General features: G+C 41.0%; 2 protein-coding genes across 4 annotated transcripts; one reads left to right on the top strand and one right to left on the bottom strand.

Moving 5' to 3' along the window:
• Window positions 1–45,234: 45,234 nt before the first annotated feature.
• mtor (mechanistic target of rapamycin kinase) lies at window positions 45,235–121,347 on the bottom strand. 3 transcript variants are annotated; one of them, XM_086276199.1, is made up of 59 exons: window positions 121,204–121,347; window positions 120,614–120,756; window positions 120,286–120,394; window positions 119,939–120,171; window positions 118,245–118,445; window positions 117,998–118,132; window positions 117,648–117,923; window positions 116,992–117,100; window positions 116,546–116,729; window positions 116,205–116,333; window positions 115,848–116,092; window positions 114,497–114,706; window positions 114,115–114,320; window positions 113,591–113,713; window positions 113,312–113,395; window positions 112,941–113,096; window positions 112,499–112,591; window positions 112,274–112,408; window positions 111,699–111,828; window positions 108,287–108,537; window positions 108,080–108,166; window positions 106,286–106,453; window positions 100,765–100,877; window positions 100,267–100,429; window positions 99,780–99,872; window positions 99,302–99,448; window positions 98,704–98,846; window positions 98,209–98,371; window positions 97,139–97,284; window positions 78,618–78,693; window positions 76,082–76,221; window positions 72,042–72,142; window positions 71,357–71,472; window positions 68,404–68,481; window positions 67,814–67,921; window positions 64,532–64,657; window positions 63,772–63,903; window positions 61,825–61,940; window positions 59,315–59,432; window positions 58,612–58,809; window positions 58,140–58,240; window positions 57,826–57,922; window positions 57,617–57,715; window positions 57,367–57,489; window positions 56,523–56,705; window positions 55,903–56,037; window positions 54,272–54,446; window positions 51,913–52,048; window positions 51,641–51,788; window positions 50,422–50,544; window positions 49,801–49,883; window positions 49,618–49,690; window positions 49,450–49,524; window positions 48,017–48,152; window positions 47,113–47,178; window positions 46,930–47,010; window positions 46,575–46,655; window positions 46,053–46,158; window positions 45,235–45,836 (listed from the first exon to the last, which is right to left on the bottom strand). In XM_086276199.1, exons 2-59 carry the CDS (start codon window positions 120,740–120,742, stop codon window positions 45,821–45,823), a joined length of 7,707 nt encoding a protein of 2,568 aa, XP_086132325.1. In that variant the 5' UTR covers window positions 120,743–120,756; window positions 121,204–121,347; the 3' UTR covers window positions 45,235–45,820. The 3 variants fall into 3 exon arrangements, with proteins under 3 accessions (XP_086132325.1, XP_086132324.1, XP_086132326.1); XM_086276198.1 differs by having other exon boundaries at window positions 121,174–121,342; XM_086276200.1 differs by lacking the exon at window positions 112,941–113,096 and having other exon boundaries at window positions 121,174–121,342.
• On the top strand, window positions 89,986–93,249 carry angptl7 (angiopoietin-like 7). The gene is made up of 5 exons (XM_086276202.1): window positions 89,986–90,547; window positions 91,540–91,640; window positions 91,771–91,965; window positions 92,185–92,380; window positions 92,479–93,249. The coding sequence occupies exons 1-5, from the start codon at window positions 90,187–90,189 to the stop codon at window positions 92,652–92,654; spliced, it is 1,029 nt and encodes a 342-aa protein (XP_086132328.1). The 5' UTR covers window positions 89,986–90,186; the 3' UTR covers window positions 92,655–93,249.
• Window positions 121,348–126,318: the final 4,971 nt, after the last annotated feature.

Raw genomic sequence — 126,318 nt, 5'->3', positions numbered from 1 at the left:
GCAAATGACTAACAGTTTCAGCAGTTTCAGGTCAGGTGAGGCCTGATCCTTTATTATTCCATGACAAATTTGGCACATATGCTGAAAAAATACCAACACTTGGAGTTCATTCCAAGTGTTGATATTTTACACTGGTTATATTTAAGAACAGAAACATTGCCAGAAAAAACGTCTAAACAGGTCTGCACAGCTCTAGAAGAAAAATATCTGAACATTTAAAATTAATGAGTTATTCATTAATGGCCAGGGTTTGTCATCCTATCATAACCCAGTGAAGCATGCTTTTATTAAATACAAAACTGAATGCAGAAAGTCTCATAAACAAGAAGTAACTCATGATAAATGCAAGTAAGGCAAGAAAAGGAAGCCTTAAAAGAATCTTAACAGATGATAATAATAATTTTTTAAACAAAGTCCCTCTGTATACCTGTCGCAAAGGGGAAAATCAGCAACAGAGATCAAAAATGCTTTTTGTACAAGGTTATGAATATGTTTATTTTTTGCTTTAAAGCTGGGCTTTTTAACACGGGAATCTGTGGCGAGGGACTCCCCTTTGGACCATTTGCTTCCAGCTCTTAAGGCTATTCGCTGTTTGGTTTTTACACACTGAGGTAACATTTTGAATTTAGGACATTGATCAGCTGAAGTTTTGCTATTCTAATAAAGTGAATGACGCCGGCACGCCCTGTGTGGTTTATTTCTTTGTGTTTGTTCACCTGTGTGATTGGCTTCCTGCACAGCTGCCCCGTTGCACCAATCAATGTGAAGATGGAAAGAGTAGATTTCACAAATACATATTGACCTGCTTGTTCATTTTAGCAGCTGTGAGGTTGCTTGTTGTCCTGAGAAAGCACAGGCGTACATAATAAAATGAATGATAGCTGCCTTCAGGTTCAGGCTGCTGGGTCAGTGTCACAGCTCGCTGGGACACATGGATATAACACAGTTAATGGTATTGCTTCAGTAACACCTGAGCTTTCATCATTATACTGGCTTTATATTTATATATTAATATTGCAGGGGCTTATTTAGAATAAACTATAAGAAATGTGGCTGGATTCAAGCTCATTTGAGACAAAAGAAACTGAAGACATTCAAAGATGTATCCTTTAGACACATGTAGGTTTTCAGCAATAACAAAATAATGCAGATCTAATTTAATAATGTTTATTAGTATTTATATTGGGGCTTGGGTTAACAACAAAAGGGTCTGATGAAACTGGGTATTTTGATCAAGGAGGCTTCCTGGCACAAACCCAAAAATTAGAACTTAAAGTATTAATCTTGCTCATTTAGATAGCAGAGCTTGTGTTTTATTAATAATGCCTGTTCACAGCTTTTCACATAAATATGGTTTTACTGGAACAGCTGGAGAATTTGTTACAGTTCATTTGCAGCATTTGTTAAATTACTGGGCCAAAAGAAACAAATGAGGAACCTTAGAACTTATAAGGAGGAACATAGGGATATTCAAGAGTCTTAGGGATGTGATTTGTCAGCTTGGATGAAACTAAGACAGGTCGCAACTGTGTGGACTCAAATTCCTGTTTTCCAGCCACCGGCTGTTCTGTGAATCTGTTTAAAGAGAGAGGAGCATATGGTAGCCAAGGCATTGCCTGAAATAAATCTATTTTCCTCTAAAATATTACAACACTGGAAAGAGTCTTCTGTACATACTGTATGTACAGTGTAGCTGTAAGGAGAAATCAGGACTTTGAAAAAAACTTTCAAAACTCAATATGTTCACTCATACTCAGGGGTGTATTTAACGGGGCGGCCATAGAGGTGTAGTTCTGTCAGTTTCCTGTAACTACACATTGGATCAATGCCGCGTCGTAACGCCATACTGTGATTGGCCTGTTCACCACCACTAATTTCTTCTGTGCATTTTCGGCTAGTTTTTTAGCCGCCAATTTTTTAAAGAAGTACAAGAATAACAACCATTGTCTCAGTATGAGGAATAATAATCAAAGCATCAATATCAAGACTTTAAAATGTCAGCAAATACCTGGAGGAAACAACTGGAATGTACGGTGGCCCTGAGAGGCCGAACGGACTGCAACTTAAGAAAATGCCAGCAATTAGAAAAATGCTGCAAAAGCACACAAAACACAACAGAAATAGGAAAAACAACAATGGAAATAGGAAAAAACAGATTTCCAAAAGCACAAGGGAAGTGTTTCTGGGGAGACAATAACCTGATGGACCAGTTGCAGGAACTGAAATATGCTAAGAATTGTGCAGGGAGAAGTGGAGGATCACTCAGTTTTGTCAGGAAAGAAAAGATAAGATAAGTATGTTAGACTAAATATTAGCCTAAAAATCCGTCATCAGTATTATATGAATCATGATAAAACACACCTACCCTGTTTTGGGTTCCTGCAACTGGTCCGTCGGGTTATTGTTTCACTCCAGAAACACTTCCCTTGTGCTTTTGGAAATCAGTTTCTGTTTTACTTATTGCTGGTGTTGTCTTAAATTGCAGTCCGTTTGGCCTCTCAGGGCCACCGTAGGAATCGGTGCGGAACAGTGGGAAAGTGCAAAGGAGTGAAAAAACTTGAGGGTCAAATACATTTGCCCCTGAAGAAAACCGATCACAACAAAGAGCTGGTACCCAGGAGGGGGGGAAGTTCTAGCATTTTGTTTATTTCTATCAGCTTGCATCGCATATAAAACATCGAGACACGATAGTAAGTAACACATAAGGCATCAGCACAGCAGCACTTAATTATGCTGTAAGCACTACAAAGATTCACAGCAGAAATCTAAATCAGTGTTTAACCTAATGCATAATAATAATCGTATAATGCACCACAATGTAACACCACACTGACTCAAATTGACTTTACATCTTTGCTGATTCAGTTCTCTACAACCTTTTTTTGAACCTTGGGAGGAGACACTTTTTAGTCAGGCTTGCCTTTAAAACTCAAAGTAATGTGCTGCACTTTCATCAGTGGCTGACACAGATATTTGGAGTACATGCACACAGTACAAATAAATGTTAATGTTGTGCAATGATGGATTTTACATCTACATGCCTTTTTAATAAATTTGAAAGATTACCAAGGAGTTGGCGGCCTAATTGGTTTTTATGTTTGTGCTTTCTTGGTGCAGATGCAGTTACCATATTTGTTCTTGCAGGGCCAAACAGAAATGAGTCTGGAAGATAACTGGCATGGCATGTTGATAACAGTAGTCATAATGGCTGCTTTGATAGGTCTATTACTTACCAGTGGCATTATTTGTTGTTTCTTTGTCCTTTCATTCATCATCATGACTGCCTCATCCTCTGTGTCTGCTTTCCTCATCTGTTCTATCTCCTTTATTTCTCTCTCTATTTCTCCTCTTACATTTAACTTTAAATTCTTCAGTGAAGGCTTTTCTTACTTTTTCTGTTTTCCTTCTTCAGTTGGAATGCTTCTCTAGTTCTCTGGATGCCTATCTTTATGTTTCCCAATAGCCGTGGCCATGAGGATTGTGTTTTCAGCTTGTCCCATTCTCATAAACATGATGCCAGTTGAGGGAATTCTCTTCACTGATCATTTCAAGTCAAGGATAAACCAACCAAACATTCACTTAGGCTTCAGCCACAGACTTCAGCCACTGCACAGAGACATGCCATCTTCAGATGTTTTCTGATGACTCTGCATGATGATGATGATGGTGTTGAGATGGAGTACTGGGCTGTGGTTGAATCCTTTGTCACGTGGTGGGAGCAGAATCATCTGCATCTCAATGTAGACTTTAGGAGGACCAGGAAACCTGCAATCCCCGTTTCTATCCAGGGGGTCGATATGGAAATAATGGATGACTATAAATACTTTGGAGTACACACTGATAATAAACTGGACTGGATTTAAAACATCACTGCACTCTACAGGAAGGCCCAGAGTCGACTCTATTTTCTGAGGCAGCTGGGGTCTTTAACATCTGTTGGACAATGCTCAGGATTTTCTATGAGTCTGTTGTGGCCAGTGCCATCTATGCTGTTGCATGCTGGCAGCAGGTTGAGGTTTGCAGATGCCAACAGACTCAATAAACTGATCTGCAAGCCCAGTAATGTTGTGGGGATGGAGCAGGACTCCCTTAAGGTGGTACCGGAGGGGCGGATATTGTCCAAGATAAGGACAATGCTGGACAATAACTCCTACCCACGTCATGACGTGCTGGCTAGTTACAGGTGCACGTTCAGTGAGACTGAGATGACCTAAACGCACCACCGAACGACACAGGAAATCATTCCTGCCTGCAGCCATCTCCCTGTACACCTCCTCCATCTAATACATAGTAACAGTACAACAGTTACACCCTTTTCCACATCCTTTACACTGAAAATAACACATTTTTACAGTTTAGTGTAAAATGACAATCATACAAATATTTAATCTGTCTAATTTGCTGGATATTTATAAATGACCTATTTGTATATGTTAGAGCTATTTTATATATTTTGTAACTTTGTGATATATTGTATCATTCAATTTTGTTTAGTCTGTTATTCTTCTTATTGTCTTGGAGCAACTGTAAGCAAATAATTTCCTTAGGGATTAATAAAATATCCTGAGTCTGATTCTGATTCATTGTGACCTCACAAAACCATAACTGCAATCATATGCTTAGTATTAAAATATCACACAAATGTCTAACAGCATAAAATGATGACGTGATATTTCATATCCAAAAGGCAGAACGTCCACTTTATCGTGTCCTCAAAATCTTCTGCAAAAATCACATCTGTGGTCAATATCAAACACTATAATTCAGGAAATTAACCGAGATTGGCACCATATTTCATATTTAGACAGACACTGAATTTCTGATGCTAATTTTTGGTGCCCAGTTATTAAATTCCTTTAGACTTCACTGTATGTTTTATATGAGTCTGGCATACACATAAACGACAATTTGAATGGCAGAGGCCAGGTGGCATCTAGTTTCTTGTGAGATTATTACCTCCGCTTCCTTTTCAATTTTGAAGGGCTCCCTCATTAATCATGGCTTAACATGCACAATTTTCAAGATTGAATGCTCTAATCTTCATAAACTGTTGAAGTTTCTTTTTTCATATTTTCTTTCTCCTTTAGGATTCTCTGAATGTCTTTACATCTCTTATGTACAGGCATCTCTTCTCATGGCCATCTCTGTCATTGCTATGGCAAGAGGCTTCCTTTGCTAAAATCCACAGATGTCATGTCACAGATTGACAAAACCGCTACCAGTCATATCACTGATTTTTGCACTAATGTTTTGAATCCTTGACTTGGGCATTTTGAGACCATTACTAAGATAAGAAAACTGGACAAAAGAAATGAAGATGAAGAAATGGCAGGCCCACAGCAGACGAACAGTATCTCAAAGTCACGTCCTTAAGAAATAGAAAAAAATCCAGCAAAGACCTGACACTTGGTCAATCTACTGTTCTTCAAAGCCTCATCAAAACTTTACACTCTCCAATGTGTGTCTTTACCCCCAACCAGTCATGGTAGAATGCTGCCCCTGCCTAAACCCGGTTCTCCCGGAGGTTACTTCCTGTTAAAAGTGAGTTTTTTGTTCCTACTGTTCCCAAGAGCTTGTTAATCATTGTCAGTGTTGGGGAGTAACGGAATACATGTACCGCCATTACGTATTTAAATTACAAAATATGAGTAACTCTATTCCGTTACAGTTACCGTTTAAAATGGTGGTATTCAGAACACAGTTACTTTGTTGAAATAAATGGATTACACGGCGGTATTTTCCTGTTTCATATGTTAGGCTATGCCCTCTGTATTTTTGGTAATTCCACGCTCGTGGAAACCCAAACAAAACACGCATTAAGAGGCTCTAATGTCTGTATCTCAATCCCGCGGCCCATGTCACCCCTATTTACAGCCGCATAATGACGTGACTAAATATTTTTAAAAATTATTCAAAAAATGATTTAATATGAAGGCAATAGGCAGAGTGTTACAGGCATAGCCCTAAAGAATGTAGCCTCATGGGCAGTGTAGTCTGCTGCAAGGAGAATGGACTGCCATACCCATTATGTGTCTGTGAGCACGAGGGAGGGAGAAAAGGGAGAGTCGAAAAGTACGAGTTGTCACCGACCAGAAACCAGATCGCTGTAAAAAGTGCAGCCTTACCCTACTGTTACTCATTTTATATTAAGATTTAAAAATCTAGTTGGTATTGTTATGGCGAGTAACCTGCAGTAATAGTAATAAATCACACAGCAATAGTGCATCCATGTAGTTGTAAAAAGCTTGATAATATATTAAGTAATCCAAAGTATTCAGAATACGTTACTCTCATTGAGTAACGTAACAGAATACGTTACAAAATACATTTTGGGGCATGTATTCTGTAATCTGTAGTGGAATACATTTTAAAAGTAACCTTCCCAACACTGGTGATTGTTAAGGTTTCTTTCTAATATTATTGGGTCTTCATGACACAATATGAAGTGCCTCGACGCAGCTGATGTTGCTATATGAATAAAAGTGAATTACAAATTAGAATTAGAAATGGTCTCAGTGAAAGGCTGGCTGACAAGAAGCCATACTTAAGGAAGGGAAACAGGGAGAAAAAGCTGAAGTTCTTTTTAACTGATTACACAAGAGCTGCACACAAAATCAGTGGCAACGGGTCTTATGGAGTGATGAATCCAAATGTGAAAAATTTAAATGAGAAAAGTCAGATTTGGATCTCGCATTCAATACCATAACGTGATTGCCGAAGGTATCGTCTGTCAGCACGACACACATGAAACATACTGATAATGCAGGAAAAGCTTACCTGGCTAGAAAAAGACAACAGTCATGGATTGGCTTCCCTACAGCCAGGACCTCAACCTTATTAAAGCAGTGTGGGATTATGTTGACAGAGAACAGGACAAAAAGCAGCCAACATGCAAAGAAGAGCTTTGAATGTCCTTCAACTATTTCTGATGACTACTTAATGACATTACAAGAAAGCTGCAGAAGAGAGTTCGGGCTGTGTTGAAGAGTACTAAATATTGACTTTCAAGCTCATTGGAATTATACAAAGTCTGTTTTTCCTTGAGTGCTGTATTTCCAAGTATATTTTCACATTTTTTCTCATTTTCTTGAAAAAATATAAAGAAATAAGGATGGCCAAGTCTTTTGCACAGTACTGTATATCTGCACTGGATACCTTGCAGGCCTAGGGTTTTATATGAATACAATGAGCAAACTTTATGTACAGATGATCCAGTTACACTAGTACAACAACCTAAAGTTGCATTCAGTCAAGCTTTTTATTACAAAGCTTTAGCACAAGCCTACAGGAGTTTAGTCTTCATTACTAACATGACTTGTTTTGGGTGAAGTGAGATATTTTAAAGAAAACGTAAGCATTATCTGAAGGTGAGTTCAAACAGAAAGAGACATTTGCATGACTTTGACTGCTCTACTGTCTCTACAGCCTGTTTCAATTCATCTCAAACAACCAAAACAACACATCTCACTTGTTTGTGGAAGTTTGTATTCAGCTCATCCTCTGAGTGAACTCAGAGTTCACTTGAAACTGCAGTTCTCCTTTTTCTCCAGTTTCTCGCCTCCTCTCCTCTCTGCATTTATGCAACAGATCAACAAACCCTGTATGTTAGGTTGGATCCTTTCTTGAACAAATTTGTCTTTAATTGCACCATTCCCGTAATTCTGAATGCAATCACACTGCCACTAAAATGTGCATTGTGCTTTAATCTACATGAGTCTCATGAGTATTACACCAAAAGGGCCGGTAGACTGTATTTTATATATTGAGTTCTAAACCTCAGGATATTCTAAATCAATTTAAACCACATAAAATCAGGATACTGATCAAAATCAGTACCATGGCTGTCATCTTATGAAATTCTCACTGTGTTGTGCAAGCATACAGAGCTTCCAGCTGTACTTTTACTATCTCAATATGATCAGACTTTGCAAAGCATCTGGGCCCTCAGGACCGACTTGTGACCTGTGGAGATATTCGCAGCAGTCTTCAGCCTTGCCTTCTGAAATAATTCTCCTTGTTGCACATGGATTTCTGCTTGGTTTTTACAAGCATAACTTCCTTCTTGTTCCCTTCATCCAGACAATGAGAGTGACATGCCAGTCAGATGGGACATGGACTGGACGCCTTTTTCTGCTCCATTGGACAGAGAGTCATGTTGACAAGTCACTGCAGAAAGGCAAAGTAGCGGCTGTCCTTTTAAGGTGCAGCGAACCTTGAAAGGACAACACAAACAAATTTGAGCACAACAGCATGGTCCCTCACACAATTACTGAAGATGCAACGTGCTCCTCATAATGATCCAGAGTGAAGAGATTTCTTACACATGGCTTCTTCCCGTAGATGATCTTTGGGTGACATCAAGAGAAGTAATCTCATGCAGCATTTAAATACATATCTGTGTTATTTAGAATTTTTTTTTAAAAAGCCCTTTTTATATAAATAAATGTCTGTTTTGCTAATCTGATATGCTGATAGATATAACACAATGACTAAGTATAGCCAGTGTGTGAGGGCGTTTACACATCCTGTTCCAGACACTGAGGGCCAATAATCTTTTCAGCACACCATAAAAGCTTAATAGGTCTCAACAGATTTGCACATAGTAACATTTGCATGCATAAAAATATTTATTACCACGAGTAATATGGGAAGTCGAATATTTCACACTGGGTCATCAATTATGCACACTCGTAATGAATCAATCAGATATGAAAGTAAACAACAATGTAAAACCATAAAAAAGCTGTCTGCCAGATGCAAAAACTCTCATTTACCAAACGCCACAGTGCACAAACCTTTAAATTTACACATCCAACTCGATTTACACGAGAAGTCGTTCCATTTCAACTTGGCATAATAAACAACATGTTACATCCACTGGAGGCGATACAGGGTTAGAACTGTTAACTAGTATTGACTTATCAACTTCATATAAGCTGGTGTGATACTGAAGTCGGATCAATAGTGCTCAATCGATAGTGGCACTGATTTCCAGCAGCACACCATAACCACTGTAAGTGATTTACTGGCCTGTTTGCATGTGGAGTGGAGCCCCTGAGAATGTTTCAATTACATCGTCATTGTGCTTTTTTTTCTTTGCTTTTGTCTCCTCTCAGCTGTTTGGATGAAAACACTAACTTGGGAAATTCAATTTGGTGCCATTTCCTGACCTGTCAGATTCTGAAATCTTAGTGTGGTTTCCCCCCTCTGCTGTAGACGAGAACAGATATAGTCTCTCTTTTTTTTAGGTCCTGACAGCCATGCTGTTGTTGCCGCTCATTGTTCTGCAGGAACTCTGGCTTCGGAGTGTTTGTTTTTGATTAGGAATGTTTAATGGCCTCTACACATTCAATTATCAGCAGCTCGCTCCACCAGTCGATAGTCATCCTCTCATTAATGGCCCAGAACTGATTACCAAGGACAGAGAGAGAAATGGGTGAAATGTTATTCATTCAAAGCGCTAATTAAATCCTCCTAGGTGGGACTTTCAATCCTACTAGAAACTTTGCCCACACTGAAAGCATCGCTTATTCTGAGTGCACACCTAAAAATAACAGCAATCACAGAAGAACGTGCTTTGTGATTTCTCTGCAGCATCTTTGTTCGCATGTTGCTGATGCCTGTGAAGTTGAAAGCCATGTTGTTCCCACATTTCTGGTTACCTCAAATATAAACCTTTCAAACTGCTACTGTTGCCATTGAAAACTTTCTGATAAGGAACATGGCTCAAACTGTAGCCCTGTGGTGCAAGAAAAAATGAAGAAGTCAAAGATGAATATTGATGTCAAAACCTTTGTCTTCCTGTGTTTGTTCTTTTTTGTTGAACAGTATGTAGTAAATTAATGCCAGAAAAGTATTATTTTTTCCCCAAGTCAAAGTCAGTCAGTGCTCAGAGGAACCGCTCATTTGAAGACTTTCAAAGGCTGAAGTGGGCATGTTGCCAGGGATCTATTCTTCCTGAACTGGGATCTTTGGTTTTCAGCTCTCCCACAAGTACTGGGAGGTGAGGATTCACATGGGTATGTGTGTGCAAGGTTTGTGTTAGAATCGATACTTTCACTACAGAAAATTTTAGCCGTTAACCATCTAGTTGTCTGCTGGGGGTCACAGCAGCTAAATGTAGTCACTGAGTGGGACCTCTTGATGTCTTTTTAAAGTAATTATCTAATAAATAATATGGCTTTGAAACTCAACCATTGAGCAGATGATAAAATACACTTTTGAAATTCTAAAATTGTAAAGTAATTATTAAAGGTAACTTGTGCAAAATGATGCAAATTCCTGAATTTTGCAGTTGTTTTCCTGCACTGAAACCTAAAAAAAAAAGTAAGAAAGACAAAGCAAACAAAAAATGAATATACATAACCAAAACACTATTCCCCTAAAAGTAAATGCTTTCCAGAGAGGGAACTTGCCCAGGAAAGTCCCATCCAGCAAACTCAGACCATGGGCAGACAGTTTTACACAAAAGAATCCAAATATTTCAGCTCAGGACCTGCAGGTAGCACTTGCATTTGTTAGTTTATGCATCTATATTCTGCTTACACAGCCTGGATGGGATTGGAGGGCTGAGGTCTGTCTGAAAATAACTTTAGGAGCACTACAGTTAACCACACGCGCAAAGGTCAGGTCTTTTGGGGTGATGTGTTCTGGGCAGACAAATTGAAGATAAATTTATCAGGCCATGTTTACAGCTCAGAGAGCAAACACAATTTATACACTTTAATTCTTCGTCATACCACCTACGGTCTTGTTCTGCTTTCCTGTCTGTGGAGATGTTGTGACACTCAGCAGTACTTGCTGCCACACATGCCCAAATATCACTTACGCTAAACCCCAGAACATCTACTGGCCCATGTCTTAGGAAGTGGCCGTGAATGCATCCTATAATCATCTTTTCCTATTCGAGTCACGCCCCTCGAGATTTCCATCAAGGCTACTTTTAATGGGTGTTGTAATCACCAGCTGTAAGCCTGCAGGCGTCTCTGGTTTAGCTCAAAACTTCTCAGGCCCCAGGCTCTCTTAAGTGTCAGCCCTGCTGATATCACATGGGAAAAACTTAACATGGAGCAATACTTTCAAACCATTGAAATATGTATAGGTGTACCCCAGTGACAAATGTGTGCAGTTTGTGCTGGTTGAGTGGGTGACTTGGGTGCCTTGAATTTCAACACAGCGCAACAGCACCTACACGCTGTGTTTCACTTTGGTCTTCACCTCTAACAGAAGGGGAAAGACATGTGTGACAGGGCTTACTGTCACAGCCGAGAAAAGCATCAGGGACAATAAAGAGTGCAACATTACAGTAACAAAGTATCTCAGTCTTGTTTTTTCCCCCGCTCTCTCTCTCGGTTCTGTCTATCTTTCAGCTCCTTTGATGCGTTTCCATGAGAACAGCGAGACAGAGCAGGTAGGTGTTGTTGCCCCTGGTGTAGGGACAACCAGATTGAACAGAGAGGAAGCAATGCTAAAAGATTTTTGCTATCTGAGCCTCTCCAACCCAAGCACCGCAAGGCAATTCAACACAAGGTATAAACTGTGGTATTGCACATGTACATGTACTGACAGATAAATCAGCATGATGCAAATCTGTTGCTCTTAATTATCATATCCTTCTCTAAAAGATTTTAAAAGTCTGGAGTGTGCATGCAAACGTGGGCTCGCATTTCCTGCATTTTGTTGAAGCAACAGTACCCACAAGAGACTTTATATCTCTTGAGAGTATTTGCAGCAGGCAACTTTAAAATTCAGCCTGTTTTGTACATACAAGGTTACACAGGGCTGCAGAGATCCCATTTGTGAGAGCCTGAGAGTCTCTCAATGCCATTTAGAGCCTTCTTGGACACCATGACAAAGTAGAGGGGTGCAGCAACATTCATCTTCCAGCTGTGGCCAGGAGCCTCTGACATCCCAGTAGACAGAGGGAAATGAAAAGAGGGTGCAGCAGCCAATGGCACCATACTTTATCTGCTGAGAGACTTGGCTTATCCTCCAGCTGTGTGGGCACTGCCTTTGAATGCAAACAATATGGCTGCAGAATGTAGGGCAGAAAAGCAAAGAGGCTTGTATGGTTAAGTTGTGGCTCCAGTGATAGGTTTTGCAAACAAACTTTCTTTGCTGAGGATTTAGAAGTTGGGACATCTTAATTTGGTAGTTTTTGCTCAACAGCAAACTTGTGTTGGAATGAAAGTATTGGAATGCTACAGAGTAAATCTGCTTCTTTACATCTTGACAGGTTTTGGCTGTTATTCCCATGGACTACATAGTATGTTTGTTTAACATTTACTACTAATGCACCATTTATACTAAGGAAAACACTAGAGATTGTGACATGACCAAAATTATTGGAACCATCTGCAATGAGCTTGCAGTCTCATTGTGTTTGAAACAGTTGCTTCAAAGACTCCAAGATCCAAGTTTCGTTGTTGGCAAAGTGAACTAAAGTGCCAACAGTTGCATTTCCTTCAGTACCACAAACATGCCTGGTCCATGTTAACATGTAAATATATTTACAGCCTAGTTCAAAAAACATCTAGCTACTCATAATTCAAATCATGAGTAGTGGCATGGCCACTTGTTGGAAGCAAACACTGGTGGCTATACTTTGGAGAGACTCCGCCACTCACTGATTACTAACTTGGCACACCTGGGAGGTCACAGAGGCCCAATAAGACGGCCTGGCCGGTTAGGAGAAGCAGAGCGTCGTAGATGGTGGCAGGAGGCAGTGGCGTTGGCGCGGTTTGGTGTAGTAGTACGTGGCGAGGCAGAGGGAGCTGTGCTGTTGCTGGAATAGCTTGAGGCCAGAGGACGCTATGGTGGGGGATTAGTTGGCAGCGGGACATCGGCCTACCTACCGATTTTGCCAGTGTTCTGGGAATCCATCCTACCTCAAAAAACATCCTACCCAATGTTTCTGCGCAGACGCGGCGCATGCGCACAACACCAAACCTAAATTAACTTCTTTTTCTCTCACCCATCCGGAATACTTAAGGTTAGGGGTAGGGTTAGGTTTAGTCACAAGTCACCATCAAATTATAATACGGGTAGGACGACTTGTCAGAGTAGGATGGTTTCTCAGAACACCGGATTTTAACGCTGTGGCTGACGGCACTGGACTTTTAGTGTGTTTATGTTTTATTGGTTTTTATTGTGTGTTCTCCCTGGCCAGGGTTGTTTTAATTGCTTTTAAACTGTTAACTGTTTTTGTATAATAAATTATATTTTTGTCATAGTTTTATTATCGTTGTAATCCACTTTACATACTAATAACTCATAGAAAATATTCATGCTTCAGTTGGTGAATGAAATTCTAGTATTCTGTACGGTCTACAGATGCTCCTTGCAAACGAAGCTAGGTAGCATTATCTAATAATAATTTAGCATTCCACACTCTCCGTGCAAATTTGGTCACTTCAGGCTTCAAAGTATGAAGATAGCAAAGGCTACAAACACGAGACTCGAGGTCTCAGAATGGTAGCGTACAAACCAGATATCATCGTGCTCAAAGCCAGTTTTGTAAATACCTTACATGTGGCAAGAACAGCAGAACCACTAACTTAAACTAAACTGTGAGCAGCAATCAAATAACTTTGCACTTCTTTTTTTTTTTTTTGTTCAAAGTAACTTTGAACAAAACTTAACACTGAAGAGGCAACATGTCAAAACCAGTATTTTCCTTTAAGATGGCTGCATGGTGCGAAAAAGTCACCACCATATTGCATGTCATCACTGTTCCACAAGTCACTCAGCAAGTCGCCTCTGTCACACCAAAATTTATTTTAAATGTCCCTGAGCCAAGACCATATTTCCTCCACAGCGGGAGTAGCCAGTAGGTAAGCGCTCATTGCTACAGACTTGATATAACAAGTCAAATTTACTGGCTACACTAAATTATCTCTTCAGTAAAAGCATAAATTACAAGGAACACTTTTTGATGATCTTTCAGATTCTCTTCAGCAATTTAAAAGCTATCTGTCCATGTAAGAGCTGCTGGAACGATAGGGAATAATTTAATCTGTGATACTGAAATTGCACTTTGAGAGCAACAGAAAAAGAAGCATACCACAGTGTCTCATGGGTCATACTTTTGGGTTCACACGCCCTAAATTAAAGCTGTCAAACTCACTATTCTACATTGTTGTGGGCAGATACTCATCTTATAATGTGAACAAATGTTGGAACCAGTGCAGTGCTGTTCAACACCTCACAGCACTGAAAGCAATACCTCAGACAACAATAATGACAATATATATAAATATATTAGGGGTGCAACGATATTCGTATCGATATTGAACCGTTCGATACAGTGCTTTCGGTTCGGTACGCATATGTATCGAACAATACAACATTTGTAATTTATTTTATCAATTTTCCTTCTGACGACGCTGTCTGTGTTGAGCGCTCAGTGAATCTGTGTTCGACTACTCCACCTAGGCTGCACTGTCGAGCGCAGATCCACTGAGCGCTCAACACAGACAGCATAGTCAGAAGGAAGAGCGCAGGGCAAGCTAGCGAGACAGAAGTTAAGCTCTCCTTGCAACAGGCAAATTGAACGTCATTCAGATCTGGCGTTTGGAATTATTTTGGTTTTCATGTGACGTATGACCCTGAAGGTAAGCGAGTCATGGACTAAAGTAAAACAGTATGTTGAATGTGCCATGCAATGCTCAATTACATTGGTGTGAACTAGTGTGTTAGCGCAGTTAGCTCGTTAACGTGTTGGCCGTCTAGCCCCATGCACGGAGCGATCGGCGGTAGCTCGTTAACGGAGATTTGCCGTGTTGTGGCGTTAAGGTCATTTCAACGAGATTAACCTGAAAGCACTAGTGGGAACACAACGAATATGACTGCACATTTACGCCGACATCATCGTAGTGCAAAGACAAGTGGAAGCAGACAAAAAAAAGCAAGCATGCTACTAACTTTAGCCGAGTCATTTAGACAGCTGTTAGCACATGATTCTCCTTATGCTGCTGAGAATATAGCCCAGAAGAAGCGGATAGTATAGCTTTTATTTTGGAAAGAGACATTTCTCTGTAATAAACTCTCTTTTCCAAAGATGAGTGATTCCTCAATCAGATACAGGGCTTGCAATATCGCTAGCCCGACGTCCCGGAGCTAGCGATTTTTTCAGTCGGGCTACCAAAATCTATCTCTGCCCTGCCCGTCGGGCTATTGTAGGAAAAATATATGTCAATGCTTTTGCATTCTTTCGGAAATGTAGCTGGGTAATTATGTCATTGGCATCGGTGAGCCACTGTCAATATGTGACATATTGAAATCGCGTTTGAATTTGCGCTTGTTTTTTTGCTTTCACTTTGCAATCGTGCGAACTGTGTATAGAGAGCGACAGCACTGATCTGTGAGTGATGATAATTTGTGCACCAATTCCTCTGACATCGTCTTATTAATCGTTAGCTTACTATGCAAACATGACAAGTGAAATCTCCCGCAGCTTAAACATGTGAGAGGTTGATCGCGCAGAGAATCGCTGAGCTTATGTGAGTGAGTGTGTAAAAGCATTTCAGTTCCCTTTCAGTCGATTCACTCGGTACAACACATAAGTATGGGATATCACGCCCTCGCGTGTCCTGGCTGAAGAAACCTTTATTCACGCCTTTACGGCAGATGACGTGTGATGACACGCGCAAGGCCCCGCCCGCACATATAGCCGCTGCCATCACCGTCATCCCTCAGTTCTTACGCTCTTCACCTCGCTGAGAACACCTCTGCTGAGTTGGGCTAGCTAGCTACTGCTAGTTAGCTCCGTTGTCTGCCAACTTGAACCTAGCTTAACTGCCCCTGTTGGTGTTAGCCTCCACCGCCCAGCTGGTGCGTAGGCTGCCCGCGGAGCGCTATTTTCAAGTTTTTCTTGTGCAGCGTTTCGCTTTGCGTTTTGGGAATGGACTCCAAACCGAAGCGAGCAAAGCAGAAATCTTCTGTTCGCCCCTGTCCTCAGGGATGTGGTTTCTCTTTGCACGACAGCGACCAGCACGATGCCTGCCCTGTCTGCCTGGGGATCGTCCACGCTAGGAGAGCGTTGACGGAGCCCGAAGCTTGTGCGTTTTGTCGCCAGCTCCGACGCTCAACCCTGGAAAGACGGGTGACGTTTGTGGAAAGAGTGCTGGGACGCTCGGCTGTCGCACGGCATGACCCTCTTCTTTCCGAGTCTGGAGCCCCGGCTTCGTCCGAGTCCGAAGACGAAAATTTTCAGGTCGATGTCCCCGCGATTAGCTGGGCTGACCACATGGAATACGTTGACGGGTTAGCCGATGACGGACCGGAACCATGCAGGAGCGCTGACGGGCTTCAGCCTGGGTTGAAGCCCGCCAGCGCTCCCCAGGAAGACGATGACGTGCTGGACATCGGCCTGGACATCCATGGTTTGTCGGAGGATGAGCAGGAGAGCTCATTGTCGACCCAATATGCCGCCGCTGCTGCGCCGGTCGGCCACGATGACACCTCTCTTTTCTCCCTGTTTCGCCGTGCCGCTGAGAAGCTGCAGGTGGACTGGCCCTCTCCTCCACCAGCTCGGAAGCCGTCGCGGTTTGCGGGTTTTTTCCTTCCACCGGAGCCCGCAACGGCCAAAAACTGCCTCCCCATGTTCCCAGACTTTCTCTGCGAGCTAACAGCGTCATGGGACAAACCTCTGTCTACCCGCGTCACTGTGCCCGGCTATGGACAGTACATGGAATTGGACGGCGCCGAGGGAGCTGGTTTAGCTAACCCACCCCCTATGGAGCCGTCTCTGGCTGCTTATCTGGCCCCGTCCCATAACCATGGTGTCGGTGGCCCCGCAACTCTGCCGTCCAAGCACTGCAGATTCTCGGCCTCGCAGCTGGAGAAGATTTATCGGGCTCAGGCCGGCACCGCTCGAGCCATGAGCTCCGTCACCATGCTCCAGACGTACCAAGCAATGTGCCTGGCGGAGCTTGGATCGCTGGTTCCGGAGGACAGCCCGCTGTCACCTCTTCTTAACGAGGTTAGAGTCACCACGGATTACATCCTCCGTGCGTCTCGCTGTGCAGCGCTCTCCCTGGGCAGAGGGATGGCTTCGACAGTGGTGGCGCAGAGGCACCTGTGGCTGACCCTCTCCGACGTCCCTGATAGAGACAGAGCTGTGTATCTGGACGCACCAGTGTCTGCGGCTGGGTTATTCGGACATTCACTTGAAGCCATTCAGGCTAGATTCGATCTGAGGAAGAAGCAGACGGAAGCTCTGCGCGACATCATCCCCAGACGCCAGCCCCAGCCCAAGCCCACTGCTAGCTCTCACAGGCCCGCCGCTCCTCTGACAGCTGGCAAGAGACCGGCGCCCACTGCTGGAGTGGGAGGGCCGCCGGCGAGAGCACGTACTCCGGCCCGAGCTCCACGCCAGTCGGCCTGGGGCAAAGGCCCTCCCCCGGGCCCCCGACGGGACCCGACGCCCAGGAGGAAGAAGCCTCAGCCCTCCTAGCTGTGATTGCGAGTGGGGAAGGGATCCGGCAGCAGGGAGACGCTGCTCTTACCCCTCTGTTGCCGCACAAGAGGTGCCGCTTAAGTTCTGTTCAGGTTGTCAGCCCCAGAAGGCGCTGCACTTCCCTATCGCGGTCTCCCAAGCACATAACCCCTGCACACGGTTCAGATGTGTTGAATGTTCAAGCGACCACATCGAGTGTTCCCGCTGTTTTTCATTGTTATGCCCCGGAAAAGGTGCACCCAACAAAATGTATAAATGTACATGTTCCCATGTTGCAATCAATAAAGAGTGTTGTTTACTCTCAAACAATCTCAAATGCTCAACCTGCAGGCGAAATGAGCCAGGTCAGACAGGGGATGCAGTCCCCTGCAGGCACACTGGGGGGCGACGGCGCCCCGCCGTCAGTGCTGCAGGCCAGCCGGCTGGCTGCTCACTTCCCTCAGTGGCGCGCTTGCGCCCCCTCTCCGTGGGTGCTGCAAACCGTTGCCATGGGTTACCGGTTGCAGTTCCGGGTCAAGCCGCCTCGTTTCCAAAGAGTCGTGAACACGATTGTCAACCCCGAGGCAGCCTTGGTACTCAGAGAGGAAATACAGGCGCTATTACAGAAGAGAGCAATACGGGTGGTCCCCGCTTCGGAGACGGACAAAGGTTGGTACAGCCGTTATTTTGTCATTCCGAAGAAAGGGGGAGGGCTTCGTCCCATCCTCGACCTGCGAGTCTTGAACACGTACCTGCGAACGTACAGGTTCAAGATGCTAACACTCAGACAGCTCCTGAGTGCAGTCGGCCCGGGAGATTGGTTTGCGACAATCGATCTAACAGATGCTTATTTTCATGTCGCTATACACCCGAAACACAGGCAGTTTCTGAGGTTTGCATTCGAGGGCGTAGCCTACGAATACCTAGTGCTGCCGTTCGGGCTGTCGCTCGCTCCCCGCACCTTTACGAAATGTGCCGAGGCAGCGCTAGCGCCCCTCAGGAAGAGGGGCATCCGCATCTTGGCCTACCTGGACGACTGGGCTCTCGTGGCTTGCTCCAGAGAACAGGCGGAGACGCAGCTGTCGCGGGTTCTGTCACACATTCAGACACTGGGGTTCTCTGTGAACTTTCAGAAGAGCTCGCTAATCCCAGGTCAACAGATCGCTTTTCTCGGTCTGGAAATATGCTCTCTTTCCAGCCGCGCACGGTTGTCAGAGCACAGAGTGGCCGCGTTTCATCGCTGCCTCGCTCAATTTCAGCTGGGACGCAGACTGCGTTTCCAGACGATATTGCGCTTGTTGGGCATGATGGCATCTATGATCGCCGTAGTGCCGCTTGGGCTGTTGAAAATGAGAGCGTTTCAACGCTAGACTCTCTCTCACCGTTTGTGTGCTTCGCGTCACCTCCGGAGGAGGCTGCCGGTAACTGCGTCTTGCATGCTAGCTCTCCGTCCTTGGAGGGAGCCCGGGCTACTGCACCAGGGCTCTCGGATTGGGAGGGTGTTGTTTCGCAAGGTGGTGTCCACAGATGCTTCCCTAAGTGGGTGGGGAGCGCTGTGCGAGGGTGCGTCAGTGAGAGGGATCTGGTCCGCGGCTCAGCGCCAGCTGCACATCAACCACTTAGAGCTGTTAGCAGTGTTCTTAGCTCTAAAGCGTTTCCGTCCAGTCCTGCAGGGCCAGCATGTCTTAGTCAGGACGGACAATTCAACAGTGGTGTCTTATATAAACAGGCAGGGAGGAACACGCTCTCTTCCCCTGTTGCAGCTGTCTCGCTCTCTGCTGTTATGGTGCAGTGTTCATTTTCTGACTCTAAGAGCCACCCATGTCCCGGGCCACCTGAACCTGGGGCCGGACCTTCTCTCCAGGGGGGGTCCTCTGGTGAGAGAATGGAGGTTACACCCTTCAATAGTGGCTCAGATTTGGGATCTATTTGGCGAGGCGCAAATAGATCTTTTTGCTTCCAGGGTGAATGCTCACTGCCCCCTGTACTTCTCCATAATCGACCACGATGCACCCTTGGGCTTGGACGCGCTAGCGCACCAATGGCCAGACGTGCTCCTGTATGCATTTCCCCCAGTGGAGATGATATCTCCAATTCTGGAGAGGGTGCGTCGGCATTCCCTCTCTCTGATCCTGGTGGCCCCTTGGTGGCCCGCGAAGTCGTGGTATGCAGAAATAATCAGCCTGCTTGCAGCAAGTCCTTGGCAGCTTCCTCTCCGCAGGGATCTCCTCTCTCAGGCGGGGGGGGGAAGTGTTTCATCCGCGCCCGGATCTGTGGCACCTTCATGCTTACCTGCTGAGAGGTTAAACTTGGTTGCTAAGGGTCTGCCACCTAGTGTGGTAGCGACGATTCAGAGCGCCAGGGCCTCGTCTACTAGAGGCTTGTACGCTTACAAATGGCGAGCCTTCGAGCGATGGTGCCAGGACCGCCACACTCTCCCATTTCAGTGCTCTATTGTGGATGTTTTGACATTCCTGCAGGAGCTGTTGGATAAAGGCCTTTCGTTTTCGACGATCAAGGTTTATTTAGCGGCTATATCTGCTTGTCATATCGGTTTTGACGGGGTGACACCAGGTGCGCATCCCCTCGCCGTGCGTTTTCTGAAAGGGGTTCGCCGGCTGAGGCCCGTGCTTAAGTCCAGTGTCCCGGCTTGGGACTTGTCTTTGGTGCTGGAGGCCCTTTGTGGCCCTCCGTTTGAACCCGTTGAGTCGGTAGATATGAAACTTCTTTCGTATAAGACCGCATTACTTCTCGCTTTGGCCTCGGCGAAGCGAGTGGGGGACCTTCATGCGCTGTCTGTGCATCCTGCCTGCACACAGTTTTCTCCTGATGGCCGCAAGGTCGTATTGCGTCCGAATGCCGCCTATCTTCCCAAGGTCATGCCTGCATCTTATAGTTCAATGGAGTTTGAGTTGCTGAGCTTTTGCTCCCCTCCTTTTGAATCTGAGGAGCAGAGGAGGGTGCATTCTCTTTGTCCGGTGCGTGCGCTACGCACCTACATTGAGCGCACTCGGGATGTGCGTTTGTGTGACCAGTTGTTTGTCTGCTTCGCTAATCCGAATAGAGGTAGAGCTCTGTCCAGACAGAGGCTGTCCCACTGGATTGTAGAAGCTATCTCGCTGGCATACAGCACCGGAGGTTTTGCGTTGCCCCACGGGGTGGGAGCTCATTCCACCAGGGGGATGGCGACCTCATGGGCTCTTTTTAGAGGGGTGCCTGTGGCTGATATTTGTGCAGCGGCTAATTGGGCGTCGCCGCACACTTTTGTGCGGTTTTATCGGTTGGACGTTACAGCCCCTTCGGTGGCTCATGCTGTCCTTTCTGCTGGGTCTACCACTCACTAAGGATGTGGTGGTCCCGTTCCGGTTCGGTGGCTGCTCTGCGGGGCGTGTATATAGGTCCCATACTTATGTGTTGTACCGAGTGAATCGACTGAAAGGGAACGGTTAGTTATGTCTATAACTTCTGTTCCCTGAAGGAGAGGAACGAGGTACAACACAGGGTGGCCCCACTGAGCAGTTGGCTCGGTGAAGAGCGGCTATCGAACTGAGGGATGACGGTGATGGCAGCGGCTATATGTGCGGGCGGGGCCTTGCGCGTGTCATCACACGTCATCTGCCGTAAAGGCGTGAATAAAGGTTTCTTCAGCCAGGACACGCGAGGGCGTGATATCCCATACTTATGTGTTGTACCTCGTTCCTCTCCTTCAGGGAACAGAAGTTATAGACATAACTAACCGTTCTGCTGAGCCAAATAAGACAGGTCAGGGTGAAGAAGTGACAGCCAAAGAAAAGCTTACCACAAAACGGAGAAGTTATGACAAATCAGACTATAAGGCAAAAAGAAAGTGCAGCTTTATGGTTTCATGGACAAAAGAATTTCTGTGGCTGCAATATGATGAGCTAAATAACCAGGGCTGCACATAAGTGGTCCGCAGGTGCGCATTCGCTGTCAAAATAAAAAACACGCACAAGGGTTAGGGTTAAATTTAAAAACTGTACTTTTGAGTTAAAATATATATTTATAATTTTAATAAATGACAAATTAAAAATGCATGAACATTTTTTTGTATCGAAAAAATATCGAACCGTGACACCAAAGTATCGAACCAAACCGAACCGTGAATTTTGTGTATCGTTGCACCCCTAAAATATATGTAAAGACCAGACAGCAATCAGCGAAAAGTGGCTGCAAAAAAATATGGTATAAACTATTTTATCTGTTATATGGCTTGTAAAGTACAGGGTGGGCCATTTATATGGATACACTGTAATAACATGGGAATGGTTGGTGATATTAAAGTCCTGTTTGTGGCACATTAGTATATGTGAGGGGGCAAACTCCTCAAGATGGGTGGTGACCATGGTGGCCATTTAGAAGTCGGCCATCTTGGATACAACTTTTGTTTTTTTTTAATAGGAAGAGGGCCATGTGACACATCAAACTTATTGGTAATGTCATAAGAAAAACAATGGTGTGCTTGGTTTCAACGTAACTTTATTCTAATGTGCCACAAACAGGACTTTAATATCACCAACCATTCCCATTTTATTACGGTGTATCCATATAAATGGCCCATCCTGTACAGTATATACTGTACTTCTCAAAATAACGAATAATATTGTGACAATGGCTTCTATATACACAGTTTATTGGTTTATACAAATATCTAATCACCCAATCACAGAGCAGCAACTCAGTCAATTTAGGCATGTAGACATGATCATGACAACCTCCTGAACTTCAAATTCAGCATCATAATGGGAGAAATTGTCATTTAAAGAAGTTTCAACTTGGCATAGTTATTGGAGCCAGCTGGCCTGGTTTGAGTATTTAGAAACATCTGATCTACTGGGATTTTCCCACCCAGACACCTGTAGAGTTTACAGAGAAAAACTAGAAAATATCCACCAGCAGTGGTGACACCGGGCACTATTCCTGTCAGCTAAGAACAGGAAACTCAGGCTGTGTGTTGGTATAATGGTGTGGTACTTTTTTTTCTTCTTGGCACACTTTGAGCCCCTCAGGTACAAAGTTATCATCATTTAAAGCCCACAGCCCACCTCAGCTTTCTTACTGACCATATCCAGCCCTTGGATGGCTTCTTGAACATTACAGTTGTACACAAATTGCCTCCACAGCCACCAGATCTCAGTCCAGTGAACTACCTTTGGGATGTGGAAGAATCGGAGATGCCATTAAAGTGTAGTCATGTCACTGTGGACCGAAATCTCTTGCCAAATCTGTGTCACACAAAATTAAGGCAGTTGTGAAGGCAAAAGGGTTCACCAATAAGATGACTGGTGAATATAAATATATAATAATTTCTCCATGTCACATATCTATATTTTTCTTTTTAAATATTAATGTCATTTTAACAGTGGTTGACAATACATTATAAACAAACATTTTTATAGGCTTGGCCATTTTTGGCCATGTACAAAAAGAGTTAATGCATGAATTCAACCCACTTATCATATCAATTTAATTCAATTACATTTTATTCGTATAGTACCAACAACCAAATGACCTCCAAGCACTTGGCAACAGCAGGGGGGAAGAACTCTCTTTTAACAGGAAGAAACCTCCAGTAGAACCAGGCAAGGGCAGCCATCTGCCACAAACATTTGGGTGGTAAGTTAAGGGGGTAAAACACTACATATTTTACTTTGTCTTTCCATGGCTGATAAGTTACCAGAATTCCCAAGTTTTGTTAACATACAGTATCAGCTGCATACTGAAGCCACTGTATACTACCCTTCATCAAGGGTGGTATACAGTGGCTTCAGGGGTTCAAAGCAGAACTCAGCCTACATATCAGATCAGATGAAACCATTTTAAACTACTATGTCAAAGCGAGGAAAGCGCCTTGTCTTTACAGCCAGATGAACAGTTATAGCCATGGCCAAAGGAAAATGTCATATTAACAGCTAGAGCCTGTCGTCATCAGCCTCTGCAGCAGTCAGTAAGAGATTAAGGTAAGTTACTTAAACGACAAACAGTAGCTAAAACTTTTAAGCATCCCCACTGTACTGGTGTGGAGGCAGATATTTCAGAAGCATCACCTCAAACTTGAGCATCTCAAATTATATTAATTGGTTATAAACTGTAAGAGCAAAATATATGTAGTGTCATACAGAGAATGTAAGGAGGGTTATGTTATTAAAACACACATCTTGCTTTAGACGTGCCCAATGTAATTACTTTGTTTATTTTGAGGCACGGACTTAAACTGTAATGTGGCAGCCAGCCAGGCACACAGCCACAGCAGGAAGTTTGTGTTTGCTTGTCAAGCAGTCGGAGGCAAAGTGACTCAACGGTCCTGAAACAGCAGTCTTGTCTCTGCAGCTTCCCCTCATGTTGTCTTGCTTTCAGCGGTGCACATTAACATTTTATGGAGAAGCAGTCAATGCATCTACCCAAAAAAAAAGCCCTAATTGGAATTTGTGGTGGAAAATTTCGCCACCCTGACATTTGCCGTTCATGTTCATTTCACCTCCCGCAGGAGCTCGTGCTCTATTGTTGCTGGAAACACAGCGCTGTCCGCTTAAATGTCGAACGGCTGCTTCTTTTACTTTGCATAGTGATTATAATGACTCATCCTCTTACAGAAGAGCTAATCTTAGCATCCATTTAGCAAAGAAGTGTTCCACCATTATGACAAGTGACCCCTATTTCTTTTCATGGATACGACTGCTTCCTGCCTGAATCAGAGAATGGCCGGCAGGCACATAATTCAAATACTGTCCAGAAAAGTGCTGTGGCTGCAGATTACAAAGGAGGCCTTGAACTGCATGAAATATTAAAGCATCAGGACCAGACGAGGAAGTAAGCTACAAGATCTCACCAGTATCTAGATGAGAGGATGAAAACAGGTGACAATGTGAGAAATGCCTGACCTTCCCCACCTGCCGCCACTCAGAAGCTATAAATAAACTCCAGAAAGTATATATATTCCATTCAGATATTTGGAAGCTTATGGCAGGGCACCCTGCATCCTGCACTCTGCACAAATGTAGGGAGGAGTGTTCGTGACTAAGACATAATATTGCCAGTTATTTCAGTCTCAGTAATCTGTCACGTTTGAACGGGAGTATTTTTAAGATAGAAAATGAGAACAGCTTATAACGTGGTGATGCAAATACACAGAGACAAATGAGCAAACACTAGAGCTAGAAGAAGAGGAAAAGACCAAATTAAAGGAGGCACAAAGTGCAGCAATGAAATAGAACAAGCAAAATCTCAGATCAAGGGTAATCAAGCGTGAGGCAGTTGTGCAAAATTTACAGCTGTAATTTGGAATCCCACAATCCTGGCATCTGGATGAAGAGGGAACAGATTCTTATTTGCAGGAAACGCTCCATGGTTGGTGGGCATTTCTGTCACTGCTTCCCTCTCGCTCATCCTTTTTCTGTCTCTGAAGTACTTCTTTGTCCTGCACAGTGCACAAATGAAACCTGCGTCACATAACAGGCACAATATCACCACTATACCTGAGCAGTCAGCCTTGAAGACAACGCCATGAGGGATCATTTCAATTGTGGAGGGTAAAAAGGAAAATGTGAATTGATAGACTCGGCAGACAGAGGACACCTTTTTCTAGGGCATGTTAAGTCGTTTCCAAACGTCTGTGCTATTTGGATTTTCTTTAAAGTTGTGATTCACATCTTTATATCTAACACATAAATATCCTCCAGGGAATGTTTTTCCACATTTTCAGGGGCCCTACATGAAGTAGGGTTTTGCCAGGAATTATGGATATGCACTATTTCAGGGTCCCAAGAGAGCTGTTTCCATGGGGCTCAGTCTTCCTTGAGACTGAGCCTCCCTTGAGGGAGACACCACAAAGCAGAGAAAGGCAGAGACCACAGAGCTAATTTATTCCTCTGTTTAATTTCCCAAGGTGTTGCAGAACCCAGAAGAGATAAAGCCCACTTACTATACACAAATTTATAAATTTCACTGGCTAATGAACTCAGAGCCCTGTAACAGGCTGGTGACCTGGCCAGGGTGTATCCTGCCACTTGCCCCATGGTATCTGGGATAGGCCCCCACTACCCTGAAATGGATGGATGGATGGATATACACATAAGTCAGAAGTTCTTTAGGAATACCCTGAAGAGTTTCCAGATCAGAGGGGACGCACAGATTCCTTCAGCAAGATCTGTTTGTGCTAGGACTTACCTCAAAGGTGGACATTCCTACAATGCCTCCAGCGAGAGGTAACCCAGGAAGCAACCTTTAAATGTTTAAAAGTTATGCTGGAAACAAATAGTTATTTTGCAGCTTTGTCTGACACTGTTGGTTACCAAGATCTGTGGCCACACATAAAAGTCACGCATCATAAAAAAAGAAACATTCTAATCATAACTGTGACACTGTGACATAAAAACTGAAATTTCTATTTTGAAACGTCACAGAGAATGGCGATCACAAGTCCCCCAAGGATATAAAAAAATGTGTGTTTCTGTTCTTTTTGGCATAAAGGAAAAGCTTTTGTTTCATTTCCTCTAACACTAAGTGTGTAGCACTATGTTATGTGATCAGCACAATAAATAGTCATAACAGTTCCTAACTTTTATTTCCTGTTGAAAATCAAGTTTTGGCTCATTGGCTGGGGCTGGCACTTCTGAAACAGTAATTGTTCATCTATAATACATATTACATAACACAATATTTTATTAGTAAATGCAATGTGAGTACATTGCAGGTCATATCTTAAGAAATATCTGAGATTACGTGCATTTTTTTCCTTTTTCCTTCAAATTCACATCAACCGATTCTGAAGTCCAAGCACTGTTCACAGATAGAGCATAAGAGAACACACGAGTGTTGACATCAGCAGTCTTGTGGTTTAACCCTGCAGTTGTTGCCGTTCCCCTTATGGACTCTTGTAAAGATTCTAGGAAGGCCTTGGTTCGAGTAAAAGCCTTCACCTTGGTAAAAAAAAATGTCTCTGGAGTGAAAGGTGCTGACCTGTTCACAACCTGATGAGACCAGAAAAACTCCACCATCAGCAGAAACCAAAGATTAAATCCAAGGGTCAAAAATCTGGATTCTTTCCAATTCCTGTGAAATTCTGTTTGCACACTTCAACTATATTGATGGACCAGTGGACTAGGTGACACCGTGTAGATGCAATGCAACCCTGTAATATCAAAAGATACAAAGCAAACATTCAGTTCAAATTAAAAATAAAAAAATAAATATATGCAACAGATTTTTGCATTTCAGTCAAGAAAAATCAGTCACCAAGCAAATGACATGAAAAGACAATGCGCTGCACAACAATAAAAGTTATATGCCAACAAAGTTTCTCTTGCATCCCACAACACCGTGCTCACTGAGCGAATTTTTGGAATGGACAATGCAGCAATCTCCTAATGCTTTTATTTCAAATTGTCTGAGCACTTGATCATGGCTCATTACTTTAAAGGTACTTTTTGTACTTCATGAATATAAGAGCTAGATAATTAGTGAAATACAACAATCTACAACGATCTAAAATACTGTCGATAATTTTTTTTTTTTCAAAAATAAAAAAAAATGGGCGCATATTTTACCACCACATCAGTGTTATTCATTTGTATTAATAGACAAGTGCTGCATATTCACTTCACAGCTTTCAAACGCTGGTTACACAGAAAGAACAGCCTGCGGTTTAATTAGAAAGATCTTGGCTCCATTGTGAGGAAGGGGAGGGTGGAAAGGGACGAAGGAGGAGGAGGCGGTAGTAGTCACTGATTGAGCACTCTGTCTTCAAGCCCATTTACTAGACGAGAGCTCGGGAAAAATCCAGAGGAGTAGGTTAAAGAAAGGCGTAGGATGGGAAGGTGAGAAAGTAGGGGATGCTGTGATTGCATCAGAATCCTAATAAGGGGATAAGGCGAGAAGCCTTCTGAAGCAAGATTTGGCAAAGTGTCATCCAGCCAGGTGATTTCACATATTTACTCACCTGGCCTTAGTTCTTAGTCTTCAGGTGAATTCAAAAGATACAACTCTGCGCCAGTTCTTCTTTGTGCAGGCTGGCCTAAGAGCACGATGTCCTGGTTTGATCACAGCTTCCTAAACAAACTAAATGCACTGACAGTTCAGTATGTGAATGTGTAGCCCAGTGGATAACAAGCCTGCCAATGGCACCGGTGCCAGCACCGACCTGACTGGACCTGCAGAGGTATCGAGTAAATGCCATAATGCTCCCATGATGTCTTCCTATGGAGGGTGTGGACCACCACTGCTTGCTCCCCTGTGGTTTTGCTGTGTAATGAAATATGTCTCCCTTGATGTATGGCTGCAGGAGAAGCCCAAATCGAAAATTGAATCACACTAACTTAATTTGTGGTTGGGGCAATCAAATTACTTGTTTTGGCTGCAGTGCTGACGATGAATTCATCTTTGTGACAAAGCTGTCACAGCAGCGTAAAGGGGGCGGAGGAGACAGAGTGTATATGTGTGTGTATGTACTGTATTGGGTAATAGTAAAAAGAGGTTAGCAGCAGAATTTGCCATTGATGTTGTTGCATGCTTTATTGTGGGGAATATTCTGTCAGTAAAAAGCGTGAAGTTCTCAGGAGTTTTATAATACCAACAATAACATATTTTTTCTTTTATAGGAGCCAATAAACAGCTACAAATGTAAGCAGCTTACACAGGCTTGAGTTGCCCTCTGGAGCACTTTGTTGTGTGTCCGCATCTTCAGGAGATCCTCCTTTCTACTGCAGCTGAACAGCTTGTATTAAGAGCCTTAAGAGCTAAAGTTTTAAATTGCAAAGGTAGACCTGAATTGTTCATTGGAGGATCAGATCATGCAAAAGGTTTCTGGCCCATAGACAGTACAGATGCTGTATAAAAACATTGCTGTCACAGTTTGCCAAGGCAAACTGCGTGGAGTTTGAAGAGTGGACCCAGGTGCAGACATTCTAAAACTCAAACTTAACTGATGATGAGCTGTTTATTAAGGCAGACAGAACAGTACAAAATAAAAGGGCAAAAACAATGCAACCTAAGCAATAACGTAAACTGGGTAAACTAGAAAGGAAGCACGAACTATGAAAAACCCTGGCAAACAGAAAAACAAACAAAACTCTAAACATGGCGATGATGAGCATATACATATGAAAACCTGAACGCAGGACTTGGCATGGGAACAACACAGACCAAATACACACAGGAGGCTAATGAGGGAAACGGAAACACATGGGGAAACAGCTGACACACATGAACATAATGACATCACAAGAGGAGAGTAAAACTAAAAACATTGAACATAGGCACACAGGTCCCCTTCAAAATAAAACAGGAAACATAATGAGACGCAGACATGACAACCTGAACTTGACAACGTAAGACACAGACATGAAACACATGAAGGGCAAGGGAGACTTAACAGGGGTGGAAGACACAAGGGGAATCTAATAACAAAGAACTAGAACAACCTAGGCATGATAAAAAAAAAAAAAGAACTTAGAAAACCCGAAGGGCTTAAACATAAACTAAAACTCAAAACGCTGGGTCAAAAGTCCCAGGATCGGGACAATTGCAGCTTTCCAAACATGTAAAATAGAATGAAACAGGAGTGACACTTGATTGGAGAACACAGCTAAAGCATAAAGAATTAGCTTCAGACCACTGCAGCAATGTGCTCAGCATGATAGATAATGACAATATTATTTTAATATATAAGTATTTCATGAGAGAAGCTGATACTTTTCTGAATGGATTACAAGAGATTTTGGAACTAGCACCCTTGGGACCTTCAGTGGTATTATCTTTTAAGGTGCATCGGCTTCATTTTAAAGCTATAGGTGGTTATTTACCAATATTTGAACTTTAATGCTTCCCTTGTAATACCCTTGTATGCCTACCAGGGGTAACCCTTGTTTCTCTTTTCTGGAGTGAGCAGTTTGTGTCATATTTCAGGCCTGCTTCCAGAACAAAATGACTGGGTGTGCTTTAGATGTAATGAGGGCGAGTATACAGTTTACTAGGGCTACCCTTAGAAAAACCCGGAACCTCAGTATGTATCAATAAAGACACCAAACCACATCACTTTATTGATGAACCCCTAATTTTAATTCCTTAAAGGTTCCTGGCCCTTAAAGCTACAGAAATTTATATTTAAATATCAGAAATGCTGAGGTGCTTACAGCAAAAACATCAACATAGCTATGTTTTGCAGGAAGCTATAATTTGTTTACCATAGACAGCTTAGCATTGCATTAGCATATCAGTTAACATAAAAATTGAGCAGAGACTAATGAGAATGTTAACAATTTACCAAAGTCTTGCAGAGTTTGACGTTATGATCTGTAAGAACACCACCCACATTCTTAGATAATGGCTGGAAAAGATTCAATAAATGTTCCAGTACACTGGAATCCATGTAGCTGTTGAGATAAAAGTCAGAGGGAGAAAACCCGTTAGTCACGAATGCCTTTTACTTTCTGTGTTACCCAAATAACTGATGAGATGTTTCAGCTCTGATGAAAGTAGCAGTTCTTAAAGCATCACTGTTAGCATGCATGCATACAGTTGTTTTGCAGGGAAAAGTTTAAATATGTAAATGCTGACTGTGATTTTCCACTCTAATGTAGTGGGGTAAGTGATAAATGCTGAGACAGAGGAGGAAAAACTAGATGTCAGAGTAATGGTGATGTAATTGTACCTTTAGCAGGTCATTTTATGTGCCTCTTTGGAGGAGGAAGGGTGACAGGGTCAAACTCGACGGTGGACGTCCACGAAGTGAGGCTGATAAAAGGAGACAGACAGGGTAGGGGCAGCGTTTGTGTGTCACTCCTTCTTCTTTCCATTTACTTCACACATTGTGATAATCAATGCCCCGGGCATGGAATAGTTACGTGCTAAATAACTCCCATAAAAGCAGAAATAACAGAGTTTTTATTCAGCGAGGTGAACATGCCAAGCAGAGTTAACAAGTTACAAGATTTGTTCCTTGTTCAACCAATTTCACCAATTGGGAATAAGTGTGTGATGGGCCATCGCAAATAAAGCCTGCCCATGCATACATGTATACTTTTCACATCCACTGATGTCTCCCACTGACTGATGCAACACAAATAAAGAACATTTAAAAGGGTGAATAGACTTTTTTAACTCTAGTGATAGAATTGCAGCCGAGCAGAAACTCACAGTTTGATCTAGACAGTTTTAGTAGCTCAAACATACACACCAACAAAACACATTTGCTACACGGTGCTTTACTGTGATGGGGTTGTATAGCAAGGTCAACAGATATTTTTATAAGGGTGCACATTGCTTTTTTGTTTTAAATTCCAGTGTTACTTAGTATGTCACTTGTAAACAACTACGACAAAATTAGAATTTATCTGGTTTTCCTGCTGCCTAATGACTGGAAGGCGAGCACAATGTTAAGCTAGCTGTTTAAGGTTTAGATGGAAGGTTTCTCGATAGCTACATACAATGACTGCTTTCTTTTAGCTGTGATCTTTACCAGTGGCATGCGGTGACTTTCCACACAGACTGCAGATGGGAACTGATCTCAAAACAGTGAAACCAGAGTTGGTTGTGTTTCATCAATTTCCATCAACAAACAGATGTTTATCCTGCTGGCCTCTCACTTTGACAAGCTCAAGCCATTGTTAACAGGGTATGTACAACCCATGAAAACTCTGGCACTATACTGAGTCCAGTGGGTCCCAATTCAAGCAGAGTTAAGCCTGCTTCCAGAGACATTACTTAGGGGCCGCCACAAGATGGCAGCATTTCACATGCTGTATGGAAATAGTCAAGAAGCTTAAGAACAGAAGCAGGGAGAGAGATCACTTTCACTTTGGTAGATTTTAATTGATGTCTATTTTTAGATTTTACTGGACAAGCACTGCTTGCCTTGCTTGCCCTGAAGGTACGCCATCGGTCTGCATCTAATCTTTAAATCTACTTAAGTTGCAGATCCTCTGTTATGTACGCAAGCTAGTCAGCTGTTTAGTACAGAGCCTGAACCTTAATACTACTTCTAGAGATGGGATACTTTAATAAGCAAAATTCCCTTTATGTACATCACTGAGCGTGAGTGTAATTTAATATGCTCAAAATGTTTTTTTTGATTGCCTAGGATAAGTGATTTTTAGTATTCATTAGCTTAATAGCCGAATGTCAATGGTTATCATGTTTCTTCCGTTGGTGGTCTTAGCACCTGACATTTACACATAATGAAAATGGTTTCCAGACTCTGTCCCATGGCTCTTTAACAACCCCAGCATAACAAATCTGGCTCTTTGATATCTTGATTTTATAAGCACACTGCTTTTGGCTTAAGGACAGGCCACAGCAGCCTAAAAATAGTCCCTGTTTACTCTCCTGTGTTTTGTTGGGCCTGTGTCCTGCTGTGACTCTGTGCCAGCTCACTGTTTTTGCATTGCCGGTGTCACCTTCGATCGCCTTAAGAAGAGAGTGAGCCCAAGAGGTGTAGCTGGAGGGAAAATGTTGACAAAAAACAAAGACTTGAGGTGGGTTATATATTCAAAGCTAGAAAGATATTTTGAAAAGGTGAAGACTAGAGGTATGGCGAGGAAGCTGTGAGTCCAAGATGAAAGAAATGAATTTTGGAGGGGCGAGGGGAGGACTTTGGAGCTTTAGAAAGAGACAGCTTTTAAGAAAGTGAGGGGGATGGAGGAAGAGACCGAGAAGGAAAAAAGCTCCGGGGAGAGGACAGAGATGGAGTTCGAAAAAAAAGAAGGCAGAAAGAGAGAGACTAGGCATGAAAACAGCTGGAGAGAGAGAGGAGCACAGATACGGGGGGATAAAAAGTGTGTCAAAGAAAGCAAGTGCTCTTTTGAGAGCTCTCTTCATGTCGTGGCGGGGCACCACTCTGCTGTCAGGTCCACCTTTACCGGACAAGAACTGCTTGTCACACTAATGGCCTGGAAGGAAAACCATGTCACTTTATCACCTCGCCACGACGCCAACATGGTCGTGGCTTTTGTCTCCTCAGCTCCCTCTCCGCTCCACAACTCCCTGGAAGTGACTAATTGATCCTAGGAGACGTGCTTTTTTGTGTCTCGGGGGCTGATGAACAATGTAAGAAAAAGCAGCTGATAAAGGGAGAGGGAGGGGAAAGAGAGCAGGATGTGCGCCCAGCCCGGGATAATGTAGCCTACTGTCTACTGCAGTGCTATCTCATTTCCCCACACAAAAGTAACATCGCCACTTTGTAAATGAAAGTCAGTCAGGCGAAAGATGCCCCCTCACGCTCTAGCAGCCCCTTCTTGAGATAATGGGCGCATGCACATTATTTCTGTAGACACAAGACTGACTAAAAAAAAGCAGTGTGTGGGTAGTAAATGAAATTCAGTCACGTGTGTGTGTGTGTGTGTGTGTGTGTGTGTGTGTGTGTGTGTGTGTGTGTGTGTGGCTCCTGTTACCAACACTCCTACCATTCCTAAGTATTCACCCAGGAATGCAGAGAACAAATGGTGGGCTTATATCTGTAACATTCATCCAGTTCCTAGCTTTACTCATCTCTGCAGGATTCGCGTCCTTCTTAACTGAAGCTACTGGAGGACCTATTGTTTACTCTTCTGCCTGTTGATGCTAAACACGCCGGGACGCAAACAACGGGGGTAAAAAGAAACGGTTTAGCGAACAGTATTAAGACCCCAAAAAAATCAGCTACGTTTCAAGAAGGAGGTGGTTTAGGCCACAGAGTACTCTTGGAATTAAGCCAGGAGAACAGAAGGGTGGAAAGCTATCACAAGGAGGCGATATTCCCCTCCACACCAGCCCACACACCCCTACACCCCCCTCTTTCAATAGCTCTGGCCTTGTCAGATATGGTTATGCTTATTGTAGACACAGGCGAGGGGGGGGTCACTGCACCAGCATGCCTCAGAACATCACCGCGCCGGGGCTGTGATAAGAATAGTTCACTGAATCATGGCTTACCGTGCAGTTATGTGTATGGATGATGCATGGTGAATGAATTGAAGATAAGGCCAGGAAGCTGGATGGAGTGGACACAGCTACACTTCTGTTGCAAATGCAGGGTGTGGGAGTGTGTGCGCATGTGTGTTCGTCTTGTGAATCATAATATTCCAGGCTCAAAGATCCTTGAAAGCCTGAATTATACATAAAAGTGCTTTAAGTTTTCTTTCTTTGCCTCCACTCCTCAGTTCTTCTGTTTGAGGTGTAGTGTCTTCTGGTGAGTCAAACCTTTCTGGGCTAAGGGAGGCAAACAGATGCTAACTCTACAACTGTGTCAGAAAAAAAAATCCTATTACTTATTTTCTATGCCTATGGCTGTTTCCTTGACGCTCATGTAAAGACATCGAGATCAGACTTTACGATGAAGTTAGGATTTTAATCAATTTACAAACGGCTGAGGGAAAGGAGATTGAAAGCACCTGCTAACTATCTTCCTCGCAAACTTTTCCTGATATCTGGCCATCCCCAAGAAGCATTTTGGTTATCAAAACTCATTTCTTAATGTACCAGCTGGTGGATCATTTTTAAGCTCTAACCACTAGACTTACCCTGCTGAGGGAACGTTTCTTTGTATCTAGATTCTAGAACAACCAGCAAGAGCCACAAACACTGCACAGATCACAGACGAGAGTCTGCCGACACTTTAAAGAAACATTTTATCTAATAAATAAGGTTAATAAAACCATAGCTATCATTTTATGGACCCCAGTGAGACAACTTGAAATTCCTCGCACTCTGCAATAAAGTCAAAATACCCAAAGCATTCAAGTTAGAATTCAATTTATTATACAATATAAGTTTAGTCATTTTGGGGTTGGTGCTAGCAGACGGACATAACAAGGAGGGCACCTTCATACACAGTGGAGAGCCCTTTGCGAGCATGAATTAATTGTGTTCTGTCTGCGTGCACACAGTGTCATAAAACTATTCGCAGTGCAAAGAAAGAAGTGTCCATGTCAACAATTGACGAAAACAGTGTCAAAAAATTTCAATTATACGCTTTCTATAAGGTTAATTATGAGGTTAATTATAATGTACAGTACTGTGTGGAAAAGTGAGTGAGTAAATGAAGGAAGGGATTACAGATGGTGGAAAACTAACGTGTTTGTCTCAATACATTCCAGGGTCTGTATATCAAACTGGGCCTGCGTAGTAAACAAAAACTCTTAAATTCATAACTGATACTTTTCTTTTTAGCAACTGCTCTTTAAACAGGCCTGAACTAAGCTTTTGTCGGTAACTACGTTTGGCCACCCATGAATACACATTTGTCGTACATGTATTTAAAATAACTGTATGTGTCTGCAAAAGGTGCTTGTGTTGTTGATAATGAAGGAGAATTTCATTCAGTGGAAACCTATTGTATTTTTAATGCTTTTTGTAAAACAGAGCTGCAAGGCGCAAAAGAGCTAAAAGATTGACAGGCTTGGTTCATTGCTGGTTCTTACTCTTTTCGAGGAGAACTGGAGAGGAATATCAGACTGCTACAATAACGGCTGCACCAGATTTTCAGTCAATATAGTAGTAATAGTATAAATATTTCTTGTTGAATACCCCACAGCCTGGCATTCTCCTTTGCCATGGCAGGAAAATCATAAGTGGAACTGGATGCTTCCAGTAAGTTATGACAGTGAGGCATTGCGTACTAAACCAGGGTCCTAGAAATGGAGCACCTCGCCAGACTGCGGCTTTTGTTATGGTTGTTAATTACACCAGTGCTCTTCCTGCTACAACATAAAAATGTCCGCAGTGAAAAAGGTTTATTCATCGACTTCGATCTTTGTTATTGAATGCTTTAGTTCGCATTTCAAGCTGAGCTGGAAGTTCTGCCCTTTGCTGTTTGGGATGGGTGCAGAACCCCCTCAGAGCAAGGCCGAGAATGATTGAAGGTTTAAGAACAAAACAAAACAAAAAAAACAATCAACAGTTGAAAACATTAACTTCCTCTCCATTTTCTTACAGCGTCCCCATCCCATCTCATCCCGTCATCCCCATTCCACCTTCACTCCCTTTTTTCACACCCTAATCGTTGAGACTTACAGAAAAATCAATTTCCACTACCCAGCGGAGAGGCCCAATGTTTCACCACTGTGTCTGATTGATGACGTGCAGACGCCATCTCACACACCGCTGCTTTTTATAGCACCTCAGAGTTGGTCGCCATTCAGCGCATTTTTATGGCAAATAATAACAGGAGATGTAATAGCTATTCCCTGTGGAGAGTAAATCTGAGCAGGGAGACAAGAGGATGGCCCGCCCAGACAGCTGGAGGACAGTCCCACGTCAACAAGTTACTTAGGCTGAATGATTGGGTACACGGCTGCGAAGGGCTCGGGGCAATTCAACAATCAGACATGAAGGCTGTTTCTAACATCACTGGCATCCAGTCTGGGCTTTTAGTTCTTTAGGTGACAACCATGCCTGCTCATTTAATGCTGCACAGTGGCTAATCTAAAGTGGCTCAGGGCCCACTTTATCAGGTGCTTCCACAAAGGCAATCGCATGACTTAAAGCTCGATACATACCAGACAGCATGCAGGTGCTTTCTGTGTCAGTGAAGTGCATTCACCCGGTAATACGAGAGAGTCACGCTACCCTCCTGAGATTTTCACACATCCTTAAAAAAATAGTGTGGAAACAAAAGCATCCCTATGCTGGCAGCTCTGAATGACCAGACAACAGACAGGCCAAATTACATACCAGCACGGCGGTGGGATGCAGTGGTGTATCTAACCAGCTAAAGTGAATGAAATGATGAGAGTACAGTGGATTCACGATGAACAAAGTGCTGAACATCACTTTGTTTTAAGTGGAAACAATCTGATCGATAGATTCTCTTTCTAAGGCTCAGTAAATTTATATCGAGTTCAACATCTGATGTGAATTTGTACCACGGATCTGTTGCGAGCTGCCACAAAGGCGCTGACCTCAGCTCAGTGCTGACCTAAACTCAATTTAAAATGATTCTACTTGTATTTTATCATCTTGTCTCGTACATTCATTCTCTGCTGAATGGGAAATAATAGTAATCCCCACAGGATCAACAGAACTAGGTTCAGTCCCACATGCAGGAAATGCAGGAAAATGAGATAACACTGCACTATATTATAATACAGGTCGCAGCTAAGCTTGTAATTTCTCTGTAATTAAATTTAATTTGACTGTATTTTATTTGAAATTACAGTGTGATTATATTTACCTGCAAATACTTAAAGAGATGTACACTAGAATAAATAATATTTACAGGAAACAGAAATAATTATCCTGTAAAGGAACTATATTTCCCCATATTACATCATAAATACACTGTACTTTTTGGGGTGAGGCCTGTATTATGGGGTGGTTTCATCTTGCCTTTTATTTTATCAGTATAGGTCTGCATGTTTTTTCATCTTTATTTAATGTGTGATTTCTATATTTCATTTAATGCATTATGTTAATGTTTATAATGGATGTTCTATTTTTCAATTGTTCTTTTATTTTACTAATATAAAGGTGATACAGATTGTTCTCATTTACCAACTTACACGAAAAAATAACTACCATCAAAATGTTCTGACCTGTGTGACCTTATGATGATGGATCCAAGTGTTTTTCTTTCACAGTCACTATTCAAACATAACTTTCAAAAAGAGTATCCCCTTCCTGTAAAATACACAAAAGTTAGGCAAGGTTGAGCCACTTCATAATTAAAAAAAAAAAAAAAAAATAGCATGTATTTACACTTTGCTCATGCAGTACTAAAATAATTGTTTGTCTCTTTCCTGCAAAATATCTGAAGTTATGCAACACTTAAAATTAATCATGCATTAATTAAAATGACTTACAGCATAATAATTTCCTTGTTTCATGTAAAAACCAACTTCTTACCTTTTCATTAAATTCCATTTAATTACAGGGACATTGCCCCCTTTGTCACAGGCTGTATTATAAAGTGTTTCTGAAAACATCAAGGAGATTTCCAATACTGAAGAGGACGAGAGGAGACAAAGAATTTTGTGATTTAAATGTTCGTTGAAGCCCAGAGCTTCAATGAACTCACAAAGACATTACCCTGCAGAGATGGATGTGAGAATGCAGAGTTATGACTCAGTCATCTGAAAGTATTTAACCTGCCACTCTCCTCATATAAACTCTTAGTAATGTCTCATTGCACCCATGTGAGAAGGTACTGGTCCATGAGAATTCACAGGGAGTGAGTGGTTGTCATGCATCCTGCACTCCCAGGCAGCTCCCTCATCTAAAGATCAGAGAATCTTCTGGTGTTTACTAACTGGCAGAAAGGGCAACTACAGTATAGACAATTTCGGCGAGTCAACAGACAAAAATAATAGAGCACGATGGAAACTTTCTTCCTATTAAAAATCCCCTTTTACACATTTTTCCACAATGTGGTAATAGGTAAGTGGCAACAGAGTGAATAATTAGCACCACTGTTTATCTCAGTTTGGCAAAATGTTAACACAGCAATGGTAGAAACTGGCATTCAGGTGCATTTTCTATTTGCCAGTGTTCTGGAAATGTAGTAAAAAATTTGCTTTTAAATTCAGATGGAAACTTGTCTGTTGGCAGTATTGAAAACAGGGCCTTGTTACATGGTGTTACCACTGTGTTTTGTGGTTCTTTCACACACTTGGGAACTATGTTGTGATGGAGTAAGCATTTGTGCTGCTGCATTTTCATGGATACAGTCGCTTTTTCTGAGCACACAAATGAATCATTGTTAAGATGACAAAGGTTTCATCTCCTAATATCAGGTGCTGCAGATGTCTTTGAATATGAAACGCAAGCCTGGGGAAGCAGTTCGGTCATCTCAGAATGAAAGTCTCATTTTGCCACAAACTAATCTCGCCGCAGTCAAAGGACACTGTCCCACTCACAAGCAGTTACATCACCACCGAGCATATACCACCACCTGTTTGGCAGGGATGGGCATTGAGGTGCTTCGGGTTTATTACGTTTAAGGAGTGCGATAAATTTGCACTTGGAGTGTGGAAAAGCAGCGTTTTCTTGTTCTTCCTTAAATCTACTCAAATGCCAATGAGCAAGGCACTTAATCTGAGGTGCTGCTGCTTCTCCATGGGGGGAAAAATAGTCTTGGCCTCAGTTAAACTGTAATTTAAAACTGGAAGAGGAAAAAGGCGAAGGTTTGGCTTGGCCCACCAGAGTTAAAAGCATGCTGCAGCAAGCTGGTGGCTCAGTATCAGAGATACAAGCTGGTAGACAGAGTGTAATGGCGAGGGCAGTGATTCCTTGGCACACATTATGGCCATTAATAGCATCATCGGGATGCCAGCGAGTGGCTGAGCCATGCTGCTGCTCAGGTGCAGCCACTTCTGTCCAACAATCTTCTCTTTCTGAAATGAACATTTGCAGCAGATTAAAAAACATCAGGAAGCACTTCTGATCACAGCGTTCCTCTAGAGGTGAGACAGCAACTCCACCTACCTGCACAGTCTCCTAATATGAATTCTTGTGATGACATGAAATAAGACAACTCTGCAAGCTCTCACAAGGCCGGGCCTCAGATGTTAAACATAAATGAAAAATAAAACGATTGGAATCTTGCCAAATTTTCACAGACACTAAGAATTAAAAAAAAAAAAAAAAATGAATATATAGCATTATATTAAAATCAATAATCATTTAAGGTTTAAATGTGCAGTGACAGCATGTGTAAATGCAGCTTCCATTGTGAGAGCTTTTCGATGCACTCCGAGTCTCAGCTGACTTTTACTTTTTACGCTGCGTGTGAAAATGTGTTTGAAAAGTGCAAGTTGAGACATCTCTCCGCTATCTCTTTCTGCAATCCAATAAACCTGAAACGCAATTGAAATGTCAAATTGAATAGCGTCAGTGGCTGCAACCGGCGCCCGCAACTGCATCTACAGTAAGTACTGAGACAAACAACGCTTTAACAATCTTTATTTATCCAGGGAAGGATTTTGCTGAGTGCGCAGCTTCTCTGAACACATTCATACAGCCCTGTGCACTCACACCTGGGAGCTGTCACACACATCTGCAGACGGCCGCTCGCACTGTGCTGCAATCTGTCGAGCGGCTCGGCAAGTACAATGTTAAGGTCACTTTTGGTCAGACAGTCCAATAACTGCATCAAGATTGGAATAATATTATCAGCCTCCACAGCGCTGTCCTTTAGCTTCTGAACAATAACACAGCCTGCTGCTTGTGCCTCTCTGTCTTACACTGTGTTGGACAGAGGCTTGCAGGCTAATGAAGCATTTTAAACCGCTGGGGAGATTTGCCTTTATTTCAACCTCCAAATTAGCACCGTGGCCCATTTGAGTCTGTGAATACTTTAGATGCTGTTGGACTCTAGGAACAACTCTGTGTATTCAGATCTCAGCAGTAGTGTCATGATAAATGAGACAAATAATGTCCAACACTCAGAAATCTGACTTTTTGAGTCGAGTTGTTGCAAGATGCTGGATTCAAAGACATCTCTGCTTCCATGGGAGCCATTCAAAAAGTGCCAGCTATTCACTACAACAAAGAAACAAATTAGAATCTAAGAGTAGGTCCTTGTTTGTTACGTTCATATGCACCAGAATGCACATGCATGCACACAGGCAAGGGGACAATGAGCTGCCCACTCCTGCAGCTGCTTCAATGCCAGTCAGATGATTTACAGTGCATCAAGAAATGGGCCGATGTTCCTGCAAATTCTGAGCAAGAGCCGGCGCATGATTTGTTAGCTGGACCTCACGAACAAAGATGTTCAGGAGCACTTTTTTTTATTTAGGAGAAAATTGCAAAAAAGCCAGGCTGTGCTCGCTGAAACCTCATTCACCTCTGAACCAACATCCAAGGTGAAAGATGAGCACTGTGGCATATCGGTGATGCACATCATGACAGAAGGATCAGAACATTACTGAAGGTTAGGGAACGCAAGATGGAGAAGTTTGACCATGTGCACGGCTAATGGACCGAGCTGATCTAGTCTGTATGTAGATTTTCAAGCTTTTATTACATCACCAACACTACGCTGGAGATATTTTAGGGTTATCCGCTGATCTGTCTGTCTGTCCGCTTCTCATGAATCTCAGTCACATTCTTGAGATTTATCTTAGACGGGTATTTTGACCATTAATCCAGAATTCATTCATCATTACGATCAAATGTAATCTTAATTTTTGAATTGAGGTCTTTTTCAGTCCCATTGCCCAAGGTGTAGGAAAACAAGCCATGCATGTATCTTCACAAAGGTTTGTGAAACAGTGAGTCAGAGTAGAGCTCACTGACTTCTTTAATCCTAGATATTCTCTGATAAACTGTAAATTGCATTATTAAAGCATTTAAGAACTGCAGCTTTAGAGCTAGAGAGAGTATTTGCGAAAGTCTTTTTTCTGTGAGTATCGATTAAATGCTTTGATAACTGAATAAGTGTGTTTCAAGTCTCCTGTGGCACAAAAACTGTACGCCGGGAGCTTCACGGCATAGGTTTCTACAGCTCAGCAGCTCCTGTAGGTGTAACATGTAGGTGGCCTAATTCTTTTGTCCATATAATGCATCTCCAAAAGGTTAAAGGTCAACTTCACTGTGATATTTATAGTTTCCTGCAATAATACTCCCTGCACCTTATATAATAATCATAACTTAGCCGATTTTAGAAGGACATTGTGAGCCTGTTTCATATTATATAAACTAACCTTGGATCCGATGCTTGTGGTAATTGTGTCACTTCCTGAAAGCACTCGTGTTTTAAAAACTGTGGCTGCTGTCTAGTAACATCCATAGTTAAAGCATCCTCCTCTGTTGCTGTGTCCTATCAGAATCAACATTGTTGCCAAATAGAAATAATAATACTTTTTATTAAATTCCTTTAAAGTCTTCACTACATGTGCAGGATTAATCTGGACACATGTGGTTGCATCCTTGACTGGCTTGGAGAGGCATGCAGACAACAGTAATGGAAAATAAATCTAATGCTGAATTTATAAACTCGATCCCCCAAAGACAAACCTCAACAGTTGTCGTTGCAGATATTTACAAGCAAAAAAAAAGATCAACGGTGAAAAGAATCAACGGTAAGGTCTCTGTAAGAAATCAGGCTTTGTTTATGGAATGAGATGTTGCATATCTCCATCTCAGCATGTACCCAAAATGAACTTCATATGTAGAAAAATGACAAAGAAACATGATTTAAAGCTGTACTACCATCATTTTGTGCGCATGAATTCACTATTATTTCAGCAAAGGTAATTTCTACCAGTAACAAAAGCAGGTAGAGCAGTGTGTAGCCTTATAATTCTGGTGTCATGTTTGCCTTGTTCTGATGTAAGTGGTTAAAGGAGGAGGACGGGGAAGGTGTACTCACCAGTTAGAAGTGTTCCCCTCCATCCTTTGTTAAAAAGCATCACAGTCCAGCAGAGTCGGTCGACACAAAAATGAGCATACTGTGTGCCATTTGCTGATGTCGCTGGGTATTATGCTTGTAATTTTTCAAATGGTTAACTACTGCACGGTGCAATTTGGAGCCGCCGACATGCAAAATGCGCAGTGCAGGCTTAAAAAGCCCAACTGGCCCAATTTTTCATCTTGCCTCTCCTTGGCCTGCTTTCTATATTTGTGTTTACAGTAACAACAACAAATGTATCTTTTTCCACGTCTAACTTTCTTTCAGTAATTCATCCCAATAAGCCACAGATGCTGGATTTGTGGACCACTTCAGTGCCGTTTGAATCGCCCCACTCTTTGCTGCTACTAATCGACAAACAGATGATTAGAGAAACAGAAAATCCTTCCACTGACATTTTTTAAGGTCCCTGCTCTGAGGAACATGAATGGGCAGGGTAAAGTAGGCTAAAGATGGCAGGAGAATGTGTCTGAAGTGTCCTTAGAGAGCAGCAGATCTCAGGCGGGCTAAACTGCTGTCAAGTTCATCGATACTGGCTTTACACCACAGTGCACAAAGACAGCCAGAGTCCTAGCTCCAGGCTCCCACTTTACACAACTCCAGAGCCTGCTATCGAACTGCTCTGGTCGGCCGTCAATATCGCTTCTGTCTCCATCTCTCTCTTCACAGCTTTTATCCATGGCAGTGTGTTTGAGTTCAGGGGGATTGCGTGGTATGAGTGAGAAAGCATTCTCATGACTGCAGAGAGGCACAGGAGTGTGTCGTTCCTTTGTGGTACAGTCAGAAAGGGTATCCAGCCAGCTCCCTTGTGCTGGACTCTAACTGGATTTAGGTCCTGAAAGTTTCTCCTCCAGCTCTACTCTTTCACGCCTGATTGACACACCTTTAAAAAAGGGCTGTACATTTTTGTGACACCTTAATTAGATCTGGCGTGAAGCAAAAACCTGCACTTCGACCCACATCACCTGCCATCCCTGAAGAGAAAATGAATCACGTCTCACATTCAGCCAGTTGACTTCACAGCTCTCACTTAATTCATTTGTTGGGGTTTTCTAAAGCCCTCCGTCTTACAAGAGAATGTTAAGATCAGCTCATATGTGTGGTTTCACATCAAACTTCTTAGACTAGAGCACATTCTTAATTTTAGGACTCTACAGGACTAAACTTTGTATGATTCACAGATTAAAATAATACTTACTTATCTTACACTAGGGCTTGGAGCAGTACCTCAAGTTGTACCACCTTTCTTCTGCATGGCTGACCTTTGCAAACATGCTTGGACATCAGGTGTGTAGGGCTTCTGCAAGTCGGAGATGACCATATTAGGGATATCCCTTCTCTCTGACATCACAGAGAGCCACGAGTTAAAAAAAAAAAAAAAAACTGTCCTAAATTGTGTGTTTGTGTGTGAAGTTGGCTCAGAGTTTACGCAGACACTGACCTCGTTATTTTTGCAGATGAGCATCGACCATTTTAACAAGACTCACTGAGGTTTACAATTCACTATAAGTAGAGTTACACACATCTGTAATATTAAGGTTGCATAAGCATTCATGCTCCTTTGTTTTCGCTCCTTCCTCTCTTCAAACTTAAATCTCACTCATAGAAAATGATGCTAACTGCTGAAAACAGAAATATAGAATTTATAAAGAGAAACAATACTGGAGTACGGTGATGTTCCAGCTTAGATTTTTAGTTACTCATGTCATTGCAGATACAGAACAAGGTTTTACAGTTGGGCTTGTAATGCATTTTATTCATGAGCTGTTACACGCATATTAGCAAATTAAAGCAAATTAGAAGCTTTCACTGAGAAATGAGAAACACCCATGCTCTATGCTGTGAGCATGCTTGGGTGTATGTGACTACACTCCAGCCACAGCAAGAGTTGTGAAGAGCACTTATGAAATCTCTAAGGGTCATGAGACGCTAAAGAGGATGCATGGATGTGGAATAACACCTGCAGGGGAGCTCTTGCGGGGAAATACATGCTCAAGGATGGGGGAACAGGCTCGAGTCCCAGAGGGGGAGCGAATGTATTGCTACATTTCCCATCATTCCTAATGTGTCAGGCCTGTTTCGGCTTCATGTGACAGCCTTAAAGGCTGATGGAGCGTGGCCTCCAGCATCAGCAGCTTCTACCGCCAAGCCTCTCACCTTCCCTCATTTAGGAGCATTGTCTCTCGATGAGTATCATTTGTCACCATTGACTTGCAGACACCTGTGCCGGGTGTCTTTTTTTCCCCCCGCAGCCCTAGCCCATTTCCACAGTTGATAAACAGCTAAATCCCTCTCCCAATCAATGCAGCCTATTTAACTTGAGCTATTGACTCGGCTGCCTCTCAACAGACTTGAGAGGCTGAAAAAAATACAAACAAATTAGACGGGTGAGAAAGAACAACAGAAATGGTGGCACAGACTATGAAAAGTCACATTTTCAATAATGAGCTTTTGGCAGCAGGAGGGAACAAAGTGACAGAGTGGAGGCGAAGGAAGCGAAGGAGAGTAAGAAGCGAGGGAAAACAGAGGAGGAATCGATCGATACGAACAGATAATCACCAGGCTTTTGTCCCAATGTGTAAAGAGTGTGACATTGCAGTGGTGGGCACGGCAGGGAAGAGATCAATGGGCTGCTTTCTGTTGATCCGTAATCCTTAACTATCTATAAGTAATTAACCTTCAGAGGAGAATGCAGGGAAGAAATAAATGGAGAAATTAGAGGGGGAATAGCAATGAGCAGAAGTAAAAAACAGAAGCTACCTTGCACTCACCAGATAACAGCACAGGAAACCAAATTAATAGTTGTCTCCAGTGCTGCCTCTGCAGTTTGCAGCATCTGATTCGGTTTTGTTTCTGTCAGACTGCATTGGCTGCAAGTGACTGCGTCTCCCTGTGGTCTTCAGACAACGATAAAAAAAATAATGGCTGCTTTTAGAAAAGGGGAATCTAATCTCGATTTGAAAGCACATGCTTGAAACCTAGTATTTTTTTCCTGTTTTGTTCTGGTTTTAGGGAAGGATCTAGTGTGGTCTTATCCTCTCCAGCCTGATGAGTGAATCCTCTGCCAAAGCCTGTCTCCTAAAGAAGATGGAGGGGAGTGATCCTATTAGGAGTCAGAGTGCCCTCTGTCGGTGCTAGAAAAACAAAGACAGTGGCACCTCTTCTGAAATAAATAAATAAATGAATATCTACGACACATTTTCATTTGGAGACAGAACATACTATTTTCCCATCATTTCTGCTCTACTTGATAGCAGGAAATGGGAAAGACGAGGAAATCACATGCAGCAAAGTGTCTGGAAGGCTGGATTCAAACCCCAGACTCTGCAATACGTCTCAGCGCTGATACATGGCACGCTCTCTACCGGGACGCCCTTACCCCTAGCTATTTTTAAACTGCTGTAGGTGTGACAATCTCAGTTTCATGAGCAATCGGTACAGTTCAATGAACACAGCACAGTCACAGTGGTATCTATACAGGGTTTAATGGCACACGAATGCCCACTGAGTACATCGCAGTCCACTCAAATCAAATGAAATCAAATTCTTACTGATCTCTGCTCATCAGAAACCCCTTAAGAATGTTTAAGTTAGTAAAAGGCATATCATGTTGCTGAAATTTGTCACATTCATACACAATGATACAACAGACTGGTGGCTTTATGAGAAGAAAGCAGTATGTGGAGCAATAGTCATTAGTGATTACAATATGGCCACTGTAGAAAGCTTTTAGCGAGTAAATATAATGGTAAAAATTACAAATTACAAGGTCATTATGAGCAATGACTGCAAAATTTGGTAAATTATGATAATCAGGTAAAAACAAAGCACTAAAGGTACTTTCTAATAAACGTAAATGGCAAACCATACAATTATACAACAACAAAGAAATCAAAACACAAAAAAAGAGGAAAAACTTTGTTTAGGCTCTGCAGTGTGGCTTGAGGACACATTCCAGTGGATACCAATCTGAGCTGAGAGCTCCTACTTCATCTATCAGTGTGCGAGAGAGTCAAGGGTAAATCCTGGCTGGTGGAAACGCTTCTTCACCAAAAGGGACACCTGAACATTTGGAGGAGAAAAGAAAATGTCAAATTAAAAGAAGAGAAAGAAAAAGAGATCAACCTGTGGCACAGTAATTGCATTTAAAACTGCCCAAGATAACTTTTCTGCAACAATCTTCACACATTCAAAGTCATGACTTCAGTTTGATTTAAGGTGGATTCTTGCAGCCAGGCTCTGACTAACCCTGAAGCTGAAAATGTAAGGCATACTGACCATCCGATGTAGCACTGGCACAGATTTTCATGTGAGGTGGCTTGTTTGATGAGGAGCTCTACTTGTGTCGGCACATCCAGCGTCTCTTCGTTAGAGAAGTCACGACCTATAGGGAACAAACTCTGGTCACAGATCTGCTCCGGCAAAATCAATCTGCAAACACGGCTCGACTTTGTTCAGACAACACAAAGGTGCTTTTAGGATAGTGCAAGATCTGAAAAGACCTCTCGTCTCTGTTATGTTCCCTTTTGTTATTAAAGCTCTGCTGAGCTCATTTTTGATCAGACATTAAATTGGAAATGTATGCGAGGGACTTGGGACTGGTTTGGTTTCAGGAGGATGCTGATGGACTGCAAGTCCCTGCTTATCCAAGAAATTTAACTTTAAGTATGTTTTGTACCTCCAGTACAATGTGTTTAAATTAAAAATATTATTCATAAATCTTTAGCATTTACTTATTTAAAAAAAGAGGGTACTTTATCGACGGGAGAGTGAAATGTGCAGTAAAAATGTCCCACTTACCCGTAAGTTTGTCTCGCACTCTGTTAATAATCTGAATAGCCTTCTTGTTGAGTGCCTCAGGTTGTACCAAGCCATCTCCAACTAAAAACACACACACACACACACAAAAATACTAGCATCAACAACTATTGGCAGCTTTAAAAAAACAAATTATGCTGTGTCTATACCAAACCTGTTCGCAGCTAAAGGAAATCAAAGCAGATTTGTGTCCTGCCTTACCACAGAGCAGTGACTTGCAGCGATCATTATGACAGCGAGTGCTCAGTATTTTGATGGCAAAATAAGCAGAGCAGACCTAAAAAGCTGTAATACAACAAAATAAAATCACTTAAGTCTGAATAAGCAGGTAACTCACTGAAGGAGTGAATCGACTCGGGCACAGTGGTCCCTGCTTTCTTGTGCGTGGTCTCTCCAAGGTCAATTCCCTCAAGAGCCTCTGTAGATGACGCCACATAGTCAGAGATTAAAAAAACGATTTTTCCTTTATTAAATAGAAAATGAAACATAGTTATGGTTTCAGCTTGTGTTGGAAACTGACCAACTGACTGCCCGGCGGTGTACGAGTCGGTCCTGGTGCGGGAGCGTTTGGTTCCTTTTGTGTTTGCTGTGGGCGAAACGGGAAAAGTGCATTTAAAAACATACACAAACTCCTCTGGAGCATATTTCATTTACCTCATTTACCAGGAAGGATCACCACCTCTCTGACTGCTTTAAAGACAGAAACTCGGGTTTCTTCCACAGTTATGTGCACTATTCATTAAAAGTGGTCAGATTATAGGAAAGGCCTCTCTCTTTATGTTGTCCCCCAGATTTATTCTACCCATCTGTGACCTGAAAGTCATGTTTCCAGCTCCTTTGCATTAAATGGGTCCGGTTTGCTCTGGTGGCTATTCAGTAAATGGCTATAGTAACACACACTGTAGAGAATACACTAATGAGCGTTTAACTAATGCAGCTGTAAGTCCCTGTAAGGAGAAAGTGGTTTTATGCACAGATCCCTGGCTGCTTCTTATTTCTTAAACATACTAACCCCAAAATGCTGAACTCCTTTATAATCAAAGTGACATATTCCACTTTTTTTTGATTAAATGTCTTGCTAAAGGCAACCATAACAGTATTAGTAGAGAAGGTGCCACAGAGATTTATTCACTGTGTACACTTGAGTTTAACCAGCGACCTTTAGATGTCTGAAGCACTTCATTAACCGTTTCTCTCGAAAACACAAGCTAAGCAGAAGTCCAGTGCAGCTTGATGCGAGTAGATTTAACGCTCCCCACTCTTCACCGCCACAAAAAGAAGTCTTTCAGCTTGAACAAGTGTAATCTGCTCTGACTTTAACCAAACTGTTACCGGTCTGAGCTGGTATGCTGCTGTGGTTATGTGAGGCTGTAATATGTTGATCTAACATCTGTACTCAATTTAAACAGCTGGCATTTCCTTACTGTCCATAAGCCTCCAGTTGAGCAGCGGGTCGTAGACGAAGGCCTCCAGCACAGCCATGACGCTGTCCCGGTGCTCCCTCAGCACCTCCATCACTGTGTGGCACGTGATCCTGTAGTTACCATCCAAGCCCGTCACCTGACGCACATGACATTTGGGAATTAGGTTTCCATTCTGCGTGTGCACGTCACAGAAATATCAGTATACTTGTAAACAATGATCCAATAACATGTTCTGAGTTTAGTAGTAGAACAGCCTCTCTGTTTGTATTTAGAAGGCTGAAAATAAGTTTTAAGAAGATTTCATATGTCTAAAAAAAACAAAACAAAAAAAAAACTTTTGCAGTAGCTTAAAAGGCAAAACTTAAACCTCTTACAATGCAGAATTTTATTTCTTGATGCTTTCATTTTTAATTCCTTTCCTTCCTTTGCTCATTAAATTCAAGGCACAGTGAGTCACAGCTTCTGATAAAACTCTGCACAGTCACAGAAGACTAATTATTATTTGGAATGAAATAAAGAAGACAAAGAAAAAGCAGCTCAGGCAGGATTCACTTCAGTAGAGGAATACTTGTCGTGTTTAAGGGTGGGGGCCTTTGACACCAGAATAAAATGAATGTACTAGAAAGACTTTTCTGTTGCAGAGTCTCCGACTGTCTAACCTAATTAAACGGGACTATAAGTGCTTTAAGCTAGGCCATAGGGAGGAGTGAAAGAGGCATTTGGCAGGTGGGGAAACCCTAAGATCTGCCATAGCGGTGCAGCAGAGAAAAATGACTTGCCTTAAAATAACTGACATTGATTTGAACTGTGAGCTCCGGCAGATTTTTCTTTGTGCCCACAAAAGCTTTGATCAGCTGACCAAAGCCAATTCTCTTGGCTCTCAGGTTTAAGTCTTTGTGTTTAAGTCAACTACATGATTTTGCATCATGACTGTTTTCAAACCCCTGGCCACAATGAAGCTAGTATAAAGGTGGATGTTGCTAAGTGAAACGAACAAGCATCATCGTCCTAAATTCAAACTGAGAATGTAATCAATGACCTAACCTAACCGTGATAATGGACAAAACAGCAGCACCAGGCCAACACGGTCTGTGGCTAAAATTTACCACAAATACAGAATTACATTTTTTGTGGTCATTCCTCAGCGAGCAGGAGAGATACTTAACCAGCTTTATTAATATCTGCCTGTGCGAACAAAGGACAAGGAAAAGGTAAGAGCAGGGGTGACGCTGCTCTGTACTGTTGAGCAAATATCTCCATGACACCAGGCACAAGAAATGCCAATCTGTAGCACCTGGAAAATGAACTTTCTTCATAATATTATGTATTGAACTACCTATCAGATTGAATGACTCATGACCACACATGGTGTTACCGTGAGCACACTTTACCACACTTCATACAGTTTGTCACACGCCAGCATAGTCGTATACCTCCATAGCATTGGTTAGCATCCTAGTCAGTCGGAAGGGAATCTTTTCAGGGAACTTTTCTCTGGTCATGGCCACCTGTTAGAAATGTATACGAGGGTAAGTTTAAAAAATATATTTAAATATATATCAGAGAAGTTTGTAATATATTTAATACAAATCTCCTCCCACCTCAAAACAGTCTCCAAAGTCGATGTGTAGGATCTTGCCGCTTAACCGGTCTAACATCAAATTGGATGGATGCCTGGAGAACAGAAACATCTCCTCAATAATGTTTTACCATTTTCTTTGTGGCCATTCTAACACTTTTTTACATTAATATAGGGTTTTTAGTGTTTTGTTTGAGAAGCTCACCTGTCACCCAGTCCGAGGATGTAGCCCACCATGGACATCACAGCCAGGGATCGAGTGTAGTTCGTCCTCCTGTCGAACCACACCTGTAGGAGAAATAACATTTGTGTTCTGAGCGCTCCTCTAGATCATAATAAAAAAATATTGTGGGAAATGAAACAGAAATCTCTGGCAGGCTGCTGAACACATCTTTCCAGACACTTAAACACATGGAGCATCAGGTACACGGGGTACTAAAACTGATTCAATTTGATGGTCTCTTAGTGAAATCCTGCAGAGTCGGTGCTTTAAAAGTAGGACAGATAACCCAGAAAACCCATTCTTTAGGGAAAACAACAATTTTATTTCACTACACCTGTATCCCCGCAGTAATCAGAAAAATGAGAAACTACAAAGACCTACTTTGCTTGGTCTGCATCCAATGAAAACCTTTCCCAAAGGAAGACCAGTTTTGAGGTGACGCGGTATTTTATTTAGGAAGAGATGTTAATTCAAGAAGTTATTGGATCTATAATTAGACTCTCTTGATATTTTATCCAAGTACCACTGAATACATAAAGATAGTGAAAAGACCAAGTCCCCTCCTCTGCACTGCTGACAAAGTATAGAAGTGAAGCACTTTACCTCAGAGCTGGGGCTCTTGAGCCACAAGAGCTTGGCCAGGTCGTCTCCGGCTGTGTTATTGACAGCATGTTCAAACACCTCCACCTTCTCCATCAGCGTCAGGTGGTCGTAGTCTGGAGCCATCTGGAGTGAGAGTTGAAAGTCTTTAAAGTCTTTCGCTATTCAGAATTTAAAAATTCAAACAATTAGCAAGAAGCACAGGTGATCGACAGAACATAGACATTAATAAAACTTGAGTTGTCACCCCCATGGTGTTCGATTGTGTTCAAAATGTAACTGCTCACCAGTATAAGAAAAGACATTTACAAATGTTAATCAAATACTTTTGGAAATAAACCGCTGTTCTTAAATATCTGATATTTGGTTTCTTTCTGTTTTTATTCAGACCACCGACAGCCTGGGGGCCTGCAAGAGGCAGCTAGGATAGGCTGTTAATATGTTTAAAAGGGAAAAAAAAGTCAGATTAATCTGATTGAAAATCATAAACTGGATGCAAATTGTGCAAATCTTTTTCTGGTTTTAAGGCCTTGTAAACGTCACACTATAAGCCACATTCACCCATTTGCTGTTTCTATCACAGACACACTCACACACAGCTGAAGTGAAGTGTTTGTCCTTCATGATTTTTCCCCAACGACATTTTGGCATGAAGACTGAAGGAGCCAGGCATCAAACCACTGACTTTCCCCCCTGATCCTGGTATTGGGTCAAGAGCTTTTACTTTCTGCAGTGATGTTTTAGCAAAGAAAATTATGTATTTTGTTGTTCTCCTTTGACTAATTAGGAATTCCGGGGGGGATCTGCAGTTAATTTGTGACAATTAAAAATCTGTAAATGTGTTTTCACAAAGAGTGATTGGTATTCATCAATATATCACTGGAAACAGATGCTTCCTCAGCTCTGATGAATCTATTTAGTGTGTAGTTTTATATGAAAATGACAATTTATATAAACGAATAGGACCAGCTTGTTGGCACGAAACATAAACAACATGTGAGTACGTTCAGCCAATAACACATTAAAATGTATTTAGTAAGACAGGAAGTTAATTCATCATGTGAATGTGTTTTTTGTGACATGCTGAAGTTCCAAAGGAAGCTAACTGGCTGAAAAAGTAACTAATGGGATCAAACAACGTAAATAAGCACATAGTTGGAGAGAAAACATCCTGAAACTGTTGTCACTTATTCAGACAGTGGAAATAGAAGCAGTTCCTCACCCTGAGCATGATGCGATGTTCAATGTTGAGCAAAATCTTTTTCTTCTCTCTGTAGTCTCTGATGAGGGCATGCAGGGTGTCACAGTGGGGCACCCAGCCAATCAGGCCCGAGTTGGTGGACAGGGGGATCACTGCGTAGCGCTGAATGCTGATGAAGACAACACACAGCCGGGTTGAGCACAAACAACTTTGTCAGGTATGTGCGAGGTGAGTAAAACACAACTGTTTCTTGGAATTTGTGCGTGTGTGGTGACGCCAGAGTGTGTGTCTACCTGAGGTTCTTGCGCAAGGACGCAGGGTCGTTTGCCAGAAGCGTGTTAACCAGACCGAACAGCTGCATGACTCTCTCATCCTGCCTCAAGTCCTCATGGCCCTTCAACAGGAACATGAACTCGTGGCCATTACTACCTGCAGATGGGGCAATAAAATACAACAATGATGGACTGCTTGAACAATGGAAAGAAATGCATAAATAAACTCTTAATGGTTGGAAATGGCAGTGCTCTGTATTTTTGCCAGGGTCAACTCATACTCCTCTGAGTATGAGAACAAATGAGAACAAAATGATCAGCTCACCTTTGGTGAGCTTTGTCAAAAATTCCCCAAGTGCTTTTCAACAGAGCGAGAAATTTTCAACACAGGATTTCTAAATATACTCGTTTTCTATACTGACCTTTACCCTGAGCCATAGCACAAAGTACTGCTGTGCAATTTAGGTGTTTTAACTTTGCAATGCTAAAAGTTTGTAAAATTAAGCTTAAACTGAGGTTTATCTTCCAATTTACACACAGTAGAAAAACTTCGGCGAGTGTTTGAGCTGTCACTTCAGAAATCATCGTGCCACGAACTAAAGAAGAATTCCAGCAAAAAGGATTCGCAACTGACTATTAGCATCAGGACGCGAATAATTCTGACCAAATAAACAGCAGATATGCAATAAAGGATTAAAAAGACTCTGAAAGCCTATGATGCTTATGAAGTACCACAATACTTTCAGTATGTTAATAGCTGCTGGATGAACTATGATATTGACTCAGTCCTCTTGAGCAGAATGAAGTTTTCAGCATGACAGACAGGAAAACATGTTTCACTTATCTGAATTACAGACGATGACACTTATCTAATTGCTCCACTATTTCACCAACACAGTACTACCTTTAATGGAGTAAAACGAAGCTTCCAGTGGAAAATAATGCCCCTGTTCTATCCCGGGTCTGCTTCTAATGACAACCCCAGTAAGTACATTGTACCAGAAGAAGGAGCATCGAAAGTAAATCTAGGTTGCCTGCAGTGGCTGACAGGTCTTAATCTGAAGTCTTGCTCCAGAGGTCAGTTGATTTATTAGCCATCATCTTTTACAGAGTGTGTTATATAACACTGAAGGAATACATCAGAACAAAGTACAGTATTGTCCAGAGAAGTTTTGCAGTTGTAACCTCTCCCCAGCAGTAAAGCTGCAGCTGTCTGTGCAGACTTTGAAGGAATTAAACTTGGTCAATAACGCTGATTCTGAAGAAACACAAAGTCCTGCGATGACAGTTCAAACAGGGATATTGCTCTGCGCTACAAATTCTAAATCATGTATGCTTCACACACACTATCAGCCCTGCAGCACAAAAAAAAAAATCTATCACTGTAGTTTCAAGGTGGAAACCGCACCTCAGTGTCACCAATTCAATATCCGACTACACGTGAAATATGGTCACAATCTCCCCTTGTGCTTCTGAGGTATGGTGTTGAATAACGGCCAGAAAAGTTTCTTTTGCAGAAAATTATGTCGTCACACTGAAGTCAAACTTTGACCTTTTGCCTACATTATCTCATCAATTTAGCATTTTTGACTTATTAGACACGTATTATTATTATATCTTATATTGTAGCTTATTAATTCAGTCCACCGAGACCTAGTGGATGTTTGTGGCAAAATGTCCCTGAAGGGCAATGAATCCCTAAGATATCGTGAGAATCAGATTTACCGACAGTGGGGTAGGACAACCCAAAAACATATTGCCTCCGGTCACGGCTGGCGCTGGTACAGGGGCATAAAATGTGTGAAGCAGAATGAACAGTTTATGATTGATAATGTGTGGATTTGGCTTCAAGACAATGTGATATTACAGTGCTTTGCCATTTTAGAAGCACTTCGCTGTCATATTTCATATCACACAACGGAGCAGAGGGTAGCATGTCAAAGTTATTTATTTCAGTATTCAATTTAATAACAAAGAACAGTGTTGGGAGGGTTTGTGACGAACCGTGGTGTGCCCCCGTATGTTCATTTGGAAGAGACTGGGAAAAAAACCAAGACTCTTTTGGTAGAAAGTTAAATAACCATCGACTCTGGTCCACGTGTGGTGAGTGGAATTCATATTTGCTTATCACTTGTTTGATCTTGCTTCTGGTGGTATGAACGTTTTCTACGGTCATATTCTAGCCACACCACATGCCATGACCGATGAATTCAAAATAAACTGTGCCCTGTTTATTGTTGGATTCGATTAATATTGAATTTTCTCTAATGTGACGGCCCATGCCCGCTGAAAGCATATGACTAGAAATATTCTTTAATCCATTTTCCTAATATAATGGGTTCAGAGCCACAAGGGCTGTGCAATTTTCTCCTAATCTTACCCATGATGGTGAGTTTGCGTGGGCGCTGCTTGGAGGTGATGACCTGCAGGGAGGGGGCGATGGACTGGATGCGAATGATAGGCTGGTTGGGGTCATAAGTGCCGGGTACAGCAAGCTCCAGGTCTCGACACATCAGCAGCTTCGGAGAAACATATTGCAGCTCCAGGGAGGTCAGCTGTGAGGAAAGTTGATGAGGTGGGGGTGTAGCACAGGAAGAGACAATTAGTTTTAAGTCTTGTGTACAAAAACTTCACTGACAAAGCAGCGCCTGCCAAGCCAACAGTGCCTAAAGCAATATGCATATTGTAGCAGACACTGGCTCATATCCAAGTTAAAAGGCTTTATCCAGAGAAACTTGTTTATACGCAGCTTTTTATAAATCATCTGGAACATTTCACTTTCTTAATGCATTTGCTGCTTGTCTGCAACCATCAGTCATTTACACTGCATCAAATCTGAATGTGGCACACTATTTAAAGGCCTTTATGGTTCATTTCTGAATGCTGATGTATGGTTACTGTCCCGCCCTGCGCTGGAACTGCCGTTTGGATGCATTCTGGGAAGGGTTTATCTCTATGTTAATGCCCTGTGGGGGAATATTTGCACTGCTCCCAGCATGTCGTAATGCTGCAGTGTATTTCATGCTGCGTACTGTAATGTCACAGCAGGGTGCATCCTTGAGAGCAGGGCCATGCTACAGTGTCAAATAGCATCGCCATCTTCATTTATTATGTGCAGTACAAGCTGCTGACAGAACTATTTTTAATGTCACTCTTCAACAATGTGATGATAGCTGCTAGGAATGGCATCTATCAATTCAATTTCATCTCTTCTCCTATAGCAACAAGCCCTGCTTTCTATTGAAGCATCTACCCATTATGTTGTACCAAAGTGGCTACAACAATCTGACAGATGCTGATAGTTAAAACCAAACAATTGACCACAGAAAATAAACTACCTGCAACTTGTAAAATATATCTCGAAAAATATTCTGCCTCTTGTGAAATTTTACATTAGGATATTATGCCATAATTTAATAGACAGAGTGGCGCCTGAGGGCGTGACAATAAAATGAGCAATGCTATCCACTGATGCTGTGCCATTCCTCTTCCTACATCATCACTCTCATCACCATCCTGCCGTCTTTCAACATCTTGCAACATTAGTTTTTTTCTTCCTGCTCAATGACTTTAAACAGAGATGGGGGAATGAAAGAAGTCGCTATCATTAGCTCCCATTCAGTGTTGTTTCTAATGTTGGTATGCTGGCAAAAAACACACAGTAGCCATTAGTCTTTTATGTCATATTACACGACTAGGAGACATTTACCATCTTAAGATCAAAGAATGAGTCGGGGCATGAAATGCAAAATCTATAATCTGATGAAACACTGGAATGGACACAGACGTGGTGAGATGTCAGCTCAGATTTTTCCAGGAGGCACAAAAGACGTACTCTGACGTACCATATGACACAGTACGTGCACAAAAATGCTAACACTGTACATACACTGCATATACTGTTGAATATTACTATATGAGGCACACTGCAGTGATCATTAGGATGGTGATTTATATATTATTAACAAAAAAAGTAGTGTAACTGACTGTAGGCTTCATATTTTCAATCACCTGTGGCAGCTGCTTGGAGATGCGTCTGAACACGTGGTAGTAGAGGTCCCAGGCCTGAGTCAGGTCTTTAACATTTCCAGAGCGCATGTACTTCCTGCACCAGTCTTGTGCCTCCATCAGGTCCCTCCCATAAGCCTGTAGCATGAAGTAAGAGAAACACAAGTGTTTTCTTTTTGTGTCCAATTTCTTTTCTCTCCTGAAAGCTATTAAATTTTTAATTTGGCTTATGATAAATTTATATTGTGTGGGATGGTGGAAGCTTGGAAATATTTCTACCACTGCTGTTGCTGATGAGGATCCCAAAAAAAAGTATATATATAATATGCACAGGCCACCAAGGCCCCTCTATAAGGTAGAATGATTTAACATCAATTTTCTATCTTCCGGCCTCCATATCAGAACACATTTTGTTTTCAACAGTTTAGTTGAAGCATGGATAGAATGTTTAATCATTAATCTTTAAGCCTTTTTTGACAGAAATGCAATAAAATAATGTGAAAGCCATCATTTACATTTAGGAACAGAATCAGAAGCCAGTGCACACATGCTTGAGTACTGTTTCCAGTCCCTGTCATCATTGCTTGCACCGCGACAACAAATCAAACCGAGAAGATTCAAACCTGATTGAAAGAGGTCTCTTTGAGGGTCTGTGGTCCCCTCTCCATCATGGCATGTAGGGGTTCCAGTACAGCAAACATGCCCTTGACGTTGCGCTCACCGAAGTACAGACGGGATGCCTCTTCAAGGCCCTCGTGCCACATCTCATGCCACAAGATGGCCACTCGGATGAGCTCCTCACTCACCTGGATGAAGGGAAACAAAAGGAAAAGGTCAGTCTGTAGCGTAATGATGACCTGTTTTTACAGGTAAAATCTCGACAATTTAAATTTGTTTTATACAGAAAATATAAATTGCAAATATTTTAAAGAAAAAAGGAAATGCAAAGTTCACCTTCATCAAGCTTTTTCCTTTTACAGGGTGATGTACATTACAATTCAATTACAATTAGAAATGTTCACAATCACAACAAAAAAGGCTGAATTTCCTCCTCTGCTGCTAATTAGCCTTTCCCATTTAATTTTAAATGATACAACAAGTCATAACAAGAACCAGAAAACCTTATCTACATTTCTATAACTCCTGTTTGGAAATTAAATATTTTGTTAATTATATATATAAAGAAGAAGCTACTGTCAGCTCTGCTCCCTCATTAATATGGAATCGCCACAGCAGTTAGCTCTGTTTGACTTGGCAGGTTTAGTCTTAATTCATTTATTTAAATGCTGGACGCTGGAACCTTGTGTCTTCTCCCAGGTTCAAACCAGGGATCATCCACTTGTTAGCCAAATGTTTAGACCACTAGACTATAAAGTTCACATTTAACCCAATGGAACAAACCCACAACTATTTACTATGCAATTTATAAAGATGTTTTAATTCAGTAGTGCAACAGAGATGTTTTACCATCATAGCTTGCTGAACTAAGGTGTTGCAGTGTTCACACATGTTCTTCAGGATCTTGTTGGCAGCATTGTGGCGGGCGGTAGTGGTGGACTTTGAAGCCACAGTCAGTGGGTAGATCAAAGCCTGCATGTGAACACAGAACAAACGCTGATCACTGAGGGTACAGCTTTTAACTTTTCATAAAAGAAATATGGCTGTGTGGCTGTTCTGTGTTCTAAAATATAGCCTCCAGTAGAATAAGCAGACTTACCTGGGGATGATATCGTCCAATGTCGGTTAGCAGCTGGTGGATCAGACGGCCCACCAGGGCTCGAGGGGTGTCGATTCGAGCTATAAGCTGCGGGATGACCTGTAAATATAAAAACATTGCACTATTCTCTCAAAATTGCACTCAAATCAGCCTTTTCTCCCACCCAAAAAAATTTTTTTCATATGATTTTATTTCTCTACATATATTACCTGCAGCCAGGTGTCTATTTGAATGGTCTTGATGCCTTCCACCAGAGCTTCATTCACTTCGGGCCAGTGACCATAATCAAACCACAGAGTCAAAACCCTGAGCAGTAGAAAACAAAATAAAACTAGACTCTCTCTTCCTTTTTGACCATTGTGAATCAATCACAGTCAGCCACTAGAGGGCCTCCTGTACTCACATAGCATGTATGGGTGCTCTTTGGGCTACTTGTCCAGTGTGTGTGTGTGTGTGTGTGTGTGTGTGTGTGTGTGTGTGTGTGTGTGTGTGTGTGTGTGTGTTACAGTCAGACACAACTCACCTAAGCGTGTCCTGCAAGTTATTTCCTCTGGACAGGGAAATGGAGCGGAAAAAACCTTGCACAGCAGGAACTGTGTACAGGAGCAACGTCTTTGAGAGGTCCTAAAGCGAGAGAGTATAGAAAAATATGCTTTTCATGATTAAAAAACAAACAGTCAGATGACACAAGTCAAGCTGCAGTTTTCAGCCATGTCAGTCTTGACTTTTGACCATTTTGATGTCAAATATTGCGGTTTTAGATTTATGTGGTGTATTATCAGTTTGAACCTGAATTCTTATATGTTTAATGTGTTTTAGATGACAGCGAGACATTAAAAGATTCTGACTGATGAACAGTTTTGAAAATTGGCGATAATATGTGTATAATGGCTTACACACCAAGTCAGGTATGTTAAGTATCATAAAGCACTAGCTGAATTTAGAGCGCTTGGACAAGAGGACACCGAATGCTCAGTGTCATTTCCGTAACTCACCTCATTGACCTTCTTCTGACCTGGTGAGGGCACAGGACTGGGATCAGTGCTGTCAACCTCACTGTCGCTGTTGCTGGCTTCACTATTAGCACTGGCACCACTGGCGTGCCGCAGCTTCTTCTTTTCATCTCGCCCTTGGTTTTGGTGTTTGTAGTGCAGCACTGCCTCAAAATTCATCACAGCCCAGGCGTGCCAAGCCTGCCGAAAGATGGTTCAAACTGAGTGAAACTGGTGTTCGGAGCTATTAACTGGAAATAACTTCCACGTTTGTTCATGATGTCATTTTCCAGTTTGCTATGGGACAGATATCTCCCAGGGCGCTGTAATTTCTCTCATACAAACATATGAGTTTGACGTTTGCACTGTTATGCAACCTGCTATTAAAGGTTGAAGCTGAAGCAAGTTGGTGAAGATGGATGGGGAGAGAGTCTGTAGAGACATCTCTGTAGCCTGCAGCACAGGCAGAAAAAGCAGAGATGCTTTCAGCTCTTCCATCACCACATATCTTTGATGTGATGGAGCGCAGAAAACAATTGGAGAGTATCTACTGAGCAAAATAATAAGGGCGCAGGAATGGAGGTCTAAGGTTTTCGTAGTGGCATAACAGGGCTGAGACGTTTACTTACTGACACAGCTGGGATTTTATTGCAGCCAGAGAGAGAAGCCAAACGTTAAAGGTCAGAGTTAAAAGAGAGGAGCTGACCTTGTACCAGTTGCGGTCATGCTCAGTTGAATTGCTGTAATACTGCAGAACTTTGGGGATGGTGCTCTCATTGATGCCCTGCAGACTGAGCTGCCACTCCCCCAGCTTCAAGAAACATCTAAATGGAGAAAGAGAGAAGAGGGAAATTCACTCTAACATTAGTACTTCAATCACATGTAAATATACCATTTTGACTGGCAGAAAGAAGTTATTTGGTGCACTATATATTATAAGTCAGATTTAAGCCCTTGATATTTCTGGCATTAAGAATAAAAACCTCTTTTAGACCATGAGAAGGTAATAAAGATCAGCGCCATTAAGAGAAGCTCTGCAGAAGAAGATAATTCAGTGACTACATTAGTGACAAGGAAACAAATGTACGCCAGGGACAAGCCAAAAAGAAATATCTCCATGAGTTTATAAGCTTGCTTATGTTGTCATTGCTTATAAAGACTTGGCAGTCACATTCAGGAAATCCAAGGGTAGTTTATATAAAAAGGTCCGATAATGATGCACAGCTTGGAAGTCTCATAGGCATATATCAGAAGTAGTAATACGTGAGGCAACAGTTCATTTATCTACTGAAAGGCTGGAGATTTTCAATTATCCAAACCAATTTTCCTCTAATTTAACCCAACGGTGAGCTTTGTGGCATCCCAGGAGGACTTTGCTCAATCCATCATCCAAAAAAACACAGATGCTTACAGGCAAAAGTCAAACTAGTTGTGCTTGGCAGGGCCAAGACACATAATTCAGATAAAACTACTCTAAACTGAGAAACTGGCAAGAACTGCTTTGTCACACCATCTATCAGTACTGTGAATATGTCAGAGCCCCTCCAATAAATTGCCTTTTGGATTACGTAATTTCGTACGAGTGCTTTTCCATGCAGATGTACAGCTCAAGTTCAGCATCTGTGTGGAACTGTGTCCGTAAACTGTTGACAGGTTCAACTTTTACTGAAAGAAGGAGTTAAGGCGAGGCATCTGGTGACATTGGAACATGTTTCTTCCGGCTGCAGACCCCAGAGTTATTGATTAGTATCAGTGGAATTATACAGGATAGTTTGGGGGTGGAGGTGTCTGTATGACTGTGTATATGTGAGTGTCTGAGCAGTCCAGGTGTTCTCCATACCATGTAGTCAGGCTGTATTAAAGAAAGTGTGTCAGAATGTCTAGAGAGAACCCGTCCTGACTGACAGCGTACAGGTGTTTTTCCCCGTCATGCATTTTTTTCTTCTTTTTTTTTTTTACACAACCATTCTGTGGAAGATGAAAAAGTGAGTGGAAAAAGCCCCTTCTACCCACGTTCCCACTTATGTGTTGTCACGTTTGATTTATGAGATGGGAGGGTACACATGACTGCTCTGTGCACATGGCCAAATGACACTGTGTGATTTACTGTACATGGATTATACCTGTTCCCATGCAACACCTCTTGCTTATTTTGACTTATTTGAGAAACAATGCAGCACATCCAAATTCTTTAAAAAGTAATCAGTCTCTTCTGCACAAAGAAAAGCAGCTAAACCATAAAAGAAGGAAGTCTTAGATATCTTTCTCAAATATTTTGATGAGCCCACAAGAGCGTGCATCTTTTTTAACAGTCTGAAGTCTTTCCCAGTCATTTTTGGGAACATGAAACCTTCCATTTTCTCAGCCCAAAAAAATAAAAAAATAAAAAATCACAATCTAAAACCACACAACAGCTACTGGAATGTCGAGTTTTCAAAAGACTTTACTGCATCTTTCTTCCACTGTGAGGTGAGGTGATGATAGGGTAAAGGTGCAAACCAATGTGCCAGGACTATCAAATGAACAGCACAGCGCCTACTGGAAAAGGTGCAAACTAACAGCACTGTGGTGGTGATACCCATCAGCATGGTGCCACATTTCCTGCCAATAGATTTGTTTATTGAAAGCTTTGAGCCTTGGAAGAACAGAAAAAACTAAAATCACACAGGATGCCGGTGGATTTGTAAAAGGTGCTATGCCAGAATGGGTCACGCTCGTGGAAATAAAACTGCACTGGACATGACCCTACGTGTTTAGAGCATGAGGGAGGAAATACATGAGGTTACTTTTTCCTTGCCTCAGCATGTTGCTTTGAGTTTTCTCTGCCATGCCAGAGTGGGTATACAGAGACTGGCAAAGGGGAATAAATTCTCAGCTTCTTAAATGATTTCTTTAAAACTAAAGCTACAACATTGCAGTTCTGAAAGTCCACTTCTATTTTTCCATCTTTAAAGAAAACTCAACTTAAAATGCAACCATTTAATGTTCTGATGTCAATATTAACATAAGTGATGGCCCTTGTTACACTCAGTTAACTCAGAAAAGTGTGACAGTGAGTCAGTGTGAATAATCCCAGGATTATGAAACTGAAATAACAAACAGGTTTAATTTTCCTTGTTAACTCGTTACACTTCCTCCTGTGACATGTTCTCCAAGAAAGCTTGTATTTGTTTGGCGATACGTCTGTGTTACGGTGTTTCAAGAAAAAGGTCAGACCTGGCCATCAGCTTGTAGAGCTCCTGCTTCCGCTGATGGTCCTCAGCTGCAACGGCGTGTTGAGCTTGCTGTTGCACTCCTTGCACAAAATGCTGCATGTGCTGGAAAGCGTCGATCTGGAGAGATGCAAATAGCAATAGCAAATAAACTTTAGCATGACTTTAAAATATATTTGTGTACGGTTTGCATCCTAACGAAATCAGTTAAGTCAAACTACACAAACTGCACATTTATGATTAGTCTTTTATTTCTGGTTTGACAGGTTTGTGAGTGTTTTATCAACGCTGATCACTTTTTTAATTCGTGCATTCACGACAACCAACAGCAAACACTGTTTTCTGAACATATCAGTGTCGGTGGGCTTACTGTTGGTTCTACAGGGGAAAGCCTGCTATTCTGTTTTGCTAGCACACCTCTGCAGTCAAGGTTTTTGTTAAGCTGGTTAAGACCTCCTATGACGTGATCTTAAAGCAAAGAAAAGTGTCCTATACACTATTCAACATCCCCAGACTTGCAATGCTGACCAGTAATCTGCATCTTTTTCACCTGATCATCTGCATGAATGCATATATATGAATGACTTTAAGATCACAGTTTGAAACAAGAGAAAACAGATAAAGCCATCATTTCCAAAAGCATTGCCTTTAATGCTAATTTGACTATTACTGGTAGATGCCTTACTACTGTGTGATTCAGTCATCAGTGACAGGGCTAATGTCCCTGAACATTTTAAAACCCAGAAACAGTAGGGTCCTGCCCCTGCTCTTGGTCTCTGTTTTTATATTATTTGTCAGTTGAGCAGAGCAGCTGGTCCTGGCAACAGCAGTGCTCATGCTCACACTCACACTTACCTAAGTCCCCTAATGAGAATGCAGCCTGGAGCCACATATGCTATTTAACACCTAGAAATAAATCTGGACATGTTTAAGTGCGTTTGGGGGTGTGTATACTGTTTGCGAATGGGTGCAAGTGTGCTTGCGTGTGTAAAATGGCACAGGGTGACACACACATTGAAACCTTGAGTCACTGCCACCAGTATTTGGCAGTTTGACCTGTGTTACTGTGCTGAATGCTGGAACACAGAAAGAACAAGTGTTTCTGAAGAAGTACTAACATTTATTAGCACTTTTTCCATTGTTGCCATGGATATTTAAGATTAATAACAACATTCATGTAAATGTAACAGCTGGGTTGTTTTACTGATCAATGAAATATTGTAATTCTGTCAAATCTGACACTTATCACAGCACTCTGCAAAATTATACATTTCCATCCACAGTTGCTGCTGGAAGCCCAACTTAAGTAAAAACTGAATAAAACTTAATTCACAATTGAACAATATTGCATTGCAAATATGTTAACAATGGCTTTTTTTTCCAATCCCCCAAAATGCTCTTTCAAATTGTATTTCAGGAAAAAAAAATCCCCTAATGATTATAATTATGGAGCCTGTTGAGGAAAGATTTACAGACGTATCTGAAGACAAGATTGCATAACAGATTTTTCCTCTGGCTGTCACCGACTGCCTGCACTGACTATTAGTGATACATGCCAATTAATGTAAGAACCAGTGCTCACTACACTGTTTAAACTTGTGGGCAGCAGACACAAGCACTGATGTCTCATCATGTTTTAATTTAAAATGGTGAGTCTTCTGTCAGAATTACATATCCAGCAATAAATAAACAAGCAATTAACATTTTTCACATTATTTATGTTTCTGGCTCATTTAAACCTTTCAAATGAATAAATCGGCTGTTTATGAAATTACTGTATGGTGACTAATATAAGCACTCCCTTTCTAGCCTCCACAAAACTTTGATCATTACTTCATTTATTCTCAAAACACGCATACAAGAGTGATAAATTAGATCTCTAGTCATGCTGCCCTTTGCTTTTTAGGAAACATTAATTTTGAACCTACAAAAACATTGTTGATGGTCCTACCTTGCGGCCGCTCTTCCACATGTACTTCATGTAAGCATAGGTAACGTGAGGGTGGGTTGTAGGCAATGGGTGATCAAGTTGCTTGGAGGGGTCAACACCTAGGAGGAGGACCAGGGTCTTATGGGCCAGTGCCTAGAGGGAGAAAGTGGCCAAGAAAAAGTACCCGAGTCAGAAGACTCACAGTTCAAGAAGAATTTGGAAGATGAAATCACAGATATTACCCCTGACTTTTAGGGACTTGCAAAACTACAGAAACATCAACCTGTATTTGTCTTTAGTTGAAAACAGGTTTTCAGAAAAGAGGAAGACAGATTAAGACATTAAGATGGCCGTTCTCGTCTACTTTTAATGTAACAGTGAGTTATTGGAGATTCTGCTATCTTTTGTGTGCACTTAAATATAATAAGAGCAGATGTGGAAAAAATAGCCAACCATCTACCATCAATTATAAAAACGTTGAGGTCAGGGACAGAAAATTGCACAAATTTAATAGAGAAGATATGAACGATCAGGTTTCTAAACAGTGCTGATTGAAGGTGTGCAGCTGTTCTACTTTCATCAGTGCCAGCTAAAAACATTTCAAATGAAATATCATTTCATTTCAGGAGTTCATAGTTGCACTTCACTTTGTTAGAAATGACCTTCCTTTTTCCTCCTGGAAAAACTGATCAGAATCAGCTCTGATTTTGTTCTGAGTGCTGTGTGACTAGAATTCATCTGTAGAATCCCTTCCCTTGTACAAACATGTCACTGTACTCACCAGGCGTCCGCTCTTGCCACAAAGACTGGCATATTTCAACCAGGTCCTCATGTCTTCGTGGGGGCTGATGACCAGAGATCTGACCATTAGGATCCTCTGCCAATCCTCTACAATGCGCTGACAGCCCTGAAGGAAAACACATATTGTTGCTCCGTCACATTGTTCAGAGAGAGAGGTACCTACTAGTGAACCTTGAGAGAACAAACACACGTGAGGGAGATGTATGCTTCAATGACTTCACTATTATTTGTTTTAAATGCCCACAGTAAGTACAGGCTCACATGGCAGAAAAAGATAAATATACAGGTCTCATATTTATATTTGCAAGACCACTGCCTCTATTAAACAAACATTTAACCTTTAGCAGTACAACAAATCATCTACAAAGATAATCGTATCTTGAAGGAATTCTTTAATTTAATGTTTATGTTAACTCATGATGGACAGATGGTCTTAAACGACATCACTGCAGTGATGTAGCTGTCCTTCCAGACACAAGAATAAACCCATTTCATTTAATTAAACAGAATAAAAATTTCCAATATGTTTTAAAATATTATGGTTTTGATTGAAAATGAACTGCGAGGTGAAACAGCTGAAGAACGCAAGTAAAAAACAAAGAGCTTTTATTGAGAGGCAATCTGCCTGAATTTGCCAAAAGAATCTGTTATATAAACGAGTAGGAAAAAGGCTTAAAAATATCCCCTACAAAGACTGGAGGGGTGAGCTGTTTTAAAATACGTGCACAGAAGTACAGAGAAATACACATAAGTCCTGAAATCCTCAACCTTTTCTTAGAGGAATATTAAAATGTTTCACGACTTGCATTTGTTTGAGAAACAGAACACAAAAAAGGGGGAAAAAAGGACTGATCCTTTAACAGACACTTGGCCTTAGTCCGCGACTGAAACTGGGGTTTAAATGGACAGAAGTGCAAGAAATCAATCTGATACACCGATGAACAAACATCAGGGGGCTGTGTTTTCTTGCACCTTTACCACACCTGCAAAACTTTGATGAGGGATAAGCTGTTTAAGGGAAAAAGCACTTAACAGCAGGACACTCGTGGACAGATGTGTGGACTCTGTCAAATAACAAATACACAGTTTGATCCCCAACACAAGGTAAGATGACTGGGAAATACTATTTTATAAACTCGTGTGCAATGTTGAGTAGAAAAAGAGTCACAAGTGTTCTATAATCAAGGGGGGAAATCTCCGAAACATAAAGCCAACTGGAAGTAGAGGAAACTGCCATTACTCTACTTCCCAGTTGAGGCTGCTCCAACAGAGAGTCAATCTCCAGAGACTTCAACATTAAAACATTAGACCATTCAGAAGCATATTCACAGCGCGGTGCAAAGACAGTTTCAACCTCTGTCCAGAAACCCACTGTGAGTGGGGTCAGTTTGTTTTTGTTTTTTTGCTATAACCTGGATAACTGAGTTAAACGCATTGCTGTGCTAAAGACAACTGCTGTATGTTAGGCCTCGCTTCTATTTCTTCATGTCAGTAACTTGGACCTCTTCACTGTTTGTGTGTGCTGTTGGTTGCCTTTTTCAGCAACTAATGGATTAACTACAGTGATACAGACAAACTGGCTGTGATTCAGCACATTTGTGCTTCAGTTTTGGTGAATGAAATACTAATGTTTTATTAGTCTGTCTTTTTTTTTTTTGTACAGATTAACTAGCATTTGCACTTGTGTCTTGAACCAATGCAGTTAATTAATGTAGCTGGGTAATCAAACTTGCTATAAAACTTGCTACAATAACTTTAACTTTTTTTTTTCCATATAGGATAACTTCTGGCTCTAACCCCCCCCCCCCCCCCCCCCCCCCCCCCCCAATGCTAACATTGAAACTTCAAAATGCAGAGTCCAGAACCAGTGTGTGACGATAGCAGCTTTTATACTGTCTGTGGATGTGATACTTTGGTTTAACAAAAGTGTTAAAAATACAACAATCCAAAAATCACATATCACCCATATTGTTCATACACTCCACGTATTTCGGTTTTTGTTTTTGTTCAATCAAAGCCAGTGTCCTTTGTTGTATCTCGGGACATTACTGTGACCTTCTGGAGTGGGAGGAAAGTGATCCAATTGCATTAAGCGCGCTGGCATTTCCACGTCAGACTGTCCAAAAAAACCTAAAAAAACAACATACTAAAAAAATCTGGGCAGGGACACAGTGTCTTCAGATGAGTACACGGTTCCTGGCATGTGGTAAAGGTGAAGGATGACACAGGTTTTTGCATTTCAATTCTGAAAATTTTCCAGAGCAGTGTCCCTAACATCTGAGCAGGAGAAGAGAAGCAGGAACTCCAAAAAGGGCTGATCTTAAGCCATATAATTAATGCTGCATTAGAACAACTAGACTGATATGATTTAAAGTGTCAGGAATGGTGCATCACAGATCAAAATTTTAACAGTCTTTCTCTCTGACTTAATATCCCTCCCCTCAGCGTGCACATAAAAGGGCGAAACACAGTTAATTAAGATGTCACGCAAAATGGAAAAGATGTACTTGAACTTCATTATTTTACACTGGATGACATTCGTCTCAAATACCAAAGACTTGGCAGGCTGTAAATATTTCCCAACCGCTTGTGGAGTCAAGGTTGTTCCAAACATCCTTGTATTTCATTTAACAACATATACAACACTGAAATTCACAATTAATAATGATATAATCAGTCAAATGAGGAGTTTACAGTTGGTTTACAGTGTGGATTACATCAAACGAGCCACCCTTTTCATTTTTTTTTCATGACACTAATGGTACGCAAAGTCACTATATGATCAAAATTAATCTTCTTTTCTTTATTAGTCTGTGCACATGTTTGAGGAGGTTTATTTACTCTTAAAAATTTTTTACGACTTATATCTGTGAATTGTTCCTTTAGGGCACGGGTAGGCAACACAGGCCTCGAGTGCCCGTGTCTTACAGGTTTTAGATGTGTCCTTGATGCAACACAGCTGATTCAAATGGCTAAATTACCTCCTCAACATGTCTTGAAGATCTCCAGAGGCTGGTAATGAACTAATCATTGATTTCAGGTGTGTTGACCCAGGGCGAGACTACGTCAATTAAAAAGTAGAAGGCAGACAGTTTACGTCAACTTCCACAGGCCGGGGGTGACATGTGAATGGATGGGTGATGTGGTGCATTCACTGGGCATTTGGAACTGGAATACTACAGAGTAGGCACTGCGCTACAGTATCATATTTATTAAATAAATAAAATAATATTGTTTGTGTCCACATATCGTGTGCTATTACCTGAAGCCTCTCCCACCATGTTTCCCTGATGATTTCCCTTCTCTCTGGCACCAGCTTATACTGGATTACCTCCTCTAGTTCTGACAACATCTGGCAAGACACCATGGCCTGACAAAGAAAAAAACATACTCAGATTACTTACACAGATACTGAGTATAACAGTTGATTATAGCAGTTACATTGCTAAGATGGAGCTTCTGTGAATCATTAAAAGATCATAACAGCTTTTAAAATGATCAGAAATTGCAAACAAATGCATTCATTAACCCACTGGACCCAACTGTGCAGCTTCAGTAAACATTAGTTATACCGATATCAATAGTTGTTTTGTTTTTTTTCCATATCTCTACCATGTTTACTGCTGCACTATGGATCAAAATCTACTATGATCAGATTTCATATTAACAGCTCTTTTCTAGTTTCAGCTGTTGATATGTTTGGATAATACCATTTAGATACACAATGAAACAGACACAGCTGTGGCATGACATTTAGGGTTTGAAACTTGGAAGTCAAATGAAAATTCAATTTTATAGCTGTTACATAAGCTCACTGCATATGAATGCTATGAAAAAGATGGTAACATTTACCCCGTAGGCTCGACTGTAGCTCTCTCCCGCCATGGCAGTGAGCTCGGCATCCAGGAGGTCTCTTGCTTTGTCAATGCACTGCATTAAAAGCACAAAAAAAGTATAGTGTTACATTTAAAACATCCCTAGTTTATCACCACACATAAATGTAAATATGCTACATCCCCCCCATCGTTTTCAAAAAACTTTCCTGAATGCTCCAACTATTAGTTAGCAAACGGGGCCTTGAATTCTCTCTAAATACACCACTGGTACTACTGGTTGCAGAGGGTATTTCCTCAAGCTTGTCCCCTGAATGCACCATAGCACAATGTCACACTCTCCTAAAAACTCCCTGAGTCAGGACTGGCTAGGTTTGGGTAACACTAGGAAATAAAAACACTTGGTATAAAAGCACAAAGTCATGCTACAGCCTCCTGTTCAAACCTTTCTTACTTAAGAGCTGCCAACAGTGACACATTAATGCAATTAGGACTAGAATGCCTGCTTGTATAGGAAAATGATCTGATGCACTGCTGAGTGCCAAACATTTTATAAGGACAAGTAAATGAACTGTTGAGAGCAACAGTACAAAAGTTATGTAACCACGCTTAAGGCTGTCAAATGTGTCTTAAAAATAACGTCAATTTTTACACAATTACAGAAACAGAGCGGGGAAATGCAGGCTGACAAAGAACTCACAATGGAAGCTCTTAGTCAAGGTTCTTGCTATGAACAGAATACAAAAACCTTTTCTTTTCCATTCACTCTCCTCCCTCCTCCACTACATTTGGAGTTTTGGAGTGTATCACACACTCAGCAAGTCTCCAACTTTCCCTGTGAGACTTCTCCAAATTCAAGGATGCTGCAAACATTCCATTACCGGTGAATGCGTACCCCGAGGGGCAGAAATACCGTAACTGAGACAAAGACCCGATCCAGAGTAGCTAAAGGGACAAACAAGGACACACATATTCTAGCTGCAAGTCTGCTGATTTTTGAGCTTGTACAGTCAATGTTTTTGGGAACTGTTATTAGAGGGAAGGTAAAATGAGAGGATTACTGAGGAAGCGTCTAAGACCAGGGCACACAGCTGTTTCAGACCAACTCCCACCAATTATTTTTTGTGGGGAGGGAAAGGAGCAACTGCATGCCAAAACAACTCCTCAGGCACGCACAACAAGATGGTGGTGGGGATGAGGTGACAATGAAGCTGCTTCTTTATAGTCTTCACTCTGTTATGGTCCTGTTTACTCCTGAATTACCACGCTGGGGCCTCATTGAAAATGTGCAGTCCAGACGACTCCTGATAAATGCAGTGTCTGGTTCCTGGCAGCACAACCAACCATCACCCAAGGATTCTGTTCTTTTACGACAAGGTTGCATTTACGGTTTAGGTTCAGTGATATTAGCTTATGATTGCAGTGTAGTATAACAGCCTGTGTATGACTGTTTAGGCCCAAATCAGCCACTGCAGAGGAAAAAACAAACAAAAAACATAACTAGGCCTTGAAACAAAGCCCAGTTGTGACTGAGATGTCAAAAAGAGGAATGTGACTTGCAAAACCCACAAGAAAATGTACAAATCAAACGCATTCAGAGAGCAGACGTATCATAAATCTTGTGCAAGGAGCATGACTAGTGTCTACACATCATCAGTTCAACAGACCAAACAGTGGGCTTTATAAAGCAAAGCAACCTGAAACCATTCACACAGATGCCGTCCAAGTCTCACGGAGCACATGTCTGGTTGTTGGGGGTATAGAGGAAAGAAAGCGTCAGCCAGCCTCTCAAGTGCGAGGATTACCAACGGCATCCGGAAAACTAGACTGATCTCATGTCGATGTTCGAGCTTTCTCCCTCTCTGCATCTGCTTCTCATTCCTCCTCTTTCATTGGTAAATGCCCTGCATTTGTATAGCGCTCTAAGGACCCCAAAGCGCTTTACACTACATTCAGTCATTCACCCATTCACACACACATTCACACACTGGCAATGGCAAGCTACGTTGAAGCCACAGCTGCCCTGGGGCGCACTGACAGAGGCGAGGCTGCCGGACACTGGCGCCACCGGGCCCTCTGACCACCACCAGTAGGCAAACATGGGGTTAGTATCTTGCCCAAGGATATTTGGCATGCAGCCAGGAGGCAGCCTGGGATCGAACCACCGACCTTCTGATTAGTGGCTGACCTGCTCTGCCACCTGAGCTACAGCCACCCCATTGTGAGTGGCTTCTTGTCAGCAAAAAGTCGAAACTTCCCTTATTCTGAAGAATCCTGTGGGCCACACCTGGACCCAATCTCTAAATTGTGTGTGGTGTGGGAGGGCTGTGAAGGGAAAGACAGGTCACAGGAAGCAAGTCTCCAGGGCTTTTGATGGTGAGAAGGGGACACGGAGGATGAGTCGAGGGTAGCTGAAGAAGCAGGTGAGGCATGTGTGCGTGAGACGTTCCTCCATCCAGTTTGAACAAATGCATCTCCAGGGACCATGAACTCATCTACAATCCTCAAACGTGATCAGATGAGGAAAACACAACCCACCTGACCTCCACCAGACCTTGTCGACATGCAGACAGGAGGACTAATAGGCTCTTTATTTGTTTGAGGATAAATGCCGTAATGATTTCCAATTTGGGGAGTTACATAACATTTCCACACCAAGGAGGTACCACATCATAAAAGAAAAGAAAATACCCAGACCTGGTGTATTTTACTAGTTTTAATGAACAGCCGCAGCTGATGGGAGGAATTTGATCCCTTTTGGAGCTGTAAAACTATTTTATGTTTCTTTACAATGTTTGGTTTTTGGTGATTTGAACATCTCATGCTTTGCTATAAAGACTATGGAAAATTCCAGACAACATAAGACGGGGTAATTTCAAGTGAAGCATGTCTTTATGAGAGCGTATCTAAAAATACACACTTTAGTGTATTTGTATGAGCTGGGCCCATTTGTGAATGATGACTTAACCCACCTGTTGGGCCAATGAGAAGAGGTCCTGATGAAGGGCTAGCACTGCTCTATAAAAAGCCCCATCGTGCGTGTCTCTAGGGATCATACACGTGTACTCTTCCATGCTGTCCCAGTGCCCTGGACAACAATAACGCCACAAAAAAAAGAACAAAGACACGAGTTACGCAAGAACTTTATCATAATGAGTAAATATTTAAATGTGGTATCTACATATTACTTAGTGTGCAGTCACAGCTACTTTGATCAACGCTCCACCACAGCGTAAATAACGATAACCTCGACATTATGTTTTTCAACATCATCTTCAGAAAGACAAGCCTGCCAGTTGGGTGTCACATCTGGTTTTACCACTTAGTTAGGAAAGTCAAAGCAACAGACCAGAAATCTCTGGGGTTGCTTTAGCAGTGTGTTCCCTGCTTTTCTCCACCATTGCACATTACGATATGTCAATGTTATGACTGGATACTATTCCCATCTGGTTATGCGAGCAAGACTTGGCAAGAGCTGGTACTGTTTTCACTGTTGCATTGTTTCACTGAGTCAGGCAGACAGTGGCTTAAGTGCCCAGCGATGGTATTTTCTGTACCCTGACTGCTAAATATACATATATATATATCCACATTTTCACTCCAATGACTATTTTGAATAATTATTTGCAGTCTCATATTAAGTATTTGAGCGATTACCTAGACCCCAGGCAGCAGCAGCAGCCATGCGCGCCATCTTGGCCTGCGTTTCTTCACTGACAAGTGTCCATTCTTCACAACACTGCTGGTGCAACTGGCCCCTGGAAAACATTAACAAAACAAACAAATGTAATTTTTTTTTTTTTTTTTGCCTGTCCCATTTGGTTCTTTAGCCGTCAGAATTGTTGTCTGAAGATCAACAAGGATACCCAATGGATCATCACGGCCTTGCCGTATTGGTCCATTTGTTCGACCTTTGTTGTTATTATTTATTTTATTTTCAGTTGTTACAGACGGGACAGACATGACTGAGGATAGGAAAGGGAGAAAGAAAGACCGACAAGAAAGCAGGACCGACAGTGCACAATGTGCTTGGAAATAGCAGCCAATAAAGGTGTAGTTTATGTCTATGAACAGTGAACACCCGTTGGCACACCTCTGTGGATCAGCGCGCTTGTATTCAAAAGGTTTCCCCATGTAACGGTCTGCTAGAGGGTGTAGAGAGCCATAGCCCCATCCCCCAGGGCATGAAGCAGGCATGGAGGAGATCCAGGCTCCAGACATCCAGAGGCCCCAGAGTGCGAGAGCCCAAGGAGGACCACCGGAGGGGCATCCGTGCCACCCTCCTGGGAAGAGCTGAGGAGAGCCAGTAGCCACGGAGCAGAAGCCAGAGGGGGATGCAGTGCCCGCCGGCTCTGCCAGCAGAGAACAGGGGTGTGTGAAGACCCGTGTTGTTCTAAGGTGCATTTAAAACACGGGAGAGCATGGTGCTGCTGCCAGAGAGCAGCAGGTGTTAGCACGGCCCCTCCCGAGAACCCTCAATGTCTACATGGATTTAAAATTGAAGGGTGGGCATCTCAGTGTCTGAGATGTCACTCAGCAGTTAGCTGCTGACTAGGAAATAATCCAGACGAGAGTAGGAGTGATGGACATGTGAGAAGAAAGACTATTCCTTACTGTTGGGGTGAAGGGAGCGCCATGCATCGCAAAGGCCATAGTCGCTCATATACTGTTTGATTATATTTGTGGACTGCCAATTGCGCTGAGTTCCTGTTGTGTTGAGCCTATCCATTTCTTCATTTAGTCCAAGGTTGAGGTCGCTGCCAAGAATAAGTGTGCAATCAAGGTTTTTCAGAGAGTGCACTAACAAATCCGTGGAAGAATGAGGGTTCATCAACATTTGGACCATATACACTTACAATACATAGCTTTTTGTTAAATATTGATAATTTAATAATAAGGAATCTACCCTCTGGATCTATAACTGCATTGAGTACTGTAAAATTAACATTTTTATGTATTAAAATTGCTACTCCCCTTTGTCTAGAATTATAACAGGCTACAAACACGTTAGGAAACCAGGTGTTTTAAGTTCGTTTAAACCTGTGACAGGCCTGTGAGTTTCTTGTAATAAAACAACATCTGCCTGTAGTTTTTTAAGCTGGTTAAATATCTTTAACCTTTTTTCTCTGGTGCCAGCTCCATTTACATTCCATGTGACAAACCTTAGTGTGCCCATAATTGTGTGTGTATGTCTAATGATGTACGCTGGGTGTTTCGTTTAGATGGGTGAAGAGAATGTGGAAACATCACTTGTTTGTAAATAGAAAGAGAGAAAAAATGTGTGGTGAGAGGCTCCATAAGTCTGACTATGTGTGTGTATATTCACTAATATGAACAAGCGTGGCTTGCGTGTGTGTCCTATAAGTCTGTGTGCGCTGTGAGGCTGTTGTAAATGTGCTGCCGTTGAGCACATGTGTTTGCGTGGTGTGTGAATATGCAGAAATAGAGGGTGTTGTTTGTAGGTGAGTGGGGAAGTAGGTGATCACAGCAGTGAAAGAAAAGAGAAAGAAAAAAACCATGAGAACGGTGAGCAACAACAACAAAAAAAGAAAAGAAACGAAAACATTCCAATTAAAGCAAACAAATTTAAAGTACTGGAGTGAGATCAACCCCAGAGTATGTATAGCATTGAGGGAAAAAACTGAACTTAACATGTCTTGTTAATCAGGTAACAAATAGAACTGAATACTGGAACATTAAATAGACAGCCAAGATGACACTGAACTACAAAAGTCAAAGTAAGTAAGATGATGCACAGGAATGTTTTTTTATTGAACAGATACTGATTTGCATATCAGAGGTGTCTAATGGGGAAATTATGGTCCAAAAGTGGTAGCGTGATTGCTTCTGACTGCTTATCTACCTTTAGACAGTATCTGTTGTCAAAGGGAGCAGTGTGGTACAACTGGTCTGTGGGTACTCTTCCTTGTGCTGCTGCTGGTCAATCAGCCAGCGGCAGATAAGACAGAAATTACAACATACAAACTTAGATGAAACTCAGTGTTAAAAACAGTGACAAGTGTCCACTGTAGTCACAGCCTGTATTTTCCATACTGTATATTGTTTAGTCTTTAATGGGTTTTTTCATATTTGTCTTATCTTAACAGGTTTGAGATTCAAAAACATTTAAATTACCCACGAGAAACTGTTTTAACTGGTACTTTTAAAGTATTGTAATATTATACTGGTCTTTCCTCGCCACATATCAAAAGGATCTTCTCATTCTAATGACATTTCACACAAAATGACTTTCCTGCCAAGCACATCTGGACAAAATGAAAAGGAAACTGACAAAAGATAATGTTTCTGTGACATCTGCAATTATTTATACATTCATTTGTTCTTACAGATGAACATCATCAGTGTACTGTTCCATAACAATCTGATAACAGCGAGTATCCCACCAAACAGATGGAGGTTCCTGTTGGGGTCAGGTGCATCCAACCAAGACTGATTCTGCATTAACAACAATCAAAGAAATGTCCAGTCAAACCAACTGCAGGTGCTTTAATGGCAGGGTGTTGGAAGAAGCTTAGATGAGAAAGGGAGGAAGGATAGGCAGAGAAAATGAGAGAGACGGGGCTGGATGGGGGTCAGTGAAATGAAGTTGTTTTCCATCTGCCTGGATATCACATAACAATGAAGGCAACAGGTACAACCTCAAGTAAACTAGCACATGTGTCTACAGCAGACAAATAGAAGTATATTTTGGCACTGTAAAATACTTTTAAAGGTGAAAACCAAATGAAATGAAAACGTGCACATGAAAAGTATGCCTAAAATTTGATAACTGGCTTTATTAGACAGGCAGACCTCCCCAAGAGGAACACATTCAGTGCCTTATATAGCTTTAAGTTCCAATTAACAATGAAAGCCACCTTAAAGCAGAGAAAAAACATGCTAAAATGACTCTATATACACAGATTATTTGCTCGTGTTGCATTCAGTCATCCTGAAATAACAGACTTTCGCAAAACTGACTAATGTCTACAGAACACAGAAGGACTCATTACTGCAGAATTATGGCAGCTAGACTTTCCTAATTCTAAAGGCTCCTTCCTTCAAACTTTCTAGACTAAACATTTGCTTAAAAGGCATCAACTGCGCAATCTTAAATCACTTTTTGATTAGTACTGAGACCTTCACAATGTCATTGTGTAGCAAAACCTAACATTGGTCAACTGTTATATCATCTCTAAGCCCTACCCTGCCACACACACAAACACAAAGCTCTATTTCAGCTGAATCATTCTCTTGTGGAAAGAATCATAGTGTGCACCATAATGACAGCAGGTTATATAAGCTAATTAACATCTGCTTTGCTTTTTGAGCTCTGTGATGATCAACATATTTCTATCCATCTTGTGATTTTTTCCCCTAAGTATGCTCTATCAAAGTGGGTGGCTATTATGGCGTTGAGGCTTTGCTTCAATGGTGTAGCAGCACCTCTGGCTTGTCCTGGGTGACTGTTCATGTGTTTTCTCGTAAAATGTCTTTAGTCAACTCAGAGGTATCAAATGAGAGACCTAATGTCAGGTCTCATTAGGAATATGGCTTCCTATGTATGTATGTGACCCAAGATAAAAAACAAACAAACAACAACAACAACAAAAAAAACAACAAAGAACATATTATCACTGTCAACTTATTCTTATTTAGCCCTACTGAACTCATACTAGGTAAGATTAATAACATACCATTCTCCCAGAGCCTCTAAGCAGCGCATTCGCCCCAGGATGAGCTCTGGATCCTCTTTGTTCATGTCGATCTTCTTGTCATATGCTACCAAGGCATCTTCCCACTCATGTAGCTTCTCATACCAGGTGGCTTGGATTTCCTAAAAGATGAAAAAATACAGTAGGATAGCGATTACAGAAGACATATCAAACTATAACACTGTATCATAATGTTTTGGGATTATGTGGGTTTTTTCGTGACCATTGGACAACGTAATAAAGAGTTTTGGAAGAGCAATCCTTTTTCCATCTACAGTACCTTACTGTGCTGTATGGCTGACATTTTCTACTTCAACAAGCAATCCTGGACCTGTTACATCTACCAATGACTTCCAGGACTTCTTTAGGGAGCCATGCACGAATGATTAAGCACACACTTTACTGTGAGGGTTCCTGAAGTGTATACTAATCAGGAAAACATTGCATTCTCCCATGGTAAAGCTTTCCACATGGTCAGCACATTAACAAAGGTCCAGAGTGAAACTCTTCTCACTGAGTCTTTACCAAGTTTTCACAGAGAAACAGAAAACCTGCTCTCTAAGGCAAAGAAAAGTCATTTTATATACAAATCAGGGAGGGCTGGTATCTAGTGAGTGGTAGTGTGTTGATTAGTTATAAAACTCAGATTATAAAATCAGGTGTGAATTCTTACAGGAGAGAAGACAGAGAAACTGGGAGAAAGCGCAGTGAGAGGAAACGCACTCAGTGATCTCAAGTCAGAGTCTATCCCTAACCTCTGCATTAGCCTATGGTTCACCTGCTTAACCCACTGAGCTATACCGGCTGCCATTGTAATTTTAAATTTATACCAATATACATTGAAGTGACAGTTGTATGAATATAGGCTTAAAGCCCAGACTCTACGCTTTGGTTTGAGGGCTTAAACAAAAATATTGCATTAATGACTGAGCAATGGCAATACTTATATATAGATCAAATTTAATCAGTCTTGTCTTCATGTCCAAGTTTTAGCGCAATTAATTATTAAAGTTTCTATTGTTTTCTCTTGGTGTGGAGATACTAATTCCCATTTATGATTTATGATGCTGCAAATATCCAATGACCTCAAAGGAAATATGATTTTGGGGACAGCCAATGCCAAGAAACTAATGGCAAATTACTCTAATAGGGAAAAAAGGCTTATTATAAATTTTTGGTTATTTTGGAGACAGTTTCAGACTCTATCCATGTTCACAACTGTTGCAATTAGTATAAATGAATCAGTAAATCATATCCCTCCAATAAATAAATAAATAAATAAATCCAAAATAAAAACAGAATAACACCAGTCTACTCAACTTATTGTCAATGTGCCTCAAGTGCCTTTCTGGCACATTCATTCGAGGAAAAAGGAAAAACCACAGTTAGTTAATGACGTAACTTTGGTAAAAGGGAGGGAGACCGATCCAAATAACCAAATGCTCTTTTCCTGTTATGTAACTTGTGTGGAAAATCAGTGTAATCATATCCAAAGCATGTCCACTCTGACAGTTATTTCATTTATTTTCAAATATGGATCGGGTCCATGTACGGAGAACATGAAACAACCGAGTTTCTAGTAACATTTAGGAGGTGTGGTGCTCTATGTGAACAGAAAAAAATCTGAAAAACAAAACCAATATTTTTCTACAATGGTAGAGTGAAAACAAAAGAATACAAAGCAGTTCATTTAACTTTTATAATGACTCATCCCACACAGGAAAAGCTCGTCATTAAGAGAGAAATATTGCTCCTTTTTTGTTTAGATGAAAAATGACATTATTTTGCATCATAAAAAGGGCCCAGTGGGCCCAAGAGTCATGTACAGCAGACAGACAAAGCAAGTAAAAATTTAAGAACATGCAAACCTCATCTTAATTAGACAAATGAGTCCATAATTCTGTCTCTTGCTGTAAACCCCTGATAAGTACAGCAGATGGCTTTTCCATATGCAGCACATTAGGATCATGGTGTTCTGGTGATATCTGCCTCAAACAACCATCACCCCCACATTAGAATAAGGAAAGGAAGACGTGCAGACAGAATTCCTAATACAATGTAACTCACTAAAGACATATTCAGTCCAAAACTGTTTGAAGAAATAAAAGGGTCTGAGTGTATGTGAATACTGGCCAGTATGGTCTAATTGATTATCCAAGAATTTTTTAGACTTACCAGATGTAAAGAAAGCAGTGGAGTTTATAGCAAATCAAGGCATGGGTTTACATCTTTATTATTATCGGAATCACATTTTTAAATGTGTAATGTAACTTTAACACCATGCTACACCTACATACTATGAGCTATTTTACTTGGACCAAATGCTCACATCTTTCTAAACCAGGAAATGCAATTTTTTTTTACCTAATTAAGTTGTGAACTGAGCCAAATTTAACAGATTGGATAACATTTTTACAGGGTTTGCAACAACAACAGTTGTCCAAGTGTCAATCCGAAAGAAAACCTGGGACACGTTTTTCCTTCTTTTTTCTGGTTGGAAAATGGAAAAAGTACTCACCAGCTCACCAAAATGTTTCATGGCATATTCCAGAACCCCAGATGCTGCTTCTGGCTGCTGCAGTTTATTGTTGATGCTGAAAGAAATGACAAAACAATGGCAAACTGTTAGGCCAATCTGAACACAAAACAGGGGCTTTCAGAGCTTTACTGTTAAGCATGAGGACATGCAGGTATTATCTAAAAAGAAAGACAAGGCAAAGGGACACCGTTTGGAAAACATGACATGGATGTATAAATCCCAATCACAGGAAGTGCCAGCAAAGACTTCTATGCTGCTTAATGAAGCTAATCAACACACTACCTCTCACTAAATCCCAGCTATCCTTAACACTAAGAAATGTGCTTTATCCATGATCCTAGAAGAAAAGCAGCTCACACAATGATGAGGTATTCTTATCCCAGCCAGCCATCAATGCATCCTTTCTCAATGCATTTTGGAAACGTTAAATAAATGTTTGATACTTTAATCAAAGTTGTTTATTGGGAAAACTAAAGGCACCTATTGACATGTGTCATGCTTGTTTGACAAAGGATGATTTCCTGTCAAGACGTCACAATTCCCGTTTGTGCGCCCACCGCTGACCCGCACTGCCATCACATCTGGAAACACTCATATGAACCACGAGTCTATTATACTTCCTCAACTGAGAAACCTGTGTGCAGTCACAGCCAATACATCTGTAAAATGTAGCTTTCAAAAAGTGCTGGTATGCAGCGAAATTCCTGAGGACAGCAAGCAAAAGCTGATGACAGGCATTAGAGCATGCATGTCAGAAATCTGCTTAGACAAAGGGTAAAGGCCAGAAACTGTGATGAAACCGCGCTGCGAGGGGTCATGCTAAAGCTTGAAAGGACCCGTTAGTGCAGACCTGTGTGATGATGGGTACAATTTTTAAAATAAATAAATAAATAAATGTAGTAATCTGTTGCAGAAAATTACATTGATTGGATTTTAATGCACAATATTAATAAAACATTTAACTAAAAATGTTCATAAACATACCATAAGCATGGCATTATTAGATGATAAAGACCTGGCATTTATATGAAACATGTACAACAAGAACTGTAGTTTTAGCAAGTACTCGTCCTGTGTGATTCCAATTTATATATTTTTTCCTGACACTTGCAGCTGGGTTTGCAGTGAAACAGTGAAGGTCTCCCTTAGCATTAGTGCCTGCGCAGCAGTGATGAAGGCTGAGACGTAACAGTTATCTTTTATATAGCAAGCCTGCGTTTGTAGGTTGAAGAACTGCCACAAGACTAAAGCACGAGTTTGTCAATCATGAGACTGCTGTTTATGTCACTTCTAGGAGCTTTGTACGCTATTCACTTTGCCTTTAAGGTACCAAAAAAACCACTTGGATAACCCTGCACAATGAAAAATTATGCCTATCCTGTACATTTAAATGCATCACCAAGGGCATCTTCACAAGTGTCCATATTTCAAGGAATCAAGACCACAGGATAATTTATCCATATTTGTGACAAGCCAGGAACTTTGAGCAAACATCAGTTAAATCCCCCAGTAAATGAGAACAGGCTGGATTTAGAGAGGTAGGTCTATCACGAATCAAACCAAGCAATCCCCTCGATCTTGCAGAACAGTGATTATTGTTCTTTGGCAGACATTAGCATTTTGGTGGTGTAATCAGATGACACAGGGAAGAAGACTTAATGACCTCATGAAAATCCCATTAGACTATGATTGCATAATATGAAAATAAGCTTCTTTTAAGTAAATAACCGTTTGTCTGTGACTCTCACGGAGCTTGATAGGGTGCCAGGCACTGTTGCAGTATCCCACGCTCTTAATTACGCACAACTACCACCCAGTATTCTGAAGAATCCTGACATTATCACACAGGTATGTTGTATATACTTGTTGATTTTAAACCAAACCAAAAAATTACTTCTTCTGTTGTTTGTAATTTACTCTCAACCTCAAAATGAACAAAAAAACCTCAAGTCTCCATGTCCTACCTAACAGAAACAGATATGTTAAAACTGGCCAGATGTGCCTTTATCTGGGATGGCAAATCAGAAGGAGGGCTTTCACTCCTGCAGACCCTGGAGATTTCACTGTCCCTCAGTTAAAGCCATCTGGCTACCAGCTCCAAGCACATGCAGTCTAAATACATCCAGATGACAATGCTCACATAACATTCCTCTCAAGTAAAAAAAATAATAAATTATTAGCAAGCAGAAAATGTACTGATATCACTGTCAAACCCTCTCATGTGTGCAGGGCCCCAAGTACCACTTCCTAACTTTTTACACATTGCACCTTTGGTATATGGAGAGGTCACCAAAAAGTGCATGTGCTGAGGTTTGAGACTGTAAAGCTGTCAATATTATCGCATCTCACCAAGAAATTTTACCAATCTGGTGTGTAAAAATGAACGAGAAAGAAAGCTGATTGAAACTGTTGTTGTGTTGCTCTTCCACAAAAATGTACAAAGACATGTAAAACTAAGGATATACACCTACATTAAAGCCAAAAAGAGGTGCAAGTAATGAAAAAGATATTTTAAAAGAATCAAAGGATCATCATACAATCACTAAACACCAAGTAGTCCCATCTTAAATCGCATGAAATAGTTTTATTTTTGTCCAATCGCAGATTCACTCATTTATGTTGGTACAATAACAAACATGTAAAAACGGTGGAGCCTGGCAGTTTGCAAGATGATAATGATTCTCTTCTCTCTTATATCAGGACTGAAGAAAAACAGTACCAACAGTTCTGCCGTTACGCCCACATGATGATTAGGAATTTTCAAAGCCACTTGACTGTAAACAACAGAGCACTGTACCACTGCTAGAACTCTGGATAGCTAATATTAAAAAGAAAGTGGCTCATGGTTTGGCTGATATGCTGACCAGATCTTTTCTTGGAGTTCATTTCATAAGTTAATCCAGTTATTAAAAACAATCTTTCTGATTATCAAAATTGTCCAATTATTATTGAACCTACAGTGGCTGCAAAAGTATTCGGCCCCCTTGAACCATCCCACATTTTTTCACATTACAGCCACAAACATGAATCAATTTTATTGGAATTCCACATGAAAGACCAACACAAAGTGTTGTACACGTGAGAAGTGGAACGAAAATCATACATGATTCCAAACATTTTTTACAAATAAATAACTGAAAAGTGGGGTGTGCGTAATTATTCAGCCCCCTGAGTCAATACTTTGTAGAACCACCTTTTGCTGCAGTTACAGCTGCCAGGCTTTAAGGGTCTGTCTCTACCAGCTTTGCACATCTAGAGACTGAAGTCCTTGCCCATTCTTCTTTGCAAAACAGCTCCAGCTCAGTCAGATAAGATGGACAGCGTTTGTGAACAGCAGTTTTCAGATCTTGCCACAGATTCTCGATTGGATTTAGATCTGGACTTTGACTGGGCCATTCTAACACATGGATATGTTTTATTTTAAACCATTCAATTGTTGCCTTGGCTTTATGTTTAGGGTCGTTGTCCTGCTGGAAGGTGAACCTCCGCCCCAGTCTCAAGTCTTTTGCAGACTCCAAGAGGTTTTCTTCCAAGATTGCCCTGTATTTGGCTCCATCCATGTTCCCATCAACTCTGACCAGCTTCCCTGTAGCTTCCCTTTTAGTATTCAAATTGTATCAATTTAAAAGTTCTAGGTGACTTCCTTCTCGAGTTATCGCATTCACAAAGCTGGCCTGTTCAGGCTGCCACCCACCCAGCAGGGTGACGACAATATCCTATCAGCCTTTTTGGCTGAGGGGTAACAAAAGAACAAAAAATTAAACTCTAAAGTGGCCTGGCTTTTTGGTGATGAGAGAGAGCATGATCCTTGAATAAATTGTAGACATTTTCCTCCTCAGAGGTTAATTTGTATGCAAACCTCGCGGAGGAAAAGAAATCAGACTTTATTACCGGACTCAATCAAATCTAATTAGGAAGCTATCCATTTGAGCCTTCCTGATTTTCATCCCTTTACTTGCCAGGTGCTCGATCTAATTCCTTAGTCTAAAAATACTGAAAACAAAGAGGACATTATTATGTAGTATTTGATTTAAAAATACTTTGGCTTTTACTTCTCTATTTAAAAATTTGAATCCTTCATGTGACTGATGCTAGCCAAACCAACAACTGCTACCACTACATGCACTGATGGAAAATGACACTGACTGACGGAGACTTTGTCTTGCCTTTGCGTCCAAACAACTGTTTATTTGTGGGGCAGCCAAAATGCAATCAATGCTCCCTGAAAGAAAGACCCTAACTATCGAGCATTATTGGTTGTGTTTTGGGGGGTTTCTCCATTGTGCAGATGAGAACACTACTTAAAAATAAACATTTCCCATACAAAGGACATTTGAAAAATTAAATGGATCTAAACAACCAAGATGAGCTAATTTCATAGGAAAATGTGTCAGACAGTAGGCAATGCTGCGTAAAGCCTAAACTGAAAACAGGAAACAAAAGTAATTTCTGTATTAAGATGTACTAAGAAAGAAAAATATGAATATAAAGCACTTGCAAATGGCACAGTAATTAACACTTGAAACCATAAAAGTTTGGAATTCAAGCAACACCAACAATGTTTATTGTCAGATCAAATACCTGCCCTTTATAAAAGTAGAATATTTAACAGGGCCATCCTAATAGTAGAAAATACTATTAACATGGCCAAATTTTGGACCATGAACTAATTTGTTTGTTTTGTCTTTCTACAAACCAACAGTCCCCTTCACAGACCAGCCACAGGAAAACATGAAATGATTGACATTGAAAGCTATTTTTACAACTCTACATTTTTTTATAGCAACATGATTGAATGTCAGAAAAAAAACTAACATTGTACTACTGAATCTTGACATCAGATGTTGACAAAGACAAGGGAAGAGGGTTTGTCTGAATAGCCACTTAGAAAAAGAACGACCCGTTACAAATGAAATATTCAAATAAACAGCGGGGAGGGAAAAAAGGGATTTGAATTACTGCGTAGACCTCATTAGTCTGACTTCAAAGCCAAACAATAACACTACTATTGATAATATTTTGATAGACAATATAGAAACTGAAAGTCAAACTTGTAATACATACAGAATATAAATCTTTCAGCATTGCACAATGGAAGTGATGACCAGCATGGCAAAATTAAACAAGGTCTTCTCATTCTCTGTGTTTGTTAAGCACCAGTGGTTGAGGTAAGCAAGGACGCAAACAAAGTGATTACATCATTCACCAGTTTTGTTCCGGACTGTCCTGAGACATGTATACTTCAACTCATCCTTGACACCATCTGACTAGCCTATTGTCTCTGTTGTTTCTCCAAAAACATCAGGACAAAAGGGCGGTTGTTCCATCACCAAGCAGATGTTGCACCATATGGAAACACTTAGTGTCCCTTGACTTTGAAACAATTTATCTGAAAAGACAAAATTCTGCTCTATCGCTGTAAAGCTGAGGAGAAAGTTCATTGATCACGAATGCAGCACTTGAAAAGAGGAAAGAAATATTTAATACTGGTTATTTAACAAATGCATAACTTTAGATGACATTTGAATGTTGTTTTTCTCTCTCCCAAAGCAAGTTAGGCGTGTGAGGGGGTCACTGAGGCATCGCCCAGAGAAACCATTGCGCCTATGTTTACGCCACATTATCACTACATTGGGACAATGATGCAGTATGCCTTCTCCTGGGTTTCTCACCTTCAGGTCAAAAGGCCAACAGAACGAGGCGTCTCCGGTGGCCCAAAACAGGCAAAAAAAAGCCTGACAGTTACCTCATTGGAATGCTGCTGTTGCTATGTAGACAAAGATATTTGTAAACATTGTTTTCTGCTGAACTACAAATTCAATTTTAATATATTTCCAATTAAATACGCCAGGTCTTCTACTTTTTTCTGTTCAGTTCAACTGAAACCAACTCATGCTGTAATTGATTTTTGTCCTAAACAATGGAAACAAGCATCGGGGGACAGTGATCTCATTTAAAGAGAAGGATTACACAACTTCTAAACAGCTAACTATTTATATACTTCATATGTACGCAAGTATGTACACAAAATCAGTATACGTTTAAGTAAGGAATCTATTATGAATAACAGATATGGTATTAATTATAGCCTATATAGCAAGTGGCATTTTTGGCTTTTTTTTTTACTCACTTGTATACCCAAAAGCCAAAAACACATAATAATTGGCAAAAGATGAAAGAAGGGAATCTCTATACATTGGCACAAGTGGTTTTTGTTTTCTGACCTGCACCACAACTGTTTTACATTCCAGTGTCATGAAATGCTTCTCTGAAGCAATGCCACAAGGCCAACTGTGCATACACAAAGTACTATTCTTCCTAATCTAGCTTCGATCCCTCCAGTACTGTTTATCCTACTGGTTTTTGGGGTGGGTGAGCAGACAGCCACTGCCTGGCCTGCATCCGCTGTACGACAGCAGACGCCACCTGGTAGCCATCACTGGCTTAAGGCAGGGACCTCTTGATGGTCTGCCAGGGAATGAAGTCTGCCACTCTCGGAGCTGGAGGATACCCTGGTGCATACAGTGCCGCTCATTATGGAAAATATGGAAGAGTTTATTTTACTCCTATACGTGACCGGAGTTGGAGATCATTATCCACTGCATTATTTTGAAATTCAAATCTAGCTATAGCTCAGCTGCTTGCATTAAGTGTCCAGACATACCATTCATCTCGTGATTTTATAGCAGCTGCACTGTCAGAGTTGTCATTTCAATTTCTTTGCCATTTTTAGATTGTACTACTAATTAAAGTAGACTGTAAGGAAACACTAAGAAGTACTAAATATTAATAAAAGAGTGAAGAAAAAGTACTATTAAAGCAAATTGAACCTGCACTGGTGGATCTTAAAAGCTAAGATCAGAAATTATTTTTAGGGCATGTCTGATGATTGTTTTGTTAAAGACAACCTAGAGTGTGGAGCATACCCTAACTCTTATGATTTTCTCGACTCTCTGTGTTAACCTCCTAATCTATGCTTTCAGCTGTATACCAAGGCCTCAGCTATGGAGCATCAATATGAAGTCTGTTTTCAAATCTATAAATTTGGTCACAGACCCAACATTGATTAAACGTTTGTAGGGTTAAAACAAAGATATGATCCACTACAATATTTCAACATAATAAAAAAATAAAATAAAGTTTTTTTTAAAAAAACTATTTTGACAGGAACATTCGAGTATCTCAAGCAAATTAAATACTTTCAAAATGGGCCAAACTCAAATCAAAATGTGGAGCTTCTGTGCTGACAGATCTGACAAGTGGAAGGGGTTCGTAAAGATTATGCAATTCAAGGTTTTGAGATAGACGCTCTGGAATCCACTGGCTCGTGCTTTCACCTCCTGCCTTTCCTGTAACTGAACACAGAGTGCTCTGCTGACAGCTTGGACCCTGTGGTCAATGTTTAACTGCAAACTGTTCTTCCAGTGTATGTAGGGACACAAAAAGCATCTGTGAGCATGTTATGACACCCACGTACTTCTCACTCATCAAAGTCAGATCACTGCTGCAATTAGCACAGCAGGGTGTCCAACTCTTCTTAAACACCAAAGGCAAAATATCTGCTTGACGGAATAGACAGGCTTCCCACAGTAGTTATATAAAGTGAACAGCTCTAATAGAGTAGAGGCTTAGAGGCTTGCATTTTTTACAGAGACCCTAGAGAGACATGGTTAAAGGGGAAGTGTTAGAAAAGGGTAAATGTTAAAAAGAAAGAAAAAAAGAAAGAAACAAAAGCCTCCAGCTGGATTTTCATTACTAACCCTGAATGACAAAGTCCAGGACCGAAGGAAAGTGATGCACTGCTGGAGTGAGAAATGACTCATGGAGCAGTTAGGGCAATGAGAAAATACAGGGAGGCAAATTATCCTAATTTTTCCAAAAGAGACTGACGCACATAAGTGTCTTAGGCTTAACATTTACATGGAGGTCAAGAGGCACTATGCATCATCAAATGCCATACTAGAAAGAAAAACAGAAACAAAAACAGAGCCACAGTGTTGCATTTAAAACAAATTGAATTTAACTATAACTACAGCACAAGTATGTGGTAGCTCAATTTAACCACAATGTTCTAATCTCTAACTATGTTGACCATTTTATACTGAAAGCAATCAGTGACACCAGTGACTGATATACAAAAAACTACTACAAAAATAATAGTTACAGAAAGTCGTTATTATTTATAAATGGGTGAAATTAAGAGAAAGATCATGTCTAGCATCTAATGAGTTCAGAATTTATGCAAAATTTTAAAACGTGCAGCAACTAAACATGAAGGCAGTCTAATATCTCATTACTCTTCTATAAAGTGCCTTATTGCTCCCACGTGTTCCTTAAAAATCAAAGAAAGGCAGCAAACTAAAAGCACAAATCGATATTCAACAGCAACATTGGGAGAATAGAAAAGAACAACCTAAAGAGAAAAATGCAAAGTTTTCTAAAAAGCAGACAAAAAATACTGAGGTAAGAGAATGCCTGGGAAAAATAGTCAAAAAACATACATCACCCTTTGACACGTGAGAGCAACAGATGATCACCTGACAATTATATCATATTTTGGAATTTGAAGAAAGGTTTTAAAAAAAATTTTATTTGTGGTCCAAACCACAGTCCCGCGTGATAACAAAGTTGACAATGAGCAGAATGAGCTAAACTGTTTCCTTATTTGATCGTCTGACCAAAAGAGAACTGGGAAAGGACACACGCCAAACATTTGGAGGCTTTCTGTGTCCCTCCTGAAGCAAGAAACGTTTTCAGTGTGGTGGTGCGAGATTATGTAATAAAACCTCGCACCGCCACAAAGTGTCACATCTCATTTTAGCTCCATGTTTGTAATATTCCATTCACTCTATCTGCACCACAATTTGCAGCTTTATGCTTCCAGACTTTACAATTTATAAAATAGGAATTGGTCTTTGGTATCAAGTAAATCTTCTGCCTGTCTGCGCTCTGTTTGCAATGCTAATGTCCAGACATGGAGACAGCATTAAGTCTGGGATCCCTAAACTTTGTTTTCCCCAATATATAGGTATGTTCTTCATTTACATGAAAATTTAAATAAAATAAAATCAACAGACCATCATTCTTAAGCATCATTGAGTCAAATAGTAGCACTTCAGCACTGATTTATTGCAGCACTCTACTTAGAGGTAGATGCCCAGATAATAAAATTATAATTTCCCTTTATAATTAAATTTAAGGCAAACACAAGGGTCCTTAGATGTACAAAAATTGTACTTTAACATTGGTAAAGTATGATTATTAGCTGATGAACTTGTATGTCTTTTCCAGACGGTTCACTCCAGTCCATGTGGGGAAGGAAAAAGCCATAAAGTTCAAAGTAAGAACTCTCAGAAATGTCTCAGTTATTACAGCTCCTTCTATTTCAGCATAAAACACTTAATTTCTTTTGCCTGGTAATTATCATACATAACTATCACAGAAGGCATGCCTCATATACTATCTTAATGCCCATGAGCACGATCTGGCACCTCAAGAAACCCCACAAATACCCTTGAGGCTGCTTCCCAACACCTGTGTGTCCTGTAGGTTGGCAGGGATGGCAGCACATCAGGGAAGAGAGAGAAATTCCACAGAAACGGGACATAAAAGCGCCTCCCTGAGAGGCATTATTTTCAGCCCCATCCAGTGACTGGAATGTTAGAAATTTTAAAAGACAAACCAGAAGCAGGAGTTTTGCAAACACTGTTATTAAGTCAGGCAAACACACCTCATTCAGCAGCAGGCTGTATCTAGTGGTTCAACCCGCAAAGCACGGGTAAGACTCGCCGGGTAAAGAGTTTGTACCCTCCACAAATGCACTGAAAATCCAACTCCCAACTGTAATGCTCATGTTAAGGTGTGCAATACTGTGACATCATCACAACCCAAAACTCGTTATACTCACGCATGATGCATTCAACTTGTTGTCTTCAACAACAGGTATCAAAGAAAAAAATCAAAAGGAAAAAATAAATAAATCCCTCTTTCCTGAAGAACTGATAGCGACAAGCATAAACTGTAATCCTCCACTCATCCCTGGCAAGTCGCAACACTGCCTCTCCCTAAGCCCTGTTCTGCCAGAGGTTTCTTCCTGTTAAAAGGAGGTTTTTCCCTCCCACTGTTGCCAAGTGCTTATTCTTAGAGGCTCATCTTATTGTCTGGGTTTTCTCTCTATTATTGTAAAGATAAAGCATCTTAAGGCGACCATCGTAGTGATTTGGCGCTACATAAATAAAATTTAATTCAACTAAATTAATCCCTTAGGTAATTAACCCACATGCTACACAGTATGCATCTACTTGACACCAGACTTTAACTGAGCTGAAATATGCTTTTAATTATTGTTTCTAATTTAATAAAGAAACCTAATCCAGACTGCATGTTTGACTGATTGTAATGTTTCCTGTACTTTCTAATGCTTGATGAGTTTCCATATCTACAAGTTGAAAACATACCTAAAGGCATGGAATTGATTAGTGAAGTGAAAACACAAGCACGCTGCCCCTTCTGCTGATGATAAAAGCCATAACAGTATGACTTCATCTTTTTGTTCTGTTGTTCTTTGGTGGGTACACCATCTAAACTTATTTAAGAAATACGCTGCATATGTGATGGCAAAATGTTAAGCATTTACACATGTAGACAAAATACTCCCACTATTCCACCTGCCTTATCCTAAACATTTCTTCCAGCTTTTACTACAAACTGTAGTTGATCAGATTTTATCCTGAAGGTTTTCCCCTGTATCAACACGCCTTTGAAATCTGACACTGAAACCCGCTTGGCATTAACATCTGCCATGTGCCAAAAAGGGTAGCACGAACAGAACACTTAACCTACAACTAAGAATGCTTAGTGACTTCAACCCTCAAGGATATCGTAAAAACTGTCATTAACATAAAGTGTTTTAAATGTGGGGAAGAAATTACCTACAGATGTACTAACGTTTAAAACAAGTATTCAAATGTTTTAATCTCATTAGTGTATATAGCTGAATAAATTAAAATCAAATGTAGTTAAATCTTTTAAACAGTCTGCATTTCCAGTTAAGCGCCGCAGGTTCAGACAGTAGCGTTGTTTGTTTGCCCAGGTCCTTATGTGGTTCTTCCAGGCAAAGGGAATAAAAAAATGACTTCCCAGAAACATTTAACACCTGACAAAGCAAGTGTGGCAAAGCTTCCCCAGTATGAGTGAAAGTAAGATGAGGGGTGAAGTAGAAGGGTGCAGGGGGGAGGAGGAACGTGAACGGTCCTCCACCCTGAAGGTTGGAGAGGGTCAGTGAAAGGGGGGAGAGGGGGAGGACCCATACAATATTTAAGATGCTCAAGCAGAGGAGGGCTTCACTGAGGTAATACGACAGCCTGAGTGAGCAAGTGGTCAAAGGAGAGCTCCAACTCAACTGGACAAAACTTCAGATAGCTGCAGTGAGCTTGCATCTTTTTCGTATTCCAAGAGAGAACCATTTACAGAGAGAGATTCTTTTTTAGCGGCAACCAATCAAAACACCCAGAGGCTGCGAGAAGATCCAGAACTTTGACTTTTAAAAATGGCAAAAATCTATTTGAGTATAGTTGTTTTAGAGGTTGCACTGCTCTTGCTTGCAGAGACATGGGCTCAAAATCTCAGGAAGAGACAGGCGCTTCCAAAGCCTTCCAAGGGTCAGTGCTGCGACGAGGTACGCTCTCTCAAAGTTCAAGTGGCCAATCTCACCAGCCTCTTTGAGGAGCTGAGTCGCAAGCAGGAGACAGACATGAAGAAACTTGTGAAGCAAATACTAGATCTGGACCAGCAGAGCCGACAGCAAGACATCCGAGTCACAGAGGCAGAGAGCAAGTACTCTGAGATCAACAACCGTGTGGAGATCATGCAGCTGCAAACCGCACAGTCTGCTCCTAAGACTTCATCGGGTGAGTATTAACACTCCATCATCTGGAGAGTTTGACCATACTGTCTCTATACCCTAAAACAGATGCTATGAAAACGCTCATTCTTGCTCTTATTTCTTGTTTCAAATACCAAATTTTAAACAGACACCTTTCACCTCTCAACATTTCCAGACAGTATAAGTTTGGTTTTGAATAGTATCATTTTAATATATCATAAAAGCTTCTTTTAATTGGGAAGGGTGCTCATATTTAAAAGTAGACAAAACAAAGTCACTTCACTATAAACTATTCTGCACACATTATCATCATGTATTTATTTTTGCTGCAAAACACTATAATCAGCCTTTCAGGATCTGAGACACCTGCTGTGAATTAGTCATGAGGGAAATTACAGTGCCGCACTTCTCTGAGCTGCCCCACAGTACTAAAAACCAATCATTTAGAGCTGCACAATCCCATCTGCAGGGTTGTCAGTAATGAGCTCCATCAAAGCCAGATCATATCCACCGTTCAATTCGACTTCAACACACCACTAATCAGCACTGGCTGCCGCGGAGCGGTTAACCAGGCATTACGTCGTTTATTATTTCACGTTTTACTGTGTGGTCTAAAGGGACCGCATTCATGTCATTGGCAGAGAGAACACACAGACCTTTGTAAAGTAAACAAGAGAACAGAACAGGAAGGGCTGCAGTGATTAGAAGTGGAAGGTTTCCATATCTTTAAGTTTTGGCTTCTTTGCTCCACCGTAATCTTAAAGGCATCCCTATATTGGGACAGGAGTAAAAGGTGCAGCTATGAAAAACTCTCAGCATGCTGTGCATGTCTCATTCTTCTTTGATCTATTTTTCTTTTGGGGCGTGGGGCGAAAAAGAAAAGTCTCTTTTTTTCTCTGTCCAATTCCTCAGATACCCTGAAAACTGTAATTTATAGGTATCACATGTTTTAAAAACTATGAAAGCTCATGGATCTGCATATGGTTTTAGCATAACTTGGGATATTCCTTTTTCCAGAAGCCATATATGACTGTGCATCACTCTACAGCAAGAACTACAAGATCTCTGGCGAGTACAAGCTGCCTAAAGATGAGTTTCTGGGAACACCTGAATTCACCGTAAGTTTCAGCACTCTTGCATGTGGGTTGTTTTTTCTTTCTTTTTTTTTGGGAGGGGGGGGTGGGTTATCAGAGGCTTTTTTCAGCTTTTTGAAAAGCCAGCTAAATTACAGGCTTTGTTTTTTCCCAGCTCTTCTGTGATATGGAGACAAATGGAGGTGGCTGGACTGTGATTCAGAGGCGAAGTGTTGGCCTCACATCCTTTAACCGTGACTGGAAGCAGTACAAACAAGGATTTGGATCCATCCGTGGAGACTTCTGGCTGGGCAATGACAACATCTTCCGCCTAACAAGGCAGCCAAGTACACTTAGGATTGATATGGAGGTAAGTGTTGGGACCATCACGCAGGAGAGCAAGAATACATAAACCATGTAAAAGCCACTTCATGGCTAAAAGCAAGAGGGCATAAAAATCACTTTACACCATACTTGAACTAGCAATAAATCAAACTAATTCGAAAAGACATTAGACAGACCACAAAAGCAAATATTCTGTTTCTGTCACTGTCATTCTCTAAATCGTGTTATATGTTTTCCAATGCAGGACTGGGAAGGAGAAAAACGCTATGCCGAGTATGGCTTTTTCACAGTCAGTAATGAGCTCAACAGCTACAAGCTCTTCCTTGCCAACTACAGTGGAAATGCTGGAGACTCTCTGCGGTACCACAACAACACCAACTTCAGCACCATGAACAAAGACAATGACAAATGTTTGGATGACTGTGCAGCCCGACGCAAAGGTAAGACATATGAGAAAATCTTACAAAACCAATCCAGTCGTCTACAGCAGATAAGAAAGGCTGTTATGTGCTGCCATTAATCCAATTCTTACTTCCAGGTGGGTACTGGTACAACTGCTGCACTGACTCAAATTTGAACGGTGTTTATTATCGCTACGGTAACCACATAAAGAACCAAGATAAGAACCAAGATGGGATCACTTGGTACGGCTGGCATGGACCCACCTACTCCCTCAAGAAGGTGGAGATGAAGGTCCGACCAGTTAATTTTTAGTCATAAGTGTTTCGGCTGTTTTTTCTGGATCAAGATCATACGCATGAATAAAGAGAGTTCTCAATAATACCCGTTTAACTGTTCTACCAAACTGTGGCTTTTCCTGGACTGCGAACGAAGTGATAAGGTTGTTTGTAATGGTTTGGCTCGATTTCAGTCAGATGAATGTGTAATGTTTTTCTCATGTTTTGATTGTAAATTGTAGTTAATTGTGTGTATTTATCAGATATAAGATATTTTATTTTTTAAAAGCTTTCCTAGATGCCTTTTCAACACTCCCCCCTGTGGGTAACTGGAATTTTATTCTTTCAGTCATTTGTCTTGAATGCACTTGGGATGTATTTTCAGTTATAACAAGCAAGGACCATTGGAAACTTCTAATTCATCTATAAATCTTTAAAGACTGCCAGACTACCATTTGTTTGTGAGCTGTTGTGAGGGATTGGTCCTATCAATGATGCTCCATTTCTTTTTCTTCATTCACTTCAAACAATAAACCTTCATGATGAAAATGTGTGATTTGTAAAATGTGTACAGTTCTGTAATTATGTTCTTTTATGTGGTAGAAAATAAAAAATATTTTTTAAACATAGAATTCCATGTCAGCCTATTCATTCCTTCACTCAGCAAACAGCATAGGTATTCTGACAAACTCGAAGAAGTCGAGTCGAGTCAAGGTCTTATGTCCACTCGTGTCCAATAATGGCTACATATTTGCCTTGAGCCACCGACCTCTGACTTCTGACATCCCAGCTAGAGGTCCCATGCCACCTAACCCAAACAGATGAAAGAAGACTACACAACTACACACCCACACTCCATTTAGTTAAATGCCTTTAGCTTTCTTACCATGACAACAATAACATCATTTGGTTAGGATAACAAAGATTTTTTTGGATTATACCGACTGAGAGCTAGCACGGCCTACACAGGCTCAGTCTTGTGATTACTCAGAATCATAACAATAGCATGACAGATTCCTTTAACAAGGTGAAATATTCGTCAGGGTAAACATCTAATTAAACCTGGACATTTATCTTTTCCCTTCAAATGAAATGGCCATACTAGAATAAAGGTCGCTTAAAACAAACAAGGTCTATCTATTTTAAGGGTTAGAATGTGTTTAAGCATGTGGCTCCACCACAAAAGATAACCTTAAACAGTGGTGAACTATACCACAATAAGAGGCCAGTTACTATTGACATAAACATTGTTGCTCTAGGAGGAATTCTAATGTTTAGCACGTTCTATTTAAGAAAGTCGCTTCAATAAATAGATTTTTTTCCTATTTTCCTAGGGGATTTAAACTTCAGTGACAGGTCTGCCAAAAGTGTTGTTTAATATTTAATGAAGACAGCTCGTTCAGCAAGATTTCACTCGATTTTTTCTATTTATTTTTTACCTGAAATGCAGATTTTATGTTAAGGTAGAACTACAGGCATTTCATTGTGTACTTCTCAATTGAAATATAGGGATTGTGCAATAAATACTACCTTTGGAAAAGCTGTGTTTTCATCTTTTGAATGTGATGGCAGTAAAATGTCTCAAAAGTTGGGGCACAGCTATGTTTACCACTGTGTAAAATCCCTCTTCTTTTAACCAGTCAAGTTTCTGGACTCTTAGGCGAGACATGTAGTCTCACTCATGTCTCACTTATAAATATCATGATGCTCCAAACTGTTTTTAATTGGTGAAAGGTGTGGACTGCAGTCAGGCCAGTTCAGCACTTGGACTCTTCAACTATGAAGCCATACTATTGTAGGATCTCCTGTATGTGGTTTAGCACTGTCTTGCTGAAATATATAAGGTCTTTCCTGAAAAATCTGTTGTCTGGATGGGAGCATATGTTGCTCTAAATCCTGTATGCACCTCTCAGTGTTGATTTGCCTTTCCAAATGTGCAAGTTGCCAGTTTCCTAAACATTATTGCGCTCCCATATCATCAGAGATGCAGGCTTTTGAATTCTAAATGAGCTTTGACCCAGAGAAGACATAGTTTCTGGATCATGTTCACATATTGTTTCTTTTCTTCATTATTGCAGCTTTAACCTGCATTTGTGGATCAGGTGGACTGTGATCACAGAGAATGATTTCTGGGCCTGAGCCCATACAGTGATTTCCATCACAGAATATTGATTTTCAGTTTTGTCCCTTGTGCACAGTTTTCTCCATGTTCTCTGGATCATTTCTACTGGAAATGATGAGATTGGTCTTTATAATTTCACCTCAAGGAAGACAAATCTCAAATTGTTCTATAATTCATAGAAACTGTTTGTTTTTTGCAGATTGTTAAACCTCTGCCCATCTTTAATTCTGAGGAACTTTGCCTCTCCAAGATTCATGCCACTGACCTGTTACCAATTAAACTCATTAGCTGCAAAATATTCCCCCACCTCTTTTGCTCTAGTAACTCTTACTTTTCCAGCCTGTTGTCGCTCCCATCACAACTTTGAGACATGTTTATCAAATTAAAAACAAGCTAAGATTTTTAATCAAACAGTAAAATGTCTCAAAAGATTTGATATGTTTTCTATGTTCCATTACAAATAAAATAAGGGTTTGTGAGATTTGCAACTCACAGCATTCTGTTTTCGTGAGACTTTACATAGCATCCCGACATTCTGGAATTGGAGTTGTGCATTATACTCGATACTTTTATTACTATTGCCTTGGTTGGACCATAACCCAAGAGGGTGAAAGCGCAGGGAGAGACAACACAGGTAGATTAAAAGTTACCAACCTGAGATGATGATGACATCTCTTTATCCTAATCCAAGTCCATCAAAACTTCCCAGTGGAAGAAAAAAAAAGACAAAAAAAAAACTAGACCATCTTGCAGGGGGATCAAATGCATTATCCCTGTCAATATACCTGACTCAGGGATATAATGCAGTACCATCTACAATATGACAATTATTTAAGAATTACTTCATTGTTACATGAGTACTTATTGCTCAAGAGTCACCCCAAATGTATTTGTAAACTCTAACTATTATGCTGACACAATCTGTCTGCAGAAATCCGGACAGACAAACATACCGTATAAACACCTGTCAAAGTACTCTAAACCAGTGTCATGGTTGTGCCCCCTATAAGACACACGATACGCACGCAGACTCACAAGGTAAAAACAAACCCAGCTAAGCTAAGCTACTGCAGCTGGTATTAACAAACAAAAGCCACACTGGCTGGGTATCATAAGATGATATTTTACCTAACATCGTGCAGTCTTTTGTGCATCTCAACAACATGCTACGTTTTATTCAAGACTCAATTTCCAAGCATTTCCATGGTACCCATAACACTAAGGCTACAGAAAAATTACCAACACATGGTTTAGATGCAACAATGCCTGGCCCCTACTGTTACAACTATGACAGATCAACCAAATGTATATGTATTAGCACTTATTAAGCACTTATCTCCAAGATACACAGCTTTCTTTTACCCCATTCTACCAAATAATGACAAATTCAATATTTTTTAATACATAATATTAACAAATCCGAAACAAAGACTATCACATGATTCACATATATTAACACTGCATGATAGACTTCTACAAATAAATGCAAATTGCTAAATTAGCAGCATTCCTCTCTTGTTAGGAATAAAGGGGAAAATGTGACAAGTTTCCTGGCTATATTCGATACTTCTGTGCCTACTAAGAACATAGTCAAACCACAAATTAATTCTGTGGATTTTCTAAAAATCCCTCACACATCATTTGTAGCGGTCACAGATGTATTACCATAAACTAACTATTTTAACTGAATATCCATATGAAAGAATGAAATGATCAGTTCCAATGTCACTTACAAACACAATGACTCAGGCACCGAAACGGCTATGACAAAACTCCTTGTCATCAAAAAGTATGCATCAGATATGAAACATATTTTTCCCCTAATACAGCCGCGACTCAGTAAAAAGAGGTTTTCGCAGTGCTTTCAGCACACTAGCGTCTAGATCTTTTATGGGAAATCCTGGAGAGGTGAGAACCAGATGGGGATATTGAAAACACCAGAGTGCCGGCTTCCATCATTCATCATGATCAAGGCTTCTGAGAAATTGAAAACAGGCCCCAGAGAAACACAAGTCCAGACACTCACAGATGAAAAGGAGGCAAGCTTCCAATTAGATGCCTGCAAAACAGATTTTTCCATGCAATGCCAAAGGCGTAGAAATAAAGAAAGATGAGAAAAGGGGATGGAAAAGTTGACAGAAGATATCAAAGGCTTGTGGGAGAGGAGGATATGCTTAATATATTTTTTCTTTATTTATTAGATTGAAAAACTGACTCCTCGAGGGTGGTGTAATGTTTGTTCTAAGCGATAACCTACTGGGCTGAGGACCTGTTAAATTACACAAACAAAAAAGTTAAGTGGACCATGACATGCTTTTTTAATTACCCTATTCAGGTAAGCTGTGGCTGTTATTCATAAAAATAACACATTCATTTCTGAGCTTTTTCACACCTCCTACCTGATAAGAGACTCCAGGATAAGGGGGGTTGGTCCCTTCTGAAACTCCAGCTCTTTGTAATGCAGTGCCTTGGCATAGGCACGGCATTTGGCAGCTCTCTCACCGAGCAGCACAATGCCGTTATCGTCTCTGAGGGGCAGAGGGCCCTGGAAAAGGAAATTGTACATAATAAATAACTCTAAATGACAATCATTACACTGGCTCTGCTTATCTAACTATGAAGAATACATCATTCTTCGACGGTGGGCTCGTTGCCGAGGAGCATATTGAAACTGAAATCACAGCCCAACCACAACATTCACAGTCCTTAATGTAACAGCATCATTATTATTATGCCAAGTTTAAAGTTCCTATTTTATCAAAAGGTTAACACATTTCCGTGTTTCTGGAGTTAATCTTTTTCTTACTGTTATATAATGCTGCATGCGACTGTGCAAATAAGTAGATGAACAAATAACAGCATAATAACAGATGTCTCCACATCTATATCTGCTGCAGTGCTTATCTTTTCTGGAAGAGACATAAACTGATAAAAAGCGAATTAAATTTTGTGATGTTGATGGCAGAAATAATTAAGTTAACCAAATAAAATATCTGTATTATTTTAACAATGAAAATTAAGTTCTAAAATGCTGTGAGAAGAATATTATCTCAACATCATAAACACATGTGCAGTGGGACTGCAAAAGCATTTATTTTTCACACTTTGTGTTGTGGATTAATTTAAAACAGATGAATTTCCATTTATACTTCTCAATTTAGACCGATATACACTGACGCTATAAACATTTAAAATCAAATTAAGAATACGACTAATTATTTGAGCAAGAGTTAAAAACATTAAACCTACTTTGATTTTTGAGAGACATTTTTATTACAATCTTTAACAAAGCAAAACCTGATTGATGAAGAAAAAAATACTCTGGCTAATATAAAAACTTTGAGGATTAGAATTTAGTTTTGAAAATGCTGTTTGAGAGTCCGTTCACATCTGCAGGGACACTAAAAACATGTATGTCTAAACAATAGCACAGCTATTAGTTTAATTAGGTTATCAGGTCACTGCTAACCTTATCGCTGTGCTCCATGAACTCTGCCAAGTTGAGCAAAGTCTGTGTGACCTCAGCAATGTCTTGAGATGTGAGTGCCAACTCAATGCTGCGGATCAGCTCATCCTGCTGGTCCTCACTCAGCTCAGACCAACATGAGAGGAAAGCTGCATTGAACAAGTCTCTGGGGTCAACAAAAACAACATATTGCCATTAAAACAACATTAAAATATTCAAGTATTTTGCAGTAGCGAGATCATTCTAAAAGTTGTAAAAATGATCACAGAATAAACAGGTATTTGTGATTTTACACAGCTTTTTTTTTTTTTTAGCATTTTAGTAACTCTGCTTTTCATACAGCTACATACAGTCACCTTTGACATTGTCAAGTTTGACCAGTTTTGCACTACTGATAACTGAGAATGTTTTGGCAGTAGTGACTGCCCAAAACTCTATGCAAAGACAGAGCTTCAGATTTTATGTACATGCTTCATAAGGAATTATGTTTGCATTTACCTGGCAAGAGGGATGTAGGTCTGAGCCAGTGACCAGCACGAGCGCAGAGCTGGGGAGGATGACTCTTTGAGCAGGACAACACTCAAGCGCCTCAGCCACTCCAGCCAATCATCTTTGGACACCTTCCTGGCAGCTCCCCAAGCCTTTCCAGTGTCAGAAATCATCAATTTCAGAACAAATATGTGGACGCAAAGTTTTCACATGTAATGTGTATGGGATAATCTGACTATAATGTAAACTGTGAGATTTTTTTTTATTATTATCTTGATGATGGTAGTGAAGAGCGCTGTGTAATTTATCGGTCCACAGGCCAGTCTGACACCACTCTGTAAACTATCATCAAATCAGCAGGTAATCCTTTGTTTTCTGCAGTCAAATATATGCACTGATTGTGGTGTTCTGCTCATATGACGACGTTGTTCCATTAATTTATCACCAGTTTGTTGACTCATACATCCTGACCACAATTGAACTACGGCTTTCAGCACTGCTTGCTGTACACAAATGAAACACCTGCAACACTGCCACCGATATAAACATTGGACGTGTGCGTGTCTTTAATCATGGGGGGAAAAAAATGCCAACTGTTCCTTCCAACCTTCTGGAGTGCAGTAGTGCTGACGTGGAGCTTCTTCATAGGCCCCGCCTCTACTGGTCCGCTGACCAAAGCGTCACCTTGGTTACCACGAACCTGGCGATGCTGGAAAATTAGAGGGTCTTCTTCCTCCTCTGCCAGAGTATAGCCCTGATAGGCACAAAAACAAACATAAACAAACACATGCAGGCCACACACATGCGGGCCACACACATTCAAACTGTTGAGCTGGGCCCCAAAACACGTTTTATGAAAGTAGAAGTGCATTTCCTTCCTGAGGGACTGTTGATAAACAAGACATGGTAATGACTTGCTTATGGTGCACTGAATATGAAATGTTTATTTATACTTATGTAATTTATTGCCAGACCACCTTGTGCCCTGTGAGGTTATGAAATAAAAGACTGGCAGCTCACAGATAATCTACGAGACATGTGTGAAAAATGTGTAGTAATAATCTGGATTTACTGGCGAGCCATACCTTGACAATCCGACATATGAGTATGTCGTAACGCTGGTGGTTGATCCTGTGCTTTAGCATCACTTTATTCACCATGGGGATGAAGATCTGGTACTGAAAATAAGAGGAGAGAGGAAGGATAAACATAAGGGTGTATGTGTGTCTGGAGACCGCTTTCCCTTCACCATAAAGTAAATAACTGGGTGTCTTGCACTTGTTTCTAACCTTCATGAACCTCAGATCAAAAGCTTCCCCTACACATTAACGACACGGGGTTTGAGGGATAAGGGAGGGAAAAGCTTGAGAGGACAGGCAGGGGTAAATGTGACCTCATCCGCTCCTGTAAACACCACCCCATGCTGCGTAATGGTCAATGACATCAGCAGTCTGGCAGGAAGTAATAAAACTAGGGGGGGCAGTGCATGTGAAGCCAACAGTAGGAAGACTGGAAAAGTACAGTTAATAGTATCTACATCTAAAAGACAGCCCGGGGGACAGCTCTGGTTACCTTCTTGCCCAACTGGAATACGAGTGAGGACAGGGTGTCCATGGAAGTGGAACGCAGCTCTGGAGTGGTGTCAAGTGTCCGAACGATCGGGTGGATAATGCGTGAAGCGTAGTCTGTGAAGTCCAGGGACTCTGTCAGTCGGTCCAGTGTCTCCAAGGCAACCCTGAGCCACAGAGGAAAAACAAAGGATGCTCAGCTTTACTGAAATGTTTGTAGGACACAGACTTGGATACACAGCCTGCTCCGATAGCCAAGAAGTCATGTGAAAAATCTGACATCGCTGCCAGATGGATTCTTTAATAAAAAACATACACATAAAAATGTTTAGCTTTGTTCTTTTTTCCTCTCTTTTAACCACAGTGATGGTCTAATTTTAATTTCCCATTTCTGTGGTGACATCAGATTGATGCTAAATACATTTTTATTTGCAAAATTAAGTGAGAATGACTTTTATTATCACACTAGATTCCTCACTAAAGCTACGGGTGTAGCGTTTACTTGCGCGCCTGCAGGGGCACATCAGGGGCATCAAAGAGCTTGACAATGGGAGGCAGCAACAAGTGGAGGTAGTCATCTAGGTTGGCACCAAATAGCTGGATGGCATTGAGTAGCTGAAAAGGAGAGCACACATTCCTTAATTCCACATACTGCAGCACTTAAACATGAGTGGCTTTAATGAGCTTGTAAATGGTTTTCTTCAGGAGCTCTGAAGGGAAAGTCGAATGGCATTTTATTTCAGCAAGGTGCTGGCACACGAGCCAGCCGTCCAGGAAATCTGTGTATAGCTGTTAGCGAATAAGTGAGCATGAATCTGTGCCTTCACAGGATGCAAATCATAAAGTAAAATATGAACATTACATTAGTGGGTTTTGGGGGGGGGTTTTAAACATCAATTTTACCTTCCTTAAAATTGATGTTAAGTTTCATGACGTACCTCTGCGTGGGGCTTTTTGTCAATTTTAGATTATTAATCTACATTTCACCAATGACTGTATATCTTCTATTATTAGTGAGTACAGCCATGTTTACTGCATACAAATTCCAACATTAACTAAATGGCATTTTTTGAGAAAGCCTCACAGTGCCTTAAGGTAACAGTAAACATGGTGCTGTGTGGCGCATGTGCACACAGGCTTGGTGGCTACATGGTGGTCTTAAAGGATGACGTCTATTGAAAGCATCAAAAATACCCCAGCCCCCCAATACATACCATGACCGCCTCTGCTTTTCCCCCCACTCTCCAACCCCATGTCTAAAGTGCACACGGCGAGACAGCAGGAAGTTGAGTTGGAGGTGTACAACTGTGTGCATGTGTGAGCCTAGAAGGGTGGGGGTGGAGCTCAGGGGAGAAGGCTTCTTGAAATGATGGAAGTATGTTTTTCTTCACCTCTTCTGTAGACAAGCGGGAAATCTGATTCCCACTCCCCTCATTTCATGACCCCCATGCTGCGCTAAAGATCAGGCTCCAGACACAGACCTGAGTTACAGACAATCCAGATTGTGGGCTGCTGAATTATACTATACTACAGACTTTGAAACTAAACAGCACCAGAGAAGAGAAGACTAGATGACTGTGCTCCGCACGATTCTGTGTTTGTGGTCTCCCCGTAAATCGTGATTTAGGGTTTGAGGGAAAACCCTGACAACTACTGGCTGCCGCTGCTGAAACAGGAGAGTGTGTTACTTATAGGTCCGTGCTGTCTTTGAACTGCTGTATTACGAGCAAGTGGCTTAGACCTCAAAAGGTCCTGATGGATATTGATGGAAGCCACAAACATAAAACACCACCCCAATAAATCAACTGAAGGTTGAGCTCCTGTACTTTCAGTATGAGTGTAAAGTGATGTGAGCTTAAATTATTAAACCTAAACTAATGCTAGCAAAATAAAGTCATCTCGTCATTCTGACACAGGCCCTTTTCAGTCTAGTTAATATAGTTTCTCCACTAGATTTATGACAAGTTTTACTTTGACTCAGTGCAACTCGCAAAGAAATCTATTACAAAACACAGATTCAGGGTCATGCTACACTGAGACATTCATAATGGAGGTTTTTTTGTGGCCATTGCTAATTTTTGACACTAAACTTTCATTATTCTGTCTTACAGGATCCTTATATCTTCATGTTTTCAGATCCATTTTTTTAAGGACACAGCATGTGTTGAGCACAACTTTTAACCAGGTCATCATTATACATTTCTATGGTTTGAGCTGCTGGTAGACGTCAGCCTGAAATCTAAAAGTTAGTGTGTCGCTAAAAGAAGAGAAAACTGCAAACAGCCTGTTCAGACTGCTATTACCAAGGTATTATCAATTTCTTGTAACATTACAAGAAATGTAATGGTAAATTACTAGTTAGTGTTTCCTTGAGAGTATGAATGCGTATCAGGGAGTCTATGAAAGAAAGCTTTCTGCACTGCCCTAAAATGGTATTATTAATGAAGATTTTAGGGCTTTGATAATTATGAATATACAATAAGTGAAACAACATAATTATTCTGTCTTAATATTTCTCTCATGTTGTCTTATGCTATAAATTCTGCACAACACTTTCCTTCACTGTGGCACTCTTTTCCTATCTGATAGCAGCATAAATCACCAGAGATGCTGAAATTCATTTGGAGAAAGGTGAAGGGATCCCAAAGCCTGCTGCTGTATTTCTTCCCTGCCCCCAAGTTAAGAGAACCCTCAGCATGTAATTCCACACAGGGTTCAAATCGTGCGTGGGAGGGTGTCAGACACAAAAATGAATCGGGCCAAAGAGGGCCCTTTGTCTGTGACGGTTCTCCCTGCTGGTTTGCGTGGCTGCTCTTTAAAGCACTTGAGGGGAAGTGTGGCTGATGATAATCAGCAGCACTGGCAAAACTTTGGCCCGGTGTGCCAATCCTCCTCCAAAAAAAAGTTTCCTATAGATCAGTTGCTGGCGCGCTATCCTCTAGACATCCATTTTGCTTTTGGTTGGCATTTGGTTTTTATTACTGACGACACCACTCGTGCAATCACACACTTCTCAAGTTTCTTTCTTCTGAAAGAAAATGTATTATTCGCTTTTGTTTATAACAAAAAACACCAATATTTAGAAAATGTCATTTCTCAAGGAGTCCAAAGGGACAAGAAATACAAATACAATGTCTTTCCAACAAATGCATGATATCTCAAGAGTTTACTTAATTATTCTGTTTACTAATTACATCACAATATCTTGCATAATACCAAACTAATGTTGTGGGGATGGAGCTGGACTCCCTCAAGTTGGTGTCGGAGAGGCGGATGCTGTCCAAGATAAAGACAATGTTGGATAACACCTCCCACCCACTCCATGACATGTTGGTCAGTCACAGGAGCTCGTTCAGTGAGAGACTGAGATTACCGAAAAGCACCACTGAACGACACAGGAAATCATTCCTGCCTGTGGCCATCTCCCTGTACAACGCATCCACTTAACACACTGTTTGCTGCTACAACTACACATGTTTCTTTTCCAAATATTTATTTATAAGTGACTTATGTATGTATGTATGTATATATATGTATATATTGTACTATTCTTAGTTAGCGTATTGTCTGTCTTGTCTTAATGTTGGTTTAAAATGGAGCACTGTAACAAAAAATAATTTCCCCCAGGGATCAATAAAGTATTCTGATTCTGATTCTGATTAATCATGATCAACCAGTTAGTCTTAATAAAGCAGCTGGCTTTAACCACTGATTTTATTCAGTTACAGAGTTTAACTTTAAATCTTTTGACTTACTTCAGTTAAACTAAGCATGATCATACTTTTTTAAATTAAAAAAATCTTTCCAGCACCCTTTTTGCTTTATTATAACTGAGATTTATTAGGGTACTTTCCTGTTCTACATAAAAAGCTCACAAAGTTTATCCTCATCTGTGCTGGGCAAGTTACCCAGAACTGCGTTAGTAACTACAGCCTTCAGAAATGGCTCTTTCGGACATTACAAAAGTCACTACAGGAGAAAGTAATAATGTTACAATGATGTTACTAAAAATTAAATAATTTGTTACTGCTCAGCAGTAATCCTCAGGAATCAAAAGCCTGCTAATAACTGATACAATAATGAGCACAATGGTGAAACAGACACTTAGCAAAGTGCGGGATTAATCAACTCTGTTATATAATTAACAAGAAAAGCAATACTTCATAAGTATGACCAACATTATATTGTGATATAGAAGACCAATAGTAGTACGTAGTGATAAAACGTTAGGTTTTTTTTGTTTTTTTAAGAATTTACTCTCACATTCTTAAGATGAGATCAAGATAGAGATAAAAGTTCTTAAAACATAACAGTCGTAAAGGGAGTACGTGAGACTTTTCAGAATCTTCTGAGCTTCTTAAGCAGACGAGAAAATGGCAGACATTAAGGTAGGAGAAATATTCTCCAAATACTGAGTTAGAAACGCAGTGAAGCGCTACAAATTAGATTTCCCAGGAGAATGTCTCTGGTTGACATCATCATAGCTTCCAGTTTACACAAAAATGTTATTCCCCCTGTAAGCATCAAAAAGATTCATTGACATTGTAAATAAATATATGCAAATACAGCTACCAGTGTCTGCATTCTGTGAGTTGGCCTTTCAATTTCACTGTAGACTTTCTTTTCTTACATATGTATTTTTGAGTAAACAATCACCAATCAGAATACATACATCCTATTGATCATCTGGGTCACCCACAGTTTACTCTCTATTCGACGGTCAGCAGGTTCGTGAACACATTCCCACATTTACAAACGGAAAAAAATATGTATGACAAAATACTTAATAGTAGGGGTGGGTTTTTATAATCAATTTATCGATTAAAATCGATTCTGGCTTGGATAACGTAAAATCGATTCATTAAAATCCTGAATCGATTTTTTTAATATAAATTTATTTTGCCCGAAATGCCAGAATCTCTGGTGAAATCTCACAAAATTTCAACAACCAAACAGCTAAGACAGTAAATGATAAAGTCTTGCGTGTGTCAGCTTCCTTTTTATAGATACAAAAATATGTAAATGTACTGATCTGAATTATAATATTTCTGACTGTCAAAAGTTCCCAGATTCAAATCGAATTGAATCTAATCGAATTAAATCGAATCGTGGATCGAATCAATTCGGGACCTTGTGAATCGGGATTGAATCGATTCTAGAAATCAGTGACGATACCCAGCCCTACTTAATAGTCTCTTAAACTGTTACAGGTTTTCTAATCACCTGTAGTTTAGAGTGTAGATGAAACTGGGATAGAATACAAAACTGCTTTCATTTAAACAAAAAAAAAGGAAAAAAAAAGGAAAGCGACAGCGACAGCGCTGGAAATAAGCTCTGGACTGCCAGTTAGAGAATGCAGAGCTCCAATGGAGGGATTAACAAGTACACAAACCACCATTTCTCTGATAACGATGCCCAAGGCACCACAGCAGGCATTTTGGTCTGTTTTTATAATTAAGGGTACTCAATTTAATTTTTATTTCACCAACAGCTCTGCACTCTGCAGAGCAAGCATTCATGGCAACATTAACATAAGAAAACAGTACATTCTCTTGCTCCAACTACTAAATCATAATCCCTCGTACCAAAATGTAATCTCAACTACAGCTCTGACATTTTAAACATCTATGAGTCATGGGCAATGCCGCGGCCTATAATTCTGGCACGGTAAGCTGCACGTGATTTCAGACACAAACCTGAAAAATGTTCTCGAAGATGCCAAAGAAAAGCAAAAACAATATATTGGTTTGTGATCCAGAATCTAAACAACTTTTGCAGAATTGGAAAAGTAATTAAAAGCTTTTTGTGAAATAAAAACACTGAAAATCTATCTCCAGCTGACTTTTTTCTCTTCTGTGTTATTAATTCCAGCTGTTGGACACTCCGCTACCCTTCAGTGTATGCACAGTAACTGTAAGCTCATAAAAATATGAGACCCAATGAACTACACAGCTTTAGTCTATTACTGGCAAATCAGATACTGACATCGCATGTCGTCTGCAATCGCACCGCAGTGAACTCACCTTGATGGTAACACTGCGCCCGGTGCTGTTGTCATGCATGAAGACACGTAGCATGTGTGGAATGAGCTGAGGGAGATAGAGCTTGAACTCTCCACCAAGCGCCACCACAATCTGCTCAATCAGGAGGATGATGGTGTTCTGCATGGGGTTGTTTGGTGTCCAGTATTCCTAAGACACAGATAATGACATGTTGGTATTCATTACATTAACTTGACACCCATTTTTGCTCATTATTATCAAAGCCAACATAAGTTAAAAGATTGTACATTCTGATAAAGCCCTAATGGAGAGTATATTCAAACACACATTATAGAAATTCAAATTACTCTTAGACAATCAAATGCCAACGCTTTCTAATACTAATAGTATGTAATAACAACATAAATTAAAGAAATACTGTACTACAGTACTAAACATCCACCTAAAAGAAGTTTTGATGCTTTGTAAAATGTAAATAAAAACAAAAACACAAGTCAAATATTTTATAACTCATTTAGATGAACACAGTGCAAAGACCACTGTGTGTTTGATTTGGTTGGCTCTTTTTGCAATTTAATGACAGCAAAATATTACCAAAAAATTGGGACAGGAGGAGCAACAGTGTGAAAGAAAAAGGAATTGTATTGCTGTATTGTAATGCTAAAGTTTTTGTGTAGCTATACAGAAGTAGGTCAAAATGTGCTTTATCAATAAGCTGAGTGGGAGACAAATGCCTGGATCAGTGTTCCCTCTGGAAATGCAAAACGTTCACGTGCTAGAGACACAAAGCAGGGGTCACAATACTGGATGGCAAGGAATGGAGACAGTTTCCTGTCAGCTGGGACTTACATCATGCCTCTGCGTGGATTTTGACAGTGTTTTGGAAAATCTAGGTTTGACCACTGTGCACATTAAAAATATTAATAGCTGGAGTAGAAAAGACCTGAAGTCACACAATATATCAATCAGTCAATGGGCTTCAGCTGTGAGATTTGGCAAAGGCGTTTTGTCAGGGACGAGAGGTCTCAAGCAACCCCCAACTTCCTGCTTTCCCTGCTTGTGGCTGCTAACTAGAGAGGAAGTGAGAGTACGTCCTGAATGGCTATTCCAGCCCCCTCATCTGGATGCAAGAGCAGGACTGGAGCAAAAATGAATAGATTCTTTGTTTTACTTGCCATTTATTAACTCATAGGGACTGGAGGCGCAGTGGTCTACTTCTCTCAATTACTTTCCACCAGGTGGAGTTGCGGCCATTGCAAAAGTTTTGGTAACAGTGTTACCAAGATTCCGACGCAAGGACAGTCATATGATATTTTGTGACTCTTTAAATGATTATGTGCTTGACATTGTGTTTGTGCAAGTGCAGGCAGGAGCTATGGCTTTAGCAGTTGTTCCACATCATGGGATAAGTGTGAGCGTCATGAGTCATCGGCAGTTTTTCTCCTAAATATTATTTGAATAACGTGAGTGGAAACGTACATCGGAGCCACATGCAGTGCTACAGTTAGAAGGTGAACAGTGAGTGATAATAAAAGGAAGAGTAAAAAGAACATCTCTAAATATACATAACTTCTTATTTTCTCTGACTCACAGTTTCTTTAATCTTGTTAAGTACCTCACTACACACAATGCATACTGCTGTGTGACATGGGGCAAGACTTCATGCAGAGGCCTTAAACACATTACTTCTAATGAGGAAAGCAGAAAGCACAACTGAGTGCAATTAAGAGTTCTTAGCTGTCAGCCTAACTCAAAGGAAAATAAAGAAGGGCTGCATAATGAGTGTTTAGAGATTGGGTTGAAACAGTTACTCACTCTGATGAGGGTGAAGATGTCATCCATATAGGGACGGATGTGAATCTTCACAAAGCACACGACCATTCCCATCTGCTGAAAGAGGAACTGGAGGAAGACAGAAGACAGAGTCTAAGATTTGCTTTGTGAACAGCTGACAAAATAAGAGAAATGCCATAATGAATCTGTCAGGCAGTCTCTTTCCTCTTAATCCACACAACAGCTTACCTCTCGGATACTGGCATCACACACCCGGATGACATTGAGAAAAGTGGGCATGACCTGAGGCAGGAACTGGACGCACTTTAGGCCCAAAGATTTGAAGATGAAGGTGACCGCCTGGACTACCATAGTGTGGTGGTTGGAGAGTGATGGGTCTCTCAGGATGCGCATCAAAGTGACGATTGCCACAGCAGGGTAAAACTCATCCAGGGGCAGGTTACCCATGTTCACCAGCATTTCACTGGTGCTATAGTCAGCTACAAAAAGAGGAGAGTGAGGTTGGTTAGTTTGAATGATGCTGTCATATAAACTATATAAACATATAAACTATAAAATTAAAAAATAATAATGCAAGAATCTTTCTCAGGTTTTGTGCCATCTCTCCTTCAGTCATACTGATGGAGCAGTTGATGAATGTGACAGTTGTGAGTGGCCATGCTTAAACCCTAGAAATATTTAGTAATTTGCCAAATGTAAATCTGATGAGGACATTCTTTCGTCGTAATCACATAATATGATTTCAGCCTGTTGTACAACTTTCAGTCAGATGCAATAAATTGCTCAAATTAACTGCAGTGACTGCAGGATCTAGTTAGCGCTTTAGTCAAGGTTTTACCATTAAGGTAAAAGAAAAAGATGGAATCTCTTCAGCATTTAGTAAGTCCCCTCATTCAGCTTAATGAGATCTTAGATTTGCTGGAGACAGTAGGAAACCTAATACTTAAAGTTCTTCCAAAAAATGATCAAAATTTTGTCACAACATAAAGTAACATTCAGCACCTAGGCACTGCCATCACCAGTAAAATATGTACCAGTTTCCATTCCTAATAGACCCAAGAGCACAAGGAGCCGTGTGAGAGTTGCTGAGAATAAAAGATCACAGGGTTTGGGGGTTTTATTAGTGCATTAGTTCCATTAATATTTTTGTAATAGGGAATACAAAGCAGCTCTCGTCGTCCATTTATCTTTGCGGGGCTATTAAATTTTACAAGGCACCTGAGAATACAAATGTGTGGTATTCAGCCTTTTGCTACTGTTTCAGCTGCTTGAATGTCTCCCCTTAGACGCCGAGGACTAAAAGTTAGTTTTTTAATATTTCAGTATTCACCAAGTCAAGATTCACAATGGTGATAAATGATAACAATCTGTATTTTATCGGCAAACAAACAGGCATTAGTGTAGCCAAGTGAAGCAAGAGTAGTGTAATAATTCAGGTGAATGGGACGAATAGGAACTGTTAACTATTCCTAATAGCATGTAAAAAATATAGCAACTCCCAAGGGGACATGAAGCGTTTCATCACCTTTATGACTGTTGTGTTCTGTAAAGATCTGACTGGTCTAATTTAAAGTCAGGTGAGGAGATGGAACTAGACAGTCAACTCCCAGAACCCTACAAAAAAAAAAAAAGTGGTCCGAGATACTAGTGTTTCAGACAGTGACCCTAACAAATCAAATTCGCCAACAGATATACGACCTCCAGTTCTGGTCACAGTCTATTTAGCTGGAGAACAAACTGGTAAAACCATTACCATACTGTCCAAGGTCATTCTGAGACACATGACTGGATCAGACGAGTGGAGATCTGCATTTTCCACACACGAGGCGTGTGACCGAAGACAGATGTGCATTATTAGAGAAATTCACAATATCCAGACCGTTTATGATGCACAACCACCAAGTCGTGTTCTGAGAGTTTTATCATACTCAGAGAAATAATCCAAGAGTTTAAAGTAAAACCCACTACGAGCAAGAAAAACATTTTTACATCTTTTGTTACTTCTAACAGATAACATAGGGTATATTAAGATCCACCCACATTGTGTTTAGCACTGTTATTCAAAAATCTGTCAACTGGGTTAAGATCAATGTCATTAATCCTGTTTTGGACATATTGTTTATTACAACAAACATATTGACCAAAAAGCCTTTTAACAGGCAATGCTGAGTTATTCAGCTGATATGGTAATACGTTTACGCAAATTCAGACTGCACCAGTAATCCGTTCACCCCGTAAAGAAAAAGAGTGACGTATATCACTGATATTCTATTAAACAGATGCTTGAAATCTGTCTAAAGTGGGTCACATTAAATTTAATATCAGCACTTCAAAAAGTCCTACTCCAGTTGTGGTGCTTATATTTCCCTCCAAACTGGCAGACTCTTGTTCTGAAGGATTTTTAGTTGGGTTTAGATCAGACAGCAGCCAGAAATAAGATCCCAAAGAATGAAAACTCCCACAAAAGGCAAACCCAAAGCCGCTGATGCTGTTGACTTTTCAAATGCAAGGGCAAGACCTTAAAAGATTGTGTTTTGTCTTGTCGGCGTAGACATATCTCCTCCCTGCACTCCATTTCAAATGATTTGTAGATTTATTAAATGTAAAACAGCCAATGAGTAAAGCATAATCTTCAGTGTTTTTTCAAAAGACACAGTTTCACTGGCTTTATGTGGGCCCCAGGGCAGCTGTGGCTACAACTGTAGCTTGCCTCCACCAGTGTGTGAATGTGAGAGTGAATGAATAGTGGAATTGTAAAGCGCTTTGAGGGTTCCCGAAAAGCGCTATATAAATGCAATCCATGATTATTATTATTATTATTATTATTTATGGGAGCCAGATTCGGCAATTCCTAAACCTGAAGATGAAATCGGTTCCTCACTCGAGTGATCACATTCTGACCCAAGAGAAACTGCTGCGTGGCGTATTTAACTCACGGCAATTTCTGGAGCACTGACCTATAACTACATCGAGATGATGATTTTATGTGCACACATGATTGCATGGTGTCACCTCCCAGCAAGAAGGTGCCTGACTGGGGCCTTTCTGTTTTACTTCAAAGTCATCATCAACTTGGTACTGTGAGGTAAAGATCCTACAAAATTAGAAAGAAAAAGCCAACCATCAGACAATCCCATATGAGCACAGAGTTGGTGATGATGGAAAGAAAGGGGGTTGTCTAACACAACCAGCTGTGACGCAAAGGGCACAACACCAACAATGAGAGAGAGCCCACAAATAAAGATCATAATGTCTCATCAATACGAACAACTGCGATTACAAGTAAATGACTAGAGCGCAATCTGGAAGAAAATACCCTAAACTCTCACTGAAGAGTCAAACAACATTATGATAAATGCAGTAAACGCAGCACAAAGCTACAATAACATCAAGTCTATATACAAACTCTTGACAACATTATTCATCAGGCTCATAATGCAGACTCACTAAAATTACAGCAACAGTCCCAAGTTCCACTGTGAGATGTGAAAATGGGTTCGTGCTCATTTAGAGACTTTCCAGCTGTTGTACTGAAAATACTGCTGTAAGTCTGAGGAATGCAAATAAAAAGTTAATCTAATCCACACTGTGACCCTTGGTGAAGAAAAAATGTCTGTATTAACAGTAATCTGAGACCTACCCGAGTCCTGACTGGATTTGGACTCTGAGAGGCTGACAGCAGAGGCATCTCGGGACTGGTCGATCATGCCGATATTCACCTTGTGTTTGTAGGGATCCAGGGCTCCAAGAAGCCCCAGAACACGTATAGCCTGTTGGAAAGACAGAGTTAGTGGTCCCTCACAGGAACACAAAATTGAGTATATACCTGGTCATTTTACATAATCTATCTCAAAAGTTCACCAAATTTGGTACCTTAGCTGAGTTTCAAAGATATAAGGAAGCTATAGAAAACAAAGTATTTATGGAAAATGGACACTAACAAAAAGTGCTACAGCCAAACAGTAAGAGTGGTTTGAGAAGCTTCTCACCATATAAAGTGAGGGAAGTGCATTCCCTGCACTTTTAACAATGTCGTATGTAAGAAATTAAACAATGACAATTTCCACTCAAATCCAATGCCTCTACAGAGATCTACACATTAACTCAATGCATGCTGTAAAGTGGTTTCAAGCCTTGCTGGCCTATGAGGTTCCCATTACTACGGTGAGGGAAACGTAAGGTGATCGGCCCAGATGGCATGACATTTATTCATACCTCTCTCCTGATGCCCTGGTTTTGTTCAGTCTTGAGGAAGTTAAGCAGCACCTCTAGAAGGGACGGGTACTTGCGGTAGGGCTCCACCACATAGCCTGTACTAGCTACTTGCTGGCCCAGTGTCCACAGAGCCACCTGGTGGAAAGTCAGAGACAGTCATTAACTAATCATCAACAAGAAAAGAGTATATCGTCTGTATTTATTTGTAAGTTGTTCCTTGTGTACCTGTCGCTTGGCCAGTGATGATGAGTCCTGCAGCATGTCCATAATAATTGGGAAAAGCTCATCCATCCACTTCCTCATCTCTAGGCCACTCACCTGATGGGGCAGAGAAAGAATCAATCAAAACTACAGAAATTTTATAAATTAACCATTTTCTGTAGAATCACCTAAAGCCAAAAGGGCACTATTATAAGAACTCGTAACATTTTATAGATAAACTGAAGTGCACAAAACTCAAGGAAGCTACAGTGAAAAATAATAGAAGCTAATATTAAAGCTATTAAATAAATTATTTGTCAGAGAATCCATGTGAATTTCTCAAGTCCATGTATATTAGGAACCACCATCACTTACCAAATGTACAATTTTTTTTAAAATGTGCTTTCAGGCTGCAGACAGATTGTTTTCAAAGTAACATTTAGTTTCTGTTATCTGTACTCCCTACATTCTCATGCATCTTTGCTTTGTCTGGGTTCCCGAAGAGCTGGGCTTCTGTCTCATTCTGCACTGAGTCTCCCTGAGCATCTCCCGCACTCTGTCTGAACTTCAAAGGCCCTTTAACTGTGACTCCCTGACTGCTTTCAGGGGACCATTCAAGCACCTGGTCAGGGTAGAGCAAGGCAAACATCTAAGGGTAAGAGCCTGCAATTACCTTCAACCTCAAGACAAGCTTGGATTTACATTAAAACTACCCAGATTAAAGATGAGTTTTTTTTATAATTAATTGTGTACAATGGACAATAAATTCTGCTAAGATTTATCTAGTTGCAGTAAACAGCCGATTTATAATTACAAACAGAGTAAAAACAGCCTTACCTGAGCCAACTCGCCAATGGTTGCAAGGACACTAATGACTACTCCTGGGTTAGGGTCTGGGTCTTTAAGCTTGAGGATGAGAGCCTAGAAAAATTAAAAGCAATGTGGTCATTTCCTCATATACTTTGAAATCATTACTTATTTGAAGGCCCATGGAAATGAGGATGTAATGGACCTCAGCTTTTACTTATTAGCATAGGAACATGAAGCCCCTTTCAGTCTGGTTTAGATTCATACACACTTATCCACCATTACAACAGAGAACTTGCAAAGCAGTACCTTGAGGATGGGTTCCATATAAGGACGTATAAGTCGGGGCGCATTGGAGACCAGGTGACCAAGCATTCGAGCACTCTGCTCTTTGTTCCTGCCGACACCGCTGTGCTCCAATTCTGTTAAGATCTGCAGAAAAATGATAATGTTAGCACAGCACATGCACTCATCTTCATCTGGAATACATTTAATAAGCTTAAGTCGTGGAAAACACAAAGGCGTTTAGACAAAAATCAATTGTGACTTTGTACTACAGGTGTGTGTGTTTTGAGTTTTCAGCTTAGCATAATATCATGGCCTTTGCTGCCCCCTAAAGGTATCCAACTGAAACGCAAGCAGGTAATCGTCACAAGAAAAATAATGCATGTAGAAGCCAAGCGTTTGCAAACCTGTGGAATACTTGCATGCCATCTTTGGCACATGAACCTAAGGAATCCTAATGAACAAATTTAATGGTTTAAATAAATCAAAACATGATGTCTAATGCAATAAATAAAACTCGTATTGAGCCATTACTGTGCCTCTCATACCTGGATGAGCATCTTGCGTAGGAAGGGCATAACAAAGGCAGGGTTCATGCTGCTCAGGCGTCCAATCGTGCAGATTGCCAGCTCTCTGATCTCAAACACCTCATCATTCAGAGCAACAAACAACGCCTGCAAGTTTTCAGCCTGGGCGAGGTGAGCATCAAAGCGTTCATCAAGAGACGCCAGCACGCAGTATCGGATATCTGGATCTACAGGAAATCAGGGACAAAAATCAGACTGGCTTTCTTTATCACTTTTATTTTTTATACGCTGCCATAATGGATCACTGTAGCTGTTAACAGTTCTGAAGCCTCACACCATAAAAGCAACAAAACAAAATAAATCTGCATAGTAATGCCGTTTTCCTTTTCTGTGCATTTGTTACCTGGATCAGTGATGCCAACAACTAGCAGCTTGCTGAGAACATCTGCAACAACCTGCACAGCGGTCTGGCTGACAACATGGCCGCTGATCAGGTGGATGGAGGGAGTAAGCAGGCGTGAGCAAGTCCGAGCTGCCTCCATTCGGATTTCTTTGTGTTCGCTGTTCAAGAAGTGATCAGCACAGTGGCGCACAAACTGGGTGAGGGAATGTCCTGGGGAAAGACGTTCATGTAGAATAATCACAATACAACTGCTTTTATTTTATTTTTTTTAGTATCCTGGTAGATAATAACAGCATTTTTGTTGCTTATTTTATGTAAAACAAACAACACTGACTTGATTTATCCTATAATGGCGTTTCTTCTTCATTTGTCTATTTGGGATTCTAAAACTCAATACCAAGGAAGTCGGGTGGCTTGTTTCCGTGGAGACTGAATTACTTAACTAAATATCCAATGTTACCCCAGCTTTTGCACTAAAATGCAAACCCATCCAGCAGTCTGCTGAGGAATGACACCAAAGACTGATCATTTTTCTCCCCAGTTTCTCTGCTGGAGAACAAAAAACTAGTCATCTCGGTGACAGACTGAAGAGACGCTATTTATATCGACCACTGAAAGATGGGCACAGTCATCAGCACAACTGCCCCGGCCATTTCTGCAGTTCACATAATCATTTCTTTTGGTCCACATTTTTGTCACCGCTGGCGGCTCCAATGACTTACGAGTGACAGTTTAAGCCTAGTTTAAAAACATATTTCATTTTCAACTTCACTGCATGTGATATAGAGTGCATAGACAGCAAAACTGCACCACTTATTTCTTATGATCATTCAGGACAGTAATGCCACTACTCTTTAAATAATTTCTTCAGCAAGCCCAACTTATCAATGCGCCCTTGTCCATTAGAACAGTATAATAAAAAAATGGCTAGCTACAAAATGCAAAGGATTGTTGGGTGAGGAGAGCAACAGCCATTCGGTATCAAGTTTAAATTCTTAACCTCTGTCTTTTGTTGTTGTTTTAATTTATATACCATTTCTAATTCCACTGTGTTTTCATGTTGTTCCTTTGGATTCACCGTTTTTTGCATTTTTGTATTGCTTTAAATTCCATTGCTCTATTTTGCTTCTTCTAATTCTACCCTGGTTTTAGTCCCATTGTTGTAAAGCACTTTGTAATTCTGTTATAAGTGCTAACTAAAAAACATTTGCTTGCTTGCTTGTGTATTACAATGCAACACTGTGCTGCGAAACACTGGGTCCTGAACTTTGACACATGCTACTGACCTAAAATTTTATGCAGGAAAAGAATCCATCACACAGATGTACGTGTTTTTTTTCCAGGTTCTTACCTTCAAATTCAAAGCTTCCCAGGGTTCGCAGGGCCAGGGTGATGCTGCCAACGTCACTAGCCTCTGGAATGTTAGTGAGGCTTGGTGAGGCTAGCTGGTGAGCCAGGCCTTTGGGCATGCCAGGGTGACGCAATGGCTTGTGCATCAATACCAAAGAGAGCATCTTCAGCAAACCATCCTGTATATCTTTCTTCAGCTGGGGGATTTGACGGCTCAGATCGTACAGCACTGCAGTAAGTGCAGGACTAGACCAGAACAACAGACAAACGATCCAATCAAACCCAAGCATTAATTTGAAAATTACATGATTCAGATCAGAAACTGAATTGCTAAAAAAGTTCTTTGAAGATGTCCTACCTGAGGCCCACAGCAAGCATAGGCTCAAGCAGTTCTTTGATGTCTGGCTGGATGCTGGGACCCATGGCTCTAGAAAGCATGCTAATACACGTAAACACTGTAGCATCCACCTGCATGGTCTTCTGCCTCCTGCACAGATGAAAGATCAGTAAATGAAACTGTGCATAGACAACAACATGGTTTTTTTTTAAATTCACAACACCACTGAGCAAATTCTACCCATAATATAATTTTAGACTTTTCAGCCTTTAGGTTTAAGGGACACTGTAATGGAACGTGTAATATGTCACTATTTAATAAATGATACATTTTTTTAAAAATTGTAAGAAACAATAACTGACTTGTGTGCAAAGTCCTTGGGTGGCAGGGCAGCCTTGATGATCTCAAGGATCTTGGAGAGGTACGGCTGGATTTCTGTCCTCACAGCCACAACCAGCAGCCCCAAAGCCTGGAAAGCTGCCGTCCTCTCCTTCTCCTTCTTCAGGCAGCCCAGCAGGTAGCCCATAGTGTCTGACAAATACTGGTCTGCACAGCAAATGAACATCCACATGGCACATAATCTTTTTTTCCTATTAGCTACAACACATTCATTTGAGCAAGCGGTAGAAACCCTGGTAGTGATATTTCAAAAGGTAGCCTGAAAAGTACTAACCATGACCTACTTACATTGCAATAGTAACCATATATAGACCAAATGTGCATAGTGATTGAAAACAATACATGGTTTCAAGTTCTAACATAAAATTTGCACCAAACTGATAATCACATATATGTTAATTAAACCCACCTGTAAAGGTATGCGGCTGGAAGGCAGCCAAGCGTGGAAGCAGGTTGAGGATGGTCATCTGGATCAGAGGATTTTTGCTGGTCCTGTATTTCAGCACCCACCGACACACCTGGATATTTAAACAAAAGCTTCCTCAATTATTCAGTCAGATGACTACCACAGGTATGACTTCAACTGCCTAACCTCAAGCAAACTCACAAACACATTTTCCAACACACTATCCAAGTTAGTGCATAGAGAAAACATCAAAGACTGATACCAGCACTCTGACTGTCAAAAAAAACCGTGAAAATTTTCGTATTTTGCAAAACGTTTAACTCTTTCCCCCATAAAGACAACATTTGACAACATTTGTACCCTTAATGATGACTTTTGACATCAGTATGTATGAAGAAAGCCATGATTTGACAACAATTACAATAGTTTCCATGTTTTTTCCAAAGGGGAGCTGCATATGCAGAGGCCACCCTCACTAACATCTGATTCCAAACTCAGTCAACAGTATGCACGAAACTATATGTCTAAACACTGTTCAGTGCATTTATCATGGCAGCTAAAGTCCTTGAGTGTCAAGGATTTTAGTCCAAGGCATTTTCACATTACATTAATATACAATTACACTTTTACAATGCATTTTGTCTGTAGTTAAAACCTACCTGGTCAAATCGCTCCTCCATCAACTCACGGCAGTAGCGACTCTCCACCAGAGAGCTCTTGGCAGGTACCGGTGTGGCCCCAAAGCTGGGGAAGCCTTGAGGTGTGCTGTAGCCCAACAAGCCCAGGAGGGCGTTGGACTGCTGCGGCTGCACCGACTGGAAGCTGGTGAAGGGTGTGATGTGGCGGGGCTTTGTTCCAAACCCCATCAGTTCCTTGCAGTACTTATCGTGGACCAGCTGCTGCTGTGTGATCTCCTCCATCTCCTCGCGCATACGCTGGTTGGAAATAAGACTGTGAGCGGACTGGATTTTACCACTGATAATGTGTCCAAGCTGATATCCGACCTCACCTCTCCCTCCATGCTGCTGATGCGAACCAGCTCATTCAGGATCAGAAGAGCGCCGTGGACCCTGTCGTCGCGATTCATCCCTTTCTCTTTGGCCAAAGTCTCATCAAAGCCTTTTTCTGCCTCTTCAAAGGTTTGCTGTCACAGAAAAAAAAAGCCACTCATGTCACCTCTTTAAAAAACAAACAAACTCTCCAATACTTTAATTAGAATAACACATGATTTGCCGGTGTACAGTTACATGTCTTACTTTGTACCACTGTGGTTTCTGCATTTCCTTTGTCTCTCTCTGAGTGGTGAGGATGAGACAGGCTCGCAGGGCAGACACAGCACCTTCTCGGATGGCCTGCTTAGGATCCCATACTGCGTAAAAGATGTTGTCAAAGAACGGCTGGACTTGCTGGAAGAAGAAGGTGGGTGCACTCACAGCCAGCTCCCTCAACACCAAAACCTGGAAGAGATTGCAAACGAAAGTAATGCAGGCGTGCACTGCTCCACATTTTTTATTTTACCAAAATACACCTGAGAAACCTGAAATCTTCTTTTTCAACGATCTGTTCACCAAAACAAAATCCACATATGATCCTAAAATAGCTTGACATAAAATTTTGACTGTCGCTGTTTGAATTCTGAAGCAACTATGAGCTGGGAATGTCCTGTATGTAGTTATGTTACATTGCTTGTTTAAATGTGTAGTTGTGCCCTGCTTTCTCTCCTTGTTTTAGGTACTGTCCCTTTCATTTGACTCCACTGCAGTGACTATGGTGCGTACCATTTGAAGCTGCAAATTGAAATTTCAGATTTCCCAAATGGTGTTTTCAACTGGAATGCCCTCTGAAGCTGGACTTCCAACTCAGCTGTAGCCAGACGGGCGGGGCTGAGATAGATTTTGGTCGCCCGACCGGAGATATTGCAAGCCCTGGAAGGTCTGCACAGCCTCACCAACCCCGACTTCACAATCCAAGATAGCGACAGTGCATGTAAATAATAGTAAAACTGTAAATCTTGTCAGCTGTACTGTCACTGAAATTTATTTGTGACTCGTTAGATAAACAGAGCACTGACCACGCTGTGTTCCAACTGATATATGGATGGCTCCATCTTGCTAAGGAGCTAAACAGATCCCGTTTTTCCTTACTTTTTCAATTTTACTGCTGGAACACTTTCCACTTGGGAGTGAAATCACTGATCTCTTCACACAACCAATCCTATGTGTGTTCTTCTGACCATTTACTCCTGCTTAGTGCATTTTGATCACTTAATTTTTTTTAGCTTGTAGGATTTGTTGTTTTTTTCTTTCGTTTTGGCACAGCTCAACTATGAATTTTAGGTTTTTTTATTGCCAACTTGGTTTTCATCTCCCCGTACTCTTTTTCAGTTATTTCCCAACAACATCATGTGGACATTCTGGGGAAAGTAACAAGGTTTAATATTCTACAGCCACTAGAAATGGGAAAATGGTAATTGCATAATAAGCTAAATAAAACATAGAAAAAGGCAAGCACATTCTCTCATTTTCTAATTTTGAAGCGTTCAGGATTTTTCTGGACTATGAGTGTGATGCCAATAATAACCATTTGAAGCTGGTCGGTACTCTATAAAAACATAGTGACCGGGTTGCATCAACATCTTGTCAAGCTTCTCTGCTTGGAGGTTTTGCTGACGCCACAGCTGGGTGACACCCACGCACACAGAACAGGGTAAAGAGGAAATCAGAAGAAGAATGTGCTGATATTTGGGGTATAAGAGTGCATATGAAGTAGTACTTGTGCCTTCAACCCAAAACACACTAGAGGAACTTTCAACACTGCCTTCACTACAGCAATAGATAAAGTTATTACAGCTCCCAACGTGCCCACATTTCCAGCAAATGTAAACACCACCAATATGTGGTTTTATTTGAACAGCAAACACCACAGTGACTGTTGTCTGCTAGTGACTTACTGCAGCATGGCGTCTCCCTTCATTTCTGTCGGCTCCCAACCACTCCAGGGCTCTCTTCACTTCAAACTCCACATACTCAGCCGTAAAGGTGTCCCCCGCCATAGAAAGGTGGCCCATAGCTTTAGAGGCCATCTCCATCACCACGGGGTCGCTGGAAGGGAGCAGGTTGCGGAGGTAGTTGGCGAATCGACTGATCCTGGTGGCATTGCCTCCTTCAACTCCAATTAGACTCACTGATGAAAACAATAATCATTTTATAGTGATAGAAACTAAGAGATCTTAAATAAGTCCAAAATTGACAGGACTTAAAAACATAACAATTTTAACAACGTTTTATTAATGCTTACCTATGGCAAGAATCCCTCCTTTCTTTTCATTCACATCAGAGCTGGACACCAGCTCAAATATGTGGTGGTTCAACTCATCGTAGAACGTAGTAGCTTCATCTTGGCTTAACTGTGGGACAAGACCAGTGTCAAAAAGTATGGAGGAAAATGCTTCCTAATATTGTTTCATAAGTCACTACATACATTTACAACTGAACTGATTTGGGGATTCATGTCTACTTGTGAAACTCTCCAACTAGTGGGAAACAATCTTGATTAAGTATCCAGTATACTAAGTGGTTTTCCACTTACAGTTTTCAATTATGCACATATAGCTTATTGCTGTTACCTCTCTGAGTTCTGTAGTCACATAGTGCTGCAGGTCTTTGGCAGATTTTGCTCGAGTGTCTTCATTTCGACTCTTCAGTCCACTGACAAACTGCTGCAGCACAGTGGCTGTGCCTGATATGATCACCATTTGGACGGCCTAATCTGCATGGGGGAGGGCGACATATGTGGTTTCAATGCAACATTCCGGGTTATTAAACAACCAGTATCCAAAAACAACAACAAGGTAAACAGTACACATGGAAAGAAGAAATGCAAGCGGTAATCTGATAAAACACCAGGTTAATGTTGTTAACTGACATTGGTCCCAGCTAGCTAACGTGCCTGGTTAGCTAATAAAACAAGCTGCAAGGCTTGCTAGTTATTAGGAAATATACATCAGACTTCTTTACACAACTAATACAAAACCGGAGACGCCCGGGTAGTTGCAGTGTAATAGGTGAAATCAGAGCCTCATGAGTGTTTCGTGCTTGTTTTGATTAGCTCGAGCTAGTGCTAATGTTAAGCTATTTCCCGTGACAACCCAATAGCAAGGAGGCAAAGTCGCTTTGTATCACTTACGTGTTTGTATTACAATGCCGAACACTTAACTGCTATTCGATTTATCCGGAATATCTCTCATTGTACGTCTACCTGGCCAACACTGCGCAAGGTTGGCTAGCTGAGGTATCTGTGATGAATTAGCTCGAGTTAGCGATACACACGGAACTTCACAAGCGTCAAGTTGCGCAGTCTGCGCCGAGCTGAGCGCAACTCACACGTCCTTGAGTGTAGTTTCCAGAGCCTGTCGTCTTTTTATGTTAATGTTTTTTGAGGCCCAGTACTTTAGTTACCTCAACATTTTTACTACAGTATACTTTTAAAATTATGGTGGACGAATGTTACTTATAAGTTTACAGTCTATACTTATAGTTTGTGCTCTTCCCCTGACTTAATGTAATTAATCTGGTGTACTACAGGCAGACATAATCTCATGGTGGTAGCTACTTAATAACATTAATGATAGTCGTACGCTTTGGTTCACCATGAGTACAAAGCAGCCTTGTAAGAACATTTATGGCTCCATAACGGAGGCCTTTCAAAGCCTTTCAGGCGGGGCCTTTCATTTGTTCTTCATATATATATATACGTTTGAACTATCTGTAGTCTATATTTTCTTTCTTTTTTTTCTTGAATACTAAAACAGCAGGGAATATTTTCCCTTAACTGTCTCCATACTTGTCATGTCAGGGAGTTTTTTTGTTTGTTTGTTTTTTGTTGTTGTTGTTGTTTTCAGCTTTTGATCTGGTGGAGGAAATGAGCCCAACACTGTTGAGAATTTAGATAATTTAATAAGATATACAGTATAAGCATATCAGAACGTCTAGAAACAAGAGGTACGCAAACTATAAAGCTTAGATCTCCTTGTCAGGACATGAATGAAAACACACTTTGAATACAGATAATAATAAGATATTTAAGTGTACAAAAAGCGTCCACTACATGCAGCAGCCTGTGTGGCTGTTTTTTATTTTGCTGTTCAACTTACAACCTCTTGGGGGAGACATTGACCAGGCATACAGACACCTTGCAGTATTATAGAAACATATCTGGCTCTACGTAGTTCTGCATGAGCGGTGACATTTACCATAGTGCAGCACACCAATTAAGCGAGTACCTTCTTATTTCCCACTTGTAGGAAATTGGAGCCTAAATGTCAAATGAATTTTCCTCATCAAAATGAACCACAGCTACTGTCTTTCTCCCCATGAGATCATAATAGGAGATAATTTCTCACTAGCAAACAATGTACTGTATGCCCATTGTTCCCATCCTGGGGTTTTGGGGCCCAAGAGTGTTCCTTTAGAGGTGTCAGGAGGTCCCACCATCCTTTTGCTCCTGAAAAACAAAAAAGGACTAAGCCTGGAGTTTTTACTTTATGTATTTCATCATACACGTGTGCAGCTATTGCACACCTGGCATGCAAGGAGACACCTACATTTTTTTCAAGTTCAGAAAAACAGCAGTAGCAAGTTTGTGTAATGACAGAGAAAAACACACATTTTATAAAACCCACAAATTTATGATGGATTATAACAGTAGAACTGAGAGCACTGGATAAGTAGTCAATATCACTGTGAACCATCCTGTCATTTTGAAATGCTGAATTAATTTCAGTCATTACTGACAGTCAACCTTTCATTTAGAATTACAACTATAGTTGAAAGGTTTCTCTTTAACAGCTTTAAAAGAAAAAACTTCTGTGAGCATGCGTGCATCATGTATGTGCAAATGTGTGGTGCAAATACAAATGTGTGTGTTAATGTGTAAATGCTGTGTAAATGCAGCTATGGGTTTGTGGTTTTGCAGAGGGAGGAGAACCAGAAAGAGAGCTTTTACAGCCTTACAGCACTTTACGTGGAGAAAATGAAGCGTATAACAACACAGGAAAGAGGAATGGATTCCTACTTTTGTACCCAAGGCCCTCCTCCTTCCCTATCTTAGGTCTAGCTGGGCCAGACATATTTCACCCATGTGACACCAACTCATTCAATCTGGAAGACTCACCTTTCTGTCAAACATGTGCTTTCACTGAAAAGTTCTTGTGCGTGAGACAGAGAAAAAAAAAGACTTTTAGATGGTGCTTAAATGGTATTAAAAAAAAACACATACATGCAGTCACTTGACTTCAACACGCACATATAAAGCCACTTGAGCGCTGCAAATGTATGTACACTCACAGCTGCAGAGGCTCTTGTCCTAACAAGCAGCCGGCCTCCTCTGCTAAGTGACAGACAGGATATTGGGTGCGCTTTCATCAGTCCAAGGCTTTGATTCGTCTGCCATCCGTCCTGTTTATTTTCTGCTTTGCCTCTTCACTCAGCCGTGCTTTTGAAATATTTCCCCCACGATGAAGCCTGTCATTCCATTTACACTGATGGATGGAGAGAGTCAGGAGGGGAAGGGGGGAAAAAAGCACTTGCTTTTGCACTAGCTCCTCCACCTACCTTATTCATCTGCCATCCATCCATCTGTTAATCCTTCCCACCTTCATCCTTCCCTCCCCCTGTCAAAATGCTTCATGATTTATCCCCCACCACTTCTCCATATTCTTTCCTTTTTCTTTTTGCAGTATCCACAAGTTCTCTGGGGGGAGGGGGGTGTTGCAGGGTTTTGGTTTTTTTTGTGGTTGGGCGGTGTAGTATGAGTCACAAGAATTCATGAGGTAACATCTGGTTCTAAATGCTAGAGGCAGCTCTTATCCCCTACCTGGCTGCAGCCCAACAGTGTATCCTGGTCTGAATGTGTTGTGTCTTACCCACCTGCCTGGGCAACACATCTTTTGATACCTTCACTACCTACTATGCCTGTGTTAGAGGGAGACACCTGGGTAACCACAAAGCATTATTTCCAACATAGGGATAGGGGTTTTGCTCTTCCCATTGTGTGTAAAAGCACTGTAAAGCTATGATGGCGTAATATGGCAGTCAAGCAAAAACAATACAAACAGCTGATAGACTTAACTTCTTACTAGGAAAGCAAAGAATTAGAGATCTCTAAATCTTTAGATCAGTATCTTTCATGTCCTTTTGATGAATACAGGTAAGTCTAAATTTAGTCACTGCAGGAGATTTAAATGATTCTGAACTGAATCAGCAAAGCTGATTAGATGGGGGGGGGGGGGGGGGGGTGCAAAGTAGCTCAGAGACAATGTAGAGGGCAATTACCTAATGAAACCTGACAGGCATTTTAGATCAAATAGAGTCTGCAGAGCAGGAATCCATGATGATGCTGCACTTTCTTGTCACAGTGCTTAGTTTGTCTTCTGGCACACTGCTCAGCTCCCTGAAGGGCAGCTACACATACACCCACAGAGTCAGTCTATTGATCAAGTTTCCTTCCCCTGGCAAGTCATATAGATCAAACACTATTGCTAATCCATGAATCACATTGCAGGGGAAACCTAAGACCAGCTTATGGAAATGAGGATCCTCTTTGACATTGAGTTCCTGTACATCAAAAAGTCCTTAATCAGGAGGTATAACAGTGTTTGCTGGTGCCGTTGGCTGAAAATAGTATTAGTGTTTACATAAAGGCATTACTCATCATATCCACTACAGGCCTGTGTCTTGTTCTTTGGCAATCATTTTATTATGGTGGGATTCAATATGTCAAACAGAGGGAAGATGGCACAGTTCTCTAATAGTGAATCCGAGTAGCCAATTTCACATCAAAATGGTGTCATTACCAATCGAGCAACTGAAGTATAGCCGACAGACACAGAATACAAAATCAGCTCTATGGCAGTGACTCAATCACCGGGAGTCAGACAGGTTTTGATCTTGCCGTTCATCTCCAATGGCGTCCGCGTTCGCAGTGGACTAATTTCCTAATGGACTCTGGTGAGCGCCTGCCAAAGAGCACACTGGGAATGAATCAATGGTATCCATTAGACAAAATGGCCTTCTGTAAATTGTGGCCACTCTGCATAAATGAGCGGGAGCTGGGCGGGAGCAGGAGCAGATGGATGGAGAGGTCCCGTAACAAACTAATGGAAGCAGACCTGCGATCATTCACTGCTGCCCTGCTGTCAGCACGGTCAGTGAACAGTTTACAGCTGGTTTTAAACATAATGACTTGCAGAAACTTAGACTGCCTTGCATGTTGCTTTTTCAAGTTGGCGTTTACTGACCCTACTTTGAGAGAATTTGTCAACTAAGGGCCATATCACCTTGGTACTGATGTCTATCAAGTTTGTGTGGAGATGTCCCAGATAAAATCCGCCCTAAGTAGTCAATACAGTAGGTATGTGTGACATGACTTATTTGACATGAGGAAGTAGGGGGATTTTATCTGGCTGGCTATCTATGAGGTGGATAGACAGTCTACATGGTGTTCCTCACTGACACTCTTTTCTCTTGTCCCCACTTAGCCTTATCTCAGATAAGACAGATAATAATGGTGGTGGAAACCTCAAGGAGCACAAGGTTATCATTTATATTTAAAATTAGAATTAGAATTAGCTCACGGGCACGTCACTGCAACCCCCTCTGGCTTCTGCTCCACGGCTGCTGAGTGACCCCTCGTCTGGGGCTCTCCTCAGCTCTTTCCGGGAGGGTTGCACGGTTGCCCCTCCGTTGGTCTTCTTTGGACTCTTGTGCTCTTGGGGTCTCTGGATGTCTGGAGCCTGGATCTCCTCCATACCTGCTTCATGCCATGGGGGACGGGGCTATTGCTCCCCACACCCTCTAGCAGATCATTACACGAAGGAACCTTTTGAATACAAGCACGCTCATGCTGACAGGTGTACACACGGGTACTCACAGACACAAACTACACCTTTCTTGGCTGCTCCTCAAAGCACACTGTGCGCTGTCGATCTTACGTGCTGCACAATAATATTCAATATTTAGTATTTACTGTTATATACACATAGATTATCGCGATGGTGTTGTTTATTATATTGCTCTTTTTTTCTGCTTGTTTTCTCTTTTTTTCTCAACAGGTGATCCAGGTGATATTGATATGTATATGTATGTATATATATGTGTGTATGTATGTATATCTATATATATCTATATCTATCTATAGATATCTATCTATAGATCGATAGATATCTATCTATCGATCTATAGATCTATATCTATATATATAGATATATCTATATATATAGAGAGAGAAAGATAGATAGATAGATAGAAAGATAGATAGATAGATAGATAGATA

Source organism: Aulonocara sp. 'chitande type north' Nkhata Bay, linkage group LG20 (assembly GCF_057382095.1).
Source record: "Aulonocara sp. 'chitande type north' Nkhata Bay isolate Kocher_YH1m ecotype deep benthic linkage group LG20, A_spYH_male_GT1.1, whole genome shotgun sequence".
Taxonomy (NCBI): Eukaryota; Metazoa; Chordata; class Actinopteri; order Cichliformes; family Cichlidae; genus Aulonocara; species Aulonocara sp. 'chitande type north' Nkhata Bay.
Note: the sequence above shows the minus strand (reverse complement) of the source record. Positions and strands in the feature narration are given on the sequence as shown.

What these genes read in the sequence shown, in the direction of transcription:
- angptl7 (XM_086276202.1), top strand. Translation starts at nt 90,187, where the DNA reads ATGGCAAAAATCTATTTGAGTATAGTTGTTTTAGAGGTTGCACTGCTC. An exon ending in TGCTCCTAAGACTTCATCGG is followed by an intron (nt 90,548 to 91,539) that starts GTGAGTATTAAC and finishes TCCTTTTTCCAG; the next exon opens with AAGCCATATATGACTGTGCA. An exon ending in CACTTAGGATTGATATGGAG is followed by an intron (nt 91,966 to 92,184) that starts GTAAGTGTTGGG and finishes TTTCCAATGCAG; the next exon opens with GACTGGGAAGGAGAAAAACG.
- mtor (XM_086276199.1), bottom strand. Translation starts at nt 120,742, where the DNA reads ATGGTGATCATATCAGGCACAGCCACTGTGCTGCAGCAGTTTGTCAGT. An exon ending in CCATTGGCGAGTTGGCTCAG is followed by an intron (nt 113,097 to 113,311) that starts GTAAGGCTGTTT and finishes TACCCTGACCAG; the next exon opens with GTGCTTGAATGGTCCCCTGA. An exon ending in TTAGAGGCTCTGGGAGAATG is followed by an intron (nt 72,143 to 76,081) that starts GTATGTTATTAA and finishes AATGTTTTCCAG; the next exon opens with GGGCCAGTTGCACCAGCAGT.